Genomic DNA, 144,179 nt, shown 5'->3' on the forward strand with positions numbered 1-144,179 from the left:
AAACTATAAAGGAATACATAAGGAATTAAGTAATATACTACAAAGTGAACTAGTCTTTTATATTAGGAGGACATCACCAACTTATACACAAACGGCCCGTGCAAAAATATGTCGAAAAGCTGTAGCATATAAAACCCCCTCAAAAGACAAGTGGGAAAATAATGTTTATTCTCCAGAGGCGATAAGCCCTGTTCAGGGTATGTTCACACTGAGAAAAAGTGGCAGAATTCCGCAGAATCCCGTCGTTCTTTGCACAAGGAATTGACGTGTCAATTCTTTAAATGGACAGCGACGCACATGGGAGGCGCCCAAGCCCTCCCATAGAAAATCACTATCACACTGACGCAGGTGGGATTGCTGCTGAATTCCGCCACATTTGCGTAACATGCTGATTGCGTAAAGTAATTCCTGTGGTGCATGTTTACTATTTTATAAAAACAAAATGATAGAGCTTAAAGGGTACTCTGGACCTTAAAATTTTTAAAAAATAATGATTCCCGCATATAAAACAGCTTAGTCTTACCTCACCTTGCTCCTCTGGGTTTCTCCTGTGGCAACTTTGGGTTCCCCACTGAACACTCTTGCCACCACTTCCGACACAACTTGTCTCAGCATTGACAGCCCTGCATTGACAGTCCTGTCTCACTGATGAGATTGGACATCGCTGCCGCCATTGACTGGCTGAACGGGCTCTCAGCAGGAGACCATAGGACATTGCATGTGGACTCAGAAGGAGCGTGGTTAGGTAAGTATAGGCTGTTTATGTTGTGTTAAAGGGCAGCAGTACATAAAAAAATCTCAAAGGGCCAGAGTACCCCTTTAAGATAAAGAGCTCTGTCCTGATCCTATCATATACCCAAAATTGCTGCTGTTTGTCTGGTGGAGAAATGTCTGACCGTGAAATTGGTGGATGAAGGAAGCCATCAAGTCAAGAATTGTATTGTTGGTATACACACTTAAAAGTACAGTCATAGCAGAGACTAGATTTAGTCTGATATATAGTACACTGCTTTCATTTTTCTCTTTGCAGTTGAAAATTAAAATCATCTGTACCAATGCACATTGGTATTCACTTCCTCCTGGAAGCAGTCTGTAACATTGTAACACATCAGGACTTTGATATTCAAATTTGTTTTCCACCTTAAGTCAGGGACTTGGTGCATTGGAATAGTTATTAGCACTTCCAATTATTATTTTCCATGGAGTGTGCCTAGATGTTATGTGCAGTTTATGAATGTATGTGTTTATACCATTCTTATATGTATTAATTTGCTGCGCTCCCATAGGCAGGATTTGCAAAAGGAAAATCAATGAATGCTCTAGGTAAACTGTAAATGGTAATATCCTTTCAGTGTCAAGTCATTGCAGCAAGATTTCTTTCATTTGCAGTGTGTGGTGAGATAGAAATAAATTAAATATTACTCAGAATACCAATTCATGATTTATTCATGAATTCAGCTTGGACAGCCTTTCATTCCTTCACTGGTATTGATTGAATACCTGAGGAAAAAAGTTTCTTAAGGTAAAGTGCAAAGTCAAAGAATGTTGCGCTGTAAGATATTCTGTCAAAGTAACAATAAACTTCTATAATGCTTCTTACGGTGTTCTTACTGGGATGCGATCAATTATTCTAATTGTTTAAACTATGTAAGTGGGAATGTCTCATGTCTTAAAGGTGTACTTTTTTTAGAACCTGCAAACCCGCATTTTGTTATACTAACCCTCAAAACATTACTGTCATCTAGTTATAATATATATATATATATATATATATATATATATATATATATATATATTTTTTTATTTTTTTTTTGTTATAAAGCTGGATAACTCCAGTCTAGATTACGGGGCGTTTACACTGAGCAAAAGTGGTGGAATTCTGTGGCGAAGCTCTCCACTGTGCCATCCTCAGTGTCCTGCAGAGAGTGAATGGGATGGCGGGTGCTCCTGCCGCTCTCCGCTCAAAGAATTAACATGTCAATTCTTTGAGCAGACAGGGGAGGATGCGGCCGCGCACGCCCTCCCATTAGCTCTCTGCAGGACATTGAGCACTACTTTTGCTCAGGGTGAACGTGGCCTTACACAGTAACAAAATTATCTTTACTGCTCTGACAATAAAACTTTGCCTCTTACTTGAAACTAGAGATGATAGAACATCGTGAATTGTTAGGTTCGATCGAAGACTATTACCTAGGCTGTATCCCTTTTTTCCAGGCGGTACTCAGGCTTGCTCCACCTTCCCTACAGAACGGGAAGGCATCCGGAAACAAATGACGAAGGTTCGAGTTTGATCAAACCTAACAATTCCCGATGTTCGATCATCTCTAAATGAAACCAGGACAACCCCTTTATGCTTTTGAAAGACCTGTTCATAATGGAAAATGTGTTTGATTCTTTTCTAGGGTGAAGGCTGGGTATATGTCAATCCTCTTTGGAAATCTCACTGACTGTCCAACTTCAGGCCTCCCCAGCAGCCTCCCCAGCAATGCATCATATAGAAGGGACAGATTCCCACCATGAGCATACACATGGATGATGAAACCAGTTAACACATTGCTGCAGCTGCTAGCTAATCTTTGTATTCAAAAGCCATTCTATTTCTCTAAATGTGTACATATATATATATATATATATATATATATATATATATATGTCCTGATGAACGCTGTTTAAATGCTCACATATAAATATATATGTATATACACTAAGCAGCCAGGTTTTATAAGCCCTTTTGATGTTTTATTTGCCAAATGATTTTGCACTCTAAATATAAAAAGACAACATCTACCTATGTTAAACTATTACACGAGTTTATCAGGTTTTAGCTTAATCATAAAGTAATTCTTAATAAAGTATAATGATCACTTGTAAAAACATTTGACATGTCAGAAGTGCTTATCGGTGGGGGTCCAGGTGCTGAGACCCCGCTGATCACTGGAATGAAGGGGCAGTAATGCTCAGTATCGCACGCTCTACCTCTTCATCTCCCCTATAAGTGCAGTCTACTGAATTATTATGGAGTCTATGGAACTTCCAGCTATTATAATTCTGTAGACTGCTCTTACTAGCATTTTATAGAATTCATCTCTGTATAGCGGAGGCGAAGGAGACGAACATTTCTGCCTCTTCATTCTAGTAATCGGCTATGACATGTCACTATGACATGTCAGAAGTTTTTACCAATAATAGTTACACTTTAAGAAAACATAGCTGAGCATCCCGCCGAAAATCAGGTAATACCTATTCATGTAAGCCATTACATAATGTTCTTAAATATTTTATGAGGTCTCTTGATTTCCGTCACAGGTATAGGATGCTGCACATTTTTACAGTCCGTAAATGACATATAAATTGGTGTTTTCATACTGACCTGTAAAACCCTTATAGGGGTACTCCGGCCCGGGAGTATTTTTAAGCTATAGCCGGGAAGAGGGTGGTTATAGACGGCGGCGGTCATTTACCTCCCCGGTTCCAGATCCCGGATCGTGCCGCGCCGTACAACCTTCCCGCGGCCACTTCCTGGTGTGAGTTGCGGCATGAGACGTGACGTCTCAAGGCAGCTCAGTCATTCAGCAGGACGGGTGTACGTGGCCGCGCAATCCATGACCCGGCGCTGGAACCAGGGAGGTAAGTGACCGCCGCTGTCTATAACAACCCTCTCCCCGGCCATAGCTTAAAAATACCCCCGGGCCGGAGTACCCCTTTAATATTTAAAGGGTTCGTCCTACAAAGATATATAGGTCTAACCTGATGCATTACATAAAATTAAACATATATCAAATGTACAAGCATTTCTGAAAATGTCCTGTTTGGGAGATGTGTCCTTATCCCACATGTGCCTGCATTGTTTTGATAACCTGTTCTTGGTTATGACCTCCCTTCCTTTTGAGAATCCATTAAAGCGGGTCACATATACTCAGTTCAACTGATTGAAGTATTGGCAGTCAGTCTCTTTACTGCACATGCAAGCAATAGGGATTATGGAGAAGTGTGTATAATATTGCATAGCAATAGCAATTGTCTCCGTTCAGAGAGGAAACCAGAAAGTGATTAGATCCATACACTTTTGATTTTATGTGGGACAACCCCTTTAAGGGAACCTGCTATATTGTAATTGCACTCTAATCTGCTGGTGTCATGTTATAGAGCAGAAGGAACTGAACAGATTGATAATGTGTTTTGTGGGAAAGGTTCCATGGCAACTTGTCATTTGATCATGTAAATCTCGGCTCATTTTGGAACAAGTGGGTGGTCCTACTCATTGACTTACAGCTCTGCACACCTATCCACAGATGTCAGTGACTGAGTAGGACCGCTAGCTCACAATGATCAGAGATTTACATAAATAAATGACTAGTTATTTTGTAACCCTTCTCACAAAACTATGTCTATCTGCTCTATTCTTACTCCACTCCTGTTCTTCCCATGTGTCTGTGCTGTCTGTCATTCTGTACTGTCCTTTTTACATTCTAATCATTATACTATGTGTAAGGCACAGATTCGTGTATGGGTGGTAAAATAGATAACATAAAGCCAGAATGTATTTGGTAAAATGATATATGAAAAATAAAATTACCTGACATTTTTGAGGAATGACTGTAATTATTGATGAGCGAACTTACTGAACGTTAGGGTTTGTCCAAACCTGAAAGTTTAGCTTTTGACTCCTGGTGGCTGGAGCAGTTGATGCGGCCCTAGAGAGTCCTGGAAAACCTGGATGCAGCCATGGGCTGTATCCATGTTTTCCTGGCGGGCTCCTTGAATAGGTTTTTAAATGTATATTGGATCAAACGAGTCTGATTATGTAGTTTTAATTGATTCAGAAATGGAAGAACTTTCCATTCCAAGTAGATTATGTAAACCCTTCAAAATGTTAAATGAGATGTGAGGCGCCGTTTTTCCTTCTCTGTATGCCAGTTTGTAAACTGATCGAACAGTTATGGCTGTGTACAATACAGGGCCATAATAGGACTATGTGCATGGGGCTTTAAACTGGTTTGTAGAGCTTCTAGCATTGACAATAGTCTTCGCTAAAATGTGGCTGTCTTTCAGCCTAGGCCAGACTAAGCCTAATACACATACAGCATGTATCTCTGTATTTTATGAAGCTGTGATAGTCATTACATATGCAGACATACGGAAGAAAAACAAACATTTTCTGTCCTGTATAATAGTACAAAATGGTTGCCACTGTTAGGGGAATACAAAAGTATAGTAGGTGCCATTGCAAGGGGGTATGGTGTTCATTGTTGTTGATTATGTTTATGCAATCTAAAGAGTGATCTGTTATTAGGATAGGTGTTATCTATAGGCCTCTGGAGTTAACAGGGGACTATGGCAATGCATTGATAGATGACATTAACTGCAATGCCCCCCTTTACTGACATTTTGGTATGAGTGAATTCAACATGCCCGATGTGGATTGGAATATACCTTGTGCAATTACATGCTCTTGTGTGGTCACCAACCAAAGGAGTAATCATGCTAGATTCAGTTTTTACTAATGGGGATTGGATGTCTGAAGTTATAGTGGAAGAAAAAATTTATGTTCCAATTAGGGATGGTCCAAACCTGCCGAGGTTCGTGTTCGTATGAACCCGAACGCTCGGCAGCAGATTCCCGCTGTCTGCCCGCTCCGTGGAGCGGGCGGATACAGCGGGAGTAACGCCTGGAAAACTGGGATAGAGCCTATGGCTGTGGCTGTATCCCAGTTTTCCAGGCGGTCCTCATGCTGGATCCGCCTGCTCCACGGAGCAGGCAGACAGCGGGAATCATTACCGAGGGTTCGGGTTCGTACGAACCCGAACCGATCTCTGTTCGGACCATCCCTAGTTCCAATGACCACCATTGTATATGGTTTGACATACATTCTTTGACTATGTGACAAAAGTGCTGGATGAAGGGGGTTCTGTGGATATTTTCTTTATGGACTTCAACAAAGCGTTTCTACAGTTCCCCATAAAAAGCTGATAGAGAAGTTAGAAAAAATTGGATTTAATCCCTGGATAGTTCAGTGGATTTGTGGTTGGCTGAAGGAAAGATATCAGAAGGTTGTCGTTAATGGTGTATATTCCGAGCAGAAATTGGTTACAAGTGGTGTGCCACAAGGGTCTGTTCTGTGTCCTATTCTTTTTAATATGTTTGTAAGTGACATAGGAGAAGGTTTGGTATGTAAGGTTTGTCTGTTTGCTGATGGCACAAAAGTAGGATTGATATTCCTAAAGGTGTCAGTAATATGGAAGATGATTTAGCTGTACTAGATAAGTGGTCAAAACAATAGAAACTGCAGTTTAATGTTTCCAAATGTAAAATAATGTACTTGGGGAAGAGAAATCATCGATCTGAGTATCATATTAACAGTTTTGTGTTATCAAAGACTTTAGAAGAGAAGGATTTAGGGGTAGTGAGGGGGGGGCATGATCCAAACCTTTAAATATGTTAACAGACTTAATAAAGTTCAAGAGGGAAGTGTTTTCAACACAACACTGAACACAAGAACAAGGGACTATGTGTGAGATTAGTTGGGGGAAAGATCAGAAACACAAGAAAATATTACTTTACAGACAAACCTTGGACAAACTTCCTGCACATGTGGTAGGTAAATCTACTATAACAGAATGTAAACCAGCCTGGGATACACATATAAGATAATATGAAAGGAAATACTGTTAGGGCAGACAAGATGAACCATGAAAAGATGAGTAGCAATGTGAAAAGATATTACTATGTTGAAAAAGTAGTAGTCAAATGTACGAACCTGCTGATAATTTCCCTTTAAATGTTTCATTGTTTATCATTAGTATAATTTAATCATTAAACCTAGAGGTAAAGTATAAAAATGTACATGAAAAGGAGGACCAGGAGAAAAAGTTCTTGGAAATGTTCCTACAAATGTTTCTATGGAAGATGTATTGTAGTACTACAAGGTGCCATAAAGCCAAAATGAGGCCCTTACTGTTCTGTCTGTGCCACTATAACTCAACATTCTGAAACAGGACTGCCCATCAACTTAAAGGGGAACTCCAAGTAGAGGTAAAAATCCATTTGTTTGGGGGGGGGGGGGGGGGTTGTCCTGTTTTGTGTTTCTGTACTTCCTGGTTGAGCAGTTTTACTCAGTACTACAGGTTCCAGAATGCAATGCTTTTCCTCAGCTGTTCTTCACAGTCCCCCACCCTGCACATTCCCCGCCCAAAGCTGTTGCAGAACATCTAGGCTGTGTTCACACATTGCAGTTTCATTCTGTTACTGAATTTTTTTGCAGTACTTTATAATGTCATTGTGGTCCCACCCCCCAGAAGGCTGTATTCTCTACCTGTAACGCAGATATTCGAATAAAGCAAATAACTTTTTTTTTATAAAATTTTTTATTTTATTTCGATCTCCACGCACAAATGATCACGCTTCTTTTTTCTTTCAAGTTGATTCCCACAATAAGGAAATTATCTGATATTATGTTACATGGGATATACTGTTTATGCCTTGTTTGTCCAGGTGGGATTGGCAGTGCCGGCTTTGATCTTCTCTGCCGTTTCGCATCATTTAATTGTGTTACTGCATCATTTTTGTACAGATGCTGCAGTACTGCAATGAAACTCCAACATGTGTGAACACAGCCCGAATTTCACTGCAGAGTTTTGCACAATCAGCAAAGTTGAAACACCTGCTTCTGGTTGATCAGAGATGGTGAATCACACCCTGCCCCCTCTCTGCATTATCAGCCTGTGCTCAGTAAACACACACAATGTGAGACCGAGGCATAAAATATTTGTCTTCCAAGGTGGGAGAGCAGGGGGAGCAGGAGAAAATGTGGATTGGGAAAGAGACCATTTTTCTTCACTTCCTGGATTTCTATCAGCTATTGGTGTGGCAGAACCGTACAGATACAGTAATAGATTGTATAGACACATCTATATAACTTTTAATGTTCTTTTAATATAAAACAAATTTTCCTTATCCAGAGTTCCCCTTTAACTTTTCCTTCCCTTGTGATCCAACATTTTGGTTGCCAATATTGCTGTGCTGTAAAGAAGGTAGGATGGGGATTTCTGACTGGGACCTCCATCTTTTTGCTTCATGGCTGCTTAGGTTTTGTTGTTGTTGTTTTTTTTTTGCCAGATAAAGCTTATCGTAGTTATTTTCAGCTGTTGAAAGAGAATGTAACCCCCCCCCCATACCACTACCACCACCAATCTCCCAAGAAAGTAGTGATTGTCTACGGTGGAATTTGCAGCAGTCCCAGATAAGGAAGAATGTAATATATCTTCCCAGTGAAACTCTACACTGCTGTCATTGTTCCCTTGTTAATATCACACTACATGGCCTTGACATGTGTTTCAAGGTGCACGGCCAGATTCTTATAACACTAGAGCCTCTCTGTTTTTGATACAGTGAAGAGGTGGACTGATGTTATGGTGAAAGGCAGTTAAGAATAAGCCCATGTGGTGACAGGTTAACTCAGAGTCCCGTAGGCGATATGTTAACAAGTGACATCCGCTGAACTTGCTTTCTACAGTACTGAAGAATGGATAGAATAGCAAAATAGCCCAAGTGCTAGATCTGATCAAAGTCTCTGTAGATATTTCAGAGTCGCAGCCTTATATATGAGCAGAAAGCAGTTACTGTGCTGCTGTAATGTGCTCTACTATAGGCTATAATCTGCTGTGTTTTCAGATGGTTCTTACAAATAGCCCCATTCCATAAAACAGAATCTCTTTATTGGAAAATCAATATCCCAGTATTATGTCCAAAGTCATATTGAATCTGAGTTTTGTGAATGTGTTGTACAAAAGTAAAATCTGGGTATATAAAATCCAGGACTTTTTATTAATTACTTAAATATCACATCATATAACAGGGGAGACAGAAGGATAACATAGTATGACATTTTGTGACATAGTTGGCAATAATCATATTACAGAGCACAAATATAGGGTATTCTACATGATAAGTATTGCACTAGACCAGGGGTATGGAATCCTGGCTCTCAAACTGTTGAAAAACTACAACTCCCATCACGCCTGGACAGCTAAAGCTTTTAGTTTTGCAACAGCTGGAGAGCCAAGGTTTTCTACCCCTGTCTTCCCATTTAGCCCTATTAGCACTGGACTGATCAAACATGCATAGTGGTCACTTCCCTGGTTAACAGCAATTGCTTCTGTACCAATCCAAAACCTTTTATTTCACGCAACCCTGACTATCTGACTACATAGCTGTATCCCTACCCTTCCCTTTCAGCCTGATGGTTTTAGTTTTTTGGCTTTTGGGTAAGGCTGGCTGCTAGTTGTAGAGACTGCAGTTTTTGATTTCTATTAGGCTGTTCATATTTTCCGTAGTTTTACAGATCCCTAATCCATGCCGGAAAAATTACTGACAAGCCCTAGTACCACTTCTATGAATTTACCCATAGAAGTCTATGGGATTGTCTGTAGTTTGTGGGCATTAGTGAAGTAACATCCATAACGTCTACAAAAATTGTGGATCCATAGCATTTTGGCCATTCCCACCATTTTATATTACGGATCTGCAAAAAAATATGGATTGCAGATTCCATTTTTTCTGGCTCACAGACAACGATTACGGACATAATATAAGGCCCTGATAAACTACTGAACGTGGGAATGAGGCCTAATTTTGATACAAATACGAGTATCATTCACAATTCATAAAATGATTTCTGTTCTCAAATCAAAGTAAAGATGAGAAATGACAGATACACATTTATGGCTTTGTTTCCACTGTATTGAAAAAGTGTTTGTGAGATGGAATTTGATATTTGATCTTGAACTTTAATAAGACAGTCTGTATAAGATAACTTGCTAAATCCACAGTTTAGCTTGTGACCACAGGTCATAACTAGTGGAAATTTAGCTTGTAGGATTCAGCAAGACGTTTAGTAGTTCTGACTGTAAAGTATAGGATGCAAAAAAGTTGCTATTTGTTAGTAAAAATAACTTCTCTTCACCTTTTTTGAGATATGTTTGGGGTTGGCTTGTTGGAAATAATAAAGCACACTTTAGCATCACAGCCCCAGAATCTGTAAGTGGCCACACAGCAGGTTGGAGCGGTAAGATACCGGTGGCGGGGCGGGAGCCAGGAAAGTAAGGGTGCTTTTTATTTTCAAACAAACCATTCCTGGGCATATCTCAAAAAAGGCCCTTGCCTGAAGTACACCTCTCTGGTACACCTTTAGATGCCTGTGCAAGAGTAAAAAAATTAAATATATCTACCTTCCGCATTGCTGCATCCTCAACAGGGACTGGAGCAACATGGTGCAGCAGGCAGCCAGGGAGTTAAGTGTATTTTTTACACACTCATGGCCATAGAGCTTAACGGAACTCTACAACCTCTTTAAAAGGGTTGGTCACTTTAAAGTAAAATAGTTCAGTGTACAGTATTAATAAGTGTACTCACTGTATATACTGACAGTAGCTCCCTGTGTACCTCATAGAGCTAAAATCAGCCTCCTCTCGTCCAGGCTGTGCTGCCCTGCTCTGTTTGCTAAATGGCAATCCTGTCCATAAGATGGCCGAGCATGTGACCATACCCCTCCCTCTGTGTCCTTCATATACAATGCTCAGTGGAGGACACAGAGTCATGGTCACATACTCCTCCTTGCTCGGTCATTCAGCATACTGACCAGAATGTCACAGCTTGGAGGATAGGTGCCTGATATCAGTGTTACAGGGCACACATGGAGCTTCTGTCAGTAAGTGCAGTGAGTACAGTTACTAATGGTGTACACACCTGTAAAGGAGTAGGCCACTTGTGACAACCCCACCTTGTGCCCTCTCCCTGGTGTGGTAATTGTATGGGGCCTGCTGGAAGTACAGTATGATATAATGCTAATAGAATTCAAATAGAATAATTTATTATTTGTAACCTTTTCATTTCTTTTGCGCATACATGTACCAAGTTGCCTTTAGTTGTCTGATAAAATTGCACAGTTATGATGTGTAGTTTATACCCCAGTGGGTAAGAGCCCCATTGTCTGTCTACCCCAGCTTTGGGGGGGGGACTAGTTGGCATCTCTGAGCACTTTGCAACAACAGAATAGTTGCTGATCTTTGGTATCCCATAGTCACAGTGTATTCATCTTCTGTGGATATTATAAGAAGAAAAACAAACCCTGTTATAAAATACATTTCTTTTCCTACTTCATAAAGACTAAAGGAAATGAGAGGAAAAGAAGTCTGTGTATTGGAGAACTTTGATATTCGGACATGTCAGAATATAAAACATGGTGTAATACAAACTCATTGACCCCACTAGCTAAGGGTATATGGCACCCAAACTACTATGTTGCTATTCAGGATTGGTAATTTATAACTCCACAATATTGTTGCAGAAGTGTCAAGTAAAGCCTTTTTACCATCAAGTTTTTGTTGTATCCTTTCTGGTTGTATGCCAGGGTACTCCGCCGATATATAGCTATGCCATTTAAGTGCTTACTAGCTTGATTCATCTGTCAGTTTGTATTATAAGGATTACAATTCTTTGTAGCTATCCTTTATCCCAGAATGATAATCAGACATGGCTTCTTTAATTGTTATTCTGTCTAAGACCACAAGGTGGGTTATAGCAGGTCACTAAGCAGTGGCAACAGATAGTCATGGAGGTATAAGCTGCCTGTAAGGTAATATGCTATTTTCTATGTCTGTGCTGGATTGTTGCAGCTATGATGATCCTACGGCTGACACTGAGTTAGAGACCAGAAGAGAAAGCGTGTACATTGCATCCTAAAGTGGCCTGTCCCTCACTCTGCCAGATGTTTCCATTGGTTGCCTTCCAGTTGTAGCATATGGAGGAGTTATGGGAAACGTACAAGTGTAATCTGTTCTAGCAGTGGGTATGTGCATTATTTATCTGCACCACGTTTACATAACAGATACACAATCTGCGTCTTCTGATGAGTGAACTAGTTCTCGCTCGACATGAATAATGGAGGTTTCATCTGCTCCAGCACATGTTTCAGAGTCAGGTTCTCATTACTTCCTAAATCTGGCTTATTGACAGAAAACATGATTCACTGCGCTATTCTCAGCGGATAGCCAAGGTAACACAGTCCCTCGGCCTGGACATTGTCATGTATAATGTGCAGCAACATTTACGGGAATTCATTTATTTTTGGGTATATTCACACGTGACAGATTTACTGCAGACATTTCCGCTGCCTCATATATATTGTATACATACAACACATACATACATATTGTAAACATTTCTGCCACGTGTGAACATGCCTGATGAGTGAAAACATACTTTTATAAAGTGACCAATGTACCTTACAGTTAGGCACAGCCAGTGGGTTGTATAAGTCATACCCTTGTTTAGAGGTCATTTGTATGCAGTAAAGGTGGTTTAGAGTATTGTCCATTTCAGAAAACCTATATTGATATACTTATTTAGGCTAGTGTCCTCCACAATGGGGGGGGGGAAATAGAAAATTGCTGTGCCAATCTGGTTAATTCTGTGTCAAAAAGCGGTGCACCAAAAGTTCATGCCCCACAAAGAACGGCCACTGCATTCTGCTCATCTCATGGGAGAGATTTTGCATGTTGGCTTTGGAAACAGGTTCTCTTAATACATAATAAAAAAAAGACTTTTCATGCATCAGTTTTGCACAAAAAAATATTTTGAAGCTGACTTAAAGGGGGAATTTGGAGATGTATATTTAACAATGTATTAGTAAAAAGAAATGATTACTTTGTAATGTAACAATACGAGATAATTAAAATAAATGTATACTTTGTACTTTACCACCCAACTTATGTTGAGTGGCAGCAGTAAGGGGCAACATGGGAGACTGCTGCCAAGAACATTCGTGTTAGGAACTGCAGGGCTGTCTAAACTTTGCAGTTCTTGAATCCTGTTCCCAGACCCTGCTCTGTATATTCTTATGATATAAAGTACCTGGAAAGAGGTACCCTGTCATTATAGCAGTGCACAGCGATCAGTGATTGCCACTAGTACAGCAAACTATGCAACGGCTGCCGCGCTGTGCTGTGGAGATGGGGCGCCTCCCCCCAGTTATTTAACTTCTAAGGGGGTGGGGCTGCTTTGTATAGCACTGTGCTCAGACAGCCCTGCAGATACTGACATCAACATGGGTAGCAGCAGAGGAGCCTGTATCGCCCCATACTGCTGCCACTAAAAGGAAAGTGAGTGGTAAAGAGAAATAAAAGAACTATACACTTGTTTTAATGAAATTATTATACTAAATAATATACCTTTATTAAAGCAATGTATTAGCAGGAAAAAACTCCTGTCCTTATGTGCAAAGACCTATCTACACAGACTCAATGATGTAATTGACTTAAAGGGGGTGAATAGTTATGAAATGATTGTGTTTAGTAATGTAGAGATTAATTGTTTTTTTTTTTTTTTACTGTGATGCAATTTTATACATTAACACAGGAACTGCAATCCTATGAGCTGAGGCCTAGTGTTTGTCATAGCGATATAGGAATCATTTCATATGCTGGTTATAAAAGTGCATTGGAGGACAATATGCCAAATTTACTAGGAAAAAATACAAATTTATCAGTAGGTGCAAGGCTATTAAGAAATGTGATGTATCTTTTGACTTCCTTGTGCCACACACAGATACATGAGCTATGAGCTGGCATAGATCTCCACTCAAATTTGCACCAATTTCTCAGGTACATACAGTAAATTTGACTGGCTATGTTAGGCCATATCCTCTTCCTTCTTTGTTTTTTTTTTTTTTCTTTTAATTGCCATGCATAGCACGATTTGCACAAAATCGCTAAACTACCTTTTTCTGCTAGAAATGTAAAAGTTGATGTTACGCGAGTGTGTATGAAATGTAGGATGTCAGGGGTAAATTACTTCACATATTGGAATAAAAAATATTTTTCATTCAGAATCTTCTCAGATCTGTTTCCTTCCCCACAGATGGGCTTTACTGTGTTCTCCTTTCCTTCGGCACATCAATAATGGGAGAAAGGGGTGAACATAGGAGGATTGTTTTGTGTCATACACTGTAATCATCACTTGATGTTATTGGAGTTAAATTATATAATGTGAGTTCAGGACTGTAGGAAGTTCCTCTAGTTATGTGGTATACCATATGGAGAAAATGATTACACAGCCTTGTATATATGCTTGTTCATATGGCTCTATCCTCTAACAGTAGAGGTCAGTGCCTTTAGAATGCACAAGAGCTTAAGGGTAAATGTCCCCCTCACAGTCCAACCTATTATGGCTACACGTTACTTTACAGCCTCTGGTACAGCCGGCTGTTCATCCATCCGTTTCTGGGGTTGTACTTAATCATTAGATTGTAGTTTGTATGACCCATGATTGCATCGCTCGCAGAGTTCTATGAATTTTCAAAGATTTTGATCAATATTTTCTTGTTAAAGACTTATTATCATGTTTAACATACCTATATAGTCAGCTGTACATGACTATTCTTTGAAAGATACAAATGTAAACTTTATCAATAAATATCTCTATCTGTTCATTATATGAAGGATAAAGTGTTAATTTGTGAACTGTACGGAAAATGTTATTAGCTAATAATTAATGAATCAAACATTAAAACTAATGAAGCTTCACATTTCAGTAAACTTTTGTTTTTCCTTAATTTGTTTAAACAAATAAGTCTACTACCTGCAAACCATCAATACTCCCCAAGAAAACCTTCAAAGGCTACTTTTGGGTAGTGTACCTGTTGGTGAGAAATGGTTGCTGCTAGACATAATAAAAGGCCCTGGCTAGCTTAGGGTCCTATTCCACGGGCCGAGCAGGGCCCAATCAACGATGTAAACGAGCCCTGATCTGCGTGATCAGCGCTCGTTTACTGGGCCTATTCCACGGCCTGACAATCATTTAGCGAGGGCTGCAGAGACATCGTTACCGATATCCTTGCAGCCCTTGTTTCATACTTTACCTGTCTAGGCTGCAGGTCTTCCTCTCCCAACCCAGCGCCGCAGCAGCGCGTCTGAACTGACAGATCGCTCAGCCAATCACTGGCCACGGCGGTCCCGGCCAGTGATTGGCTGAGCGGTCTGTCAGACAGCTCCGTAGCTGCTGCGGTGCGGGATCGGGAGATCTGCAGCCTGGACAAGTAAAGTATGAAGTTTGTGAAATAGTCGGTCGCCCGCCATTCCACGTAGCGATGCGCGGGTGGCGGACGATGATTTTAGGTTTGAACCTAAATGAATGATCAGCCAATGACACGATCGGCCGATTATCGCTCTGTGGAATAGGCTCCTTAGACTACTAGTTAGGAGGATTGTTTAGAAGCTGCTCATGCTTGTCAGCAGATTACTCACCATCCAGACACAGATGGCACCTTAATTACACACCCATCTCTCCCCAGACCATTTCCAGGCAACTGAAGGAAATTTGGTGTTGTGGTGAATATGGTGTGTCCTGCTGTTGACTGTCTGCCAGCTATCATATCCTTCATTTGCAATGATGTGGGGAACAAGAAACCTGTACTGTTGTGAAGTGGATCCATGGAGTCTATAGCAGTGGTTATCAAACAATTTCTACTGGAGCCTCACCCAACAGACCAAGGCAATGCCTGGGCCTCACCAGACTAACAAAGACTATGCTGTGCCTCACCATCTGTGGTGGAAGTCCATTCAAAAGCTGAAAATAATGCTAGGACTAGCTTTCACCAGTCTGTCAGGCTCAAGATAATAAAACAAGTATGAAATAAATTAATAATGTTGCTAAAATGGAGATTTTGGAAGACTGTGCAGATCATAGCTACTTTTGTGAAAACTAGCTTCCCAGCTGGGCCTCAACAACTAGGGGGTGCCTCAGTGGTGAGGCCTGCCTCACCGTTTGAGAAGCATTGGTCTATAGCAACAAGCCCAGGTTCTGTTTGGGACCTAAGGATGTTCAGGTTCAAGTATTGGGGGGGGGGGGGGGGCTTACTGGTGAGCACTTAAAGGGAATGTGTCACAAAGAAAAAAAAATTGGAAAGTGTTAAAATTACATTTGTTGTTTTTGGTTAATTTATATGTGTTATTTATATTTTTTTTTACATGTAAGGAAATATGAAAAATTAATGATCTAATTTTTCATATTTCCCACTGATGGCCCCTAGGGGGAGCTTCAGCAGGTAAAAAGTAATCTGAAATACAGCTGCTGAAAAGAGGCAGTCTCTGCTTTACTGCTGTGACATCACCTCCCCCCTCTTTTCACAGAACAAAGAAGGGAAAGGAGCAGTGCCATTTTGTTGTTGTCTGCCAGCAGTACAGATACTGATAGAAGTGTTTTCCCAGCCAACTTCATAATACACCTCTCAGCTCTGCTCCAGATGACTCGAAAATCTGGATACAGTCCTGCAAAACTTCTCCCAGGACTTTATCCCACTTACCCAGACATGCAGAGCAGAACTCAAATGCAGCCAGCTGACAAGCCGACGGCCACACGAAGTGAAGCACTTCACTACTACCATTAATTTGCTCCTCCCTGATGTACACTCAGACAGACAGATCATACACGCACACTCATACAGGGAGATTATACGCGCATGCTCATACAGACAGGCAGGTCTCCTGATAGCTGCTCCTGGTGCTCCAAAGCTACCCTCGGATCTCCGGCCACATGCAGCTCTCCGCTCAAGCCTCAGTAGCCTCTGACCATACCACACACCTCAGCTGCTGTCGAACCTCTATACTACATCTCAGCTGCGACAGAACCCCATACCACATACCTCAGCTGCTGCAGAACCACATACCTCAGCTGCTGCAGAACCTCATACCTCAGCTGCTGCAGAACCCCTTTCTAGACCTCAGCTGCTGCAGAACCCCTTTCTAGACCTCAGCTGCTGCAGAACCTCATATACACCTCAGCTGCTGCAGAACCTCATATACACCTCAGCTGCTGCAGAACCCCTTACTAGACCTCAGCTGCTGCAGAACCTCATACCTCAGCTGCTGCAGAACCCCTTTCTAGACCTCAGCTGCTGCAGAACCTCATATACACCTCAGCTGCTGCAGAACCCCTTACTAGACCTCAGCTGCTGCAGAACCTCATACCTCAGCTGTTGCAGAACCCCTTACTAGACCTCAGCTGCTGCTAATTGTTTGGGAGCTAAAATGAAATTCTTTGCCAGGTCATATATATCCCATCTATACCATGTTAGCCTTGCATTACATATGCAGATGCAGTGTAGTAGCTACAGGCAGTGTCCTGACATTGGGAAGGAAGGGGTTAACACACTGGCAGCTTTTCTCTTTATTACTATGGTCAGTGACACTTTTCTGCCTCCTCCATCCCACTATCTCCTGAGACCGAGCTCCCCTGTCCCAGCATGTAGCTCTGTAGTCTCTGTGCGTCCCCTCCCCCGTCCTCCTGCACGGAGCCGAGTCCTGCCGGCTCATTATCAGATCAGTCTCACAGCCCGAGCAGGAGGAGGGGGAGAGCGGCTAGCTGCTGAGGATAGTGCTGGGCACTGTGTACCTTCTCTGGGGGCTCCACAAGTATGGCGTCTGGCTCCCTCTCCAGCTCCCTGTATGTGTGAGCTGCGCATGTCAGCTCTCAGCTACATTGTAGCAGACGGGACGGGAGCCGTCCATTGACTCCAATGTCCTGAGGGCTGCCATAAAGCAACTGTGTATGTGTCGTGCAGGGAGACATACACAGATGCTATTGCAAATGGCAGCCCCAAGGGCAGCACATTATTGTTAATTTTACAAAATATAAAAACAGGAATCAAAGTCTAACTATTTTTAAAGATATTAATTAAATGAAACAAAAATAATAAAAAAAAAGTGACACATTCCCTTTAAATCCTGCACACTGCTGGTGTGATTATCTGGGGGGCCATCCCTTATAACAGTTGGTTACCACTAGTAATGAAATGACATTAACAGCTCAGTGATATATGCAGAATATCCTACAGCCACGTGTATTCCCTCATGGCAGAGCTTCCACCTAGCATTTTTAGCAGGATAATGCTCTCCTACACACAGCACAAGATTTCCAACAATGTCTCTGCTGGATTGCACCACTTCCTTGCCTACCTAGTTGCCAGATTTATCACCAATCAAGAGTTTATGGTAAGCAAGCTCTGGCAACCTACAAGTGTAGAGGACCTAGGTCACGCTACAACATCTGTGGGCAAATGTGCCTCTATGCCCAACTGAATCCTATTGTGTTTTTAGGCTAGAGGTGAGCCAAGAGCATATCAGAGCCTCCATATATAGTAGCACTGTTTTCCCTAGTAAACGTACCATATTATAATCACTCACATATATCATCACATTTACACAATTCCTTCTTGGTGCATTTTCTTTTCTGTCAATGGGCATACAGTGTAGGTACAGTTACGTCTAATGAAGGCATGCTTGTCGTTTCTGCTAAATATTCATAACTACTACAATTTTATATTCTTAGTTTTTATGTACAAACCCTCTTTATTTTCACTCTAACCCAAATAACAACCTTGTCCTTTATAATATACAAAGGATTTATTTATCTTAAAGCTAAAGAAACAGATTCTAATTAGATTAAAGTTGTTAATAAAGAGTGGAAACAATGTTTTTTTCCTTTTTATTTCAAATTAAAAGTTTTTACTGCATTTCTTTTCACACATCAATTCTTCAATTAACATTTTCAAAATAAGTTCCTTTAAGCTATACCAAAAAAATCTATTCCAAAGAGCTATTTAGACTAATCTTCCCCATCATGGCTGCCACGTAAGACAGCGTACATGTTTAGAAATTGGCCATTTCAATATTTTATTTAGAAACAAAAACATGACACTTCACATAAAACCTTAATTAAATCTTTATTTTTTTTCTATCATCAATTTCCAAAGATTTCAATCCAACATACAGATTGCCAGCATTTTCTAGTGGCCTTAGAACTGCATTTAAACGCTTATTAGCGATGCAGCTTCATGGTATGTAAAAATATCACAAGCTTGAAAAACTGAAAAAGCTGATACTTTTTTGTGAGATACCACCAGTTCTGACCTCTTAATTGTATTATAAAAAAAGATACGTCCTAAACACAGGGTAATCCAGCAACCAATGTAGCAAAAAAAAAAAAAAAGTTAAAGAAAATCAAGAAAAATATGTTGACATCTGTCAAACTAAGAAAGGTTCAAGTCTGCATAATGCCAAACCCCCCCAAAAGACTAAGATTTCCCCAACTGTTCAACCCAATATACATTTTAGTGCATGACACTGACAGAACTGTCATCTTAAAAATGAAAATAAATAAAATAAAAAAAGATAAAAAAAAAAACTGATATCTATTATTAAACAAAACCTGCATACTGCATTTATTTCATGGGGAGGAAAACATTTTAAAAAAAAAATTCTGGTCTAGCTCAGATACCCTCCATGTAAAGTCAGATTTCATGTGGTGACATGTTTGTATACTTGTCAACTTTTATTATGTTTTTAACATGTAAACATTCAAACTTATTTGGCTGTTTGCATATAGGATTGTGCAAAAGAAAAAAAAACATTCAACATCTGGGTTTTAGATTTTAAAATCTGATCGATCTGATCTTCAGTCCATGTAAAGCCTTGCTGTTCAGGCTGTGTGGCATTACGGGGGGGGGGGGGGGGGGGGGGGCAATAACCTATACAATTGACATATTCCTTTCAAGTTGAAGCAATATCATTTAAATTGATTGACTTGATGGCTCGGTCCAAACACATCTACCTGCATCACAGGCAGCTGACACGTGGTTAAAACTTATATAAGCTGATCACATAGTCTTGAACAATTTATGATTGATTGAAAAATGCTTATAGTTGTCCCTACAAAAATACAGCAGCAATTACAGAAGACACCCACACCCTAGTCAGTTAAAAAAAAAAAAAAAAGAGAAAAGGGTAATGACTTGTCTACCAATACACCTGCGTCTATATGTGAATGGGAATTACAGTTTAAGAAAATACAGCTGAGGGGTTTAGTATTTTACCTTTATTGTGATAAAAAAAAAAATTGACAAGTATGCATATGTGTAGCAACCGAAATAGAGGGCTCTTTGGTGCAAACAGTCCAAATTGTCAACAATTTCTAAATCATTTTATTCCCACCCCAAAAAAAAAAAAAAAAAAAAAAAAAAAGTCCCATCCAGAAAAAAAAAAAATTATCTGCTGTTACTAGAAGACAGCAGCTCTGTCTGTCTGGCTTCACGTTACAAATCTAAAACAGCTGTTCTTAATAAGCCAATAAATATATATTTTGTAATCAGACATTGCCTGAAAATTTTGTACAATATTCTGGACCAGAGATGGTTCTGTACTCTCATGCCACTGAAGAACATGAGCTCATCTAAAGGCAAAGACTGGTTATCTCTTAAGGACAACTCCTTCATGTGAGATTTGATGGTTTAAACGGTCTTTTTGCTAGGTTTCTTGCCTTTTTTCAGAGCCAGCTTGTTTTTTATATAGCCACGCTTCCTCTTTGATGTCTGAAAAGATGAGGGGGAGAAGAGAAAAAAAAAACACATACATAAGAAAAGCAGCAAGAAGCCAATAAGCAGTATACATACAAGTTTGCCTAACAAGGTATCTGACCACAGATCACCCACCTATCCATGCAGGATGCGTCCTTGAAGTGGTCCAAGTTTGTCAAACATGAGGCGCAAAGTGCTGGGTGAGTTAAACACTCAATGACATTTACAGAAATAAGTACTAATCTTCACACTTTTTCTGTATAAAATACAAGGGGGGGGGGGGGGGAGACTAACTTTTTTGGGGGGCTTTTTGGTACAAAAGACTGCAAGATAATGTCCTTTCCCAGTTACTGGCCCAGATTTATCAAGCTGCCAGCAACCAATCAGAGCTACATGAGATCTGGTAAAATGAAAGCGGAGCTGTGATTGCAGTTTACACCAGTTTCTGACTTTCCCTAACAGTTTCAGATTTATAATTTTTTTTTTATCTTTAATAGAATGGTGTGTATGTTCCGAGGCAATAATCTACCAATCTTGTTTAATTACTGGAAACTGCTTCAGAAAATAGATCACCGACGCACAGGGCCGATTGAAGGGTTTCTGCCGCCTGAGGCAAACCTCAGGCGGCCGCCCCGAGTGATAGCCGGCATCCCCCCGGACCCCCCGCGCCCCCCCCGCCGCCGCCATCTACTCACCTGTCCCACACCGCAGCCGGCCCGCGCTCTCCGCTGTCTCCACATCCCGTCAGGTCCCGCGATGTCACCCTGCAGCTGTCACGGACCTCCAGGCTGTGGTGAGTGAGTGGGGTGATCGGGTCCCGCGCGACCTGATCACCCCAGCGCGTCCCGCGCGACCTGATCACCCCAGCGCGTCCCCCACCGACCCCGGGCACTCACCACAGCCTGGAGGTCCGTGACAGCTGCAGAGTGACGTCGCGGGACCAGACAGGATGTGGAGAGCGCGGGCGACGGGACAGGTGAGCGGCCGCTGTCATTTTTGTTAAGTGATACTTAACAAAAATGACAGCAGGGGGGACATAATGCCGCCCCCTGCCGGACCGCAAATTCTGCCGCCTGAGGCGGAAGGCTCATTCCGCCTCATGGCAGAAGCGGGCCTGCCGACGCAGTGTTTTCACTAACCGCAAGTTACCAGCAATATGAGAACACAGCCTGTGCCTCTACAATTGTGAAACTAAAATAGAAAGGGTGACTGAGCATTAGTACAAAATGGTTAATAACCAGATTCAAAAATAAATAAAGAAATAAAAACATTTTGGATCACATTTTTCAAAAGGACAGAACATTAAGCCTGCATGATTTCTGTTGCCTGTTGTATCTTGTCTTAACACTTCCAACGACGGCATATGTACCTGTATGGTATAGTTGGGAGGTGCTTTCAGTAACCTGCTGTACTTATATGGGATAGTAACTGCAAACAGGTTTACAATCTTAATGTAGAACCTAGAAAGCCAGAGGAAGGGCTGTATAGGATGTCTCTATTACACACTGTCAAGTTCCCTAGTAGGACCATAAAAAAGGTAAATACATCTAAGGGGAGAGGGGCTTAATAAGGCCATATTTCCAATGAAGATTGCTTTTATTTCTTAAAACAGTGAAAAGCAAAAAAAAAAAAAAAAAAAAAAAAAAAAAAAAACTTGTGTCATTGTTCTTTCACACCAAATACTGTATAAACAAAAGCCAAAAAAGCAAAACCCCTTTAACTGCAATGATGATGAGCAGCCATCAACTCACCTTCTTAGATAAATACTTCTGTTTAGGAAGAATGTTGGTAATCCTTGGTTTGTGGTCAAGGGCCTCTCTGTTTTCTAGATGTTTGACTTTGTATATTCTGACAAGCCAGTGTTCTGAAGTGAAAGCTTCTTCCAAGTGTTTGAACTTTATGTCTTTATTCCCAATTTCTGCGTTACGTGTACGATCAAATCCCGGAGGGGTTCGAAAGTCTAACTACAAGCCAAGAACAGATATACATTAGTAAGGAAGAAAGGAGAAATAAATCAGATGTTAAATCGGTATAAAAGCTAGCTCCATATTCTATTTATTGGGGTCTATTCCAACCCCCCTCAGAGGGCCAGCCATACTCTACCAGGGATAGACCAGGGGTGGAGAAATATCGTCCCTCCAGCTGCTGTAGAACTACAATTCCCACCATGCTTGGACAGCCAAAGCTTTGTGTAGTTTTACAATAGTTGGAGGATCTCATCAAATATTACCCCTGCAATGTGGACATTTTTCCAGGTTTATGGTTTTGTCCTTCTGTTGTAAACAGACTTCTTGTTATTTGCATTGTGGCTTTTTTTCAGTTTACAGAACTATAAAATCAAAAATATGGAATAAAAAAATATATGAAAAACACAAAAAAGAGAAAAAGCAGCCCACTGTCAAATCTCATATTAAACAAGAGAGCAGCTTATCCATGGGATGGCAGTGTAGCTCTGTGGATCTGTACAGTTTCTTATACAGGTGTTTAGCCCCAAATAAGTTTTAGTCCTCACATTTGTTTTTGGATGATTGTTGAAGGAAAATATTACAATTATAGCAAAAAAACAAATTGACAAAAACAATTTCTGCACAATTGACATTCCATATGTGTAATAACTTGATCAGTTCTTGAAGTGAAGGTGTATTCCCCTGTTTGATTAAGCATTTTGCCATATTCAGTGAGTCACTTCACTAAAATGTATCCAACCAGTTGGCAAGGGACAAAATGATACACAACATATGAAATGATTATTTCCTTTCCCCATAGTGTTCTTCCAACTCAGGATCTTTGGCTCAGTGGAAATCACACTAGAATAACCTTGCTACAATGTTTGGTTTGGGTGGAATCCCTCTCTCCATAACGTATCTCCCACAGCCCCTAGAGGGGATCCTGGGAGCATTACAGCAAGGGCGAGTCATCAGGCTGGGGTCACCCCTCCCCCATATTAAACAATTTCCCATGACTCACCAGCCTGGACATAGGTGTCACTGTATCATTGTGACCTTTTCTGAGAAGTTCCTAAATAAACAGGTTTTATATTACTGTGTAAGTTTTTTTTATTGGTTGGGTCCCTGGTGTTCAGACTCCCTGCAATAGTTAGAGCTGGGGGAGATGAGCTTTAGGGCCACATTCTCTCTCAGCTTGGCGATATGTGACAAACTCCCTATGTAAGTCTATGGGACCAACTCGCCCACTCACAGAAAGCGGAGAGAGAAGCACTCAGCAGACCAAGACTCGGACCCAACCCAACCGACCAAAACTTTTGATTTTGTTTTAGGACATGTAGGTTTTCATGAAATGAAGGAAGCTGCGTATGGAAAGTATATGAAAACAGTTACCCAAGGTGTAAGTATGGTCAGATTTAGGCTGTGTGTGGTAAAACAAGTGGTAAATATACCTGCATTTCACCAAACCGATAGTAGGACATTTTATACATAAGGCAGTTGAGCAACGTTGGAGAGCCGGCCTTGTCAACACGAAATTCACCCTGGGGTGTAAAATAATCACTTTCCTATTTAAAAGAAAGAAATTTTTTTTATAAAGGTCTACAGTTTGGAAATGGGCTATTAAAAACATAAAACATAACATAAAAATATGCATTTTTTTTAATGGACAACGCATCAATTCCAGAGAACAATAGATTGCATTCTTCTGCATCGCTAACATGGAGGATTCCAACTTCAAATAGTTTCCCTTTAATAGTCAAAGTCCAAATGCTTAGGTCTGATATAAGACTTTACTTACCCGGATATCCTTGGGGTGCTCTCCTTCCGCTATTCTAACCATCCAGAGGAACTTATTGATGTCATCACCGGAGTACCCGATCACACCACCAAAGATTATCAATACATAATCTACATCCAGGCTGCGCATTATTTCATAAGCGGCCGACTCATTTGACGACATGGCTTTCCCTACCTGAAAGTATAAATCAGATATAAAAGTACAGAGGATGAGAAAACATATCTACATACACCAACTAAACACAGGTTATTCACATTTCCAGTGCTTTTCCATCTTCTCACCTATGGTTCTAGAACAGTATTCCTAATATGAACTTTGCGCTAGAAAAAACATTTTTTGTGCACCCGCTTGCTTTCTATGCCAAAATGGTGTTCTAAGATTATCACTGCCACATCAAACATTAAGCTCACCCAATCACAGGCCACGGCTGTTCAGTGATTGGCTTAGCAGGCTGTCACTGCAGAGACGGGTTAGATTTGTATGCAGTGGGGCACCAATCAGCTAAGGACCCATAGATGGCACAGGACGATGCCAGGGGAGTGTGAGAAGAGGTATGAATGGCTTCTTTAATACTTTCCTTATAACTGCAGCACTATATAAAAAATTTTAAGTGCTATTCACCCCTCTGCCCCTTCCACGTTTGCTATTTACCACCCCCTTCTTCTCTGGCATCTCGCCAAGAGCAGTCAAAGGGCACGGCTGAAGGTTTTTCTCTGGAGGGAAGCACCCATGTCACAAGGTCGTATGGGTACAAACGGCACTGAAGTGGACGCTTCCCTACACAACCGATGGGAACAGCTGGGATGCATCGGCAGGCCAGCTGTAGATCTTCACCCGATTTCCTCAGTGGATCAAACATAAGAGCACCACAGGCCAGATTTGGCCCACATGCCACAGTTTGGCATAGCTGTGGGTCCAGTGAAGTCTCCTAGAGATAGTCCCCACAGCAGCCGCCACCTTTAAACAGCTCAGCAGTGCAGGCACATTTCTAACAAATTGTAATAATTGATAAGTTTGGACAATTCTGCATGCAGCGATAAAAAGTATCAGTATTGCATTGATTCATTATCTCTGTGGGCAGCACTGACAACATATCTTAACTATTGCACATCAATATCAATATAATACTGTACGGCTATTCAAAGGCTGCTTTGACAGCAGCATCTAAATGGTTAAACAGCCAGCATGCAGACAGATCTGTGTTGGCTATTTGCAGCCACCCCAGCAGCTGATGGCAGTCGGGCGTTGGCCTGTATATAGGAGGCTTCAGTTCCAAACAGGGTTGTTTTTACAGTAAGCACATGGATTTATACACGTAACAGATGAATGGGAAAGTATAAAAAAAAAATTCTACAAATAATCTGCCTTGTGTGAACATAGTCTAATCTCTCCTCTTAAAGGGGTAGTGTGGCACTGAGAAATTATTCACAAAATAACACACATTACAAAGTTATACAACTTTGTAATGTATGTTATGTATGTGAATGGCCCCCTTCCCATGTCCCCGCACCCCCGCACGTGTACCCGGAAGTGTAGTGCAGTATACATACCTGATCCGTGTCGACCCGCTCCTGCTGTCCCTCATGCCGGCCCCCCTCTGCTGCGTCATAACTGTGCTTAGCCGCGATTGGCTGAGCACAATTATGCTAAGCCAATCGCGGCTGAGCATAACTGTGCGCGGCCGCGTCATCAGCTGCTCAGCCGCGAATGGCTGAGCATAACTCTGCTCAGCCAATTGCGGCTAAGCACAGTTATGACGCAGCAGAGGGGGGCCGGCATGAGGGACGGCAGGAGTGGGTCGGCCGGCCTCCCAAAGATGACGTCTTTGACGGGGTCGGGGTACATTCACATACATAACATACATTACAAAGTTGTATAACTTTGTAATGTGTGTTATTTTGTGAATAAATTTCTTAGCGCCGCACTACCCCTTTAAAGTGTCTGTCAGCTGCAATTCACGTTGCAAACTGCTGACACTGTAAAATAGCTGTTATGTCAAGGAGACACGTGGTACCTTTCACATATTTGTCTGTCACAGGAGTGTTTATCGCACCATCTCAAGGTTTAACCATTGAGTGTTGAAATTTTTTTTCTATAAATATATCTAAGAACAGAAACATTCTTCTTATTCTTTCTAAGTAGGGTAAGGTAAGGTCTTTTTTTTTGTATCCAAACACAAAGTAATTCTTATTAGTTTGTACTACGCCAAGCAAAATCCTGATAATGTGAACAGAGACCAAGAAATAAATAAGGTGCAGCTGATATAATCCAATAGTGCTCAGCTGAACATGAATAAGTCCATTCAAGCATAACCATTGCAGAGAATGAAAACAGCCGCACTCACCGGTAAAGCAATCTTTTATTCAATGCACACCATGGTCACATGCAGCATTGTGAGAGCCGCTGTATTTGGTCTCATTTTTCTATGAATTACTTAATTGCAGGACAACCTCTTTAGGGAAAAATCTTGAAGTGTTAATACAGAAAATGTCCTTACATAAACCAGACATGTTGCTTAGCAGTCTGCACAGTGCAGCTTTGCTGAAAATTGTAAATTATTACTTTCCGATCACAGTACAGACGCTTCACAAACCTTAAGGACAGTGACTTAGGCAGATCTGATACATGCTGAAGAGCTGCAAGCCATCCAGTTATGACTACGGCTGGCTCTGATCCAGTTTATAAATCAGATATATACAGACACTATACACAGTACAAAAAGCTGTTAGCCTGGAGCTAAAACACCTCCTAACAATGGAGGTGGAGTGGATGAGGAGATTAAGTTTACTATTAAGAAGCCTTAAACTCCTACACTTTTGCAGGTCAGTAAAATAGGCAAAACCTGCACATACATCATTTTCATTGGGTATGCTTACCAGTGCTATATGACTATTATTCCACGTGTTATTGTCTACCAGCGTTGTCCGATTAGCCATTCCTGCTATCTGATAGCCGTAATCCCACCAAGACATCACACGGGCATGTTCATCAGTATTTTGCCTTAGCCAGTAATATGCTTCTCTGAAGTCATCCAAGATGTTTCTTGTTCTGAAATGAGACTGATGATGTCAAACAAAGCATTGGAAAACCATTACGACAACTTAAAAGACAAAAAAAAAATAATCCAAGAAAACAAAACAAATAATAAAAATAGATAAATAAATTGACACCACCCCATGCAGCATTTCTAACCCAAAAGAGGAGCTAAAGTATAGAAGTACGATTTGTATCCCCACCATGTTTTGGATCCACTCCTGGTTTTACCTTAGAAATCAAATACTCACCATAATACCCTGGTGTAAAAGTGGGTCTTTTAAGAGGTTCAAAGGAAGAGAAAACTATCTGTCAGGGGTGTCAAACTCGCAGCCCTTCAGCTGTTGCAAAAGATTCCCCATCAGGCATGATAGGAATTGTAGTTTTATCACAGCTGGAAGGTTAGAGTAGAGAGGGCTAAAAAGGAACCTAAAAGCCCCCACACTCAAGCAATCTGGAGCACCAAAGAACAGAAAGTATTTAAATGCTTTCTTATGGCAAACACTTCCCACAGGAAGGAAATAAATCCCCATTCTGGAACAGTGGTCAAAGACATGCATAAAGTTCCGTTAGTGGCCAACTACACATGCAGAATGGCTCATCTATGGCAGAGATACAGCCAGATAAGTACAATGTTATTTACTCTTTTAGACTATCAGTCCAGAATATGGCACCATGGCTCTAGTATGGTAGGGCTTAGAGGGTTCTACTTCTACAAACACAACAAATTTAGATAGTAGTGTAATATGGACACATTTTTGTGCTGGCCTGACTGGGTCTGATACAAAATCAGTATTGTACTGATCTAAACATGCACCTATACTATGCTCCCGAGAAACCTGCCATTACTCTCATAAAAGCCACCAGGTTTCATGTTCTTACCCATCATGATTGTATGAAGCCAGCACCACACTGGGACTTGAGTAGGCGTTGCTAGTCACCCATGTGCAATGTACGGCAAACATCATCAACAACATGAGCATCAGCATGGTGACAACACTCTTTATATTCGGTCCCAGGCCTTCTTCCGTCTTCTCCTGCTCCGACACATGTTTTCTCACTTTTCCAGCCTAAACGGACACACAAGCAAAATGAGCTACAGAGGCCCTAATATCTGTGCCATCTGACAAGCTGCCATGATGGAAGTGGCTACTGAAGAGCCTGTAATTACTGGGAAAACGCGTCAATGTCTGTGGAGGTCACAACTGTTTACAGCTGATTGCGATAATCTAAGCTCTAATTCACTCTGAAAGTCCTTTAGTTTTCACTAACTGCTTATTGCCTCCAATACAGGAGTATTTGGTTAAACAAAATAATATTTAGCAATGCACACAAGTATTCCTTATTATAAAAGAGGCTAGATGCACACATCAGGATATTTTATTCGTAATGGAATAACAATTAAGATGTAGATTTTCTTGTAGTTAAAGAGAAAAAAAGGCTATAAAAATGGCTGCTGCCAGCCTGTGATTAAAAAGGGTTATCCAGCACTACAAAAACATGGCCACTTTTCCCCCTCTTGTCTCCAGTTCAGGTGTGGTTTGCAATTAAGCTCCATTTACTTCAATAGAACTGAGTTTCTAACCCCACCCAATCTGGACACAAGGGTGGTGCAAAAGTGGCCATGTTTTTGTAGCACTGGATAACCCCTTTACCTACTTGGTGAGTTCTTGGTAATTCTGAGTTGCTATTCATGTGAAGGAGAAACCAATACAGCAGGACAACCTGAGGCAGTGCAAATGGCTCTTCACCATTTAAACAATAAAAAAACCTGAGGGACATTAGCTACCTTCCTACTAAACAGATCTTGGTTTACATAAGCTCTACAGAGCAATCTGATTTCTGGTTGCTCTACACCCAGGTCACTGGCAGAATACTGGTGCATTTTTCTCACTTTCCCTCAAACTCCTTCTGTAAGGCTTAGAGAACTATTACTCTGAAATGTCAGTAAATTTGCACTCCAGAGATCTGACCATGTCTAAAGATCACTTCTGGGTAAACCACCTCTTCTATAAAGCGTACTATTTATTTTGCAGTCACGACAGGATATGCTGAGAGACTCCTGCAGGTACGATGTCCTCTTCTAAAGCGGATGGTTGATGGATCTTCCAGAAGTGCCACAGACTACAGCACTTCCGGGAGTTCAGTTGACCAACTGCTTCAGAAGAGAACAACAAACCTACAAAAGAAGACAAAGTTTCCTAACATATCCTGCCTAGCTGGCGAAATGATAAGTATGCTTTTAAGGGAAACCATGAGCAGACTAGAAGAACCTAACCTGCTGATACCTTCATCCTCATTGCCCTGTACGCAATAGGAAGATAAGTTTCTTACCTTCATCCTCTGCGCCATTTCAATGCCATTAGTTTATTCCCTATGCTTATTGGGCATTTTGGCGGCCCTTCTAATGAATATCAAGACAGGTTAGCCAGGAAAGATTGGTGCACTCAGGTGGTAGTCCAGTTCCTAGTGTGCTAAGACGCCTAGTTAGCATAGCAATTAAACTAATATCACAGAAAAGGCAAAGAGGATGAAGGTAAGAAATCATGCCCTATAGGTAGCTATCAGCAAGTTAGATTCTTTTAACTTGCTGATAGTTTCCCTTAAGCCACTCAAACCAATGGTACATTACATAGCCAATAAGGGTACATTTATTAGTCAATGGAAAAAGGGCCGGATTCTTATGCCAGCCGTAAGCCCCGTTCTCCCAACAGTCAGGCAGAGGGGTTGTGGCACCGGATTTGTGTGTAAATCATGATGAGTATACTGCTCTTAATAAATCTCCCCCTAGAATTTTCTTAGTAAATTTTTGGGCTCAACGACATGGTGATCATGCTATCTGATCCTATTGTAGCCTTTAGCGTCAGACGTGTCTGGCAGCTGCATATCTTTTACCTGCTTGGTCGATTATCACATAACTATATTTTTAATGATGTATATGCAAATTGCACAGTATAGTTTTCTTCTGCCCAAACTCTCCCTAGAGCAGTGTACTTAGATTCTCTTCAGATTAACAGATTAATTTTTACACCTTCCTCCTTCCTCCTCAGCAGTGTTCATTAAACCTTCAGTTGTAGTAATATGTGAATTAGGCAGTTTGGTGCACTAGGGGTGGTACTACAGCCCTCAGTGCACCAATCCTTCCTGCCTGCCTCCTCATGAATATTGAAGCGGTGCTCTGCAGTGATATCACTCCGATGCTCATCAATGCAGAGCAACAGATGAATATTCAATGGGAGGGATGAATGGGGCGTATTGGTGCACTGAGGGCTGTAGTACCGCCCCCAGTGCACCAAACTGCCCAATTCACATATTAAAACTGAATGTTTAAACTAATACAGCAGAGAGGATGAAGGTAAGAAAATTACTCTAATTCTCAGCACCCCATACATTGTGGAAATGTAACAGCAGGTTAGTGTCTTCTTGGATACAGCAAACTAAAGGCAGCATATGAGTTAAACTGCTGAAAAGTGCATTAAGAGCAAATATTTTTTTCTCTCAGATGTGGACATGGAGAAACATTTTCAGCCCTCAATATAGTCCCAGTACTGTATAGATTGATTTACCGCCACTATTAAAATCAATCCCTGTATATGAGCAGTGAACATGAACCCGCGAGACAGGTCACCTAGGTCTACTGTTGCCTTAGCAGCAAACGGGTTAAGCTGAACTCATCAGATGTGGTGTTGCTCTTTCCAAATAACGCAAGAGCAGCCAGTTATTCCCAGGTGGCCTCTTGGCAGACTAGTGTTCATAATGTAACACTTACACAGCAGCAGGCAATCTAGCATTCACCCTGCTGAGTGGCAACCAGCATGGAAAATAATCTGACATTCAGAACGATAATTGTATAATCAAACTGTTATCCCCCGCATCCACCGCCTAGCCAAGTAGTTTCATTTTGTGGAGTAATTAAAAGTGGGAAAAAATGTGAATTGCTATTGTCTGCACTTCATTACCTAACTTCTTGGAGAGGTGGTTACACAATGCACAGATTAAACACTGCTTGCAACTCCACATCAATTACAGCTAGCCGTGCTTATCGGGGAAGGAAGCGGTGAATCAATGTAAAGGAGATAAGGCCGGATCAAAATTACATCTCCTTAATATTTTAAAATCAGCTAAATGTTCTTTATGACACAGTTTCCAATCCCTGTTACTCGGCTATGGAATCATTTCATTGCTCTAGGTCGTATGCATTATTTCTGTAAGATCCTTGGAAAGGTAGTAGTCTGGATTATAAAGCAGCAAGTAGTCTACAATTAAAGCCAATGTGCCAATACTTAGACTAAGGCTTAGTTTACCTGCTAAAACTATAAAGGGAAGTGCCAACTCTCCTGGAGAGCCTAAGGCTGCTTTCCAGCAAATCATAGCAGAATCCACAGCTATGTGGAGCCAGCGCTGGATCAGTCCTACAACTTATACCACATGGACTTACAATGGGGTGTACCAGGCTTCTCTGGCTGGTCAACCACAATTCTATTAATAAAAAAAAATAATTTATCAATTGTTTTCATGGGCATAAAGTCAGAATGCCCATCACAGGTATTTGAAAACCTTTTGAAGGACATGTCCTATTAATAACAGATGCTAACATAAAACTAAAAAAGTTTGTAAAATCTTCATTGTTGGTTAAACCACCATATTATAATGATATTACTGTCACCTGATGTAATGTGCTTCATGTAGGATTCTTTTGTTAAAACCAATAAAAATGTACTAAATGTAATATTAAAAAAAGTGTAAAACTAATGCCCCCTGTCCCCCATTCCATCTCTTATTAAAAAAAAAAAATTATACAAAAATAAAACTCCACTCCACCTAAAATCCTAAGCATTGGCCATTAATAAAGGTCAGTGTGGGTCCGACGTCATAATGTACATAACCACGTGGACCCAGTAAGCGATGGGATGTTTACCAGGCATGGAGCCTTAAGTTTTATATTGTAATGGGACTGAAACCATGTAATACAGTAGACCCTGGCGTTTGCTGGGAAGTTTTTGCAACAGCTTAATTTCCATGTGAGAAACTCAATATTAACTTAATACCAGTGTCATAAAATATAACTTTTTATTGATTAGTAGTTAAATAATTACTAAATACTATAGCTATATGTCCTATAAGGTTCTTGTAATATCAACCACAGGGGTCTATCAAGAGCTGACTATTCATGAGTCCCCCAGCTGAGGATACTCCTGTATGACACTCTGGTCTCTGAATACAGTGACATACACTAGTTGTTCTGGTCTCCTATCTATCCTCTCTTAGTAACAGCACTATGGAATTACTGCAGATAATTCCCAGACACCATAGCAAAAGCCTCATCACCCTGACATGTTTCGCCAGCCTGCGCTGACTTTCAAACTTTGGGTATTCCAGTTTGAGCTATGAAACCAGGCACAACCACAACAAAATATACAGTGCTGCTGTGAGTGGCAAACAATGTGGAGTCTAGATTGCCGCTTTGATCAGTTGATTGGTGCAGTCGCCAAGAGATGGTGCCGTTCAAGTTCACTTCAAGTGGGTTAACCCAGCTTCTGACAGCAAAACAGGAAGCTTTTTTTGCTTAAGATTGAAGGCAAATTATAGAAATTACCTTATCATAAAGGTTTCCCGAATTCCTTTTATCATCCTCATCACTACTGTCTTCTATTGGCGGATTTTCTCTTTTCATGTCATCTCCCAAATAATGTTCAAAGACATTGGAGAAAGCAATGGCAGAAAGCATGCAGACCACAGGAGTCAAGGTTAACATCAAACGGACCATCACACCAGCAAAATATACCGCACTGATGGCATATAGAGCAACTGTGGAGGAAAGGAAGAAGAGGCGGATTTTACTGCTCCGCTAATAACATGATAAATACCTAGAATGCTACATGCTGCTTAGATGAGACTCCCTTGCAGTTTGTAAGAGCCTATGAATTATAACCACATAAGTGTGCTATAAGACTAGAAGAAGAGTATAAATCTCACACACATACACAATACAACAATTGAGCAGGATGTCATGCCAGGAGAGGACAGAGGAGTAGTTCACATAACTTGTTTTGGCAGTGACAGGCAGAACGGATGACATTAGGTAAAACAAGCAAGGTATTAAAATAAATGCCATAGAAAAAGCTGTAAAGCCACAACAACGGCTTTGACTCTTTATGGCAGAGAATATAATCTGAATTGCATATAAAGACGCTGGCCCATCTCATAGCAAACATTAGGAAGATTGACTGCTGAGAACTAAATCTGCACATTAATAAATACCTGGCCTCAATAAATATGACACGCATACCGGAAACAGCAATGTATTATACGGGAGCAAGCCTGAGAAATACTAGGGGATGCATGATTTTCTATGGTAACAACACATTATTTATAGGGTCTCACTCGTCTGCAGGTGCATGCCCCCCACATATGGTCACTAGAACAAAAGAGATCTGACCACTTAAAGGGGATATCAAAGATAAAAAATAAAATAAACAGAACAGTGCCACACCTGTCCTGAGGTTGTTAGTGGCACTTAACTCTGCTTTATTCAATGGAAGAGAGCTGCAATACCACAACCAAACTAAGGACATGAGTGGCGCTACTTCTGAAAGAAAGCAGCAAAGTTTGGTTTTCTTTTCTAATCCCAGATAATTCCCATGACGTACACTTTAAGATCTTAATAAATGAAAAAGAAGAGGGAAACATTCTAGAAATGAGCTAACACGAGCATGTGGTATTTGCTAAAAAGTTCTGCTTGTAAGTTGGATGCATTCCTAAGACTGCCTGGAAAACTTTGATACAGTCATAGGCTATGTTCACACAGCGTTGTTTTTAAGAAAAGAACGGATGCTGATTGAAATGAAATCGGCGTCCGTTATTTTCTGCAGGGCGGCATTGCATTGAATTCAATTCAATGCAATGCAATGCAGCCCGCTGTGTTCTGACATTGTTACTTTAAAGCCTGTTCTTTAGAACAGGTGTTAAAATAATGAACATGCCTATTACTTCTGGATGTTGTTCGCAGAACAGCCTTCGGAAACAATAGCTGTTCACACATACTTTACATTGTAGTGAATGGCTAATTGATTTGCAGGCACAACCAAAAGGCGCCCGAAATTCAATTGTAAAAAAAATAATGTTCCTGCAGCAGTATTGGCTGCAGGAACGTGCTACACAACGGACGGTGTTTTACGATGTGTGAATAAAGCCATAGGCTGAATCCAATTTCTACAGCCTCCAGTTATCAAATACCTTATGCTTGGTTCTGGACAAACCAGAGCGTGCTTGAGGTTTCCTCATCTGCAATTCCCATTCATTTTAATAGATTGCTGTCATTACTTAAGGGGGGGGTGGGGGGGGGGGGTGTTATGTACTTTACAAGGAAATCTAAATCTAAAAAGGGGCACGGTGACCACGAGGATCTCAACACTCCAATAACATCTCTTATCTTCTATTAGATTCTCTATGTATGGAAATATACCTGTTTTGCTGCAGACTTAATGCATGAAAATTCTCAGGTACTTTCATAGTATGTAAATAGCAAGTTTCCATCCGTGAAATCTGCAATCATATGCTGGTACAAGTGCGTATTTCACACACATTTTACATGCTAATACCAGTTGAGATTACCTGCTGATTTTCCTGTGTGAAATCTCTAGCGAGTAATGGATGTGTGAACAAATCCCCTAAGGGAGGACATGTCCGACAGAGCCTTGTACTGCAATGCACAGACTACGTGAATCTCTACACTGTACAACCTCAGTGCATTGTCCTACAAGGTTCTGTACACAGGGATATGCTGTGTGCAGGAGCCTGAAGAATACTGGAAAGCCTAAAGCGTTCTATGCAGTACTTACCAAATACCCTCTCATCGTTGATATTCTTTATACAGAACCAAAGCCCTGCAGGAAAGGTACACACTAATATATGAAGGTCAAAGAAGAAAGACACCCAAGTTGTTGGCTGATGTTCTGACACTGAAGCAATGATGGGGATATGAATTTTGGCGTACCTATTAAAAGAATTTTCAAAACATTAGCGAAAAATCTCCAGTAATATATAAGGTATATGTCAATTGCACTGTTTACAGTACCTAAAGAGTGTAGGAAATGAAACAACAACCTGTATAGGGAGATTATCATTACATGAGAGGATCCAGCAGTTTCACTGTCTATTTGTTATTCGGATTTCTCCATGTGAAAATTGTCGCCAAGAAGCAAAACACTGAAGTCACTGAACCTCATGTTAATAATGACCTCCTAAATACAGACTAAACTGTTTGGCCAGTCTTAAAGCGCTAAGCTGCCGGTAATTTCAAAGGGATCGGAGGTATAAAGACACGGCTGATTACCATTTCATTCCAAAACATTTTACAAAACACCTGCCAAATGCTTGGATACCAACTGCATCTAACAAGGGATGCGCCATGCAATTTTACAGGTCACTTCGCTGTCCAGATGCCTGATCCTCCCCGGCTGTTGAGCTGGCTGGACTTTTCCATCCGGAGAATGTACTGACTCCAGCCAGCTACTAGTTACGTGAAATATCCCAGGCCAGAAAGAGAAGCCCGAGGCAAGCCAGATTACATGGATATATGTAGTGAAACATGAAATATGTCGTTTTATGTTATCACCAGTGCAGAATAGTAGAAATATGCTCTCTCTATTCAGAGAACAATCTGTAACAACCACAAGGCCAAACGCTAATAGCATAAAATAATGTCTGAACCACCAAACTTATCAGTATATGGTGATTGTAAATCTGTAATAATGGGAAATAACATCATCATATGATCTTGCTAATCTTACCCTGTATCCCAAAGGGAGTAAAATCGTCCACTCCAAGGGGCAATGTACCCTATAAAATAACATATCACATAATAAATAAAGGTCTATAAGACTTAAAAATGACAACATGGAAATAAAATAAACTGTTACACTGTACACTTGCCCTGGGCAGATTACAGAAGCCAGCTATCTGGTAGAGATGAGCGAACCTGCCAAGGTTCGGGTTCGTATGAACCTGAACTCTCGGCGTCTGATTCCCGCTGTCTGCAGCCTCGGTGAAGAGGGTGGATACAGCCGGAGGACCGCCTGGAAAACTGGGATACAGCCATAGCCATAGGCTGTATCCCAGTTTTCCAGGCTGTCCTCCGGCTGTATCCACCCTCTCCACGGAGCGGGCAGACAGCGGGAATCAGACGCCGAGAGTTCAGGTTCATACGAACCCGAACCTTGGCAGGTTTGCTCATCTCTACTAGCTACTACTTACTGGAGATACTTTCTACCAGCATCACACGTTGGCCATACACAAGGGACGGGATGGGAAACAGTAGGAAGTTATATGCAAGTGAACGTTAACAATGGCAGTCTTGGGATAGCTTCACACAGGCAAAAAAGTGTATGGTGCTTTGCACAAGCTCAGTGTTCACTACCTTTCTTTTCCTTTGGTATTTTAATAAGAATTCACTTGCTCATACTAATATTTGTGCTCAGTTATGTATATTGAGAAAGCTCAACCCCTCTACCACCAGTTGATCCGTCTCATCCAGATGGTGCTCCATTCAATAATGTGGTGGCACATGGAGAAGCATGTGACCATATCATCACTCAGATGCAGCCAAGGAGGCGGGGTGACATTATATGGGCCCATGCTCCTATATATACTGCCACATTATGGAAGCTCTGTCCAGATGGGACAGAATGGAGCAATGGAAGGTTCGAACTTCCTTAATATACATTATTGCTATTGTTTTCATTAAAGGGGTACTCCGGGGGGAAAAAAGTTAACTGGTGCAAGAAAGGTACATAGATCTGTAAATTACTTCTATTTAAAAATCTCCAGCCTTACAGTACTTATCAGCTGCTGTATGCCCTACAGCAAGTGGTGTATTCTTTACAGGCTGATGCTGTTCTTTCCTGTCCAGATCAGAAGGGGTTTTCTATGGGGATTTACTACTGCTCTGGACAGTTCCTGACATAGACAGAGGTGGCAGCAGAGAGCACTGTGTCAGGAGATTTTTAAATAAAAGCAATTTAAAAATCTCCAACTTTCTAGTACTAGTTGATTTAAAATAAATAAATAAATAAAATAAAATTAAAAATAATAAAAAAAAAAAATTGTATATATATTTATTTCGCCTGATTATCCCTTTAAGACTTCAAATTAGAACACCACAGAGGCCCCAACCCCTTTACGATCACCAGTTTAGTATGGCATGTTGCAGACAATTTATTTTTTTTACTTATTCAGTTTATTTTTTTATTACCCGAGATACAACGTAGACAGATGTATCCTAGCAGGGGATCTATCATCGGTAAAATGGACAAGTTCACTCTTATGGCAGTATGAGGATAAAGGTCAGGTGGTATTATGGAGGGATTTCTCCACATTTAATAAAACAATGACGCTCAAGGAGATCTAGAGATCCTCAGGGAATTATGTCAGGATAAAATGCTCTCTCTTATTACACCTACTGAGCCTGTCTATCAGAACTATACAATATCCAGACACCGCCATGAGGAAGACCAGAAAGAACGTGTGCTGAATGTAGCGAGGGTCTCCGCAGCAGCTTACCTGTGTAGGTTAAGTAGATAACTGTAAGGAACACGATTCCAGCAGCGAGAGACACTCCCAGAAAGAAGAGCGTCTGAAACTCCTGCTTTGTCAGCTTGTCTCTAAGGTACTGTAGGAAAGCATATGCCTGCAGCAGAGCAAAAACTCCTGAAATAGACAACGACAAGTCATTAACAGCAGTCACAGAGGGATTCCTGATAGAAAACATTATATTTCCCTTCCATTGCAACCATTTGTCTGTCTATACAGACAAATGGTACATACTTACAATGAAAAAAGCTACTATTAGTATTAAAGTGGATCTATCATAAGACTATGAACCGCTGCAGAATCTGTTGGCGCTATACAAATTAATAATAATAATAATAATAATAATAATAATAATATCATCATTATTATGGGGAGAGATCAGCTCACATATCGGCCAAAGTGACACCTACAAAAAGCACCGAACACTCTGACATTTGGCGTTAATGCAGTGCATAAAAGGTATATGTTGGCATTTCATAAAAAAGGGAGGATGATGACATATACAGCAAGTCCATACATTATAAGGGTCCGCACATAGTCAGTATGCAATAATATGGTCCAGAAAAATAAAGATTTACTCGCAGGAAGTGTGAATGTAGCCGCTGCAGTGTGATGCTGTCTTCACTGCCTTTCCTTCTATCGTAGATTAGGATGCACTATATTAATGTCTAACAGGAGCAGTCAGAAAATACAATATCTAGTGTGGTCCACCTATTCTGACTATGATTGATCTGCTTTATGCCAGTATACATTTTACCAGAGAGATAGAAAAGCACAGTATACCACACACTATCCCGCTACCAAAAACATTAATACACGTAAAAACACATCTGTCACTACTAAAGTGGGATAAGATGCAGACACTGACATGGTGGTTAATCTGGATTCAAGTAATACACAGTACGCTTATTCCCTTTAAGAGTTAACACGTGTGTAGTGCTAACCATAAAGTACAAGCTGTTACACAGATTGACACTACAAACAAATATGGGGTAGAAAAGAAAAAAGCTTTACGTAAGAGTACATGACAGTGAGAGACAGAAAAGAGGCAGGGAATCAAAATAAAGGTTAAATGCAGTGACAGCGGCTTATCCCCCGCGCCCAGACGAGCCCAGAATCACTAGGGATCTCACCTGCAGCTGCCATGTGCTCACTTGTACGGATGGGTTGGAATCCAACAAAAGGAATTTGCATGGATAATATTAACCCCACAATGTAAAAAGTGCTGTATGCTGGAGAGGAGAAAACAAAGAAGAAAACACAATGAGCGATTCGCACAGGATTCCCATTTATCATAGTACAATGCATTACCAGGAATATTCGGCACATAGAAATAAAACCCTTATTTCTTTTCTAAGTAGTCCATCATATGCTCCTTAGCCACAGATTGGGGGCTGTCACATTTCCAAGGAGCATCTGACAGAATCTGACATTTAGCATGCCTTTCCCTTTAACAGAATTGCTGTTTACTGACATTATAATAGGCCTGATACAATACAACCATACAATGGGGAAAATCTGATAATAACTTGGCTACAGACAAAAGAAAGAAAAATAAAAGCAGCCATGGGGGGGGGGGGGGGGGGGTATGCACTGTGAAGCAAGGATACCCAATCAATGAAATCCTGAGCCTCTCTTTATATGGGCCAAGGATGAAGGGTTGTGTTGGGCACAGGGGAGCCCGCTCCTCAGGGGAGATGTAGTGTTGGCCCAGTGGTAAATGGACAAAAATAATCCATTCTGGCTGACTAGCAGAATATTGATTTCTACTAGAATTCTTCTATGTACAGAAAAACTAAACATGTTGGCGATACATTTTCCACTAGAAAACATCTTACAGGGCTGTGTTTCCTAGAATGCCTGAGCCGTGTACAGCTCGGTTACAGCTGCGATAACATTGATATAGTGGCATCCAGCACTATCACCAGGAATGTATGCTGTGCGGACGCATTACACAGCGACGTGCCGAGGCGGCTCTCATGTCCCCAGTGCGGCGCACAATCTAATGACACATCTCTGGAATGAACAGCGAGTACCAAGGGGAAAGTCACACAAAGGATGAGGACAGACATCTATACACACACTACCCAGGGTCAGAAAACAGACACGCGGCAATTTCGTCTGAAAAATGGAGACAACTTAACAATCCTGTGCATTAAGGAACTGAAAAAAAGGCAATTTCTTTATATCATTCAGAAATGATATATTATTAAGCAGAAGATAGGCACTGATAATCTATTACACTATGACAAGGGGTTGTTATGGCAGGGCATAGTGTGTTGTAGGCCACAAGGACTCTGAACACCAAGTATGACAAGGAAATCAGAATTGTACAATCAAATGGGCTGTAGACGCTGTATGCTCTAGTATTCAGACAAGTTTGCTTTAAAAGGATGTTTCTGGAGGTCACTTTCATATATGTATCACATACATATATGTAAAGAAAAAAAAAAGTGCTGTTTTTAGGAAAGAAACTTGCACTGTTTTTCTCCCCCATGCATTTAATTTAATCACTGCCTGGTTTCCTCTCTGAACTGGGACCCTGCCGTTTCCATGAAACAATGCAGACACTTACCCACAATCCCCCTTTGTTTGCAGACTCAGTGGAGAGAAACCGCTAGTTCTTCCTTTACAGTTGAATTGAGCATTTATGGACAACCTTAATGGGTTGTAACCAGCAGGTTATTGAAATAAAGCAGGTACATAGGGGATTAAGGGGTTATCCAGCGCTACAAAAACATGGCCACTTTCCCCCTACTGTTGTCTCCAGTTTGGGTGGTGTTTTGAAACTCAGTTCCATTGAAGTAAAAGGAGCTTAATTGCAAACCGCACCTGAACTGGAGACAACAGTAGGGGGAAAAGTGGCCATGTTTTTGTAGCGCTGGATACCCCTTTAGTAAGTCTATATGTCTCAAAACAGTACAATTTAAGGCCATGTTCACACAGGATATGAACATCGGCCGTTGTTTGATATTTTCACCTGGTCCACACTCCAATTTGCCATAAAATAATTTTAAGAAACACATTTTTTGGTGTGTTCCTTCAAATTGATTGACCCTCACAGATACTATATTTCTCATCAATATAATGTAATTGAAAAGAAAAGAAAAAAAAATCAACACACTTACAGAGCACAAGTCTAATGAAAGAAAGCGCCCCCCCCCCCCCAAAAAAAAAAAAAACAAACAAAAAAAAAACACTTCTAATAGTCCATTTTGCTGCCTGTATATAACAGCTACTGAGCATGTGTGACGACTGTAATTGGACACATTAGCTGTAAGTAGAAATCAAGAGAACCCCGGTATTTAACTACAATATGTAACACAATGTTTTTGTCACATGTTTTAACTGTAAGATTGATAGTAATTGATTACTAATATTTAGTCATCAGGTTTACACAAGCTATGCTTCATCATTGTATATAGACCATAGAAAATCCTTTAAGTAACACAGCTAGACAACTGACAATATTTTCAAAAGGAATCCATAAGAAGCCTGAATCCTGATAAGACTCCGCATAGCACAAGGCAAGAAAACATGGGATTCGTCTATTTCATGTGTCTAGTAGAGACGCTTTGGTTCCCTTTTGTTTAATGTCACGGTGAAGAATATCATTTTTGAAGTGTTGGTATAAATCCTTTAATTTAGCCCCTTTACTGCTGGTAATTCATAGCACTGAAGAGGTTTATCGCACAGAACAAAGTCAAGGCATGTCACACAAACCAGGCGAAGATGACGGCATCTTAAATTGTCTCTCATAATTTCCCCTAAAGCCGTTCTATATAATAATTGTTAGAGTGCCATCCTGTGGAGACAGCTGCAATATACATTTATCAGTGGAACCGTCTGGCATGGCTGCAAGTGGAGAAACACTACAATATAATGAATCACTGGGCTCCGCCGGAACACAGATCTTATCGCCTCACAAGCTCTTACACTATGCACGGATGATACACTTCGCTCTGCTTACACCCCCCAGGTCAGGGATTGTACACAGTTATATGACACACATTACAGCAACCATATTCACATGTGGGAACAGACATGGATTACTACATCATGCAATATATTTTAGTAGACTGGGCAATGATGGAAGAATAATAAGATGTGCCATCACTTTCTTGTTGGAGAGTTTCTGACTGGTAATACACACAGATCTTAAAATTGAAGGACAGACTACTCAGCAGTACTGCTCCTCTGTAGCATTTCACTGTTCAGTAACAATCACAGCTACATGTAGTGGAGGGAACTAAAACATACCCCATTCACTTAAATGGTGCGGCATGGTAGCTCCCTGCTCTGCAGTGGCACAGCTGGGGGAGTGCCCATGGAGTAATCTGGAGGGACTGCACTGCCTTGGTTCTTGTGGATGGTGTCTGTCCTAGAGATCGACCTACTGATCATAATGTTAAAGGGGTGCTCCAGCATGGGGGCACTTTCTGGGCGGGTCACTCATCGCGGCGCTCTGGTCCCCGGGCGCTTCCTGGTGTCTGACGCCGCCCGAGACTCTACGTCTCAGGGCCGCTCAGCCACTCAGTGAAGGAGGCGGGATCCGAGCGGACTTCAAACGGATCCCGCCTCCTTCACCGAGTGGCTGAACGGCCCTGAGACGTAGCGTCTCGGGCGGTGTCAGACACCAGGAAGCGGCCGGGAATCGGGGAATGGAGCGCCGCGATGAGTGACCGGCCGCTGGAACCGGGGAGGTGAGTGGACGTCTTTTATTTCAGCCACCTCCTCCCCGATTCCCCCAAAAAAGTGCCCCCACGCTGGATAACCCCTTTAAGTCATTTCTCAGTAGTAGGCCATAACAATAGACGGGCATATTACTTAATGCAAACATGTCACTTTCCACATCCTATCCCATTTTTTAGCAGCATGTTATACAACTAGAAAGATTAAAGAGGTTGTCCAACATTTTTTTCTTATTGGAAATGTGAATAATTTGTAATCTGTCCCTTTCCCTTAGTGGTTTTCTCTCACAGTTTTTTCCTCTATGTCCCCGGTCCTCCTCCTCTGTTGCTGCTTTTCGGATTTGTGTTTACATAAAGAACTTCCAGGTCACAGGGGTCAGCAGTGACATCACAGCTCTGCAAGCCTGTAGCTCCTCCCCCTTCTCTCTGAATCTAGCTCCACCCACTCTACCTATAGGCAGTAAATGTCTGTATTACTACAAGTGCCTTTTGAGCAGCATGGTGGCTCAGTGTCTGCCAATTACTTATATTATCAAATCAACTGGTTTTTCCCTCTTATCTGTTGTAGGACTACAAACCCCAGCACACATGTACATGTTAGGAGGTGTAGTCCTGGATTACATATACACTTCAGTAGCCATCCTACAGGTGGTGGGGATTTAATGATGCAGGATTCTGTCACCTCAGCAAGAAATAGATAGAATGGTGACTGCCATGAGGTGAAGCAGCATCTCTCCGCTCCATATTAGGCTAGGTTCACACTGCATTTTTGCAATCATTTTTTTTCAAAAACTGATGAAGAAAGGCATGAAACAAACGGATGCATTTTTCCATTGACTTCCATTTAAAAAAAAAAAAAGCGGATCAAATCGGATCCGTTTTTTTTTTTAACGGACACAAAAGTAGTGTCAGCTACGTTTTTGTGTCCGTAAAAAAAAAACGGATCCTTTTTTTTTACAATGGAAGTCAATGGAAAAATGGATCCAAACGGATGCACACAAATGCATCTGTTTTTTTCATCTGTTTTTTGCAAAAAAAAGGATTGCAAAAACGCAGTGTGAACCTAGCCTTACAGACAGAAGCACTGACCTAACACTGTACATCAGTAGCGGATTATAATAGGTCCGTTTCGGGTGGTAGCCCGGGGCCCTGAGCTCCTGGGGGGCCCATGCCCACCTAAACAGACTTATACTTTAGGGGTGTATTGTCTCCTGGCTACAATTCTGCCATGATTTGCAAAACAAATTGCTGCTTTTTTCTGTGATTTTGCTCAAATTAGGTATTATGACATTATTTATCCTGTACTATGAACACCATGCTTGTGCCCCCATAGTCACAGCAGGGGGGGCCCAGGCTTCGTGAACAGCCCGGGGCCTATAGTGATTTTAATCCGCCCCTGACTACAATAGTAATAATATAGGGGAAGATTTAGCAAAGCCTGTGAAAAGTATCAGGGGAGCAGTTACCCATAGCAACCAATCAGATTGCTTCTTTCATTTTTGGAAAATGAAACCTAGAATCTGACTAGTTGTTACGGGCAACTGCTTCCCCGTTTCTTTGTACAAGTTTTGATAATCACCACCATAGTTCCTTTATGTACTGTTTATAGCTCCAACCTATGCTGCAGTGCTGTACAGAGATTGTAGTCTGTCATGCTCTCCTTAATGCTGCAGTTTCTTCTGGACTCAGATGTTAGTTAGATGTTAGGGGTGTGGCTAAAGACACGCCCACCTGATGACGCACTGTTCCCTCACTGGCAGGAACAGGAAGGGAACGTGACATCACAGGAAATAAAGAAAACACAGGCAGAGTGGTCATGTGACTAAGCCTGATAACACAGTAAGCGCTCTAAATAAAAAATAGAAGTGTATGTAGAATATGCAACACCCACAGAGGTCAATGCAATGCTAGTTTATTGAAAAATCCTGGACAACCCCCTTTATATATAGGTCGGTCATTCCTGGCCTAGGAGTCCTGTGGGCAGTCCAGGTCTACGCAAGCGTAGATACAAGAATAACTGTCACTGGACTTCTAAGCCTTCCTTTAAAGGAAAAAAAAAAGCCAACTGTGCTTTAGGGTGGGTTCACACATACAGGATCTGCAGCAGATTTGATGGCGCAGATCTGCAGCTGCAGATTTGCATTGAATCTGCAACTGCTCCACACCGATGGGAGGAAATACCCCAAAACAGCTGTCTGTGGATGAAAACCTTGTTTGAGTATTCCCCAAGTCCTGTCATTTTTTACTATGGCTTGTTGGAAGGTGGTTCATTTGACTGGGGGCCCCCTTAGCTTGGCTGCTCCTTGCCGGTAGAAGGTCTGACTAGCTCACAGTCATTGAGAAACATGTGATGGTGTCTCTGCAGTATTTTTGCATAAAGGGAAATGTAGTCTGACATTGGCGCACATGAAAAGGAATAGCCAGAAACTCTAAAACAGGACCAGAGCAAGCCAAAAGTACATGAAGAGGATCAGTCAGTAACTTAGGTGAGTTTGTATTTTTTGGCTAGGCAGAAAAACCCAACAAAGCGGTACTCCAGCAAAAATATATTTCTTTCAAATCAATTAGTTTTAGATAGTTATATAATGATTTGTCATTTACTTCTATTTAAAAATCTAAAGTCTTCCAGTACTTTTTGCCGGAGAAGATATTTTCTCAAGCTGCAGATTTTTCATTTTATGACGACACGACCGTTTTGTGTCACTCAGATATTTCTTCAGAAGGCGACCACATATTCTCTTAATTGGTTCTCCGCTGTCTCCCCTCACCCTCCTTCCACGAAATACTTCATGTGGTTAGCTATACAGGAAAGGAAATGACTAGAAATGTGTCAAATCACTTCCTCATTTCACCCTCACACTTCAACAAAATCATTGGTCAAGAGGCATAGTCCCCATTATACACAGCATGAAATACTAAGGATTAAACAAATCTAAGACCAGTGTCAGACTAGTGTAATATGGACGCTTTGTTGCATCTGTATTATGGCCATTACCGTATAACCTAGTGACCTGCACTAATACCGTCAGATCAGTTCATGGTCAGGCCAGGGCTTGCAGATGTGTTACACTGCCTGAAACCAATCTAAAGTGTTTTAACAGCTTTTGGTCAATACTGCTACTATGGGTTACTTTACAGTCCACAGCAACTTATTGAAAAGTCGTGTTTTTGCTTTTTCTGCAAAATGCGGAATCCTACTTCTAGTTTTTATTTGGTGCCTTTTTATAGGATGAGTACCTGTACCCCATTAAATGAGTATTTTTTGACACAAACTGCAGATTTCTTCTTCAAAAACATGCAGTTGCACTTTAAGAAAACTATGTGCATATGACTTCAATGGGAGACTGAGCCGCATGAAATAAATAAAAAGTGTAGTGACATGTCACTTCTTATATTGTTCCGCTCTGAAGCTTCCATTGAAATCAGTGTGAGTTTCAGGCAAGTCCCCTGTGCAGACTACGGCTCAGAGAAAACCACAGCACACTGCCGAACACATGGGAGGTGTTGGTCCATGTGCACACACCCTTAGGTTATGTTCCCACAGCGTCTTTTCTGTAAAAATCTTGGTTGTTTGATAAAGATTGATGTCATTAATGATCATGAGCATTAATGACATATGTCTTTTGATAAAGACTGACATTTCTATGTTAAAAAAAAAAAACCTATGGGAACATAACCTTAGGGTGTTGTCAAATCTTTTTTTGTTATAGCCAAAGCAGATTTGAGCCAAAGCTGGAAGGGTATTACCCAACGGAATAAGAAAGGAAGGGCTTGTATATTGCTGCATCCAATTCTGGCTTTTATTGAAAAACCTGCATGAAAACTGTTTCACGCCCCCAAAAATTCACTGCGTCACACCTTTACAGATGTTGCAGGGTATAGAATTCTTAACATTGTAGTCATTGTTCACATTAAAAATACAACAATGGACCTCCCTGAAAAAGTCTTGGTGAAACATGTTGGAGGAGTAGGCTTTAAGGTTTTAATACAACATCCTAAGTCATTGATCTATTAATGGTAAAAGCAGATAACAAATAAGGTGCACACTAATATGGGGACATAGCATATAGGTATCACTGTAGCCAAGTGGCGCTATGAGTGCCAAAGGACAGCAACGTAGCCACAGCTGACAATATGGTGGTGCGCCTATACTGAGCCTATTTTACCTATAAAAGGTATGTCATACCCAAGCCCAAGACTGTCACCACAATATATTACACAGTAGAAGGTTAATAAGTGGTGTTCTAGTAACACTTCTAGGCAGAGCATGGGCATAATATGTAATTCCTGTACATTAATTGATAATTGAGATAGTTGAATCAGTCAGATGCGGTGGCTAAAAGCTCCTTTACACGGCCAGATCATCCTTAACCCCTTAAGGTCAAAGCCAATCTTTGCTCTTTTGCTTTTTCCATTTTATGTTTAAAAGTCCATAGCGCTTGCATTTTTTCACCAAGAGAAGTATATGAGCGCTTATTTTTTGCGAAACGAATTGTACTTTGCAATGACAGGCATTATTTTTCCATAAAATATGCTGCGAAACCGGAAAAAAATCATTTGCGTTGTCAAATTAAAAAAACAAAAAACAAACAAATGTGTTTCGATTTCGGGGAGTTTTGCATTTACGCCGTTCGCCCTATGGTAAAACTGACTTGTTATGCATGTTCCTCAAGTCGTTACGATTAAAACGATATGTAACATGTATAACTTTTCCTGTATCTGATGGCTTTTAAAAAATTCAAACCATTGTTAACAAATATATGTTCCTTACAACATTCCCAGGCATACAGCGCTTTTATCCTTTGGTCTATGGGGCTGTGCAAGGTAGGGCTGGGCGATAATGGCCTAAATCAATATCGCTGTTTATCGTACATGTAGCCGCGGTAACGATAAATTGAACGATAATTATGACACGCCCCCTTTAAAAGCCACACCCCTTTGAAAACCCCATTTTCCGATGGTAATACAAACGTGGATTTACTCCATAGAACAATGTGCAGCAAACTTCACAAGTAGTACACAACGTTTTGGCACCTCCTACAAGTGGCACTTGAAAATGGCATAGGAGATGCCAAAACATTGTATATTACTTGTGAAGTTTGCTGCACATTGTTCTATGGAGTAAATTCACGTTTTCACGTTTGTATTACCATCGGAGTATTTTTTACTAGCTGACTTGATCCAAGGTCTGGGATTCGTCTGCTGGCACCCACAGTTTGTTTATTGTGCTGCCTATATTTTTTGCTATATCTATCTTTATACTGTGGGGAGATTTATCAAACATGGTGTAAAGTGAAACTGGCTGTTGCCCCCGGCAACCAATCAGATTACACCTTTCATTTTCCAAAGAGTCTGTGAGGAATGAAAGGTGGAATCTGATTGGTTGCCGGGGGCAACTGAGCATGTTTGATAAGTCTCTCCGTGTGTGTGTGTAAGTATATATTATATATATACACACACACACGTCCAAAATTAGGGTACCGGCACTCCAAATGAAGAATAAGTGTTTTATTTCAGCTCACAGGAACAAACTAGCCAAGGCTAGTTTGTTCCTGTGAGCTGAAATAAAACACTTATTCTTCATTTGGAGTGCCGGTACCCTAATTTTGGACGGGTATATTCTGCACTCGAGGATCCACAGTGCAGGGGTGGCACCCACTCTCCTTATTTACTGCCCGGGTGCCGTGGACTTTTGTTGTTTGTGTAGGAGATAGGAGAGAGATAGGAGAGAGATAGGAGAGAGATAGGAGAGAGATAGGAGAGAGATAGGAGAGAGATAGGAGAGAGATAGGAGAGAGATAGGAGAGAGATAGGAGAGAGATAGGAGAGAGATAGGAGAGAGATAGGAGAGAGATAGGAGAGAGATAGGAGAGAGATAGGAGAGAGATAGGAGAGAGATAGGAGAGAGATAGGAGAGAGATAGGAGAGAGATAGGAGAGAGATAGGAGAGAGATAGGAGAGAGATAGGAGAGAGATAGGAGAGAGATAGGAGAGAGATAGGAGAGAGATAGGAGAGAGATAGGAGAGAGATAGGAGAGAGATAGGAGAGAGATAGGAGAGAGATAGGAGAGAGATAGGAGAGAGATAGGAGAGAGATAGGAGAGAGATAGGAGAGAGATAGGAGAGAGATAGGAGAGAGATAGGAGAGAGATAGGAGAGAGATAGGAGAGAGATAGGAGAGAGATAGGAGAGAGATAGGAGAGAGATAGGAGAGAGATAGGAGAGAGATAGGAGAGAGATAGGAGAGAGATAGGAGAGAGATAGGAGAGAGATAGGAGAGAGATAGGAGAGAGATAGGAGAGAGATAGGAGAGAGATAGGAGAGAGATAGGAGAGAGATAGGAGAGAGATAGGAGAGAGATAGATAGGAGAGAGATAGATAGGAGAGAGATAGATAGGAGAGAGATAGATAGGAGATAGATAGATAGGAGATAGATAGATAGGAGATAGATAGATAGGAGATAGATAGATAGGAGATAGATAGATAGGAGATAGATAGATAGGAGATAGATAGATAGGAGATAGATAGATAGGAGATAGATAGATAGGAGATAGATAGATAGGAGATAGATAGATAGGAGATAGATAGATAGGAGATAGATAGATAGGAGATAGATAGATAGGAGATAGATAGATAGGAGATAGATAGATAGGAGATAGATAGATAGGAGATAGGAGATAGATAGATAGGAGATAGATAGATAGGAGATAGATAGGAGATAGATAGATAGGAGATAGATAGGAGATAGATAGATAGATAGGAGATAGATAGATAGAAGATAGATAGATAGATAGATAGGAGATAGATAGATAGGAGATAGATAGATAGGAGATAGATAGATAGATAGGAGATAGATAGATAGGAGATAGATAGATAGGACTCCTATCTATCTGTCTATCTATCTCTTTCTACCCAATATCTGCCCCCAGTCACAAGCTGTTCTGGACCCCCCCCCACCCCCTCTCCCGCACATACACTTGGGGTCAGGTATAGGTCGGCACCTCCATGCTCCACCGGGCACCGCACTCACTCTCTCTCTCTCTCTCTCTCTCTCTCCTGCACGGCTACTTTGCATATCCTTTCTTCTCTCCTGCACAGGAATCCTCTGCCCCCGTACCTCAGTGCTGTAGCACATATATCTGCCGGCAGCGTCACCGGCAGAGCGTCACACACGGCTGCTTCCAGCACTGCCAAAAGATAACGGGACGCCGAGGATTCCTGTGCGGGACACAGTGCAGTGCCCGGTGGGGGGAGGATGTGCCGACCCATACCTGACCCCAGCAGCCACTTTATGTACGGGAGAGGGGAGGCAGGGCACACCGTGCAGCTTCCAGAGCCGCCCGGAAGCAGCGGCAGCGCTGAGCACACAGCACGCCTGTGCGCAGCCTGTCAGATCTCCAGTCTTCCTCCTCAGGAAGATTAAACGGAGTGGAGCAGAGCATGCGGCCGCCGGTGAGGAGGAGGAGGAGGGAGGGGGGAAATACCGCAGATACCGTCCTGGCAGAGTTGAGGTCGGTTAACCGACGCCAGAGACGGTATCGGTATTTTTGCGGTATACCGCCCAGCCCTAGTGCAAGGTGTCATTTTTTGCGCCATGATGTGTTCTTTCTATCGGTACCTTGATTGCGCGTGACTTTTTGATCACTTATTACATTTTTTTCCAAAAATGTGCAATTTTGCACTTTGGGATTTTTTTGCGCTGACGGATCAGAACATCAGAACAGGTGATTCATGCAGTTGATGATGCATTTAAATGGCCAAATGACCCGGCCATGTGATTTATCATGCTTTGTAAAACCACTGCAGGCCAGCATCCGCTGATTGGTGCTAGTCTGCTGCAGCACACTGATGCATATCGCACCATGTAAAAGGACCCTAAAATGTAAGGTACCATAACACACATGTATGTATGCTGAAAAAGAAATCACCTGGCTAAGGAAAACGTAATCAAGCTGAACCATAGCGAATCACATATCGTCCATCAAACAAAAGTTGCCATGTGAACAGTCACTACAATGTAACAGATTATATATACAGTAACTCAAAGAAGTGCTATCTGGCTTAGAAATATATATATATATATTTCTAAGCCAGATAGCACTTCCTTTGAGTTACTGTATATATAATCTGTTACATTGTAGTGACTGTTCACATGGCAACTTTTGTTTGATGGACGATATGTGATTCGCTATGGTTCAGCTTGATTACGTTTTCCTTTACCAGGTGATTTCTTATATATATATATATGCCAATAACCCCATAAAGAAGTTTCCACTATTCAGTAGAGAGCAGCACTAGATGTGATTCTTCTCCTCCCCCCCCCAGTTCTAGGAAATGAGTTACCTAACTAGTTCACAAGTGACCAAAAGTGTCCATATGGGGTTAACACCACTCTGCAACTTTAACACCTCCGCTAAAAGCTAACAGGGGCTGAATCAACCTTCTTGGCTTAAAGTAATTATAATGCAGATTAACAAATGTCCATCTTTGTTTTCTAAGTGTAACCGGATTTGACTGATTATATCTCATTGAGGGAAATATGTTACAGAATTCGAGATGTTAGAAGAAAAGCGCGGCGGCCCCGACTCTTAATTACAAAAAGTAATTGGTTACACTAATTTTGCTTTCTTTGTAGTTTAGAAAGGCCTTATCAAAGGCTAGGACTTGGAAATAATCGTTTCTGCTCAGCGCGGAAACTGCAACAAGATGAGGTCAATGCAGAAATTGTCTCTTGTTGTGCTGTGATATTATATATTACAGTGTCTAGCACACCACCATGCGCTATTACTCCAGGGTTAGGACGCCTATATGGGGTTTGTGTTCGCAAAGAAACTTTCTTTACCAAGACAAAGGTCCTGATTAACGCTATAGTTGTGAATCCGATTCCTCATCATTTTCCTGGATATAACATACGAGTACAATGGATACAAAGCTAAATCCTAAATATAACATGGACACTTTCCAAGAGCAGTCTCTCACTGCACATTAAGTCTTACCGCTATATTTTCCCATTTGAAAAAAAACTTCCACAGAGCACAATACCACAAGACACAATGAGCTGCTTCACATTTCATAAAGATTCAGCATTCTGGGATATTGAATCCATTGTAATGTGTAAAGCTGAAACCACTAATGATATTGTACTGCTAAATTGCAAGAGGCTGTCTGTGATACACAGCGCCACAATATAAAAGCATAGAACCGTGATGGCAGTCTGCCCATTTACGGAGGATTTTTATTTATTTTTTCCTCTTTTCTCTATAAATTTTTTTCGTTAGCATCTTTAGAATTATAAAAAGCGCCCCGTTTGGCCTCATTCTGACAAGCTCTATTTTTTCATTTCTAGGCAGGTATGACAAGCAGAGCTGTAAGAAATCTGGATGACAACTGGTGACTGAGCTGTAATGGCAGCTAATAGGGTCACACCGCTGTAACAAAACCCATTTTAAATCTCTTCAGGTCTGCTGGAAGATATTTAGTTGTGCAATAAAGCCTTGTTCCCATCCTTGTTAGGCTTCATTTAATAAATTGTGTGTCTGCACAGACCAATGAATTGGTTAACATGGAGATATTCCAGTTTGGCTACAATTGCATGCACTACTCATGTACAATTCAGTCTATGTTAAATTTACAGTAAAGTACTAATTGCATTAATAAAAAGATAAGAAATTAAAATTCACATGCCCTATAGACATGTCAAATATTTTGACTGGTTAGCATTTGGGTACTTATACCTCTTTCAATCACTGGAAAGTTTGGGGAGAAGTGCTTAACTTAGTACTTCTCTCCATGCCGGAGGAGATTGGCCCAATAGACAGAATCTCTTATGTGAAGAAGCAGGGAGAGAAGCACTTCGCTGAGCACTTCCCACCAGTCACTAGAATGAGCTGGGAGAAGTTTCAGCACCCAGTCTCTCAATGATCAAAATATTTGACATGTCTATATGACATGTTAAAAATGTTTGTTTGTGTTTGCGTTTTTTTAACACTTTAAATACATGAGCCCTAAATTTCTAACACAGGAAGAGAATAGGAAATGCTGAAAAATATTGAGAAGCTGATGACAAATAGCAGACATAAGAGTATCCAGGGAACTAGCTAATACAAACATGCAAATCATCAGCTCAAGGCTTAAGAAAGATGAACCCAAAGCAGAATAGGGTCCCTATTATATATAGATTATAGATGTGGTCACAGTATGGTGCTTCAGTGAAGCAGAATATTCTCCTCTCTACAACTACATAATATAGCATGGATTGCACTATGCCAGTCATATTAACCCCCCAAGATTCCTTGTAGTATGGTGAGCATTAGATCCAAAGGACATGTGATACTATACTACTCTGCTGTCTATCATCTTGCCTTTTGTGTTGCATAGTTACTTACCTATATAGACTCTCTTGCTGTAACGCTGCATCAACAGTAACACAAACACATGAAGTGGAATAAGATTGATGATAAACACGTAACCACCCCAAGCAGACACCTAAAAAAAGGAGGGAAGAATACAAAATAAACATAATGCCAATTAATTCAATGTCAAAGTGATGATACATTGGTGGGGGTATGACCTCTACACCCCCCATTCATCCTGAGCACTGTATCACCTTCCTGCACAGTGGTGAATCCAGCCACCCATCTAGGGGGAACTGCATACAAGTGACTAATGCCCTGGTGGTATGCCAGTGGTAGTGCCCCTGAGTGCTTCTGAGGCAAGACTGCTGGAGTTGATGATAAATGATAGGCTCTTACAGCAAATAAAAAAAAAAACTATCAAACTTTATGATTACGGGTTATCAGTTTCCATTAGAATTATTTAGAAAGATTAGCTTATTATTAAGATAGATTAGCATTTAATATCCTAGCTTTGGAAGATAATCTAGGTGTAGATCACTGGCTTATATTAAATCACAGAAAATATATGAAACGCACAAGGTAAGAGAATACAAATGATGGAAAATGGGGTTTTTCTGTAATTATATTAAAATAGGAAAACAAAGATTACACATAATTGGTGACAATGAGACGTTTAGCGGGCCGTCTTATAGTAAGACTGTGCGCTGCAGTAATAGCCTGTGGCTTGACGCATGCATTAATCATTGCAGCCCACACCTGGAGTTGCCACTTTAAGCAGTGTGTAGTCCAGGTACCAGCCGCAATTATCTCCAACGCTGGTGGCTAACAACTAGCGCTCGTGATTCCCTGATAACTCTGGCCAGCATTTGACAGCTCTGGCACCAGCTTATTGCTGTGAGAGCAAAAGGGTTAAGCAATGAAAATGCATAACACCCCCAAACCTCCTCTCATCATCTCTCGGTGGAGAATCACATGGCTCCGATATGTTTTGGGTCTACTGTTGGGCAAAACACCCAACTTCTGGTTATCGTTGCCACCAGCTGCAGGTTCTTTAGACTTTATAGTAATGTGTATGGGAACCTTAAAACAGCCTAAACCATTTCCCCCTTAAGGTGGTTTTCTCACTTTTATGAATGACGCCACATCTTACTACTGGACCCCGCAATTGTTCAGATCTGCTACAAATTAGCTGCAGATTTTGCCAATCCCTGAAAAATACTGATGAACTGTGAAGGGAGTGTAGTGGGGTCCCTGAGGACATAGAGATGCCATGACGTACATATTCATGAAATCTCATCCATTGTTCTTTGAGGCTGTAAAGAATGTAGACAGACTGGAAAGCTTACAGTTAGTGTTGGCAGTCTTCTCCGCGCTATGTGATAACTACCCTGACTTGTATTCTTAGGTATTATAACCATTACTGTGTTTTGCCATGCTGTAGGATGATTGGTGACATAACGGCCGCCACCACACTGTCAAATCTTCTGAATTATGTAGTGATGGGGGAGAAGGGAACTATCACAATACTATCAGGCAACTTAGGTAGAAAACTAAATGACAGCCATATTGTTCATCCCTCAGAAGGACATCTCCAGGACTGTGTGTTTGTGCCATAAGGTTTTCTATCACACTGGGAGTATTAGTACTGATGGAGCAGACGGACGGCAGATAGAGAATTTTACAGTGGCAGGTACAGAGCTGCACCATGACACCAAACACATATGCCATCTCTGCAGGTGCAATGGAGGGAATGAAATAGACACATTAGCCAGTGTCCACACTACCAGCAGAATATACTTCGTGAAGAGCCTAAACTTCATAAGCTAAAAATTCAGGCAAATATAAGCTGTGATACATGGACAAAGCATTATACAGACCTGCAAACTTTAAAGTCTAACAATCACATAGTTCTATTGTGGCCAAAAATAAAAAGGGGCACACCACTTTCCTCGGAGCTGTACTTACCATGTAAAAATAAGATAAACAGCAGCATATTGTCCAAAACACCGAGCCCGTTTTCACAGATTTCACCTGCAATGACAACGTATAGAAAATGAAAACAGGAATCTAAAAGATATGCAAAAGTGTATTAGTTTCATAAAATTGGATAAATCCCGTTCACAGTATCCTACATAAGGGTTTGTAAGTCCAAACCAGGGATGATAGATAAAAGTATAGTAAAAAGATTTTTAGCTTTTCTTTGTTGTGCACCTATTTTAGCTTACAAATACCAATACAAAATACTGACCAAGACACTGCTGTGCCAACGTGGCCTTATCAGAGGGTAAAGAAAAATTGTAAAACAAGTCCTTACTCAATGGAAGTGGCTATATAAAGAAAATATATATATATACATTTTAATGAAGTTATTAACAAAATAGGTGAACTTTATTAAAGCAATGCATTAACAAAAACAAAAAATAAATGACTGTCTGGAGTGCCCCTTTAACGTTAGGGGCTGCCCAACACAATCACTTTGTCCATGACTGTTGACTGTGCTAGAAGCAGAGCGAGTGATGGCAGCAATTACTGCTCTGTCTGCAGATGCTGCCAGACGCAGCAATCCTGTTGCACAGGCTCCCCCTGAGCACTGTATATAAAAATATATAGTACATATGGGGGGGCATTGCTCTGCTACTAGATCACAGCAGGAGATTGGGAACTACATTTCCTGACACAAACTTTCTTCCAGATACAGCGCCTGTCTTCAGGCTATGCTCACACACATAGCATTTATTGTGCATTTAAATGGCATTAAGCATTTAAATGGCATTAATTACCATTATTTTGCCACAAATTTGCGATTTCGCTGTGAAATATTCGTACTTCAGCTGCGAGTTGGCAAAATCAGTAATATTTTATTGCAAATTGCGCAATTCACTGTAAAAAAAAAAAAATGTGCTGAACTAAAGGAGAAGTCCGGTGAAATTTTTTATTAAAGTATTGTATTGCCTCCCAAAAGTTATACAGATCCCCAATATACACTTATTACGGGAGATGCTTATAAAGTGCTTTTTTCCCTTCACTTACTACTGCATCAAGGCTTCACTTTCTGGATAAAATGGTGATGTCACCCTGCCATCATCCTCTCCAGCAGCCACAGCCCGCACAGCTCTGGGAGTCGGGTCGTGACATCACCATTTTATCCAGGAAGTGAAGCCTTGATGCAGTAGTAAGTGCAGGGAAAAAAGCACTTTATGTGCATTTCCTGTAATAAGTGTATATTGGTGATTTGTATAACAATAGTTCAATAAAAAATTTCACCTGACTTCACCTTTAACTGTAATTAAATGCTGTATGTGTGAACAAAGCCTCAGTTTGGATGTTTGCAAATGGAGCAGAGTTGAAATACCACACAAAATCTGGAGATAGGAGGTGGTGCAGTTTTGCAAGAAAGTAGCTGTGTTTTTTGTATTTGCAATATATCCTGCACATGCCTTCCTCACTCCCCCGCTGCTGGTCTTCCAGAACCTCAGTCCCACTGCACAACGCTTCTGTGTTTGGAATGGGCATGTGGATATGGCCACTCAGCCAATAAGTAACCATAGTATCGTCCCGCCTCGATTGGAGGGGTGGACATAACTAAATGCTGGACTAGGAAGTGCAACTAACACATAAATATAGTGCTTTGTGAGATGGAGCTACCAGGTTATATAAACAAAACACTAAAAAGGCACATAGGGCCGTATTCAGACGATAATCATCCCGTGGAATAGAGGGCAACCATCAGCCAACATCGTTCATGTCGGCTGATCGTTGCATCACTTGTTTTACCGTGTATTTAAAATCATTACTCTGCTAACCCTGTCTTGCTATCACAAAAATAATCTATCTTCCACTCACTACAGAGATGGTAAGTAGTATATCACTAAATGAGCTACAGTCTCATAAGTATTGTAGCATAGGGCTGCTGAGATAATTTAAAACCATAGGAACACTGCCTCCACAACTAGTTTCACTCTGACATGAGCGTAATCAGGTGTAAGGCAAATCGCAAATCTGTGATAGCAAGACAGGGTAAGCAGAGTAGTGATTTTGAATACACGCCATTTCTTTTATATAATTTATTAAAAGTTACGTTTTACAATGAGGTTAACCTAGGTTTCAGTGGGCTCAGTGGCCAGGCCCGGACTGGCCATAGGGCAGTTCTGGCAAATGGGCCGGTCCGGACCCCCTCAATACCCGGTTACTTCCTCCCCCAACTCCTGTAAACTCCTGATGCTGCCCAGCCAATCACACGGCACTGCAGCATCAGGAGGTTACAGGCTGTCTTACTTGCAGTTCGGCCTCCTCTTCTTCCTGTCCCGGGAAGCCCCGCCCCCTGCCAACCCTGTCACTGACATGCAGAATGAGCAGGCATCGGCTGGGCTTGCTCATTTACATGTAAGTTCTGGGTCCTGCAGAGATCACATGACCTCCCTCACTGAAGGCCCGGAGCAGCGTCTGTGTGTGACTCTCCTCCTCCCTGTCAGCAGCAGCAGTAGTAGTAGTAGTAGTAGTAGTAGTAGTAGTCGGAACAGAGGAGGAAGCAGCAGCAGCAGCAGAGTGTGTGAGTAATGGAGGCACTGGGGGAGGTGTTATGTATGGGTTCTGACTAAATCACTACTGCACCCACAGACCACTACTACACCCACCATTATACCCCCAGACCACTACTACACCCACCATTATTCTCCAGACCACTACTACACCCACCATTATTCTCCAGACCACTACTACATCCATCATTATGCCCCCAAACTACTACACCCATCATTATGCCCCTAGACCACTACTACACCCATCATTATGCCCCATAGACCACTACTACACCCATCATTATGCCCCCAGACCACTACTTCACCCATCATTATGCCCCATAGACCACTACTACACCCATCATTATGCTCCTTAGACCACTACTACACCCACCATTATACTCCTTAGACCACTACTACACCCATCATTATGCCCCCAGACCACTACTTCACCCATCATTATGCTCCTTAGACCACTACTACACCCATCATTATGCTCCTTAGACCACTACTACATCCACAGTTCTGACTAAATCACTACTGCACCCACAGACCACTACTACACCCACCGTTATGCCCCCAGACCACTACTACACCCACCGTTATGCCCCCAGACCACTACTACACCCATCGTTATGCCCCCAGACCACTACTACACCCACCGTTATGCCCCCAGACCACTACTACACCCACCATTATGCCCAAGACACTACTACACCCATCATTATGCCCCAGACCACTACTACACCCACCATTATGCCCCAGACCACTACTACACCCATCATTATGCCCCAGACCACTACTACATCTATCATTATGCCCCCAGACCACTACTACACCCACCATTATGCCCCAGACCACTACTACACCCATCATTATGCCCCAGACCACTACTACATCTATCATTATGCCCCAGACCACTACTACATCTATCATTATGCCCCCAGACCACTACTACATCTATCATTATGCCCCAAGACCACTACTACATCCACCATTATGCCCCAGACCACTACTACATCTATCATTATGCCCCCAGACCACTACTACCCACCATTATGCCCAACATTACCTGGAAGTGGCACAATTGCGCAGACAGAAGAAACCTCATGGTAGCCGTGGTATATGTTGTATATGTCTGTGTACAGAGCTGTGTGTAGTGTATATTGCTGTGTACAGAGCTGTGTGGGGTGTATATTGCTGTGTACAGAGCTGTGTGCGGTGTATATGTTGTATATGTCTGTGTACAGAGCTGTGTGCAGTGTATATTGCTGTGTACAGAGCTGTGTGCGGTGTATATGTTGTATATTGCTGTGTACAGAGCTGTGTGCGGTGTATATGTTGTATATTGCTGAGTACAGAGCTGTGTGCGGTGTATATGCTGTGTACAGAGCTGTGTGGGGCGTATATGTCTGTATTTGTATATTTCTGTACTATGTATTTATGTGCTCTAATATAGTTCCTATCAATACCATTATGGGGTAGAGAAGGTTTTCTGATCCCTTTTTATTTGATGTTTTGTATATGAGGGTCACAGGGGCCTTTCTATTATATGAGGACATAGAGGGAACCTGGCTCTAAATACTACAAGGGGCATAAAGTGGGCGCTGTAACAGCGTGGAACAATATAGATGGGGAGTTTGTATAGAGGTGATGATGGTGCTGGAGCTAAGAGCCTATAATGTTTGTCTGGTAGACTCTGCATAGATGATGCATAGACGACCCCATGCGGTAAGTGGGCCTGTGTGCTTTGAAATGCCAGGGCTGATTTTCAGTCCCAGTCTGGCCCTGTCAGTGGCCCTATGTGCCTTTTAGTGTTTTGAACTAGGAAGTGCTACACAGCGGGACTAGGCTACGAGAAGGGCAGGTGAGCAGGAAGGGTGAGTACAGGTTATTCTACCTATTACCACCGGACTGAGCAAACTAAAAAACAAAGTGCTCCTGGGATAATCCCTCTAAACTTAGCTTGTAAAGTGCTGATGATAGAAGATGACAAGATGCTGCTCAATGTTTCCGGTCTAACAATGTGATACAATTAGCATCTTTAGTGCCAAGTTTTACACAATTCATGAAATGTGTGGAAATCATCACCATGAGAGTTTTGTTTTTTTCTATAATGTACTGCTCATTTGTGGTTTCCTTCTATATTATCTAGATGACTTCTTGGTAGTGCATAGGAGGATGCCGGAATAATAGAAGCTTACAGGATAACCAGAATGCTACAGCACAAATACACGGTTTTCCACTTTAAAAGGGCACTGTCCTTCTAACTTTTAAAATCGACAGGGGATGTGAAATAATGCATGTTAAAGCAGTTAAAACGGCAGGAAACCTTCAAAGGAGACTCATCAGCAGCCTTTTTGTGGACTGAAGTAAAAGGTAATGTAACTCATGTTAATTTGTCAATCCAGCGCTGAGATATAAGTTTTAGAAGTTAGAGATCAAGCCCATGGGGTAATGGGGTGCTTCCGTGGGCTGCAAAAGCCCAGCAACATTTGGCTGGTCATTTTAAATAGGATGGGCATTGACTTAGCTGTTTTAGGAGAGAACGGGCCAAACTTTCATGGACTTTTGCAGCTAAAGGGAGCAATGGATAGAAATATAAGTTATATCTCCTGATACAGGGTAAGAAGCCTTATTGTACAGTTCATTTAGTCAACAAAAAACTTCAGACATGCCCCATGGCTGGGACCTCAATGATCACTATATAACGGAAATAGCCAAGTGCATTTCAAGTGACTGGGATCAGAAATGTATCCTATCCCAAGAACAGAGGAGAAAACTTTCTAAAACCACCAGTGCACTTTTGCTTGTTGTAGGGCTCATGGACTCTGATATATTGCGGCTCGGCTCTGCACACGGCCCCTTACTGTACTACCTTAAGACATATTTCATATAGAGCTATATTGTCCGCTTCCATAACCACTTGTCAGGAGGTATTCTCCCCTAGAAGCATGTATGGCAGGGCGCGAGGCTGTACAGGTCAGTCTTGTGCCAGAGTAGTTGAGGGGGTAGTGCAAGGCACATTCTCTGAATGGTGTTAAATCCCTGAGTCATGACCTTGCACTTGGCATAAACAGAGGATATGATCTGCCCAGAGCATTCATTTATAGGAGGATTGTTGGTAGAGTGAACCCCTTCATGTGTACGTCTGTTTAACAACGATATATTCCTTGCTATCCATTACTTACAAAGTAATATAGAACACACGTAAGACCATTAATTTACACCTATGCGGTGGCTGGGTTAGATAACTACACAACACTGGACTGTAAATTACCACATTTTCTAGAATGAGAATCACTGAAGCACATTCTGTGCAGTCATTGCTGCTGCAGGGACTGCTGAGAAACTTTAACTCAGAAGCCTACTGAAATGTTAATGTTGCTGTGTAACACAGTAAAGGCTGCAGAAAGACTAGCAGAATAGGTCGTGAATACCTGATGAGTGGGGTCTAACCACCTGGACCCCACTGACCTCAGGAATGGTTGAATGGAGCACTGGCACTACCACTATATTTAAATCTATTGGCATAATGGAGATGGCTACGTACCAGACACAGCCGTCTTTGTCAGGCCCACAGAGTTGAACACACCGGCAGTGTACATGTCCAACTGCTCAATTAAAACAGAGGCAAAGGACCAACATTATCAGTGGATCTTGGGTAGTTTGAGATGGCACTGTGGTCAATGGTGATCGTGGTAGGACAGCGTTCTAGATATAGTGATCGGAAGGATCCCGGCACTCACCACAATATAAATGCCATCAGTATTGCACCCATGTTTCTGTACAGCATATACTAATAGGCTGTCTTCTTGGTAGGAAATTGATAGCAATGACAAATGGATGCAAAAAAACATATTGCATTTTTAATACATAATTTTTTTTTATATACTGACATGAATACCCCAGATTATTATGGGAGCTACTTTTTACAGTGCGTAAAATATGGATGTCATACAGGTGGCAAATATGATTGTGTAAAGGCAGCCTTAATGGTGTTACTGTCATTTGTAGTAACTTTTGACATGTCCTCAAGCACAGCAAAAGTTACTGATCGCACTGGGTCTCACTTCTGGGACCAACTGCAATCCTGAGATACACCAGGGGGGACTGTGCAGCAGCACATCTCTTCTTGGCTGTCAATCAAATCAGAATCATTCACTTTAATTATAGTCTACAGACTGAACAAGTCCAACGTTCTGCTGTTTGGGGAATAGAGCAAACTATTACATACTTCACCCAGCTGTATCTCAGGATCGCAGCAGGTGTCAGAAGTGTGATCCAATGCCATTTGTAACTTTTCACATGTCTAAAAGTTAAAGTGTAACTGTCTTAATTTTTTTTTTTTTTTTTGCAGAACTCAGTAGTACAAGCAATTTTAAGAAACCCTGCAATAGGTTTTACTAAGCAATAAAGCCCCTTTCTGTATTTAAAAAGCTGTTTCCTAGCCTAGTTGTTATTTAGATCAAATCTGCTGCGGCATTTCCGCAGGGTGTGAGATCCCTGGATCTCTTACATTGGGAAAAGGGCTACCAGGTAGGGAGAGGCAAGGGCCGCTTTATGGGTCTTTTGTTTTCTCCTCTGTCCCGTCTACTAGTGTTGCCTTGTCTATTGCTTGTTCCTTGTTTGTCTCTTGATATAACTAGAGTTTGGTTAGAGGCGATAAGGGGATGGATACACCCAGAAAAGGGCTGTAGCTCTCTTTTATTATATTGATCTCATAACAGCCATGATGGTTTGTAAACAGTGATGTTAACTTTACCCCCCTTGAAATATGTATGAGAGCTTCCTAATTTTCTCTCTGTATCACGCTTCTACCTGTACATTATGGTGCTGGCCGTTGTAGGCCTTTGTTTCCTGACAGCCTATGTTGGTCTCTGTTCATTTATTGGAAAATTAATAAAAATTCTTTGTAAACCAAATCTGCTGCGGATCCGCAGCATAAAATCTGCTGCCATTCAGAATTTTCTATGCATCTCTATAAGAGCACTCTATAAAAGTTCCTCTGCAGAGGATGACGGTAAGAGACATGGCTTCATCCTCTGAGTCTTCTGCACAATAGGGAACTATCAGGTTAGATTCGTCAAGCCTGCTGATAGTTCCCCTTAAAGGGGTTGGCCACTTTTTTCTTTTTTTACACTACACTCAGTTCTTGTACTGTGGCCTCCATCTTAATTATGCTGGTCTGTCCCTGCCTGCTCTCCCATCCCTGTGTGCAGCTAGATGGCTCATCTATCTATGCAGGGCTTCCTATGGAGAAGCATGTCACAATATACGTCACAGTGCCTCTTCCACCGCTTGGAGGATGCACAATGATATATCACATGCTCTTCCATAGCCAGCTATATACGGACTGTGGTGCTGTCCAGCTGCATGCAGGGAAGGGGGGAGTGGGCAAGGTAATTGCAAAGAACAGGGCTGCAATGCAAGGACTACATATTAGTAAGTGACATACCATAATTATTACTTAATGTTAAAAAAAAAAAAAATCCTTTATAAATAAATCAATCAATCTGGGAATAATAATCCGCTCCTATAGCCAGTAGTACTTTTCTATATTGAAAGCACAGCACGATAGGCAGTTTTACCATGGAGGTATGAAAATGGAATTTCGACAATCTCTTTTCTGCCTCAAGCTCTTTCATTATCACAATTTCACTTTCATGTACTTTACTTTGACTAACAACCTGGCAGGTAAACCATCAATACATTATTCACTGTAGCGGAGGGGAAGCAGCCTTTACAGCCGAACTAAGATGACAGGCCATACACAGGCCTTAATGATCACAACAAAGATTAAAGGGAAAGTCCACATTACTCAGTACAGTAGACTATCAGCTTGGACACATTCTGTGTTCTAATCACCCTGAAGTTAGTAACCTTGTGTTAGTCTATGTCAATATCCAATTATAAGTCCATTTCACCTACTGACATAAGGTTATACTTTTCCAGGTTTAGTATCCAGTGATTGCCATAGTGGCATTTGTCACCAAGGTGGTCTCACTGGAAAAAAAAAATTATGGGTTTCCTTTTTTTTTTTAATGGTCCTTACACTACCTTGGGCTATGTTCACATTTCATTTTATGCCATACAGTGGAAGTATATGCCCACATACCCAGCAAAGCTAGCTACACTTTCAGGAAACGGACAGAAAGTAGTCACAAAATGACTACATCCTGCCCATTCAAGTCAACAGGGCCGTCGGCTACATGTCAGGCTAACTTCAGCATCCTTTTTTTCTCACAGGCTTGCGGTGTAGGGCCAAAAAAACAAAGTGAACCATGCCTTACTGGTAATGTTGGCGTATACCTCCGCTGTATGGCAAAAAATTAAATGTGAACATAGCCTAAAGTAGTGTAAGGACAATTTAAGTGGGACCACATTGGTGACTGGACACTAAACCTGGGATTAGTATAACTTTATGTCAGTAGGCCAACTGAACTTATAATTAGATATTGACATAGAATAACACAAGGTTTCTAACCTTAGTGTGATTAGAACACAAGTTCCGATGTATTACTTGTCAACCTAGTCTAAAAGAAATTCCAAAACTAAGGCTAGGTTCAGACTGTTTTTGCAATCCGTTTTTTTAACCATTTTTTTTTTGCAAAAAAAAAAAAAAAAAAAAAAAAAGGATGGAAAAAACTGATGCATTTGTGTGGATCCTTTTTTATTTTTATTTTTTTTTTAACGGACACAAGTAGTGTTTTTTTTTTGTTTTTTTATAATGGAAGTCAATGGAAAAACAGATCAAAATGGATGCACACAAATGCATCCCTTTATTTCATCTGTTTTTTGCAATAAAACGGATTGCAAAAACGCAGTGTGAACCTCGCCTTATTTCCTTACCATATGCCTACTTTCTTTTGTTGTATCCACTGCACATTTTGTGTGTACGTCACCCATAGACAGCAATATAAAGAAAAAAAAAATATATATATGTTTACGTCTCACACCCGTCTTTACCAAGTATACAAAAGCATGGTCAATCACTCTTTTGCATACTTTGTGTAAAAAAAAAAAAAAAATTAGAAAAGCTCTAAGTATTTTTCTAAGTATAATGAATATTCACAACAAAGAAAAATATTCATTTTGTCAAATCTTGAAATGAATAAACTAAAGAGATGCATCTAATAATGAGCAATCCGACATTAAAAGGATGATAAATAGCATAAGGCGATACTGAAAGGATTGCTTTGTTCCTTGCAACCAGTGCACTTACCATAATGCTCGCCTATTGTGCAGGTTGTTTTTCTTATTTCTTCCCATTTGCAATACTGATGCTTTTAATGTACCAAGTCACGGCAATTTCAGCTTACTTGTTGTGTCATTTTTAGCTATTACAGTTTAAAAGTTTTTTTTGTGAAAATGTAGAGCTTTTCACTAAGATGATAATGTGCACCTTTAAAACACATTTTGTTCACAAAAAAGAAGAAGAAAAAAAAAATGATGTGTTAGTGATGATATTCTCATGACTGGCACAACACCTGCGGATGTCTCTACTGGGGCTCTACAATCTCCTCTCTAAAAAGGCTTCCCCTAATCCCACAAGACAACCTACTGGGATTCTATGGACTGCAGGTAGATATTTTTGTGTCTCCATATAAGCTTGTTTTTTGCAGGACAAATATTACTTTTTTGTGGCACCATTTTGGGGTTCTTTTAAACTTTTTAACCTATTTTTAAAAGAGGGATAATATAAAAAAAACAACTAAATTCTATATAAAATAACACCATTTAGCGTATAGCAAAAACATAATATTCTTACTATGATTACAGTGATACCAAATTTATATATATATTTTTTTATTATTTTGGAACAATAGAAGTAGATCCATAGCTTTTCCTTTGAAAATGAACCTTTATTTGTTTATTTGGCGGTGAATACAGCCTTAAGGGCCTATTCAACGGCCTGATCTTTGGGAGCAAATAAGGGCCGACCTGTGAAGTCAGCATTTGCTTGCTCCTAGTTTCCTGCTCGCGTTATTACACGCGCCAACAGCGAGTTCATAAGAGCTGAGTGGGCCTTGGGGAGCTGTCTGGGCGATCTTTAGATCACCGGGGTAGCCCGTAAAGGAGAGCGGTGGTCTGCTGCCTCCACTTCCATTGCGCATACTGGCAGCGGCCAGCAGACCACAGCTATGGGCATTGTTTGCTTTCAACGTGTTGAAAGACAATGATCAGCCGACATTGTACACGTCAGCTGATTGTTGCCTTTTAACATTAGCTATTACACCAAGCAATTAATTGCCCATACCAGCCGATACTCGGCCAAATACGTCTGATAATCACTTGGTGTAATAGGGCCTCGACTGACACCCCATCCTGCCAGAACAAAAGGTTTTTACATGAATATCTGTGCCAGGAAACAGATAGACCTCCAGGCAAGACATGGATTGAGGAATACAGTAAGGGGATACTTTAATGTATATAATGTATACTGTATATATTCCAGGCAGAATTTAGTTATTAGAATAGAGTAAAAATGTATAGTCTTTTATTTGAAACCATAATTTCCTTTCATGCCAGATCAAGATATGATACTGTGTGTTCGGTTTCTCTGCTGCAAGTTTGTAGATGTGTGCATGTGTATGCATCCTTACCAGAAACCACCCAAGATAGCAGTGCAGATAACTTTAAAGTGAACCTGTGGGTTGCAATTCACATTTAAAATGGGTGATACTGTAAAGGCCCCCGTTACACCTTCAATAACTGACGGCCAACGATCTGGCTGGCAGTCATATCTCCCGCCCACCGCCCACCCTCCCCACACGCAGAATATGTTTGGCATGACCAGTGTTCCAGTGTTCTCTATGGTGAGGGGTATGAAGAGAACTCCCACTGCTGCTCATCTCTTAGGGTACGTTCACACTGAGGAAAAGAGGCAGAAATTCTGAGCAGAGAGCCGTGGAGAGCGGAGATGAGAGTCCACCGCTGGGATTCCGCCTCTTCTCCTGATGATTGTTCTCGACAGCCCGGTTTGTCGGTTTGGCCGACAAAAAAGTCTAAGGTGTATGGGGACCTTTAGATAGACGTTAAGTCAAGGAGGTCCATGGTAGCTTCATATATGTACTTCCAGAATTTAGTATAGAAGCAGATCCCAGCTAGGACCAATGGACAAGAACAACCCCTCTGTAGGCACCTCATCGGATAACCAGCATAGATCATTCAGCAGCCGCAAGAATATGCATGTACTAGTGCAGGGCTATATATTAAGTCCCTTTTATTAAGAGCAACGCATTTCAGCCTGTTTAATGCTATCAGGATTTATCAAGCAACATGCTTTACTGACCAAGTCAGCTATATACAGTCAATTACTAGCAAACACTGGACAAATTGTCCAAACACTGCCAACTTCTTTGCATATAATGGTATCAGTCGGTAAAAGACAACTGCTCACAGTTAAAGGATATGGACACCTTTGCTCAGAATTTTACACAGGTTGCGTAAATTTTAACATGCCTAGGGAGTGGTTTTTGAACCATAATAAACAAAGCAAGAATTAAAAAATGTCCATTGCCATAAAATGTTACCTATATTCTCATTCACTATGGTCCCAATCATCCATTTCCATAAACTTTGGTCTAAAGGGCATGGCTGCTTGAAGCTGCATGTTACCCAAATGGACAAACTGACCATGTAATAGGGGTGTTCTGACTCTCGGACGGCAGATGTTAGAAGCAAAGAAGGGTGGGACTACTTGTATTTTAGAGGTAACTGGGTGTGGGTTATTTCTCTACCTGCTGAAAACATGTGCATTCAGTCATTCTGAGCATGCATGGGTATGGGGGCCTGTCCTGCGGACAGTTATCTAAGGCGCATGGCCGTCTGTCTTTGCATAGGTAATAACAGAATCCAAGACACAGGACTCCTGATTTAAATAAAGAAACCACTTGTGTGTCTTTGAGATAAATAATGTTTAGAAACATTTTTGTCACCATATGGAGCAGTCATAATATCTGTCTGGATTATTACAACAAAGCATTTCTAGAGCTCTGACACTGGTCCCTTAATAAAGTTTCCTACACAAGCCGGTTGTTAATAGTCACAATAAAAATATTAAACCTGTGCTTAAGCGAGTCAGTAAACATTTACACGAGATCGGTAGTTACAACCAACAATAAACCGCCGGCACCTTCATTAATGACCCAGTACGTGTCACCCGGAGCCTACTAAACACTGATGTCTAGATCATAAAGGTAACGCTGCTGTATAATCTGCATGTCCTGAAGAGAATGCTTATAAACTACCATCTATGAGGCCTAGGATACCACATACATGGAGGGTAAATACCCATTTGTCTGGGGGGAGACCAGGCAGAGATTGGAAATAGACCTCAGCTGACGTCAATGTGTGGGAAAAACTGTTAAAAGACCGCACAGAGTGTCATTGGAAAACCAGCAGAATTTCTTCTATTCATCCCTTAAAATTGTAATGGGGGGTATGTGGAGAAGCCAGTGGCGTGTGAGTAAAATGCAAATGAACGTTCAGACAATTTATGCAGTTCATAAAGGTAGTTATTGTTTCTCTGCCAGAGCGTGGAGAAAGGCTACAGGGAAGAGGAAAATCCAATTACTTACCCACAAATAATATGTAAACTGCAGTGCAAAAATAGCAATGCCTTCATTGTCAAAAGATCCAGCTACTGATCGGGATATGTAGCCTGGCACTATAGCTATGAAGCAGGCAGCTAGAAGGCCTGCCCCCTGGTTCCACAGTTCTCGAGTCAGTAAAAAGGTGGAAATTGATGTAAGGCCGCTGAAAACAGGTGCTAGGAATACACACACATCTCTTATATGTACGGTGATGTTCAGCATATTTAAAATCCAATGGATAAGGCCGGCTGTCACCATCAACCCTGGGTACACCTGCAACGACAAGATTCACAGCGTCAAGATACACATGTATACTGAATGCTAGAAGCTGTATTACTTACTACATACTGAAACTAGAGCTTTGTTAGACATCCTGGGGTAGCAAGCTAAACATATGAATACAGAATACACCTTTTCTTGGTTTTATTTGTAAATTTTCCATATTATGTTAAAGGATTTCAGGAGCTCTTTTGTATATCTTGGACTGGTCCACCAATAAACTAAAATGGATATATTACTGTATGGTTTATACTACTGATACTCACTTATCCACGGCCCAAAGATCTAAAGATTTGCCTAAAACTGCAACGCCCCGGGGTTTTGTCAACAGCAACCAATCACAGCTCAGCTGGCATTTTACTAGAGCGCACTGATATGAAAGCTGAGCTGTGATTGGTTGCAGGGAGATATGTCTGGTCCCATGAGCATATACAGCACTAGCCCCTGACTGTAATGCTATGGGGCCTATAACAGCAGGCAATAGACACAAAGGACTTGCACATAGACGGTGCACACACAGATGCTCAAGCGATACTGTGGTCAAGAATATTTTACATCTGTAGCCTTAACCATTCTTGGAACCAAACCTTGGCTACATGCCAAATTCTTCCAGCTATACAAATGCACATGGCAGAATATCTTAGACTATAACAGTGCATGTTGGTGCATTCACTTGTGTATCGCTCAGTTTGGATAAGACACATGGTCACAGGGGAGCTGAACTTTACTTCCATATTGTGACCAGAATCCAAAGGCTGAGCAGTGTCATCTTATCCCTTAGAGGCAACAATGAATCAGTCTTCTATTATAAAAACACCATGTAGAACCATTCCTTATACATTCCTGTATACATATAGTTACCACATTATCTATTTACAGGGATATTTCAGTGTAACAACATTTTCTATATTTTTCTTGGGGTGGTAAAAATTAAATAAAAACACACACCCACACACTGATATTCACCACCCTGATTCCCCACAGTTCTTATTCCAGTACTTCCTGTCACTCACTGCTCACGGCTTCAGGGCAGAGATGCTGGAGCAGGAGCTGCTTGCTCAGCCAATCACTGGCTGAGATAGTACACCACTGCGGCCAGTGATAGGAGCAGTGTAAAATGCCTGGGCTGGCACCATCCAGAAAATTGAAGGGAGTGCAAGCCCTAACAACTTAAAAGTGACAAACATGAACTACAGACAAGCTGAAAATAATGGACTGAACCCCACAAATAACCCCATAATATACTAGAAAAAAAATTGACAAAAATGCAGGGACAAACGATTAAAAACATCTAAAATACACACACAACACCACACTGACCATGATGCGGTCCAGTGGGACCTGACCCACCCAAAGAAAAAATAAAAGATAAAAAAATTAAAAGTATATGGGGTCCCAAATGACAGCCAGAACAAAGCAAACTACACAATAAAACCAAATGAAAATAAAAATGTATAAATATACAGGATGAAATCTTGGTTGAACTTGATGGACATGTGTCATTTTTCAACCATATTAACTATGTACATACCAATAAAAATATAGTATAATGCAATATCAAACAGTAGGGCTGTCAGATGGAAAGAGGGTCAGGGCAGAACCCCCCACACGTTCCGTTGCATAAACTTCCTCAGGGGTTAATAAGGTGTCCCAAAATTATTATTATTATTTATATTTGCTATATATAATGGAAATTATCAGCTAGCTGAGGGTAGCCTTTTTATTTCACAATTATTTTTTTTTATTACATTGGAATAACCCTTTAAGATTACATTTTTGAGACCTAACATTTATACTCTGGGATGTGCTACAGTTGTTAGATGATTTTTCTGCTTCCCAGCAGGCACTGCCCCTTGCCTCTTTGAGGTGAGGGCAACTGAGTTGCAATAACAGACAGACAATGCCCACAGACATTTGCCCAATTTAAAATAATTTAGAGGCAGAGAACAAAAGGAAGACAATGACATGTTATACATTTGATAAGCAGCCAGTGAGTTTAGCACAAGACCAATGATTAGCCACAGAGCTTTGGCAGCCAAGAATGTTGGGAGACTGACAAAATGTTTTATTTTTTTTTATTTTATAAGAACATTTTCCGCTATCTAAAACAAGTGGAACCCAGGGTTAACAAAAACTTACTGAAAATGTAACAAAATGGACAAAGTGGAGGAGATTTTAGCTACACCAAAGCCAATTAGGAAAGTAGCAGAGATATGAACTTGTATCCTCTGAATATCACATACAACATTTTACTAATCATCAAATGTTCTCATTTTAATTCCTGCAAATCACCCAGGTTAAAAAGTTAAATGTTCTCCTTCCTACAAAGGAAATGGGGCTTGTTTTAACCGTCCCAATTAAATGAAATCGCAGCGTGACTTAGGAATTAGTAAAAAAAAATATATAATTCCCATTTTTGTTTTATTAATCCATTCATCAAAAAGAAAATTAAGATGAAATAAGGCAAGCTAGTTTTGCACTAAAGAGAAATGTGATGATGTTGTACAAATACTTCAGTTCACATTATTGAGAAATTAAATCAGCAGCGCGGTGGTGCTCAGGACCCATGGTGGGACAAGCCAGACTTTTTTAATGGACGCTATAAAGTCATTTAATTACATTTTTAGATTTCGCAAAACTGGGTTCAGGAGTTTATATGGAATCTTATTTAATGGGTTTATACAATTATAGATTTCTCAGCTGTAATGGTCAGGGGGTATTTACCGCTTATGTATGGGTATAGCAAAACGTAACATTATCTACTGATCACATTTAGTCTATGGGGGCAGCCCAGTTATTCAGGCCATACAGTATTTCCTTTGTTAAGAAATATGGACTGGATGGGACCCAGATGACCATTTTCTGCCCAGAGAACTGGTACCTTGCAACCACTTGGCCTTCTCTTTCACGTATGTCCTTGAGGTTAGATTAAGGGGGAGTTAACATTATTAGCATTATTTTTGGTGTATGCCCTGGAAAAAGGCCTAACAACCTAGAGTGGGCCAAGAAGGTGGGCATTTGGCATAAGCCGGGTCAGTAAGTGTGGGCATTGCTTTTTTTCCTCCCACTCAAGAGGGTAGAAAACTACATTATTCTATGCTCTGGCATACTGTGAAAAACATACCATGGGGTATAGATTTTTTACTTTAATATGTGTCTTAACAGTAGGATAGGTTCGAACCTTCCATTTGTAGTATACGTCAAGCAGCACACCCCTGTATAGAACTCCAACAATGAGGCTTAAACAATGTGGACAATGTATACTCCTAACTTTTGGCCATTTACACTTCATATTATGTTCCATTGTTTGGGTTTTCCTGTACTTATATATACACAATTTATGGCAGAAGGGCTGGGCAATATAACAAAAAAACTAAACATTTTTTTTCTAATTATAAAGGATTTAAATTTTTTTTTGCTAAATCCCCCCTGTACCTCTCCCTAATCTTTCCTGCAATGACCCCAATGACTATTGTTGCAGTCACCTCTATGTACACTGAGCCAGCCCTAGTGCTGTGTATAGCCCTGCTGCACTTAACCACAGCCTCACCCTCCCAGGTCACTAGCCTACTGGCACCTATCAGGCCTCAGAAGCTGCATTGGCCCCGTAGCACCTCATCCGTGCCCCACACATCCTGAGCAGCAGGGTGCAGCCCCCTCCCTAGCCCGATGCAGACCTCTGTGTCTGTGGTGAGGGAGGTCAGTTCTAGGTTCAGCTGCTCGCTGGCTTCTCCTGCAAACAGAATGCAATTTTTTTTTTTTTTTAAATCTAATTCACAATCAAAAATCTAAATCGTGAGGACCCTCAAGGTCAAATTAATTGAATTTGATTACCCAGCCCTATAGGGCAGTGCAGGCTATTTTGTACATTTCAAGGTCATAAGGACCTTTACGTTTCTGGGACCTTCCTAACCGTCATATGATTGGACTCTATATTGCACAACTTACCTACTGCCAATAAAATGTTGGAAAATCTCTGCCCCCATCACTAACTTGTTTAGGATCTGCCTACGTTCCATAACGCTCATTGCCCAAATGTTTATTTTTTTATACAAGTAATAAAAAGGCGGAAGCACTGGAGAAAACAATGTTACATAAAATTCCTCAACTCAATCAATGCTGAATTCACAGATAATAAAGCAAATGTTGCGCAGCCACTTACCGTCCCACCAACTATTCTCCCCAGCGGATACCATGCTCGCTCATCAAACCAATTTAAAAATTCATAAAACCCGTGGGACGCTAGATGATGTGTGGATCTGTAGTTGAACCTAGAAAAAGCAAAAAGAGGAGTTAAAACCGTGAAGCTAAATAACCCGTTTCTCAAGTAATGACATGCTTGACATTTGCTTAAAGACGACAAAAATCAATGTCATCCTATAGCACTTGCTCACACAAAGGAACGACGAGCTAATACTTCTATAGAGAGGAAAGAACCCTGTGATAACATTTTGTATGCAGAGGCTTACATAGCACGTGGCCCTCCATGTTCTGAGCCGCAATCACACTAAAAGCCATGTCTCATACTGCACTACTCCGCTACCTAATGGGTGCCATCAATATTTTACAGACTAGTATTCTGAATATTTTACTACGGTCTTCCTTATACTCTCACATGACCCCTAAAAATCTCCAGCCTCATCTTGTCAGTACTTATCAGCTGCTGTATGTCCTGCAGGAAAGGTTTTCTTTTCAGTCTGACACAGTGCTCTCTGCTGCCATCTTTGTCCGTGACAGGAACTATCCAGAGCAGTAGCACATCCCCAGGCTGAATGTATATGACCACAATTTTATATCTATATAATACACCAAATGTTATTACTGTTGTTTCTATATTCTTTGTTAACCCATATGTTAGCTTGTTAAACACACATGTTAACTTTACTGTTGGAACTAAAGTCAGTGCTTATAGACTTTCTTTTGTAATAACCAAAAACCAAAAACATTGCACCAGAAAACCTCTCCTGCTCTGGACAGTTCCTGTCTCTGACAGAGATGGCATCAGAGAGCGCTGTGTCAGACTGAAAAGAAAACATGCAGGACACACATCAGCTGATAAGTACTGAAAGACTTGAGATTTTATAAATAGAAGGACATTACAAGTCTATATAACTTTCTGAAACCAGCCGATTTAAAAATAAATAAAAAATATGTAGATTTTCGCTGGATAGCCCCTTTAACTGTATATTATTAATGGTTTCACACCTGTGCCCTCTGCGCCTGCATGGGTGGGCACACAAGGGGAAGCCCTGGTAAACATAGGTAGGGAACTCTGAAATACAACCCACATCCACCCTAGTAACCAGCAGTGCAGAACCCTAGACAAAGCAGCTGTTGTACATACACTCAGTACAATGGACAAGAATAGGAGTACAGCTTCTATGGCAAGTACAGAGTAATGTCAGTCCAGGAGCAGTAACTTTCCACCAAACATCTTCAAGCTACTTCACGTTCTGTCCGTATCAATGCATTCACACCAAACAATATTGGAAACAAGAACGTCTATTTCTAGCATTGCCCAGACACAACTTGTGAATATCAAGTCACTGCCCGAAATAAAACCTGTTATATTGTCAATTTTCTACCGACAATTACACTTGTCAGAACTTATTTCAGAGAAATCTCACCATGGATCCTGGAGTTTCTAGTATTTATGAATAAGAGTCATAGAGTGAAAGGGGTATCAGAAAGGCTGCCACCATATGAACAGTGATCTTACTGCTCCCTACTTGTTTAGATACTGGCTCCATTACACTTCAGTAATGGCTATACATATGATCACAGGATCTTTTATGATCAGAATGTAAACTTTAAAATCCTCTAAAAGGATTTTTTACCTAAAAAATTTTTATTTAAAATATTTAAAGGGGTACTGTAGAGAATTTAAAAAAAAAAAGTTTTTAAATCAACTGATGTCAGAAAGTTAATTCTATTTTAAAATCTCAAATCTTCCAGTACTTATCAGCTGTTGTGTGTCCTGTAAGAAATGGTGTATTCATTCCAGTCTGACATGGTGCTCTCTGCTGCCACCTCTGTTCTCGAAAGGAACTGTCCACAGCAGTAACAACCCCCCCCAAATACTCTTGCTTTAGGCAGTTCCTCTCAGAGGTAGCAGCAGAGTGCACGGTGGAAAGAATATACCACTTCCTGCAGGATATACAGCAGCTAGTAAGTACTGCAAGACTTGAGATATTTAAATAGAAGTAAATATATTCTGTATATCCTCAGGATAGGGGGTACATGTCAATTACAGGGGACTGACTGCTGGGACCCCCAAGATCTGACAAAGGATAGAGGACAACTAATTTAACTTTGAATACCCCTTGAATATAATTCTCTAATACCTTTATGTGTCCATGGCCATTTACAAGCAGGAATTTTGATTAAGGGGGAAAAAAATTATTATAAATTAATATTTAGAATTTAAATATGATCCATCATAATCTCCCTATCAAATGCAATAGTTTTATCAATATACTACAAGCACAGAAATTGCTTCCTGTGCTATACAACAAGTCATATATATTAGAGCGAGCAAGCCGAAGCTTAGAGGGAAAGCTGCTACACGAATTACAATATTACAACCCATGTGGGTGGACCAATAAGAATTCCCGCTAAGTACAGGCGGATAAGATGCTTTGTAGAGGAGAATGAATCCCAATATTTGGCCTCCATGGTAAATACTCCATTTACAGGCTGAATGTGCGGTCAGCAGACCTTGACAAATACTGTAATTTTCTAAAATCCTGTTCTTGCTGCAGTTGACCGGTCAAGGTAAAGCCGCTGTATTTCACGTTTCTTTCACACCTAATGTATAGTTTAAATTCATACATCTGTGAAACAACCCACAAACGTTAAATCATACATCACATGGCTGCAGCTTTTCAGACTGTTTTACCAGCAATCCACCCATGTTAAAGAAGAAATGCCTCCAAAAACTAAAAGTGGCCTAGATTTAGCCCTAGAGAAAAATCCTTAGATTCCTTAGTCCAGTATTCTCTAGCTAGCTATAAGCAGGCACATACAGGATATTCATATATTCAGCCATCACTAAAGCTAGAGGTATGTATGAGATTTTTTTTTCCTTTGGGAGGGGGGGGGGGTGTCAGTGGCTTGGAAAACAGATGTAATTCCCCATGGCTGGGAGAACTCTGATCTCCATTTTCTATGCTGAGGCGCTCCTAATCTGGTTAACTGCTAAAGACTGATTGTTTTCTTCTTTCTTATCAGGGAATGCTAAATGCTAGGGCCATTATAAAGGGACCATGAACATAGAAGTTGGATGATGCAAGGAAACAAGAAAATGAGTTATGCAAGGGTTCTTCCTGCTCAAGAAAAGAAATCAGGCAGAACACAAAGGGTTAATTCTCCCATTTTTTTTTTTTTTTTTTTTTTTAGGCTAAACATGTAGGTTGGTTTCTGACCACTAAACAGCAGGCCATCAGTAACATATAGTCAGCTCTTCAGTGCAGTCTATCAGATTTCTGCTTATAAAGCAGCTCGTGTCTGCACATGTGTTGATATGAAAATTGAATTCTCCATTATCGTTCTGCTCAGTTATGAGAATGTTCCAATTCCCAAGGGACACAATGCTGATAATTCCAGACGCAGAAGTTCTGTAGTCTTTATTATCAGGCCAGACGCATCAAGGAGCCCGTCTTACGTTAACACATATCAATTAACAAACGGCAAATCACTGAGCCCATTGGTTACCTGGCTCCAGGGGGTTTGTCCTGTACTGTGTAAGGAAATGTATCGCTTACATTGTTTCTTTTACTAATCATTGCCAAACACAAACATTTGAATTTTTTGTACATTGTAGTTGGAGCAGTCATCTTGCTTGAGATGTTTTACCAGAATTTACAGATAGGCAATATACAATATTTACATGAATGTGTAACATCACTGGGCGTGCTCTGTGACCTTTGCAAGCGCGCAGCCCCAGCGAAACACCTGATCTGACTGATGGCTGTAATAAAGCCGGACTCCTGCAATCTGGACATCACACAGGTGGCCCAGCACCTAGCCCCTCACTATAAGAAATCACAGTGGGCCTCAAGACTAAATGGCCTTTTACACAGGCTGATTAATGCTCATTAAGCCAATAATCAGGCTGTTTAATGGTGCGTTTACACGAAACGATAATTGGCCCAATCGTTGTCGGAGTAACTTTTTTTTTTCATTTAAACGGTACGATATATCGTATGGAAAATTCGTTTTGCAATCGCTTAAGCCTATCTCACACATTGGTTAAATTGGGGAACCACTGTTCACACGGAACGATCTGCGAATTTTTTGCGAATGACGATTTGATAACATGTTGAAAAATCAAAATGAACGATTTCTCGTTCGTAGTTTGATCGTTTCCTTCTGCTCTTAAAAAATAATTTTTTTTTATCCTCACCCCCTCCTCAATTCTTATCTATAGTAAAGAAGCTGGTTTGCTGTGTCCATTACGGTCTATAGAAGGGGGAGGGGTCGAGGGGGGGGGGGGCAAGTGAGCACAGAAGAGAGAGAACCAACCAGCAATCTTACCTCACCAAGTTCCCAGACGAGCACTGAGCAGTCTGATCTGTGAATGCAGCATTTTATGTACCCAGTCTCCAAACTGCAGGTCTGATTCTCTCCTCTTCCTGCTCACTCGTCCCCCTAAGCCCCACCCCCTCCAAAGGTTATAATGGAAAACAGTGAGTGCAGAAAGAAACTCTTGCCAAATAAACTCTATTAAAAGTTTCTTAAAATGGCTTGTACTTTTGACCTCTGCAAAGCTGTTTTAAATGACAGTTTTACGTTAAAAGAACCACAAGTATAATGCATATACCTCTGTTAGCAGCTCCTAATAGGGCTGTTAAAGCATTTTCTTCCCATACTTTGTGTGCCAGAGAAAAACACTCTGTTAATCTGGTGTGTGATGCAGGGAGAGAGGCAGGAAGTAGTCATTTGGGTGGAGTCAGCGCGTAACTAGTCACGGCTCTGCAGAAAGCCATGACTAGTTACAGCCCACATGACTAGTCCCGGCCTCACTCTCTGCAGCGCACGCAGGAATAAATTGGTTCCATTCAAGACTTTTTTGATCCGGTGAGTAAACATCTCGTAAGTTTGGATCACACAAAGTTTGTAGAAAAGAAAGTAAGGTTTTAAAAGTGTTAAAGCATTTTTAATTTATTTTACAATGTTATACTGCACCATGCCTCAGTTATTCCTACTGGGCTTTCATAAATGAATATCTGACTGTGCAAGGACCTCCAATATGGATAGTCTGACAGACAGGCCCTTATTCACTTGTTGAGGGGTTTTTCTGTAAATGGAGTGGTCCATCACCAAAGGCTCCTAATACCTATTCTATCCAGGACACACAGATCACCCATCATTCATTGTGTAAAGTTTAAACCAATGAAGGATTTAGAAAGCAAGTTCTGTGCGGCACAGAGACAAACGCTAAACTCATTAACCAATGTGCTGAAGTTAATGGTGAACTTCCTGTAGGAACAAGTATTTGCATGAGCTGATAATGTGACCTCCAGCAGCTGCTTTCTTCACGCTTTAGTAAAGAAGTCCGATGGGTTTTTCATTAAGATCTGACAATGCTTTGTTGGCGGGGATTTAAGTACAACTGATGGATTCCGTACAGGGAAACCATTAATGGTGTGTTCACACCTACAGGATCTGCAGCTGATTTTCTGCAGCAGATTTCATTTAAATAACTAAACACAGCATCAAATCTGCTGCAGATCCTGTAGGTGTGAACGCACCCTAAAGGAGGATTCCAGGCAAATTAAAAGATTTCATCAGTCAAACCCTCTATCAAACCTAGCAGCAGCACCGGAGGACCAGGCCGTGGATCACCTGCACCTTCTAAGCTTTCTGAGCTGCTGGCATGAATACAAGCCTAAGACAGAAAGAACACAGTCTATGTGAACACAGTGTAGCATTGTGGTAGCCAGACTGTGTACTCAACTGCACCATGAGTTACCGCCAACAAAACTTATCTATAGGATATTTAGTTTGGCTGAAACTCCAGTTTCATCATTCTATTCAACAACTGAAAAGAAGGTGTGACGGAGGCTCTGTGACTCTTATTGTACTCACAGAAATACACAAGATGCCGCTGATGGATGGTGCTGGAGGACATATGGGGTCACACATGTATGGGTAAGTTTAGGATGGCCGTGGTGGAAGGGGATCACTTGGACAGGTGTCACAGGTAACAACACTGGACAATGAGACAGCTAGTTAAAGCCCCAGGCTGAACAGCCTCTCAGCTCAATCACCTTTAGAGTATGTTCACACGGAGAAATCCGCGCGGATCTCCCTCCACGGATTCCACAGCTCACCACCCCATCTCCGCCCATGCCATAGACTCCATTCTAGCCCACACACAAAAAACTTACAGGTTAAGGGTATGTTCACACAGAAAAATCCGCACGGATCATCCGCCACACATTCCGCAGCTCTCCCCCGCTCATGGCCACACGCGTCTTCGCCCGTGCTATAGACTCCATTCAATGGTCAGGCGGATTCCACCGTCCGTCTAGAGATTGAATCTGTTCGTTCTTTGGACCGACAGCGGAATCTGTCCTACCATTGAATGGAGTCTATAGCACGGGTGGAGACGCGCGTGGCCATGAGCGGGGATGAGCTGCGGAATGTGCGGCAGATGATCCGTGCGGATTCTTCTGTGTGAACATACCCTTAACCTGTAGGTTTTTTGTGTGTGGGCTAGAATATCAGCACAAAACCAGTGATTTCAAGAGTGAGCATAGGTTTGTATTTTTAGAGCTACAGACTGCTACGAGTCCATATTGCACCAATATATTGTATATGTCGAGGGAGGGGGGGGGGGGGGGTTGTTACTTCTCAGCCCTGCATACTGTATTGGTCCCTACAAGTATGGGTATGCCATGGAGGTATCCTGCATCTGTATATAGACTACCTGTGGGTATAGAATATAGAACCCAAGGACTTAAAGGGTGCATGGACAAGGATTATTACATACATGGACCCTACAGCTGGGCTAGGATGGCTCATCCCTGACCGATTGACTGCATGAGTGTACTAAGCTAATAGCATTACAGCCAACATTACTAATCAATAACAATCCAATAACTTGGGATCTGTCCACCCCTGACAGTTCTTCTGGCCAGCTATACAAAATTGAAAAATGTAGGCGCTTCTGCATTGAAGCAATACATTTGAGAGAAGCTGCCAGGCTGAACATGCTATCTGAGCTGCAGGATACACTGCAGGAGAAACTCAGCAGATATATAAAGTATGTGGGAAAAGATTCAGCAAAACTCGTCATTCAGTCTTCAAAACTCCTGATCACTCTGGGATTAGGAGTCCAGAGGGCGGTTTTAGCAGTAATTGACAGCCTTTCTATATAAAAGTTTACAGAAATAGCTGGCAGTGGGTAAGACCACCCACTGGACTCCTCAGGCCAGAATAAGCAGGAAAGTAAATAAAATGTCACATTCTACTGGCTCTCCCACACCACTATATATCTACCCTGCAAACCCTGCCCTAACATGATCCTGGCAGACTGATCATGTCGTCTAAGAGTATGTTCATACAATGTACTTTTTGCCTAGGTGGCATGCAATGCCGCCCGTTCCATGCACACACCTCACTGGACAACAACTGTTGTTCGGTGGGGCCATGCAGAACGATGATCATGTTAAAAACGGCCGTTGTTTCATGAACAGCAACAGTTATTAATCTTCCATGTATGGAAATAAATGTTCCTGCTGCTGCCAAAGCTCTGACGGCTGCGGGAACATTCAAACACCTGCCAGTATAGCAACGGCCACTGTTACACCGTGTGACAGAGTAAAAGGGTTATTCAGAATATAAACAAAAAAAAAAAAAAAAAAACCACACAGCACCACACCTGTATTCTGGTCATGTTTTTTATTATCTAGATAACCCTCTTTAAAAATTGTCTGTTGGCGTTTGGTTGCTCCTAAACAACGGCCCTTGTAATAGGGCCTTAACGCTACATACGGCTGAAATTAATAAACATGGATGGCCTTAGATAGCGTTAAACAATGGCTGTTCACAGCGGAATGGCCGTTGTGTGTACACAGTGGAAACATAGCTTTATTGTGACAGGTTCCCTTTAATTGGTATTGAGGAGGACTGATAGTGGCTGCATGCAGCCTGCAAGCTCTCCTGCTTTTACAAGGAATATATAATGTATATGAAGACCAGGCAAGACGTGGTTCAGTCCGCTTACTCTAAAAAGCAGCAAATAGTGACATCTCAAGGAAGCCCAAATCTCAAATCAAGCAGAAATAGGATGTGCAAACATCTTAACTACTCCCAAAGTGAAGTCAGCTCCTTGTGGGAGTTTGTGGTCCTCGGTGAATGTCTTCTGGAGATAAGACTGCTCATCAGTCCTTCCAGTCACAGGTAATTAATTTTTTCTGCTCTATTTGTGAAGCAATTATGTTGCAATCGCTAGTCAGGCAGATAAGCTCCAGAGCGGTGATCTGCTCAAAAACTGCAAGCCACGGAGTTTCTCTCATTCCTACGGAAATCCCGGGAGACCTTTGCTCTAGACCACCCCCCATGTATACAGATATAAACAGCAATGCAATGGTTAACGCCGACACCCTGATCTGGGTTTAATCACCGAGTAAGGAGCTATGGAATATGTTGGTGAGATAGACAGACTTGTGTGGTTTTTCAGAATGATTCCAAGCTGAATGGGATATCATTTATTTATAACAATATACATATTCATACACAACAATTCTTAGAGGAGCTCAATATAAATCACACTATATCCCTCCATAGAGACTGTGGACAAACCAAGCTCTTACAGTGCTCACTTAAATTGATCCAGATAACCCTGTCAGGTAAGCACATGGGGATGAGTAGGAATAGCTGGCGTGTCTGCATTGCCTGGTGATGTTTCAGCCAATTTCTGAAGATCAGTCATGACTTTTCATTTCAGTGCACGCCGGGCCCGGCAAGGCCACAGCGACTGACATCCAAGAATCAGAATACCTTAATGCATGAGAGACTGCTTGCCAGGAGGAGTTTTCTGTGTTATATCCTAAGGTTCGTTCTCCTTGCACATCACAGGGTACTGAATAACATGCAAACAAAAGCTGGAGGGGAGGAATACTGTGCTGTTATTTTTTCAATTGACGGAAATCACAGTAATCATGTTAAAATCTCAGTTATCAGACAGGAGCCATTGATGCGTGTGCACAGAGCTTTGAAGTCACTAGACAAGGAATAAACTGTCACACTACAAATCAACTTTACAGAAGGAAATCCTATTGGGAAAAAAGTGTAAGCCACATATATCTATAGCGGCACGGACCCCCCTGCAGTCAGGGACTGTCATACAGCCTGCCTGTCACTCCCAGCGTGATCACATCTATAAAACTATTTCAGACTAAAGGTCTTCTTACTTCTATCAGCCAAAGCTACCTTGCACCTCTGCAATAACTGCGCAGCCAGCAAGAATACATACGCAACAGTGGATTTCTAATCCAGATTCTTTCCCCCTATATTCTCCATAATCCTCAAAAAATTCATATGAGCAATTTCCCTGTGGATTCTTTGTAGAAAACCTGACCCAAGTGAACTTACCCTAAAGGAAGAGAATTCTATCAATGAGCAAGATGATTCGAAGGAACATCTCATTGTACTTCTGTCTGAGGGACTCTAAAAATAATACATGTCAGTGCTCATATAAAATGCAGATGGCTGTCAAGCAGCAAGTCCAGGGGTGACTGCAGTGTAATGGTCCCTATTATCAGCCATTCTAGGTTGGGGAATAGCCAACTGGAGTGGTCTTCAGATTGGGTTACTAAAATGTATAATCAGACTCGGAGAACCTCTAGAATAGAGCAGTAGCCTCATCCTTACAGGACTCCTAGGAGGGGTCATGAGAGTCCTGCTGACCCCATTTACACATATTGTATCAGGTTGTGTGCAGTGGTTGTCAGTCACTAGGGGGAAGCAGGACCCTCGCTGTCTCTCCTAGGAGTCCGCTCAGTACTTGCTCCATATATCATAGTACTCAGCATCTATTCCTGTATCATAAGCTGTTCTCAGGTAACAGGCCGGCATAACATAATAGGTTTGCTTACATTTATATGGTTAGTAATGTTCCTGGCTGAGAAATTACGTGTTTTAGCCCCATACACCACCATTTCTGCGTAATTGGCGCACAGTGAGATTTTAATAAAAGCGGATGGTTTTCTCCCACTCACTACAAAGATCAACTGTGCAAAAAACACAGAAAAAAACATTTTTCACTGCTTTTCGGGTTCCAAAAGTGTGAACGTAGACACTCCCCTCCAAGCATGACCATTTTAAATTGGATTCCAGCTGCTTCAGTCTCACATAGTTTCCTATGCGGCACTTTTTATGACAGGCTCTTGCTTTTGTGTTTTGTAGGATGTCAATTTTTTTCGGCATATTTCCCACTGTGTGCTACTGTTTTATCCAAACACGGCGTCACTGGGGAGATTGTCAGAATGTTAACCGTGGGTTTTACACATCCCGTGTGATAACTATGTGATACTAGCAGGCGCGGGAAAAGCTGAACAATGCTAGGCAATTGACAACATACATCATAACCAGAAAGGCAGCTTGTCTCTCTTCCATAATTTCTTTGCTCATGAGAAGTGGAGGCAATGTGCTCCAGGGAGGCACATCTGATTTCTCCTGAAGATCCTACCATACCGACAGCTGTGCTCCACCAAGGGCGGCCGCAGTTAGGAAGACACTTCTATATGGCAGTGGTTCATTTCATTTTAGACAACAGAATCCTCCATCTTATAGGTTTTCTTTGTAAGTTTTTTCAATGGATTTGTGTCATTCCCTAGGCTCTTCCTCCTATTTGATTTCCTATAATGGCTCCAGCTGCGGTTATTGCTTAAAGCAACTTCAACTTCAAAAGTATTGGCAAAATTAGCGCTAAAATCCTAAATGTTTCCTGCGTATAATAAAAACAGAACTTGTTCACCATGTTCTTAACAGAAAGCATGCAATATTTATAGGAAATACTAGACAAGCCCTCCATAAAATTCAGATTACGACAACATTACATACAAATTTTTTGGCAAAGCATGAAAATCAATGTCAAGGAACGCTATGATGGAAGCTCCAAACAAACCAATACTGCCTTTTTAAAGCATTTGCCAAGTGTAGGTTTACCCTGACAATGAATAATGCCCAAACCTGTGGAGGTTTTCACTCTACTAGAAAATTTACCATACATTTGGTTGTTATACGGTTATCTCAACTATGGTCAATTACGTTGTACTATACTATTGGTCGCAGATAAGACAAAAATATTTTATAGAAATCAGCAGGGCACCGTTTTACCAGCAGAGGGCAACATCAGAGATAGGTTCCAAGCAAAGAACGGTCCTAGTTTAATGGATGATGATGGTTTCTCCAGGACATCACATCAGATAGGTGGAAGAGGCCTTAGAGCCCTATTATACAGGCCGATGGGGGTCCGATAATAACTGTAAACGAGTGCCGATCTGCTAGATCGACACTTGTTTACTGGGCCTATTAAATGGCCGATAATCGTTTAACAAGGGCTGCATGGACATCGTTACCGATGTCCTTGCAGCCCTTGCTTAAACTGTATACATTATCTATCCAGCATGGCCGCTGCCGAATCAGTGGAAATTTCCTCTCTTTATCCAGAAGTTTGGGTCTCGATGGTTATGAACAAACAAGACTGTAATGAGCATGACCCCATACAGGTCCATTTTTACCATGATGCACTCCATTTATTTTAATTCACACAAAGGCCACTCAAAGTCCCTCTCAAAAAGTATCAAACAGGTTTTATAGAATGTATGTGACAATTCTGTAAATGCGTCATTATACAGTGATATGCGATCATTAAACAAAACCGTGCCTCTAAAGAAAACTAAAAGATTCCTATGCGCTGACAACAAGGCATCCTAGCTACCAGTGGGAGTAAGCCAAGCATCACAGTGTTACATACAGGTGTATATATATAGGTATAAGCAGCACACGCGTCAGATGTGTCAGGGCCAGAGTCAAGGCACAGGCATACTCCTGCCATGCAGAACAGGAGGATATGCACATGCCACCTAGCACCAATACATTACCTAGCAACTATGTGTCATCAATATATCTTATATTAAGGACAAAGAAACTTCTGCTCATATTTATAGACACCAGATTGTAAAAAAAAACACCCAATAAAAGTCAGGTTCTTGCCATATATTTACAGTGAAATCTTTCATGTCCATTAAAATATTTGTTGCACTTATAGTAAATCGTATAGTAAAAAACCAATACCCAAATCATGGAGTATGTTAGAAGCACACAGCAAAATGTGCTCACTCCCTACATTTAAAGGCAACCTGAAGAAAGTCTTCACAGCGCCCCCCAGAGGATTCTGCCTGCCATGCTAGTCTTGATTTAGTCAGACTTGTGGCTCCACAACTGTTGCAAAACTACAACTTCCATCATGCCTGTTCAGCTAAAGCTTTGGCTGGAGGGCCGCAAGTTTGATACCCCTGGTAAAGAGAGATCTATGAAGGCTAGTAGGGAGAGGCTGCGGTAGGGACTGCCCTCAGTATTATGATAAGCATGATAACATGTATCACAAGTAGGTAAAAAAGACGCTAAAAACTGACATCTTACACTACTAATATTTACTTGAGGGAAATTATATCAAGTGTGATCAGAAAACCACTTTAGCAAAAATGATCGGGGGAAATCTTGATCCCATAACCGCCCCCCCCCCCAAAAAAAAAGAAGCAAATTCCTGTCTAATTGAAGCCTCATGCCTTTTGACAGAATAGTATGTGTTTTTATACAAGCCAAACACATACCCGTGCGACTAAAGCAAAGCACTACTTTGGAGCATGGTACTCTCTACAGTAACATTCTATGGCTCTGTAAATATAAATTCAGACACAATTTTTATTTTTGTGACTTCCATTTTAATGCATATAACCTTATGTGGAAATGGCCTGAAGACGCTGTTGTTTCAGTGTGTACATATCATGGACTCTCTGCTCACATTATGTAGCCTGTAGCAAGCTCAAAGCATCAGATAAGATTGCAACTGGGTTCATATAGGCAACGGGTTAAAATCCATAACTATGCTGTACATTCCCTCACAGCAGATATGGGGCAGGTATAGTAATCCTGTGTGCAGGATGCTCCAAATTTTTCACAGTGGCCCATTCCGTACGATAAAGTGGGCACATTCTTACTTTTTATACTAACTATAGGTTGACTTACTTTGCAATGATATTCTACACCGATGTTTGGAAACCCCAGTTCACACATACTCAGTGCATTCTATTCTCAGGGTAATAGTTTACTCCATTCTTATGATCAGGGGGGTCCCAGATGACAGCCCTCCCACCAATCAACTTGTTATTCCCCAATCCTGTGGATACCTTTTGCATATGGGAATAGCCTTCATCTTCTTCTGTATGTTTTCCCATTAAAGGTGCTAAAAATATAAAAAGCTCTAGGTCACTGATCTATTACTTGCTGCACTCAGGATTTTAAAGTAGACCTGCAACAAATGTGAGGAAACTCTGCACTTTGCTTCAGCCAGGAGCCATGGAAAATGTAGGCTGCATTAGAAAACCATATCAAAGGGGAAGAAACAGAGATGGCAGACAACCCATAGATGGCACATAACCAACTAAAATAGGTACATACAAAGGCCTTCACTAAGCAGCACAATTTTGCCTCCACAATTCCACTATGAAATTGCCATAGTAATTGATTCCGTATTGCCGCGTTCACACAAGCTGCAGGAAATCAGCCGAATGTCTCTTCTACCTGACATAGATCATTAGGAGAGACATTCTTAATTAAAGGAAATCTGTAATGTCATACTTACCATACCAGGCAATAATGGCTTTTAAGAGATAATTCAAAGGCTTAATAACCATTAAATGCCTGGCCTAATTCGCCCTGGCTTGCATTGCTGGGCGCACCACCCTGTTTATATCTCTGCTGCCTAACAGGCACTTCCCGTCAGAGGGGCCATTTGGCATCGGCAGGTGGGGAGAAGAGGAAAATAGGAACAGAAATGTCTCCTTGGAGACAAATTCTTCTATCAGCAGAACGATCTTCCGTGTCTCATCTAAAAATGGGGAAACTTTTGAGCAAAAGTAACGGAATGGTAAATCTACGAGATGTGGTTACCCATTGTTCAGCTGCACTAGCAAAACAAATACTATGGATAGAAAACATTGGTTATGCCATTTATTTCAGACTGATGGCAAGAAAGCTATTCCAGTGTCATTACAGACATTACTACACAGGGAGGCTACAAAGAAAAGCAAACACTCTCCTGACGCTGTGCACAGAACACATCTATGGGCTGAAGCGCCGTTTTCCCAGGGCACAAAATTGGCAGCGCTCTTAAGTGCAATTGACAGAATTGAATATGAATACCTTTTAACTCTGCTTTCAGTTACAATAAGCATTGTTGAGCAGAAACTGCCACACTGAAAAAGCTCTCCGACAGGATGCCTCTTCTAATACCTTCAGTGAATCAGCCGGCACAATTGTACGCTCCACAGTGAACGTCCTCGTGCTCGTCGCGGGGAGGAAATACACACAAAGACTTGACAGATGCAGAAGAGCATCCCATCGACACAGGACAAAGAGGATGGCAAAGAGAGGAAAACAAATGGATTAAAATGGATCGTGCAATTGCACTGATCGACTTAGAGAAAGGGTGCAAGATGTGTATAAAGGGTGACACAAGAAAATTGTTTTCTATCAAATTTTTATAAAAAAAAAAAAAAAAAAAAAAAAAAAAGACCTGCACAAATCTACTTGATAGTTTACACAAAATACATTCTAGAACTATGTTTATACAACTTTTTTTTGCGCAAAATGACTTTTTTTTAGAATGGCCTCCTTTGATGAACATTATAGTTTTGCATGAAAAGACACTGTTTGCACATAGCCTAGAACAGTTCAAAAGTTGACCACTAGGGAGCACATCCTTCCACACAGATCACTTTTCAACAGTGCTGTGCAGACTGAAAGGTGTCAGAGGGAAATCTCCCTGCATATACAGTAAATATACCCCATCAACTCTATAACCCAACACTCCCCCCCATCTCTACTTTCAGAACAGGGATTTCATGACCCTTGACCGGCATGGCAAGGTGGCTGCTCACAGAATGAAAGGAGAGCGGTGTCTTGAATCTTCAAGCACTATAGGGGAGTTAATATTACCGCCATGCATGACCATTTCCATAACTGCAAGCGAAACCCCAAATACATTTATATCATGATGTGGATTGGAATATCCCTTGTGCACTTTTTACTAATGAGCATCAGGTGTCTGAAGTCAGAGTGGAAGAACATTTAGGTTTTAGCGACCACCAGTGTACATGGTTTGACATTCTTTTTATTATGTCACAAAAGTGCTGGATGAAGGTGGTGCCATGGATATCGCCTATCTGATACAGTTCCCCATAAAGAGCTAATAGAGAAGTTAGGAAATTGGACTAAAGGCCCTATTCTACCAACAGATCTGACAGATTATCTGCCAACGATTTGAAGCCAAACCCAGGAACAGACTATAATCAGAGAACAGGTCATAAAGGATTTCTCCTTTTCAAATCCATTCCTGGCTTTGGCTTCAAATCTTTGGCAGACAATCTGTCATCAGATCTGTTGGTGGAATAGGGCCTTAAGAGCCTTATTCCACTGGACAATTATCATTCAGATTATCGTTTAATTGTTCGAATCTCAACGATAATCGTTTGGTTCAACAACAGTTAACGATTAACGACCGAACGAGAAATCGTTGATCGTTTAATAAGTCCTGGACCTATTTTTATCGTTGCTCGTTCGCAAATCGCTCGCATTGAATAAGATGTCGTTCGTAGTAGTAACGAACGCAATAACGACGACAAGACGACTGCAAGAACGATCATAAGATTATCGCTCCATGTAAATGGGTGAACGATTTCAGGTCTTTCGCAATAGCGGTCGCTTGGATAGATTATCGTTAACGATTATGCGAACGATAATCGTCCCGTGGAATAGGGCCCTAAATCATTGAATTTGTGGTGGGCTGGTCTAAAGACGGGCTACAAAAATGGTGTACAAAACTAGGAAAATCGGGAAAGACTTAAGGTTCTATTACATGGAGCAGTTATTGTGGAAAACCCAATTGATCGCTAGTGATATAGTAGGGAATAATCCTGACGCTATATTCACAGATTGCGGTTATAAAGAATCATTTTTGCAGTCATTATATGGTCGCTAAGTGATAAGTGTTCATGGCGAGAGGAAATTTCCCCCCCCCCCCCCCACACACACACACTGAGACTGAAAGATTTGTTATTAAATGCATGGAATGACGAATTATCAGCAAAAGACCGACGGTGACATGCTGAAAGATTACAACGCCCTATTACAACTAACGATTGCTAGCGATTGATCGTTTTGGCGGCTTTTTGCATGATAATCCCTCCATGTAATAGGGCCCTTAAGGGTTTTAATCTGTATAGTCTGGAGGATGGAAAGGGGGGGGGGGGGGGGCGTGATCAAAACCTTTAAATATATGTTAGAGGACTTAAGGGTGGTATTTCACGGAACGATTATCGTTCGAAAAATCGTTAAATCGTTCAGATTTGAACGATAATCATTTCGTGTAATAGGCAACGATTAAACGACCAACGAGAAATCGTTGATCGTTTAATAGGATCCGGACCTATTTTTATCGTTTGATCGTTCGCACATCGTTCGGTGGAATAAAAATTCACAGCTGAAACGTACGCAATAGCGACGACTAAACGACCGCAAGAACGATCATAAATAACGATCGTTTCGTGTACTTGGGCGAACGATTTCGGGTCGTTTGCCTTAGCGGTCGTTTAAGATCGTTTATCGTTAGTCGTCGGAAAATTGCTTGGTGTAATAGTACCCTAAGGTCGAGGAGGGAAATGTTTTTAGAACAAAACTCAACTCAAGAACAAGAGGACACAGTGAGAGGTTAGTTAGGGAAAGATCAGAAGCAACATGAGAAAATATTACTGTACTGAAAGAGTAGTAGATGCTGGGGACAAACTGTGAGAAGATAGGTGATGTGGTAATTCTACAATAACAGAATGTAAACCTGCCTGGGATAAACATATATCTATCCTAAGATAATAAGAATGGAAATACTAATAGGGCAGAATGGATGGCTCCAGTGGTCTTTTTCTGCAGACAATTTTTTCTGCCATTTGAATGGCCCTCCAGCTGTAGGAAAACCACAATGCCCATCATACCTAGACGGCCAAAGCCAAAGCTGTCCGAGCATGATGGGAATTGTAGTTTTGCAAAAGCTGGAGGGCCACAGGTTCTTCATCCCTGACCTATATAGATCCATGGGGAGCTGAGGGGGAATTATATTTTCACCATTCGAAAGGGCCCAGAAAGATGATGTAACTGATTGCCGCTGCCAACTCTAATGATACCGCCCCAGATTATATTAGAATCATAGAGCACTAGGTATAAAACACAAACAATATTACACACATTTATGATGCCCGGCTGGAATTTGATCTGTTCCTATGACAACATATCTACTTTTTATGCTTGTTCTAGGTATTATCATTAAGATCCAAATGGGCCTCATTTATGAAAACTGCAAGACGACAAGTCCCTGCTGTTTATACCAGCCAATCCAAGGTCATTCTAAGCTAATTTTTTAGTTTTTTAGCAAAGTTTAGATATTGGATACGGAACAGACTTGCTGCTTAAACACTTGTGTGTGTGTTCTTTTTTTACATAGAGAAAGTGGAAGAAATACTATAGCAACAATTCACTACACGTGTATATAACAGCAGGATAGCATATACTTAGTGATTGTGAGGGTCTGGCTACCAGGAATTCTACCAGTCCGAGGAGGAGCAGCGATAGTTAAGTGCTTTTGCTTATTTACAGTGATGCACTCAGCTACCTGCTGTGCCAGAAGCTACAATACAGCCCCATTCACCTGAATATAGCTGTGTATTAGTGCTATACTCAACACGACCATGTCCCTATGACACATTAAAAGTTTTGTCTTTTTAAATAAACTCACATTGTTTATTTAAGTCAGGAGGGAAGTATTTAATTCACCACCAATCAATTCTGCAAGTTACCAAAATGAAGTATGCTTAAGGCCCTATTCCACAGAATGATTATCGTTCATAAACTCGTTCCAACGATCGCTCGTTAACGATAGCTTCGCTTCGTGGAATTGGTGTAAACAAGCGAACGACTAAGGCGAAATTGTTATATTGCCGTTCAAAATTGATTTTCTGCATGTCAAAAAAAAATCATTGGTCTTCGAAAGATAATTCGCTAATTGGTTCGTAAAATTAGAAATCTCTCAGTCGTTTGTAAAAAGGTTTAAAAAAAAGTAGGTGTGTCGTATGGTCATGATCACCCTGGCGACCATGTAACGACCGCAAAATAATCGTTACACTACATATACCGTTCACGTTCCCACGTGTGTTACATGTTATTGTTTGCTAAAAAAAAAAAAAAACACGTTTAGAGATTGTTAACGAGCGGTCGTTGGAGCGAGTTTATGAACCATAATCGTTCCGTGGAATAGGGCCTATAGATACAGTGATACAAAAGGGAGATGAGCTCTAATGGCCAGGGAGGGACACAAAAAAAACCCGCAGCCCTACAATGCATCAGTCACACAGATGATGTAGAGGCCTATAGCCTCAGATTTACAGCTCTGACACATTTTTGTATTTCATTTCAAACTCATTAAAACAGATTATGTACAAATGCAGAAGACACGGCGTAACACAATAAAGGCCAAGGAAAAGGTCCCGGACTTATTGTGTGTGCTTTTCAGTATTCAAGACCACATAAGAGATGCCATAAGCTGAGATAACAGGGATGGAAACCACTATTGATCAGGAGCTCTTATAAAAATGAAGCTGTAAACCATTTATTACTTATAGGCCCAGCATACATGAGGCTATGTGCGCTACTGCCATGGTAATGCTACAGATGAAAAACGCTCAGTATTCACATACGCCACACTACGACAGAACTACTACCTGAAGCCATGGTGTACTGAGGTAGGACTATGGCTAAATAAGGAGGAGTCCTACTGAAATGAGAAGATTGTGCAGAGTTAAGCATAAGGCCCTATTCCACCAACAGATCTGACGACAGATTATCTGCCAAAGATTTGAAGCCAAACCCAGGAATGGATTTGAAAAGAGGAGAAATCCAGTCTTTCCTTTATGACCTGATCTCTGATTATAGTCTGTTCCTGGGTTTGGCTTCAAATCTTTGGCAGATAATCTGTCGTCAGATCTGTTGGTGGAATAGGGCCTTAAGGCTTCTTTAAAACCAAGTGTCACAGTCCCAAAGGCTTAAAGTGTCACTGTCGTTATAACTTTCAAAATCTAAAACAGTAGATGTGATATAAAGCAAGACTGCAATTTACATTCATTTTTTTTTTTTTTTAGTTATCATTAGAGATGAGCGAACCTGGAGCATGCTCGAGTCGATCCGAACCCGATCGTACGGCATTTGATTAGCGGTGGCTGCTGAACTTGGATAAAGCTGTAAGGCTATGTGGAAATCATGGATATAGTCATTGGCTGCATCCATGTTTTCCAGACAACCTTAGAGCATTATCCAAGTTCAGCAACCACCGCTAATCAAATGCATAACGTTCGGGTTCGGATGGACTCGAACCCGAACTCGGTTCGCTCATCTCTAGTTATCATCCTGTTTTCTGACTCTGTCAAAAAACAGGAAACAGTCAGAAGACAGGAAGTCCTGTGTATCCCAGGCCATCTGAGCGCTCACAGAGAGAAGGCAGTCATGTGATTGTCGGACACATTGAGCCGTGACTCTCTGTACTGGCCGGAATTCCTGTGCTTATTCTCTTTTTTCAAACAGCACAAGTCTAAAAATCTGCCTTCAGGAGACAGGACCTGGATTTCTGGTAAGTTCAGCTTTGTTTTGCAGCATGATAAGAACAAATAATAAATGTATATTGCAAACTTGCTTTATTTCAATTCTACTGTTGATTTAGATTTTGAAAGACAGTGACGCTTTAAGTGTAAAAACAGCTCAAGTGCTATGTAATGTAACCAAAGACAGGTGGCACATGAGCAGGGCTACTGACTGATGGCACTGAAGTAATGTGTCTACTATTCTATAATATTTCAATGAATAAAGGGCACTACTACAAGGATAGCGATTACTGACTGAACAGTATTGGTCTATATAATAGGGCCAGTGATCAGCTGACGAATAAAGGACTAAATGCTTCAGCATAGTAAAAAGTCCACATTCATCGGCTTCAAATCTTGCAACGTATTAGGGGTGTTGTGGTTAATACATAATGGAAGGGAAATGCAGGATGAATGAACCTGCATGGTGACAGAGCTGCATAAGAGAGCCGATCTTTTGTGGGACCCGCTCGGCAGATCTAATACAGTACTGTTCCACACACTTTACTTTCACCTCATCCATGAGCAATTTAAAGTGATTTGGACACAATACTGCAGACTTTAGCAGCCACTTTTAGGTGCTATAAATGCCTTTATAGATGATGTTAATGATGTTAAGCATGAAGCTCAAAGCAATTGAGCCTGGCTAGCCTAAATGGCTGTTTGACCAACAGCTGTCCAATGTGTATGGCTAATCCAAACCTGGCTACATAAAGGGCCATATTACACGGCACAATTACTAATGTACAAAGGGCCAATCTGCTAAATTGGAGCTTACTTACTAAGCCTATTACATGGCTCGATCATCTTACCGCAAGGGCTGCATGGACATCATTAGCGATGTCTGTGCAGCCCTTGCCCCTAGTGTAAAAAAAAAAAAAAAGCTTTAGGGTATATTCACACGAACGGGCTCGCAGCGAGATTCTCGCTGCGAGCCCGGCAGGTCCTGGCAGTTCCCATACACTACATACTTGCTGCGGTCTAAACGACCGCAGCGAGTATGTAATTCTGCCGCCCTTAACCCCTTCTGCTCCCGGCCGGCTCCCCCGCTGTAAGCATACTTTACCTGTCCTTGCTGCACGGGTCCGGCGTCCTGCTCTCCCCTCCGGCCAATTAGTGTGTTGCCCAGCCGCAGCCACTGATTGGCCGGACGGGAGAGCAGGACGCCGAACCCGTGCAGCGAGGAGAGGTAATGTATGCTTATAGTGGGGGAGCCAGGCGGGAGCAGAAGGGGTTAAGGGCGGCAGAATTACATACTCGCTGCGGTCGTTTAGACCGCAGCAAGTATGTAGTGTATGGGAACTGCTAGGACCTGCCGGGCTCGCAGCGAGAATCTCGCTGCGAGCCTGTTCGTGTGAATATACCCTTATACAGTTATCCACAATTACTTCTGCCCTCTGCCTGCAGCCGCAACTGGAATTTCTGAGCAAGTCTCTAAATAGAGAGCCTGCTTAGCCAATAACTGGCCAAGATGGGACAGTGCTGCAGCCTGTGATTGGCTGAGCATCCTGTCACTTCAAAGACTGGCTTAGAAGTTCCAGTGTAGCCTGTGATTAGAAGCAAGAAGGACACCGAGGAGTAGGGAAGTTTATTATTTTGTCACAGTCATCAGGCATTGGTCACACATCACTATTACACGTAGCGATGCACGCCTGGTGGACAATGATTTTGTAGGCTGAAATAAACAATGATCAGCTGGTGATTGTTTAGTCAGCTGATCACTGTCTTTATTACATGGAGTGATAATCTGCCAATTGGCCTTAGACATACATCGGTTGAACTTGTTGGCCAGACTGGTCGAGCATCTCATGGAGGCCTCCCGATTCTCTACCGACAGAGATTGGGGTGAAAGAAGGATTTGGCATGTTAAATATGAAATGTTCCTAGAGATCAGCTACATTTAGGATAGTCTGCCACTGCCTTACCCCCAGCTGAGTGTATGGGAAGTAAGGCATTTGTATGTAGACTATGGTGATCATGTGGAGTACTGTAGAACAAGAAGCAAGGCTGCATTTTATCCGAGTGACTAAGGGCCCTATTCCACAGTAACGATAAACGGCCCCATTCGGCCGATTATCCCTTGGTGAAATAGAGAGAACGATCAGCTGATGATCGGGTCATCGGCTGATCGTTCATTTAGGGCCAGACCTAAAATCATCGTTCCCAAGGTTGAATAGCGGTGCGCGGCGGGCGACCGACGATTTGAGAAGCAGCAGCAGCATACATTACCTGTCAGGTCTTCTGCTCCGCTCTGTCTTCCTCCCTGGGTCCCGTGCGCTCTAGCTTCAGAATGGACTGTCAGCTGACGGAGCGCTCAGCCAATCACAGGCCGGGACCCCCGCGGCCTGTGATTGGCCGAGTGGCCTGTCAGCTGACAGGTCATTCTGAAGCCAGAGCGCGCGGGACCCGGGGAGGAAGACGGAGCGGAGCAGAAGACCTGACAGGTAATGTATGCTGCAAGGACATCAGTAACGATGTCCCTGCAGCCCTCGCTCAACGATCATCGGGCCATGGAATAGGCCCAGTAAACAAGCGGCGATCTAGCAGATCGGCGCTCGTTTACATCGTTGATCGGGCCCTCCTCGGCCCGTGAAATGGTACCCTAAGATGATAAGACACCAGTTGCAGCTCATCTACCTATTCATAGACGTCACATTCAAAACTGCCATTTCATCCAAATTTAAATAATTTTACTTCTCTTCACTAAGGGTATAAACCCACACACCGTATAAGCAGCGTATTTACTGCTGCGATACGCAGCAAATACGCAGCAAACATGCAGCAGATTAGATCTAAATAACTAAACACAGCATCAAATCTGCACCAACAAATCTGCTGCGTATTTGTTGCGTATCTGCTGTGTATGGGTGTGTGGGTTTGTACCCTAAAGCAGAAAAAGAAAGGAACATTTACAACAGAATCAAGGTTTCTGAGTCCAGTGGGGGTGGCACTATTGGAAGAACCCTTTTTAGGTAGACCAGTGAATAAGAAGTGTCAGTAGTGACGCACATCCGACTAGTCATATATAGTCAGGACACATGGGGGACATTAGGGAGAAAATAGGTCACATCTTAGAATATAGGAAAATATGAAGAAATAAACAGATTACAGCAGGAATTACAGCACGCCTTCACACAATACAAAGTCTCCCACTCTTTCAGGCAATTTGCTTGCATGTACCGAAGCCGTTCTCCAACTGTGCGCCTTCTGAAACCCAATATCAAGTCACAGGCAGATTTGTATCATTTTCAATACTAAACCTCAGCTCTCTCAAGTGCTAGTAAAACATACACAGTTATTAGCAAATATCATGGGGCTTCTAGTGCAAGTAGCCTGGAAGCATTTGTTACCACTATGCATGGTCAACCTTCAATATGTAAGCATCACACAATGGAGATATTACACAATCTGTATTACTGATAAAAGTCCAAGAATCGCTTACATTTATGGCCTTTAAGTATTTATCCTTAAAGGGGTAGTGCGGCGCTAAGAAATTATTCACAGAATAACACATTACAAAGTTATACAACTTTGTAATGTATGTTATGTCTGTGAATGGCCCCCTTCCTTGTGTCCCCCCACCCCCACAAGTGTATCCGGAAGTGTGGTTCATTATACATACCTGTCACGTGCCAACCCTCGTCCCGATCTTCTGTGCCACGACGTCATTTTCGGACGGACGCCCGAAGCTCTCCAATCGTCCTGAGTGCCGACCGCCCTCTGCCGAGTCATCAGATGCTGCGTATACGGTGTGTGGGTTTATACCCTTAGAAGCTAAACCAGACTTGTTGATCACAACCTATGTATGCCCTTCACCCTTTATGCACAGTGCCGACAATAGTTCTAACAAGAACATAAGAGTATGTCCACAAATACTACATTTGCTGACAAAAACTGAGATATCCAGACTAAGGCTGATTTCAAATTACATAAAAGACAGCGGCCGACCTGTCAGGGTGCCTTTACATAGAGATTTATCTGACAGATTTTTAAAGAAATTAAAGGGGTAATCTGGACAACTGTGAAAAATCAGGGGGGACGTGGGACACAGCTGCAGTTGCTGACTGGCTAAGCAAATAATTCCCTGTGGGGCAGCAATGATTCAGGAGCACAGACACAGAGCTGATAAATCTGGGCCTACAGTATGTCTGACCTGTATATCACAGGTATCGGGCATTGGTAACAGTCTTCCTTTGTGTCGGGCATTGGTAACAGTCTTCCTTTATATCTATTCACTCAGCAGAGCCAGACCTACTTTACACCCGTGTGATACATAACTCCTCTGGTTTCTGACTGGCCATTTATGAAGCTGAGCTGGAGTCTGATAAAATTCAGGAGTCATAGCTGCGTTATAAATGGAGACGCAGGCCGGCACATGACCCGCTCCTTTCATTCTCTATGGAGCCACAGGAGAAAGTGGAGTACCGCACAAAAGGAGTCAAGGTGGGGGATCTAGAGCTACTCAGGTGGAACAAAGGTCAAACTTGTCCCCTCTCCTGTGGATAGGGGACTAGTAAGTTTAAATTGGAAAGTCCCTTTAAGTGATGTAGAATGACAAGTCCATGTGACATTCATTCTTGATCTCATAGTCATGAGTTTATATTCCTAGACCCTCCTGTGCCTCTGGCACTTCTCAAATATCTCTTTAATATCAATAGTTTCATATCTGATCTTGTGGTCTACAGAAATGTTGTACCATCTGTCCTTTTAGTTTTTATTATGTGTACTGATGAGAGTTCATTCTTGTCCTGAGTCTCTGCCCTGTTTCACCAACATAACTGGCTAACACAGTACACAAGGGCTTTTAGCTTCTAGAAATATAATTACATTGACTCTCCTTTACCATGGGGAGTGTCCCTTACCCAGGCTGGATAGTCATGCCCAAATCCAATAACACCCAGTTGGCTATTTGGTCATGTATTTCTAGTAAGAATTAGAGATGAATAGGAGAACAAATATCTATTATGTCATGGGGACTACAAGTACTAAACAACTGACAGATCAGGAGAGGTCAGGCACCTTTCTTAAATCTCCAGTGATGTCAGCACCCAAGACTGGTAGCATGTGCCATGTTACTATCCATATGTCTGGACTAGTGGTATTTTACACATACATATACACTATTGCAGTGTGCTCCACTGTGGCTCTTTGTAGAACGCTCCTGACAAGGATTTACAAGCTACCTTTCAAATCTTTTGACAGATGCAATTGCATCACTGAAATCAATGGAGTTTCTATGATTGATTCTGTCTTCTACACCAAGGTTCAACCGCACTGAGACCTGGGGAATTTGTAGGCAAAGATAACACCTTGAACTCTTCATGTTCCTTAAACACCATTCCTGAAGTGCTGCAGTGTGGCAGGGCACACCGTCCTGCTGGACGAGGCCACTATACTGCTCCCGTGAAGAGGTATACTCTGTCCGGAACAGTGTTTTGGTAGGTGGCACTTCTCAAAGTAACCTCCACAAGAATACCAGGACTTTGTCCGCCTGCCTCCTTTCCCCTCTGTTACCACCTCTTCCCTAGGTAAATGCCACATGTGCCCCTGACCATACACATGGTAAGGACAAATGAGCCTCACCTGTCTAATGCACGCTAACTAGTAAAGAATAATGTACTAAGAAAACTACTGGAACTCTATGCATTGTGCAATCTGATACCTTTCCATTATACTGCAATCCATGCTACAAGAGCTCTTCTCTGGAATTCTGCAAACACTCTCCTCTGCCCTCCATGAAGATGAAGGGGCACAGGCGCCCACAATCAAACCCCCCACCCCACCCGATTCATCAGCATCCATGAACTGCTGCTGGGGACACCTTACAAGACATGCTCTGACTTTGTTTTCTGCCATCATAATGTAGCACTATTACCTCAAAGTCCAAAGTTTTACTTTCTTCTAGCAGGCTTGCGGGGACTGTCGATGTCTGTCTGCAGGACTAATGGACCGTGCACAGTCTGTCATCTGTCACAGAGAATACAAGACACATCGCAACCCTTGTTACATCTCTAGTTTCGCTCCCGCACTGCAAAATCTAACAGGCAGATAAATCAACTTTTCTATAGAACTGGCCTGAGGACGTTTCATCTAAGAAATTTTAATTGTGAGACGGGGACTAATGTGGGCGAGACTATGTACAGCACTTTAGAATATGTTGGCACTATACAAGCAGCAGGTAAAAACTCTATACCTAGAAATGAAAAAAATAACCCAAAAATGGTTTAAAGGGGTTCTCTTGCCCCACAAAATATTTGTGGCCAAGCTCTGACCTGCACTTTAAGCGTTTTTTAGACTTGCAGAAAGCACTCACAGCCACCAGCCATAATGGTGGGGCACCTCAGTGGGCACTTCCTGGGCGATGCACTGCTGAGACTGATGCTGCATAGGTAGATGAGTACACATGGTTTAATCTTCACCATTAAAATCCCAAGCTAATAGTATGCAAAGCTGCCCAAACACAAGCAGTAGCTGTAACAGGGCTCTATACATACACAGTACTTACATATTATATTTATAAGCTCATTATTTGCCTGGTATATTAATGGAGCCAGCAAAATGCATACAGAGGATAGGGATAATAAGCATGTATAGAAGGTGAAATATCCATCCCACTTTCTGCCATCAATGAGCCACAATCGGACCGATGCACTTGTTGGCAATAACCCCTCTATTATCCAGCTCCCCACCTGATAAGCACAATGCTCCCGGCTTTAATCATGGCCTTTCTGATCTACATGACTCGGGGGGTTTCAATTCTCCAGCTCTTATACAAAAGACGATCATTTCGGCTGCATTCACTTCCTTAAATCCAAAGCATGTGTCAAGGCCATGCATTCTCTACATCAATGTCAAGCAGACAAACATGGACTCAATTCCTGGGAGGGTTTGGTTCCCTCTCAGTCTTAGAGGCCCTCCAAATACAGAAAGCCCACTCGGCACCATCAGAATAAAGGGAAACTCCACTTAAAGTCCATCTATCGTTTATACAAACTTCTGAGATGTTGTAGCCACATGTCAGAGGTTTATATCAGTGAGGGTCCAGGTGTTGAGACAAAGGGGCAGACGCACTCAGCAGTCTACACTCTGCCCTTTCATCTTCAATTTCACTTGTAAAGTAGCGGTGAAAGGAATAATGGAGCTCTATGGAACCTCCTGCAATAGCATCTACCAGAAGTTCCATAGGCTCCATTATAATTCCGGCCACCACTACTTTAGCTGTAAGAGCAGAGATGAAGGGGCAGAGGGCACACGGCTAAGCATGTCTGCCTCTTCCTTCTAGCGATCAGCGGGGGTCTCAGCACCAGGACCCCCACCGATACAAAACTCTGACACGTCGCTATGACATATGAAATGTTTGTTTAAATAGTAGGTACGCTTTAAAGCTGTTCCCACTATGTACCAATAAGCGCTAGCAACGGCCATTGTTGTAATACAACAGCCGGAATTAAAATCATGAACATTAATTGTGGCCATTGTTGGCCCTTATTGGTACATAGTGGGAACATTGCCTAAGAGTATATGTAAATGTAGGTTTGATTAAAAGTTACCAAATTATGTCTGTGCAACAGATAGAACATGAAAACCAAGGGGGAGATTTATCAAAGATGGTGTAAAGTGAAACTGGCTCACTTGCCCCTAGCAACCAATCAGATTCCACCTTTCATTTTCCAAAGAGTCTGTGAGGAATGAAAGGTGGAATCTGATTGGTTGTTAGGGAAAACTGAGCCAGTTTCACTTTACACCATGTTTGATAAATCTCCCCCAAAATGTTTTAATCTTTTAGACTTGGTTCACACAATGCAGTTGGATTGCAGTTTTTGACATAATCAGACCGGAAACAGGCTCTGATCTTGTATTTAGGAGCAGAAATGTTAGCCACTACCTAGTTAGCACTGTGTGTAGTAGCACCCTCTCAGTCAAAGCACAGGCAGGGTCCATTTACACAGAAAGATTATCTGACAGATTATCTGACAAAGATTTGAAGCCAAAGCCAGAAACAGCCTATAAACAGAGAGCACGTCATATTGTAGATTTCTCCTATTTTCAAATCCATTCCTGGCTTTGGCTTCAAATCTTTGGCAAATAATCTGTGTAAATGGACTCTTACACTTGTCGGCCACACATCTCCAGATTCCATATGGTGATGTTCAGCAAGGATTGTTAGGCCTGTATCAAAGATGGCCCTTTGGTTCAATTGTTGTGAGTGAGCCTTCTATTGCAGTGTAATGGCCCCTTAGGCAGTGTATTCCCATAGGCGACCATCGGTAATATCACTCTGCTATTGATGGAGGAATGTGGAAAGTCAACCTAAGCCAGTAAAGCTAGACTTTAGCATTCTAGTACAGTGGTACCTTGGTTTATGAGCTCACAGTTTTTCAAAATTGTGACTTGGTTTAAGAGCTCCCTGTACTGGGTGGGAGGGACATGGTCTGAATAGCGGGGTCTACAGCACTGTACTCTGACCCAGGAAGTCTCCCTCACCTTCCAAATCATAGCAGATCCACTTCAGGCTGGGGCTTACATCAGGGGACAGGACTGTGGAGGTAATCTCTCCATAGCTGTAACCCCTCTCTCCCCAGGCAGAGAGTGCTGCATGTATGTGCCCACATCTGCCCTGCTCATTCCTTCATGCTCCCTGCAGTCTCTGTCAACCCTTGGGTTTCCCATCCTCTCCATTACTGTACAGTAACTTATAATATGACATATTCTGCTGTTTCTGAATGTTTGTTTCATCTGTTCTACATGTTATTCAGAATAATAAATCATTTTTGGGGTGTGGAACCAATTGTCTGAATTTTTATGATTTCTTATGGGAAAATTTGCTTTGGTTTAAGAGTGGATTTGGTGCCGGAACGAATTATGCTCGTAATCCGAGGCACCACTGTACTTTATTACAGTGGCTCTCCAACTACAGCTGTCAGGGCATGCTGGGAGTTGTAGTTAGAGTGTCGTTAAGTTAGAAGGGTTCTGCTCCACAAGTTCTGGGCTGGAAACAAGTCTTAGATTATGGGTTCCATCTGACGGTCCACACGTATCTGGTACCACAGCAAGGGTGACCAGTCCTGAAATTCCTCAGCAGCAGCCGCCTGTTATTCTGGGCTGACCTACCTGGCTTTACATAAAATGATCTGTAGTTTTCTGTGAACATCCACTAATCCAGAGTGTCAGACGTGGATTACAATGTATTATATTTGCAGCTAAATCAGAAAACCCAGAGGAATTGATATTCCATGTAATCGCTATGTAATCTACAAGGCAGGGCTGTAACCCAAGCTACAAAGTATTTCGTAATGACTCCAGTCTGAACTGCCGCCTAACTGAGGAGGCGGCTCAGGATTTTATAACACTGCGCTCACTCATGCCAGACAGCGATGTGACAGTGCACAAGAGACAAGGGCATATGGCAGGGTGGCAGATCAGACTCATCGCCCCCCTCCCTAAACATCGGCTCCTGCAGACAAGGAATGTGCTGAAAATATTACAACGTAGGAGGGAATTCTGAAGGAGAGAAGGGAGGAAAAATAGGAAGCTAAGACAGCGCATCACTTGCTACAACAAAGAGCTGGAGGGCAAAGATTTACCATCCCTTTCATGCCACGTAATGTAATACTATGGAGATCAGGAAGCCCCCTCCCATAATAAACAGATGCACTCGAGATCACAGGAAAATTAAACCAAGACATAACCCGCTGTGGTACTGAAGACATGACAGTATCTTATCAAGACACTTGGGGGGCAGAGAATGCCAGGACCTTACAGGAGCTGGAGTATGCTTCAGAGGTCCGTCACCCAACATGTCAGCTCCCGGGTGCAAGTACATGCCACCCAGCATGTCAGCTCCCGGGTGCAAGTACATGCCACCCAGCATGTCAGCTCCCGGGTGCAAGTACATGCCACCCAGCATGTCAGCTCCCGGGTGCAAGTACATGCCACCCAGCATGTCAGCTCCCGGGTGCAAGTACATGCCACCCAGCATGTCAGCTCCCGGGTGCAAGTACATGCCACCCAGCATGTCAGCTCCCGGGTGCAAGTACATGCCACCCAGCATGTCAGCTCCCGGGTGCAAGTACATGCCACCCAGCATGTCAGCTCCCGGGTGCAAGTACATGCCACCCAGCATGTCAGCTCCCGGGTGCAAGTACATGCCACCCAGCTGCTTATCCACCTATACAGAAGGAGAACAAGCCACCCCGGTGCCCAATCACCCAGTATATGCCAGTGTATGACACTGGACCAAACACATACTCCCAGTATACTTCTGAAGTCAGTCTCTCAGTATACGCCAGCACCTAGGGACAAGTAGGCTTGGAAAAAGTATACGCCAGTAGCTGGTCATCCAAATCAGTAATAGAGTTTGTACATGCCACTCCGGTGCCCCATCACCCAGTATACTTCTAACAGTACATACTGGGGTATGAAATAGCCTAGTGACCAAACACATTCACCCATTTACTACCTAGTACATGTAAGCACCTAGGGACAAGTATACAGCTGATCACCGAATACACTAATAGAATCAGTCCATGCCCAATCCTCCAGCTGTCACATGCCAGTCTAGGAGCTTAGTGACCCAGTACATGCCAGTGCCTGATGCCTCAGCATACTCCAGACCAGTGAGAGTACATGCCACCTGGTAAGTGATGAGAATATAAACCAGCACCTAGTCACCCAGTAAAATCACTCAAGCAATGGTCTACACCAGTACACCCGGGAAATGCCCACCTGTGCCTGATCACCTGCTATATACCGGTGTGGCGCCCAGACAATCAACAAGCGGTTGCCGCCAGCACAGGAGCCACCGCCACAACAGGTGCAGCACCACAATGACAAGTGGCAGACACACATTAAGTTTCAGTGGGGGGAGAAAGCGGAGGAGAGTCTCAGACATGGCACTTTCCCTTGCGTCGGTCTGTGCTGGCACTCAGCGCCTCACACTGCAGCTGTGCCAGGGACCCAAGACTGCCAAATCCTCCAATATGGAGGCAGAGTCCATACCTGGGCACAGTCAGCCAGGGACAGACACAGGAGGGGCACATGTCAGTCACTGGGAGGTGAAGCAGCAGCTGTGCCAGTCACACAGCCTAAGTAGGTGCCCAGCAGAGTCCTGCACCATGGCAGTGATCAGTGAGAGCAGTCAGGGCAGTGGCATGGTGCCAGCCAGGGCTCATTGAGTACTACAGAGTGCCCTGCCCGGTGTCACCTCCGCACATGGATCACTATGGGGAAGTGTCCCCTGCACTACCGCCCGCCGCCCACAGGGGGCTCCACTCACCAGGGGTCGAACTCGTGGATGATGCTCTCAAAGCGGATCACTGCAAAGAGCCTGGAGCTGAAGCCGGCCAGCCAGGCCAGGAAGAGGATGGTGAAGGAGAGCAGAGACTGCCAGCCCGCGGGCTGCGACAAGCCCCCCGACAGCCCTCCCCCGGGGGAGTGCGCCGCCACGCTGCTGCTGTTAGCCGAGGAGCCGGATCCCGAGCGTCCGGAGCTCAGGGCGGGGGAGGAGGCCCCGGAGTTGGCGGCTGCCGCTTTGTGCTTATTATCCAGGGCTGCGTGCTCCGCCATGTTGGATTCCCCCCCGCTGGCCGCTCCTCCTCCACCTCCTCCTCCTCCCGGGGTGGGGGTGTGTGCTGGGGGCGGGAGGGGGCCGTGGACGCTCGGTGACTGTTCGGGAATGAAGAGGGAGGTTTAAAATGCGCGGGCACGGGGCTCGTCCGCCCGATGACACCGGTCTCCGTGCTCTCCTCTGCTGTTCTCTACCGCTGCGGTTCTGTCTTCCGCCGGGCTCGCCGTCCACATCACACTCCCGGGACCGGACAGGAGGCCGCGGGGACTGGAGCCGGTCAGCGCTCCTCGGCTCTAAGCTCAAATGACATTTCCTAGTCAGCGCTGATAGGAAGGAGGGGCGTCAGCACAGACCACGCCCACGGGCGCAGCCCCTAACCTCGCCGGCCAATAAACGAGCGACAGGTACGTGAGAGGCGGGGCTACGCCAACACTAGGACCAGTGGCAGACAATCGAGCTCTAGCGCACGCCTTTTTCCGCCGGCGATGACGTCACAGGGAGGCGGGACCTCTTCAATACTTCCCTGTGGGCCTGAGGCACGTGCTGTCAGATGAACTGGAAAATGGAAAGCGAGAAATGATTGACGGGGTCTATTCACCAATAACCGGTGGAGGGCGGGGACTGTATGGAGACTGCGGAAAACGAGCTTGGCTGTGGGCGTGGCTTCTGAGTTCAATTATCTCTCACTAATGTTGGCCGTACGGCCGGCAACTTGATCATTGCCGGAAACGAGGATCCCGCGCGCCCTGTCCTGTTCTCGTGTGTATTCCCGTTGTATCATCACCGACTGCCGTGTTGTAGCCGATCACCAATGAGATCGATGATGTACACAGCCCTGATAGCCGGGATATAGCCTGGTGCGGTGTGCAGGGGGCACTGTGCGTCTTCCCATGCCAGGTCCAGTGCCAGTATGATTGCCTCCCCTCCCCCTGCCATAAGTATGCACAGACATCATCATTTATACTGAAGGAGCTGCCACAGTGATAACTATACATAGGAATACTCATATACATAAGGAGCTGTCACTGATCACTATACATAGGAATACTCATATACATAAGGAGCTGTCACTGATCACTATACATAGGAATAGTCCTATACATAAGGAGCTGTCACTGATCACTATACATAGGAATACTCATATACATAAGGAGCTGTCACTGATCACTATACATAGGAATAGTCCTATACATAAGGAGCTGTCACTGATCACTATACATAGGAATACTCATTTATACATAAAGAGGTGTCACAGCTTGGTCCCATCTCAGAAGTATGGCCACATTTCACCCACTTGATAATTGTAGATTACCTACCCAAAATCTTGGCCCTCCCCCTTATAGTGGGAGGAAGTTATACTTCTAAGATGAGACTCTGATCCCGGCCCTCTAATCCATGCTGCATTACTTCAGAGGTGCCTCTTCCATCTGGCGGACAGTAGGGGCTGTTCTCTGATTGCTTTGTCTTGCACACTGTAATGGAGCAGCAGTACACATGTCTGATTCAGCCAGAGGGGCACAGGACGCCTATTCTCATGATTGGTCAGACCCCCATTAAATACAAAGGACATGCCATAAATGTGGAAACATGAAGGTCCTTCCTCTGACCCTGTTCAGCCAGGTTTCAGGTAAAGGAGGTGGGAGGGATTATATTTCTCTACCTCCCATAGAAGTCAATAGAAGTCATGTGAACAGCACCACAAACTTCTCACTTGTAATATAATGGGGTTCATTCTGATATAATAAGAGAACAAGACTCTCCTCTATAACACCATGAGCCCTTCAAAATATGTGATAGAATTTGGCACTGCTCCATATATCTGTCAACTTGCAGACAGCAAAGATTATTTGTTCACACACTGTATCTGTGACTGGAGCTACATGACAGCTTCAGCTTTGATACATCTACGCAAACACCATGGGGGAGATTTATCAACAATGTGCCCCTTGCCTTCTCCTTGGTGTTTGCCAGCTGTATCCCCCCACATGCCTGATGGGCGGATTTACTATCTAAAGTGTCACTATCGTTATAACTTTCAAAATCTATATCAACAGTAAATGTGATATAAAGCACGTTTGCAATTTACATTCATTATTTTTTGTTGTTGGGGAACCTTTTCCCTGTCGAGGGCTAGCAGCACCCGGGGCAAGGCAAAGTATTGTTCCCCTAATGCCCCTGCTATTGTCGTTAACCCTCTGTGATGCCTCTAGTACCTGATGTAAATCCTTAGTGATGCCCGGTAGCAAGAGTTAAGGCCCTATTCCAAGGGCCGACTGACAGGAGCAAACGAGCGCTATTAGCTATTACACACGGCGGCAGCGAGCTGGTGAGTGCAGGAGGGATTGCGGGGAGGTGCGGGGGGCTGCCTGGCTTATCGCTGATCATCCGGGCAGCCCATAGAGGACTATGGTGTTTTGCAGATCGAATATGGCCGATAATCGTTCCGTGGAATAGGGCCTTTAACCCCCAACGATGCCCCTGGTAGTCCTAATAAACGTCCAGTGATGCCCCTGGTAGTCCTAATAAACGTCCATTGATGCCCCTGGTAGTCCTAATAACCCCCCAGTGATGCCCCTGGTAGTCCTAATAAATGCCAGTGATGCCCCTGTTAGTGCTAATAAACCCCCAGTGATGCCCCTGGTACGCCTAATAAACCCTCAGTGATGCCCCGGTCGCTGATATTAACCCCCAGTGATGCCCCTGGTGGCAGATGTTAACCCCCAGTGATGCCCCTGGTAGTCCTAATAAACGCCAGTGATGCCCCTGTTAGTGCTAATAAACCCCCAGTGATGCCCCTGGTACTCCTAATAAACCCTCAGTGATGCCCCGGTCGCTGATATTAACCCCCAGTGATGCCCCTTGTGGCAGATGTTAACCCCCAGTGATGCCCCTTGTGGCAGATGTTAACCCCCAGTGATGCCCCTGGTAGCTCTAGTTAACCCCTTATTGATGCTCCTGGCAGCTCTAGTTAACCCCTTATTGATGTTTCTGGTAGCTCTAGTTAACCCCTTATTGATGCCCCTGGTAGCTTTATTTAACCCCCCAGTCATGCCCCTGGTAGCCCTAGAAACCCCCCCCCCCCCCCCAGTCATGCCAGGTCCTCTTCTCTCCTCTCTAGCCCGTGCCTGTCTTCTCCTGCAGGCGGCATCTGATGAAATGACATCATTGCGCGCGGCCTGCAGGAGAAGGAAGACGTGCGCCGCTCTGGTGGGGAAGGGGACAGCACTCACAGTATCCTCCTGTGTCTGGCAGCCGTCACAGACACAGGAAGATGCTACGTATGCCGGCTCCTGCCCTACCTGAGCGGCACACGTCACAGGAGAGCTGTGGGCCACATGAGGAGGTCTCAGGAGCCGGATGCGGCCCACGGGCCTGAGGTTCCCCGCCCCTGCTGTAAAACAAAGCTGAACTTATGAGAAATCCAGGTCCAGTCGGCAGTAAAATTTTTTCATTTTATAAGAAAAAATGCGCAGAGCAATCTCAAATGTCTGATGCTGATGCTGAACTCTGGAAGAAGAGAGAATTGACAGTTACTAAGGAAATGAGCTGTTTTTATTCCCAATATTGAATTTGCATTGTTTACCCAGGTTAAGATTACATATTATTTAAAGGGAATCTGTCAGCTGCAATTCGCGTTCCAAACTGCTGACACTATAAGACTTCATTTACATGCTCAGTGATTTTCTGGGCCGCAACTATTTTTTCTCCTCGATCCGTGGAAAATAAACTAGATTTGCATCTGCAATTCCATCCGTTTCTGTATCCGTTTCCGTAAAATGTGACTAGTACTAGTACTAGATTTGATTCATGTTTTTTTTTGCGGACGTCATGGATTTAACATCCTTGATGTCCGTAAAAAACACAGGTCCCATAGAAGTGTATTAATAATCTGTACCACAATCACAATCCGTACTAGGAAATGTTTTTGTTTTTTTACGGAACAGATTATGGATCAAAATTTACTGTGCTGTGTGAAAAGCCCAATATACATCAATGTGCTCTAAGTTGAATCGTGATTACGGATCCGCAATTACGGACAACTTTACGGGACATGTGAATAAGGTCTTAGATAGATGTTAGGTCAAGGAGACCTATGGTACCTTTCATATATCCACCAACAAGTGGTGGGAACGTGACAATCAAGTGATACTTACCTGTCCCCACAGCTGCAGCACCACTGCTCATCAGCTTCTTGTGTCATCGCAACCCTGCAGGAACTACCTGCTCAGGGTAGCTTTACACGTACTGCATCGCAGCGGATTTGATGGTGAAGATCCGCAGCAGATTTGATCTAAATAACTAAACATAGCATCAAATCTGCACCATCATTCTTGCTGTGATTTTTATTACTTTTTGCTACTGATTCCTTTTAACTAACACTGTATCTTACATAAACAGTATGTAACATAAATAGCCTGCTCATTTTTTAATATTAAAAAATAAATAAATAAACATAAATGACCTAATCAATAGGTTTTATGAATCTAAAAAGGGCAGCATTAACCCCTTGCCTCCGCAACCTGTTTTGGCCTTAATGCCTGGGGCCTATTTTTTAAATCTGACCTGTCTCTCTTTATGTAGTGATAACTATGCGGTGCTTTTAACTTTAACTGTAATTCTGAGATTGTTTTTTTGTGACATATTCCTCTTTATGTTTGTGGTATACTTTGGTTGATACATTCAGTAGTTTTTTTTTGTAAAAAACACATTTGCGCAAAAACTTTACGTTTCTTTATATTCGAAATTCTCTTCTTCTAAGAAAAATAGTCATGCCACATGAACTAATTATTACTGCAACATCTACAACATGTCTGCTTTATGGTGACGTCATTTGGTGAAGGTCCTTTTACTAGTTAGGATGTTAGAGGGCTTCGAAAATTTGCATCGATTTTCAAATTTTCTGGAAAATTTCAAATTCTGATTTTATTAGGGACCAGTTCAGTTCTTAAGTGGATTTGTGGGACCTGTATGTCAATTATCCCCAATAAATCCCTCCAGTGTATTAAAGGAGTAGTGCGGCGCTAAGAAATTATTCACAAAATAACACACATTACAAAGTTATACAACTTTGTAATGTATGTTATGTATGTGAATCGCCCTCTTCCCCGTGTTCCCCCACCCCCGCACGTGGACCAGAAAGGGTAGTGTACCATACTGATGCGTCATCAGCGGCTCAGCCGCGATTGGCTGAGCACAGTTATGCTCAGCCAATCGCGGCTGAGCAGCCAATGACGCGGCAGAGGGGGGCCGGCATCAGGGATGGCTGCAGCAATTCGGCCGACCTCTCCAAGATTACGTAGTTGACAGAAGATCGGGGACGGGGATGACGCACGTCAGGTATGTATGGTACACTACACTTCCGGGTCCACGTGCGGGGGTGGGTGAACACGGGGAAGGGGGCAATTCACATACATAACATACATTGCAAAGTTGCATAACTTTGTAATGTGTGTTATTTTGTGAATAATTTCTTAGCGCCGCACTACCCCTTTAACTGCACCCCTCAAAGTATTCAAAGTAACATTTCATAAGTTTAGCAACCCTTTCATTTTTTTGGCAAATATTCCATAGTAATCAATTTTTTCCTCTAACACAGCAAATACTAACTGATAAATGAAAGTCAATATTTATTCCCCTTATTTCAATGTTTTTATAAATCCCCCATATGTGGCCGCAGTGCGTCACCTGACTCAACCACAGGCCGCAGACATGACAGAGTCCTGGTGAATTTTGGGTCCTTTTTTTATTTTAGTTTTTTTTTAGCCATTATACCATGTCACAGAGGCCTTGTGGTGCCAAAATATTTGTGTAAGACAAGTTGACGTTTCCATCTGTTCCATTCTGGGTGACATGCAACACCCTGATAAATTTTTATTTATTTTTAATTTTTAATGAGGTGGTACGAATAAAAAACATAATTTAGCAGCTTTTTTCACCATTTTTTTGTACACCGTTTACTATACATTACATATGACATGTTATCGTTAATTGTCAGGTCGGTACAATTACAGTGATATCCATTTTATATGGCTTTTGATATAGTGTTTGGCATTCATACTACAAAAACGGTTTGTGACTTGCATATTGTAAGAGCAGTAACATTTTTAATTTTCCGCTAATGGAGTTGTGTGAGGGCTTTTTGTGGCATAAGCTGACGTTTTTATTGGTACACCTTTTGGGTACATGTGACGTTTTGATAGCTTTTTTCTATATTTTTTAGGGGGTGGGAATAACAAAAAAATGTCATTTTGGTTAGTTTTTTATTTTATTTTTTTACGGTGTTAATTGGGCGGGATAATTAATGTAACGGGTTAATAGATGGGGTAATTATGGACGTGGCGTTACCAAATATATGCATTTTATTCATAGGGGATCATTTATAAAGGGGTGGTGGGGTGGATGTGTATGTTTATTTTTTTTTTATTTAATTAATTTAATTTAATTAATTTATGTAACCTATTTATGTATGTATGTGTTTGTGTTTTTTCACTTTAACTTTTACAGGTCCATCTATAATACATTACAGCACATGATCAGTGCTATAATGTATTATAGAGTACAGCACACTGACAGCTCATTCATAGGATTAGACCCTTGCCTGATCATTATAATCCACAGCAGCCCAGAAGCATTAAGCCGCTAGGGACAGCAGGAGGCAGGAAAAGCCGTTCCTGGAACATCATGTTGCAGGAACTACCTGCTGTACATGACGTTCCGGGAACGTCCTTTTGCGGCAAAGGGTTAAAAACTAAGTTATCCCGGAAAATACAAGACCTCATATAGCTATGTGGGCAAAAAAATTAAACAACGCTGAGACTCTTGGAAGGTGGCAATGGAAAAAAGTATGAAAATGGCTTTGTCATTAAAGCGTAACTGTCATTTCAGGGTCATTTTTCTGAAAAAATTAAATATCAACAGTACAAGCGATTTTAAGAAACTCTGTAATAGGTTTTATGTACTAAAAGAGTTTCCTTCTGTACTGAAAAAGCAATCTCCCAGCCTCCCCCCTCACATCAAATGAAGCAGGATTTCTGTCTCCATTATGTGGCTATAGAGAGGGGAGGGGCTGTTAGGAGTGACTGAGCACAGAGGATTTCTGCAAAGCACAACACCCTGCAATCTTTTCTCAGTAAGTTCATAGATAAGCACTGACCTTTCTGACACCTGAATTTAGCGTTTTAGGTGCCCAGAGAGTCTAGAAACAGCTGACCTTCATGTCACCTCTTCCTGCTCCCTCATCTCCCTCAGCCCCTCCCCCCTTCATAGGCTTACAATGGAGAGAGCAGAACCAGTCTTCACTGGCTTCTCTGTAATGAAGACGTGTTTGCCTGATAATGCACAGATAAGAAGTCAGGGGGGGAGGCTGGGAGATTGCTTCTTGAGTACAGAAGGAGGCTTTTTTGGCTGATGAAACCTATTACAGAGTTTCTTAAAATAGCTTATACTACTGATTTATGCAATAATAAAAAAAAAAACATGACAGTTACTCTTTAACCTCTTAAGGACCCATGACGTACCGGCACGTCATGGATCACTGTCACTTAAGGACCCATGACGTGCCGGTACGTCAGCCCTTTAAACGGGCGCCGCGGCCGGCCGGGTCCCGATCGGGGGAGATAGCCTGCTATAATACATAGCAGGCCATCTCTCCCTGTCGGCATGGAGGGTTGTTAACCCCCCCCATGCCGACGATCGCCGCTATTGGCTGATAAGCCCATAGCGGCGATCGGAACCTTTCCGGGCCATCGGTGGCCCGATGACCCGGAAAAAAATGGCGGTCGGTGCTGTCCGAGGACGGCACCGACCGCCATTACTGTAAAAAGTAATGGTGGTCACGGTACCACCGTCCCGATCGCCGTGAACGGCCGGCCAGCCGGCCGGCCGTTCACGGCGATCAGAGTCCCCACAAGTAATAAATACCTGCTCCGGACCCCTCAGCTAGGTAGCTGAGGGGTCCGGAGCAGGTATTTGTACATTACTCACCTGTCCCGGGGTCCTGATCGGCGTCTTCCGGGTTCCCGGCGTCCTCTTCATCTTGTCGGGACTTCGGCTTCTTCCGTGAGTCCCGATCGTCTGTTTCCGGCTCCAGCGCCGTCTTTTTTCGTATTTTTCCGGCTCCAGCGTCGTCTATTTTCGGATCTTGCTCTCTGCTGCCCCCTAGCGGCTGATAAGTGTAATACACGTATCAGCCACTACAGGGATGTTCAGAATGTAGTAAAAAAAAATTTTTTTTTCCCAATTTTTTTTTTTTCTATTTTCCGCACCCTATCGCCGCTGAGTGTTGATCAGCATCGCACGAAAGTGCGCTGCTAATCAGCAACTCCTCCTTTTTGGCGTAGGGTGTTTTTTTTTATATCCTACTGCAACGGTCTGCTGATAAGTGCCGAACATAATTGCGGCATTCATCAGCAACACCATTTTTGGCGTAGGTTTTTTTTGTATACTTACTGTAAAAAACACGTAAAAAAACACTACATTACACCACACTACATTGAATAAAGTTTTACACTACACCACTACATACCCCATATACTAGTCCCCGTATAAAGATGGCCCCCAGGGTGTTTTCGGCGTCAGAGGGATACGTTATTATTGCCTCCGACACCAAAACAGCCAGTGATGATGAATGGGGGGATCCTTCTTTCCTCCATTCATCCTCATCATCCAGTGACATGTCTGGGGGGTAGCGTAGCGTACGCTGCCCCCCAGACACGTCTTTTCCGCCAGTACGTCCCAATAAGAGATGACGGTATGGTGTGAAATTCTACAAACTCTGTGAGAGTACCTCAGGGTGCACTTACAGATTTAGGGTACGTGCACACTGCGGAATGGCAAAGGATAACCCTTCGTGCATTCCGCAGCTGGCACCCACCGGCGGACTGATGCAGGGGCGCGTCTCCGCCCGTGTCATAGACTCTATCCTATGCACGGGCGGATTCCATCATCCGTCATTCCATCAACACGTTGGACGCAGAGCGGAATCCGCCCGTGCATAGAATGGAGTCTACGACACGGACGGAGACGTGCGCCTGCATCAGTCCGCCGGTGGGTGCCAGCTGCGGAATGCACAAAGGGTTATCCTTCGCGATTCCGCAGTGTGCACATACCCTTAGAGTGTATGAAGGAAGGGACACTCGAATCCAGCCCCCAGATGCCCCCTCCCCCCCCATCCTCGGAGTTAGTGGGAAGATCGTCCGGGAACTGATCTTCCCACTGCTGGATAAAGGTTACCACCTGTACGGGGATAACTTTTATACCAGCACCCCCCTCTTCCAGTCCCTCGCTGCCCTGTAGCTTGCGGCACGATCCGAAAATATCAGAAGTAGTAATAGCGCCCTAATATTTAGCAGCCATGGAGCGGACCCAGCGCTTCTGGATATGAAAGACCCCGTATCGCACCAGGACAACATTTTCCAGGTGACGTCCCCCACACTGGAGAAAGGGAGACCCCAGAAGAAGTGCAGAGTGTGGGGTAACAGGGGGATCAGGAAGGACACCATTTTCCAGTGTGACACCTGTCCTGATCCCCCCGGCCTCTGCATACTGGATCGCTCCAAGGCGCACCACACGTCACTGGGGTTCTACATTATCTAAATTCTGTCCCTTATTCCTATTTCAGGGGTCACGTTGATCCGGGGATTATTCTGATCGCCATTATGGAGTCAGGAAGGAATTTTTCCCCTGTGATGAGGCTACTGTCGTCTGCCTCACGAGGGGTTTTTGCCTTCCTCTGGATCAACACAGGTTGAATTTGATGGACACCTGTCATTTTCAACCTTATAAACTAATAATTGGCCTAATACCCCCAAATAAATTAGAATTGTCCCTTTTCCCCAGCTAAGTAGGTATGGCCGCCATTCCCATTAGAGGATGCCATGATGCAATTACAAAGCCTCTGTGCGGCCAGGACAGTAGAAACCCCCCACAAGTGACCCCATTCTGGAAACTACACCCCATAAGGAATCTAACAAGTGGGGCAGCGGGTATATGGCCCCCTGGTGACGGCCACATTTGGGACGTGAAAATGAAAAAATGGTATTTTTTATTTTCACGGCACATGTTCTACACATGTGCCCATCACTAGTGGGGTCCATATGCTCACTGCATCCCTTGTTAGATTCCTTATGGGGTGTAGTTTCCAGAATTGGGTCACTTGTCGGGGGTTTCTACTGTTCTGGCAGCACAGGAGCTTTGCAATTGTGACATGGCCTCCATCCCCCATTCCAGCCTCTAAATGGCGCTCTGTCCCTTTGGTGGCTTGCCCTGTGCCCATATGGCAAATTATGTCCACATGTGGGGTATTTTCGTACTCAGGGGAAACTACCCTACACGTTTTGTGTTCATTTTCTTTTTTAACCCCTTGTGGAAATGGAAAAAAATCAAGGCTAGACCAACATTTAGTGTAATTTTTTTTTAATTTTTACTCTAAATCATTGATCTTGTCTTGATTTTTTCATTTTCACAAGGGGTTAAAAGATAAAAAAAAACACAATGTGTAGAGCAATTTCCCCTGAGTACGGAAATACCGCACATGTGGACATAAAGCGCCATGCGGGTGCAGGGTAAGCCTCCAAAGGGAAGGTGCGCCATTTGAAGGCTGGATTTGGATGGAATGGATTTCGAGGGGCCATGTTGCATTCAAAAGGCCTCTGTGTTGCCAAGACAGTTAAACCCCCCACAAGTGACCCTATTATGGAAACTACACCCCTCAAGGAATGTAACAAGGGGTGTAGTCAGCATATGGACCCCACTGGTGACGGGCACAAATGTGGAACAATGTGGCGTGAAAATGAAATATTAAATTTTTTACACTATAATGTTGGTCTAGCCTTGAATTTATCATTTTCACAAGGGGTTAAAAGAGAAAAAAACACACAAAATGTGTAGAGCAATTTCCCCCGAGTCCGTAAATACCCCACATCTGGACATAAAGCGCCATGTGGGCGCAGGGCAAGCCTCCGAAGGGAAGGAGCGCCATTTGGATTTTAGAGGTTGGATTTGGCTAGAATGGATGATGAACGCCATGTCGCATTTACAGAGCCCTTGTGCTGCCAAAACACTGGAAACCCCCCACAAGTGACCCCATTCTGGAAACTACACCCCTCAAGGAATCTAACAAGGGGTGCAGTGAGGATATGGACCCCTGGATGACGGGCACATTTGTGCCATGAAAGTGAAAAAATGAAAATTTTCACTTTCACGTCACATTTTTCCACATTTGTGCCCGTCACCAGTGGGGTCCATATGCTCACTGCACCCCTTGTTAGATTCCTTGAGGGGTGTAGTTTCCAGAATGGGGTCACTTGTGGGGGGTTTCCAGTGTCTTGGCAGCACGAGGGCTCTGTAAATGCGACATGGCGCTTGAAATCCCTTCCAGTGAAATTCAGCTTCCAAAAGCCAATTGGCGCTCCTTCCCTTTGGAGGCTCGTCCTGCGCCCGCTTGGCACTTTATGTCCACATGTAGGGTATTTCCGTACTCGGGAGAAACTGTGCTACATGTTTTGTGGTTTTTTTTTCCTTTTATCCCTTTGTGAAAATGAAAAATTGAAGGCTAGAACAACATTTTAGTGTAAAAAATACTTTAGTCTTTTTTCAAGCCATATTGTTTGGAAAATCTGTGAAGCACCTGTGGGGTCCAGATCCTCACCGCACCCCTTGTTACATTCCTTGAGGGGTGTAGTTTTCTAAATGGTGTCCCTTTAGGGGTGTTTTTTAGGTTTTGGCACCCCAGAGCCTCTGCCAACCTGAAGTGGTACAGTCAAAAATGACCAAAAATAACGGAGCCATTGAAATTCACTAGGCGCTCCCTTATATCTGAGGCTTGTGGTTGCGTCAAATAGCGCAATAGGGCCACATATGGGGTATTTCTATAAACTGCAGAAACGGGCCAATCAATATTGGGGTGCATTTCTCTGGTAATAGGTTTATAATTATGAAAAATATTGGATTACAATAAAATCTCTGCACAGAAAATTAAAATTTTCAAATTTCTTACACACTTAGCTTTTATTTCTGTGACTCCCCTAAAGGGTTAAAAAACTTTCTGGATGTGCTTTTGCAGAGTTTGGGGGGTGCAGTTTCTGAAATGGGGTGCTTTGTGGGGCTTTCTAACATACAGTCCCCTCAAATACACTTTAAACCTGAACAGTTCCCTAAAAATATCTGATTTTGAAATTTGACTGAAAATTTGGAAATTTGCTGCTAATGTTTTAAGCTTCCTATTGTCTAAAAATAATGAAATATAGTTTAATAAATGCCGCCAACATAAAGTAGACATGTTGCTAATGCTATTTAATATATAATTTATGTGGTATAACCATTTTCTGTATAAGCAGAAAAGTTTTAAAGTTGGAAAAATGCATTTTTTCACAATTATTCACGCTATTTTGGGTTTTTTCATAAAGATTCGTTATAAGTATCGACTCCAATTTACAAGAAATGTGAAGTACAATATGTCACGAGAAAACAATCTCAGAATCAGCCAGATAGGTAAAAGCATCCCGAAGTAATTAATGAATAAAGTGACACTGGTCAAATTCATAAAATTTGCTCCGGTCCTTAAGGCCATTTCAGGCCCGGTCCTTAAGGGGTTAAGGTCCAAAATAGGCTGGTCACTAAGGGGTTAACATCGCATATTGACTGTTGCTACAAGAAGTGGATGTGTTCCTTTTGAACAGACATTGCTATATTCCTTATTTCCTTATGTCTATATCAGTGTCATAGCTGCCTTATAGACAGACCACGCAACTGCTATGGGGCCTATAAAACTATTGGAGAACCTCACTTCTGATAACGGCCCATGCAGACGCTGAGAGTGTCAGCAGTATATAAGGGCAAAGACGCTCACTGGCTGTGCTGATTACAAAAGGTTAGGGGGCCTAAGTGTTCTGCTCTCGCTCTAAGTGCAGTTGACCTGGTGACCTCTTCTCTCCCTATACCATCCCCTGACCCACACTCTCCTCACATAGGTAATCACATAGATAATGTTGTGGAACTTACCAGGCTTGAATTGTCAGGCTCGGTATTTCTGGGGTGATTCAGTGGAGTAGAATCAGGCAGGACTTAAGAGGCACACAATGTGAAGCAGGTAAGAAATATGCTGTGTATAGGTAGTCCAATATAAAGTATATTAATGCAAAAGACTTAAAGGGAATCTGTCAGCACCTGGGCTGGTCCCAAGGTGCTGACAGTGTAGTGTAGATGTGTGTCCCACATTGTCTGGCCTCTCATTCTTTTTGTCCGCGGTGCTATAGTTTGTCCCCAATCCGTCCCATTACCTTGGATTCAAGTGTCATAGAGGTGTAGCGGTGAGGCGTTCGTGCTCCCCCCCCGCATTATGGCGCATGCGCGTTAAGGCTGATGGAAGCGCGCAGGCCGCACACATCCAGGGCGCAGGTGCGAGCCTGGGAAGCAGGAGGGCGGGCCGCAATGACCAGCCTCGCCAAACAGGGAGAAGACAGTAGTGGGGAGGCGTTCCGAAGTGCGGCATGAACGCCTCACCGCTACACCTCTATGACACTTGATACCAATGTAACGGGACGGATTAGGGACAAACTATAGCACCAAGGACAAAAAGAATGAGAGGCCAGACAATGTGGGACACATATCTGCACTACACTGTCAGCACCTCGGGACCAGCCCAGGTGCATACAGATTCCCTTTAATGCATGTGTAGATGTGTAAAAGAATGTTGGTGTGTATAGAAGCACAGTATGTGTGTTAAATGTGTAGAAGTTGACATTATGTTTAATCACCTTACTATGTGTAAAACCATGCATTGTACCCTTAATCTACCTCCCCCCCCCACACACATACTCACCTGGCTTGGTGCATCATTCCCTCGTTATCCCAGCGCACAAGTGACAAGCTGGAAATACGAAGGAAAGCCAGGCCAGGTGAGTATGGTGGTAGGTGGGGAGAAGGATTCATGGGGCCTTGTACACTTTTTTGGCCCCATATGGGCCCCATGAATCCTAGCAACTCCCCTGGTCTATATATTACCTTATCGATATGATGCTTATTGAATCTCTTATCGTTTTGTAAACAGTGATATATCCTATACATATTTTTTTCTTTATTCATTGTTTTACAGATATTTGAGAGTTTATTGATCTTATCTAGATATGCTTTATTATAGTTTGCTATCTTTCCTGATATGCTGTACTCAACTTTTTTTTTTGTTATTCCCTGGAGATATATATAAATAATCAACACATGGGAGACTAATATATCATTCATGAAGTCTGCACAAATTGTTCTTTATTTGTGATTTATATATAGCATTTTTCCTTTTTTTTTTTTTTTTTGTACGATACATTGCAGTATGTTTGGAGACATGTTGACTCATATTAGCAGGGACATTCCGTTATTTTCACTATTATGTATTTTACATTTTATACATTGTTTAAAAAAACTAAATTCAAACAGACCATCCCACATATAGTGAATTGCTAATAAAATACCTATTAGAGCAAGAATTTTAACAGTGCCTAGTGGCTGGTGGCGGAGATCGCTCCTCTGGGATGTTATCCCGGAGGAGCGATCTCCGTTTCTGAAGCCGGCTGGGGACCGCTCCAAGATGGCGCCGTCCCCGGCTCGGCACTCGTTTACTTCCGGCTGCAGCAGCCAAAAGCAAACGAGTGCCTATCTCATGGATCTCTGCAGCATATCTATGCTGCAGAGATCTCAATGAGAGATCAAAGTGCATATACTAGAAGTCCCCTAGGGAGGCTTCTAGTATATGTGTAAAAAAAAAATATATAGTGTTGTTGTCAATAAAAAGCCCCCTCCCCTAATAAAAGTCTGAATCACCCCCCTTTTCCCAGGTTATAAATAAAAGTAAACAAATAAATAAATAAACAAACATGTTTGCTATTGCCGCGTGCATAATCGCCCGAACTATTAATTAATCACATTCCTGATCTCGTACGGTGAACGGCGTCAGCGCAAAAAAATCCCAAAGTGCAAAATTGCGCATTTTTGGTCGCATCAAATCCAGAAAAATTGTAATAAAAAGCGATCAAAAAGTCGTATATGCGCAATCAGGGTACCGATAGACAGAACACATCATGGCGCAAAAAATGACACCTGACACAGCCCCATAGACCAAAGGATAAAAGCGCTATAAGCCTGGGAATGGAGCGGTTTTAAGTGACGTATATTTGTTGACAATGGTTTGAATTTTTTACAGGCCATCAGATACAATATAAGTTATACATGTTATATATCGTTTTAATCGTAACGACTTGAGGAACGTGCATAACAAGTCAATTTTCCCCAAGGGCGAATGGCGTAAAAACACATTCCCCCAAATAAACAAAATGCGTTTTTTTTTTCAATTTCACCATACTTTGAATTTTTTTCTGGTGTCGCAGTGTACTTTATGCAAAAATTCTGCCTGTCATTGCAAAGTACAATTAGTGACGCAAAAAATAAGAGCTCATGTGGGTTTCTAGGTGGAAAAGTGCAAGTGCTATGCACAAGGAGGAAAAAACGAAAACGCAAAAATCGAAATTGGCTCTGTCCTTAAGTGGTTAATTAAAACATCAAATGTTTCTTCTAATTATGTTATCACAATAGCATTATTAGAAGAAACATTTTGAATTATATGTGCGCTCAGCTGATTGGCTGATCGGCTGAGCGCACATATAAAGAGCCGGTCCGCAGTACAGTGACTTCATTGTGCTGCGGACCAGTGAAGAGGACACATCGGGGTGAGTATAGAGCTCTCCCCACCCCCTCCCCAGCACTGCACCCATCCCAGTAAGGAAGGGGGGTCACTTAACCCCTTTCTTGCTGGGATGGGTGCAGTCTGACATCAGTCTGGCCCCCAAGGGGTTAAGGGGGATGCAATACATCCTCCCTTAACCCCTTGGGGGCCAGACTGTAAGCAACGATCTGTAAAGATGCTGCATACTGTAAAGTGCACAACACCGCTCACAATGATGGGTGTTGTGCTCCTGTTTGTGTGTTTTTTGTGTGTTTCTCCCTTTTTGTTTTTCAGATATCGGTATCCTGTGGATTACGTCGGATTCGGTGGACTACGTCGATGACCAGCGGTTGTTTGGTGTTTTTTTTAAGTAAAATGGTCAATGAGGGGTGTGGGGGTGTTTTTATTTGAATAAAAAAAAATTTTCACTTGTGTGTTGTCTTTATTTCTTTACTTTATAGACTTAGTAGTGGAAGCCGTCTAATAGACGGAATTCATTACCAAGTCGGGGCCTAGTGTTAGCCGGTATAAAATGGCTAACACTAACCCCCCATTATTACCCCAGTACCCAGTGCCACCAGGGGTACTGGGAAGAGCCGGGTGCCAGTGGTCCCGGAGCGTCAAAATTGGCGCTCCTGTACTGGGCGGCAGCAGGCTGGTAAGATTTAGGCTGGGGAGGGCCTAAACCAATGGCTCTTCCCACCCTGGTGTTACCAGGCTGCTGTCGCTTGGTTTTTAACCCGACTGGTTATAAAAATAGGGGGGACCCTATGCGTTTTTTTAAATTATTTATTTAAAAAAAAAAACGCATAGTAATGGATTCCGTCTATTAGACGGCTTCCACTACTAAGTCTATAAAGTAAAGAAATAAAGACAACACACAAGTGAAATTTTTTTTAATTCAAATAAAAACACCCCCACACCCCTCATTGACCATTTTATTAAAAAAACAAAAAAAACAACCGCTGGTCATCGACGTAGTCCACCGAATCCGACATAATCCACAGGATACCGATATCTGGAAAACAAAAAGGGAGAAACACAAAAAACACACGAACAGGAGCACAACACCCATCATTGTGAGCGGTGTTGTGCTCCTTACAGTATGCAGCATCTTTACAGATCGCTGCTTACAGTCTGGCCCCCAAGGGGTTAAGGGAGGATGTATTGCATCCCCCTTAACCCCTTGGGGGCCAGACTGATGTCAGACTGCACCCATCCCAGCAAGGAAGGGGTTAAGTGACCCCCCTTCCTTACTGGGATGGGTGCAGTGCTGGGGAGGGGGTGGGGAGAGCTTTATACTCACCATCCGATGTCCCGATGTGTCCTCTTCGCTGGTCCGCAGCACAATGAAGTCACTGTGCTGGGGACCGGCTCTTTATACTGTATCAGCCAATCAGCTGAGCGCACATATAATTCAAAATGTTTCTTCTAATAATGCTATTGTGATAACATAAATAGAAGAAACATTTGATAGTGTAAAGTGTTGATTCGTACAGAATGCTCTATTTACCGGCAATATGAATTAACGGCTTAATGGAGCTTCCTGTACTAATTAATATTTAATTAATAAAACACATTTTCGTTGTAATAAAATCAGTTTCGTTGTTCAATAATTTAATTTAAACGAATCCATCATTGTGCAATTAAATATACTGTCAAAAAATACATATATATATATATATATATATATATATATATATATATATATACAACTATACATTTATTTATATATATATTTATTTTAACAGTATATTTAATTGGAAAATGATGGATTCGTTTAAATTTAATTATTGAACAACGAAAGGGACTTTATTACAACGAAAATGTGTTTTGTTAATTAAATATATTAACCATGAGAGACATCGGCATTAGTGCACAGGATCGCAAACCCCGGTAATAGCGATTCCTGTAAACTGTGTTCCCTGCTTTCCCAGATGCATCCAGAGGTGTTTCCATCACTTTCTAAAGATTTTATTTGTTATTTTTAGTTGAACCAGATTTCCAAGTAAATGACCGTATGTTTTCAGTTGCATGTCTATTTTTTCCCACGGCCTTAGTTTCAGCCGCACATTTCCAGCCGCATAAAAAATACAGCCGCACAGATACATAGTGTGAACAAAGCCTTAAGGAATGGGATTATACTTTGGTATCTACACCTAGGAGTACCTTGGAATATATCACACTAAACCAATGTTTTAGTTAGGCTCAGATCTGCGTCCCCACATTGTAGTTTGTTCTCCGTTAGTGCCTCCACACTGTTACTATCCCCTTTTGTGCCACCACACTGTAGTTTCCCTTCCTGTTGTGCCCCTAAAGTTAGGGTGTTATTACATGGGACTATTATCGATGGAAAAATCGTTAGATCGTTCAGATTTGAACAATAATCATTTTGTGTAATACCAATCAATTATTAAATGACCAACGAGAAATTGTTAAAATCTGGACCTAATTTCATTGTTGTTCATTCACAAATCGTTCGGTGTAATGACACGTCGTTCGGTCGTTCCCTGGTCTATCAGCCAGGAAAGGAAGAGTGCAAGTAAGTAACAATCATTGTCCTGCGTAATAGGGTGAACGATTAAAGACCGTTTGTCAAAGCGGTTGTTTGAGACCATTAATCGTTAACCGAAAAATTGTCCAGTGTAATACCACCCTTAGGCTATGTTCACACTACGTATATGTCCGGCCGTAGTTCGTACACGGCCGGACATGTGCGGCTGAAACTACGGCCGTGGGAAAAATAGACATGAGGCCGGATTGCAAAAATGGGGCCAACCGTGAACATACGCCCATAGTCCAGTTATGCTTCCTAGCTTGTTTCGAAGCGATCTGAAACAGGTCATTTACTTGGAAATCTTCGCCCAGCCCAATAAACCACACAGAACATATTTTTTATCTAAAAATCAAGTTCAATTTGGCTGAAAAAAGTACTCCGTACGGGACCGCATGGAAATCCACGGCCGTGAGTTGGAACAGTTCCCTCCGCAAATAATGGTTTTGTTCATTTTTCACGGCGCCGTATACGATCCGGCCGTAGGCTCATACGTAGTGTGCATTGTGCGGCCGGAAATCGTATACTTCCAAGCGTATGCATCAACCTCAAAACTACGGGCGTATATTTGCGGTTCGCACTACGGACGGAAATATATGTAGTGTGAACATAGCCTTAGGCCGCATTCACACGTTCTGTGTTCTGCACAGAACACGGACTTGCAGTGCATGTAACGGACTTTTCCCTTGCCTGGGCAGCATCTGTGATAAAATGCTGGGAGTGGGGGAACTGTATTCATATGCGCCACGCTGTAATGAATCAGCCGTGCGGTGCTGTCATTACAGCGCGCACATATGAATACAGTTCCCCCACTCCCAGCATCTTATCACAGATGCTGCCTGGGCAGGGGGAAAGTCCGTTACATGCATTCCATGTCCATGTTCCGGGCAGAACACGGAACGTGTGAATGCTGCCTCAGCCTTCTTTTGTGTAAACACAGTAAATGTAGGCCTTTTTGTTTCCCCAAACTGTAATTAAACTAAATTAGGCCTAAAGCAGCCTAAGAGAGAAGGTAATGGAACAGGGAGTGTAGGGTGTGTGTCCATCACTTTTCAATTATGTGTCCTAGCAATGCAGGGACAATTGAAAGCATTGCTCGCCTGGGATCTGGGGCATGTGTGCTGGTTCTGTTGGCGGCTCTCCTCCCTCTTTTGCTGCTAGGCCTGGAGGTTTCCAGTGCTTCAGTCAGTGCCTGATCCCCTAGTAATCCATTCTGATGAAGCCAAGCTGGCGCTGCATACTATGCCTTTCCTTTTATAATAAACTAAAGCATGGGTTTCCAAACTGCAGCCCTCCAGCTGTTGCGAAACCACAACTCCCATCATGCCTGGACAGCTAAAGCTTTGGATTTGGCTGTCCAGGCATGATGGGGAATGTAGTTTTGCAACAGCTGGAGGGCCGCAGTTTGGAGACCCTTGATCTAAAGGATTCCAAGGGCACTAGATGTCCCTACAGGTGTAACATGCAGAAGATCAACAGGCAAGAAGGATGGAAGGTGAGAGCTAAATGGTTGGAATCATCAGTGGATGTTTGTAAAGCTTTATTAATAAAAAAAATACAATATAAAATTGCTTACATTAAAATGAAGAGAAAAAGGTGTCCTCAGTGCAACATATCAGGACAAAAAACGGCATATGGGGTGATTCTATCCATACAGGTAAGTATATCATATACGCAATCTACTGCCAACAATGCTACTACGGTAACTGGGTCTTGCAGCAAATACTTTTTATTCCTTTTTACAAATGTGTAGGTAACCATAAATTGCACTCGCATGAGACGCTAACTTCTATCAGATTATTCAGTGAACCATCTATGGCCAGATGAGTTTCCATCATGCTCTGTATGCATGTAACAATCACTCACCCATTGTGCTATTTGTCCTGGTGCCAAACCCGAAATACGTTTCGCAGATGTTGCTTTATCAACATCTTTTTCATTTGTTTCCTCTGGCTTCATAAAAAAAGAAAGGAGAGACAGCATGCATGCGCAGGCTGCGGCTCCATCCACAGGGTCCCTGTTTTTGAGATTGTGGTTAGGTGCCCCAGCAGTCAGACCTCCTGCAATCTTATCACATGGATACTGCGGATAGGGTATAATTTGTCCTTTAACAGTCAACTCTGGCTCAGGTTTACGAACTGTCTGACTTTGCCCATAACAAACAATAACTACTCAGCTTACATTTTACCAGAGGTTGTTAAGACATGAAAGCTGAGCTGTAATTGATAAATCTGGGCCATTGTGTGCAAAATTGCACCAAAATGTGGATGCAAAATTATGGTGCAAATTATGCCAACCGATAGGTGGCATAAAGTCAAGGGCTTTTTACATGTGACTATTATTGGCCAGGAGCACTGCTAAAAATGCTCCTGTGGCTGATAATCGGTCCATGTAATAGAGACAACGATCAGCCAAGAAGTGGTAAGACACTTTAAAATTTATCGGACACACATCTTCCTGCATAAACTGGAGATGTGCAGCCAATAGCAAAGGGAAACTGACAGCACAGATATGCATATATCCATGCTGTCAGTTTCCAGATCACACATGCAGTGCATACTTACCATCAGCACTGCTAGAGGGCTGTAGTTACAGTGACGGACAGAAGCTACCAGATTACACAACAGTGCTTATGGTAAGTATTCACTGCATGTGCATGTGTGTGGTCCGGCCACTTGATTAATTATTATGATGTTTAAAGATAGCACCACGTTTATCAAGCAGCCATTTATCAAAGAGCAACTGTGATACATAGAGTATTTTACTTTGTTCAGTATATTAGATAATTTTAGACAATCCACCCCATCATTTGTTCTTGACAAATATCATGTTTATTAAGACCTTGTACTTATTTTTCCAATACACAATAATATATTTGTCACACCATCAGAGCCTGATAAGCATACACGCTATGTATTATTAACAAAATAATATGTCTAATAATTTATGACTTTCAGCAAAACAAAATGTGCAAACATTCAAAAGAATAGTTCCTGAGAAGTACATCTAGCAGGCAGGATGGATAGGTCATGGACAGCTCTGTAATTAAAGTGAGAGGATGTAGATATCAAGGATGGCGGTTTATGCATCATTCAGTCATCTTTCTAAATGCATTATCTAAAACACATGCTAAATGATTAAACATAATTTTAACTCACTCCAATATGAGATCTGCACACCTTCCAAACCAATTATTTTTTATTACTGTAATTATGTATCGAAAATTAAAAATTAACCCCTTATTTACCGAGCCTAATTGTTAGAGATGAGCAAATTTACAGTAATAATGAAGCAACACATGGGATAAGTTTATTAGGATTGGATCCAGCTTTTCCCAGCACCCGGGGAGGAGCGGCAGTGAGAAAACTTGTACTCACACGTCCGCAAACTTGCAAACGTTATGGATGGGGAAGGAATGTAATGGAATTGTTCCCTGCCTGTCATGATATCTCAATATTATGCGGGCAGCGGGGAAACTCTTTGAATCGCTGCGGCTCTGTAGTGGCGCCCATGCTCTGGCTCCTCTGGCTGCAGGACGGTCCATGTGTGTCACCACGCTGCCTGCACCGGGATGCGGCTCACTTCTAGGCTGAGGATTAACCCTTTTAAGACCTGGCCAATTTTCTTTTTGCACTTTCATATTTCCTCCTTGTGTTTAAGACTTAACATTTCAATAATTTTTATTAATAGATTTTTAAAAGAATTTTTGTAAGATGAACGCATACAAACACTTTGGGAGACATTTATCAAGTTAAAAAGGTGTATTTTTTTGCGGAAAATGGCCAGATGTGAAAAAAAATTTAGGAGATAGGAGATATTATAGGAGATATTTTTGTCCCTCATAGCTGAAGTAAATCTCAGCCTGCTTGCTTGAGAACCCAGTATTCTTCCTAGTGGCTGCAAGGAAAGCCATTTTAATTTGTAAATGGTGGATTTGTACAATAGTATCTTGAGGAACATCAAAGGGTATGTGGTTAGTTTTGGGGACCCGTCATACCCAATCAATGGTAAGCTCCCTGAGTGAGCAATCTGGCAAAAGTTCATTAATAAGGCATTGGACAAAATGGGGTAGATCAGAAGCCATAATGGATTCCGGGATTCCTCTTATCCACTCATTCACTGCTGCAAGTGTATTATGTAATCATTGTACCTCCGACTCCAGGTCCCAGTGTGAGTCTAGTAAGGCATTGTTTTTGTCTATAATATTTGCCAATGTCTTCTCTACTGGCTGTACTTTCTGCTCCATCACATGTATAGAATCTCTATCCACAGCTATAGTGCGCTCAAAGCAAGCATTGATTGAATTCTTCGGTGCCAAAAGTATGCTTTTCAAAGAAAGATTCGTTAATGGGGCAGAGGAGTCAGGCAGTTCATCAGAACAGTCGCTAGTAGCAATAACAAATACCTCCGACGTCCCCCCGACGTCTCTCTGCTTCTTCCCCCAATGCCGGTGAAACCTGCCACGCTGCTCCGACAGCGGCAGTGAGAAAGCCTATGAAGGGGGCTGCAGGGAGGCTGGCGCCATCTTGTACAGCCGCCACGGCAGGGAGAAAGGTTTGAAGCTGCCTGCCGGCGGCTGCCGTCACCTTCCTCGATGTCATCCTCATGTTGAAGGAAAGGCAGGGAGTTAGTTCCGATCAAGGTGTAAAATAAACGTCGCTATTAGGTAGCTGAAGCAGGAGCTCGGTGGACATGCTACTGCACTCCTCAGCTGCTAGCCATGCCCCCCTTGTGTTTAAGAATTAAGACAAACTTAATTTTTCCATAAAACATGCAGCAATACCAGGAAAAAAAAATTGTGCATTAAAATAAAAATGTAAAAAAGCATTTATTTTTTTTTATTTAAGGGGTTTTGTGTTTATATCGTTTGCCCTATGGTAAAACTGACATCTTATCTATGTTCCCCTAGTCAGCACGATTACAACAATGGTATCTCATATAACTTTTATTTTATTTGATGGCTTTTAAAAAAATTAAAATCTTTTTAAGAGTATGTTCACACGACCTGTATCCGCAGCAGATTTAAATCCGGTGGGGCAGTGCATTGATTGGCTGAGCGCTGGGAGATGCCAGAAGCCCCCGAAGCAAGCCGGATCAGGGACCCAGTTAAGTACCTACCCGGGCCGCGGAGGTTAAGGGCACTGACTTTGACATACTTGCAGCAAGATTGTCATCCCATTGAAGTGAATGGGCATATATAGGGTACGTGGATGCGGTATGTGAGAACGTACCCTTAAAAAACTAAATGTTCATAAAATTGTTGTATTACGATCCTTATTACTTATATACTTTCATAGTGGTACCTTGCTTATATGCGTATATGCAACTTTCTGATCGTTTTTTGTACAATTTTTCTGGATTTGACTGATGCCTGCATCCTGTTTTTGTGTGTTTTTTTGGCATTCTCAAAGCCCTATAGAAAAGCCTTTAGGAAAAACCTATAACATACTGGTGAACATTGATTAACCCTTTTGGCTCGCAGCTAGTGGCAACATTTGATCACTTTCTTATGTATTTTTTTGGGGGGAAAACATCAAAATATCATGAAAAATTATCATTCATTTTTCCTTTTTTTTTTAAGGCCATGTTCACACGCTGTATGAGAACGCCGTTCCGTGACTCGGCTGGGGCACGGAATGGCCGGTCTCACAAAAGATCATCCTGGCCAGTACTGCAGTAGCGGCCGGATGATATTTAGCGCCGCTTAGTTCTGATGCGGGCGCATCAGTGCGCGCCTGCATCAGAACTCCCCACTGCACTGACATGGTTTTCTGCGGCCGCTATTCACTGAATAGCGGCCGCAGAAAACTGACATGTCAGTTTTCTACGGCGCCGCTACGGGTCTCGGACAGAGTATATATACTATGGGGGAAAGTTATCAAAGTAAAATGTTTTATTTTTTGGAGTAAAATGGCCAGCTGCGAATTAATTTATTTGTAAATAGCCATTTTGCGAATTAAATATTCGCATCTGGATATTTTATGCCACATTTGCCAGTGGGGTGGGAAGGGGGTGTGGAAGGGGTGGAACGGGGGGGGACGCGGACTCTGGGTCCACTTCATTTATTATTTTCCGCAACAAAAAATGATAAGGAAACCTGGCACACACACTGGTGCGCACAGGATTTATATAGAGGCAGTGCTCCTCTACATAAATCTCTGTGCTGTCGGAGCTGTGGGGACATTAATAAATGTCCTCCTATGTGTATACACTCCGGCCAGGATCCCTTCAGCCTGCAGCACAACGTACGTTCCGTGGAAATCACGGCAGTTGAAACAACGGCCAGGATTTCCACTGAACTTATGTAGTGTGAACATAGCCTAATTGGGGTTACTTTGATACCAAATTGTTATGTTGATACCAAATTTTTCCTCCTAAAAAAAAAAAAACTTGCCACATTGCAATATCCATAGGGCTCTTATCTTTCGCATGACAGAGCTGGTTTTAGGCTCACTTATTGCTGGAAGAGGTATAGTCTTTATTAATACCAAGTTTTACATATACAGTGGTGCCTTGGATTACGAGCATAATTCATTCCCTGGCCACACTTGTAATCCAAATCCACTCTTAAACCAAAGCTAATTTTCCCATAAGAAATCACTGATATGAAGACAAATGGTTCCACACCCCAAAAATAATGATTTATTATTCTAAATAACATTTAAAACAGATAAAACAAACATCAAAAATAGTAGAATATGTGATATTATTAGTTACTGTAGAGTAATGGAGAGGATGCTAAACACAAGGGCTGACAGAGACTGCAAGGAGCATGAAGGAATGAGCAGTACAGATGTGGGCACATACATGCCGCACTCTCTGCCCGGGGAGAGAGAGGTTACAGCTATGAAGAAATTACCTCCACAGTCCTGTCCCCTGATGTAAGCCCCAGCCTGAAGTGGATCTTCTATAATTTGGAAGGTAAGGGAGACTTCCTGGGTCAGAGTACAGTGCTGTAGAACCTGCTATGCAGACTATTCCCCTCCTCCCCTCCCCTCCCACCCAGTACAGGAAGCTCCTAAACCAAAACAATGCTCTTAAACCAAGTCACAATTTTGAAAAACTGTGAGCTCTTAAACCAAACCGCTCCTAAACCAAGTTACTCTTAAACCAAGGTACCACTGTATATGACCTTTTGATCTCTTTTCTGACATTGTCTGAAGAAGATTGATGAAATACAGCAATTCTGGTGCTTTTTTTTACATTACATTTTTATTTTTAACAGTGTGTGTCGTGCTATATAATTAATAATATAGATTTATAGATTGGGTCATTACGGATGCGGTGATACCAAACATGTATAGACTTTGTGGGTTTTTTGTGCTTTGGTGCAAACTTTTTTTTTTAACTTACACTAGTGTACACTAACCAGTGATCTTTTGATCACTGTTACAATACTGTTAAAGATTTTTTTTTTTTTTTTTGGGCCACTTGACACCCATCTATCTCTAATGACGGATCCAAATTATCTCTATGAACATTTCCTGCCATTATTACTGATAAACCACCATCATATGGTACTAAAATGACGACCATCCAAAAAGACAGTCATCATTTTCACATAGTGGGAACAGTCTAAGGTTGGTTTCACGCGTAACAAAATTGTGAGTTTGCAGTGAAATCCGCTGCAATTCCCCTCCTGTCACTTTCAATAGGATTACATACTCGCAGCGGAATTGTCATCCTTCTGTGAGTATGTAAAAGGCAGCCTCCTTAAAGCGACTCTGTACCCACAATCTGACCCCCCCAAACCACTTGTACCTTTGGATAGCTGCTTTTAATCCAAGATGTGTCCTGGGGTCCGTTCGGCAGGTGATGTAGTTGATGTAGTTATTGTCCTAAAATACAACTTTTAAACTTGCAGCCCCGTGCCCAACAGCCGGGGCTTAGCATATCTGTGCCCTAACTTTTCACCACCCTCCATCCCTCCTCCCAACCCTCTTCATCATTAGGAATGCCACTGGAACATTTTCTCCTGTCTGAACATTGCACAGGTGCCTTAACGATCCAGCCCATGTTCAGTATTCACACAGCTGGTGAATAGGAGACAATCTGCCTGGAGCATTCCTAATAATGAGGAGAGTGTGGAGGAGGGACAGAGAGGGTAGGCCAGCCTAATGCATACACAATGTAAGACCCGGCCATTGGGCATGGGGCTGTCAGTTTAAAAGTTGTTTTTTTGGACAATAACTGTATCACCTGCCGAACGGACCCCAGGACAGATCTTGGATTTAAAGCAGCTATCCGAAAGTACAAGCGGTTTGGGGGGTTCAGATTGTGGGTACAGAGTCGCTTTAAACCCCCGTGGCCCAATGCATACAATACTTTGTCCACGCTCTGGGTTGCTTCAGGGGGCTGCCTTTTACATACATGCTAAAAACCCGAATAAGGGAGCATTTAACAGAGGTACAAAAGGCTCTATGGTATTAAAAAAGTTCAAAGACCCGTACGTGGAGGAAATTGGAGGGACAAACTATTACATTTGGAAGCAGAAGGCATTTATAGATTAAATACTCGCTTCCCGTATGGTTTAAATTATAAGAATGATTATATTATATCACTACATTCATTGAATAATATGGACATGTTTCGTCCATAGTCATATTATACTATGGTTTATGTGCCTTATCAATCATGATTATTACTATTAACATTAGTTTTCAGCACGTATACTTTTTTCTTTAATATGATATGTTCTATACTTTTTGGTGAAAGTCACGCCCTTTTCTGAATCAGGATACACAACATGATCAGGTGATCATATGTCACCGGAACTAGGGCGGTGCAAGGTGGTGAGTAAAGTTTTTTTAAAGAATTTGTTGCGTATGTTACCGAATACACCATGATTAAGCACTAGAAGTGTGAAACGCGTTGGTACTAGGGATGGTCCGAACCTGCTGAGGTTCAGGTTCGTACGAACCCGAACTCTCGGCAATGATTCCAGCTGTCTGCCCGCTCTGTGGAGAGGGTGGATACAGCGGGAGAACCGCCTGGAAAACTGGGATACAGCCATAGCCATAGGCTGTATCCCAGTTTTCCAGGCGGTCCTCCCGCTGTATCCACCCGCTGCACGGAGCGGCCAGACAGTGGTAATATGATGCCGAGCGTTCGGGTTCATACGAACCCGAACCTCGGCAGGTTCGAACCATCCTTAGTTGGTACGGTTCTCCCCTGTGGAGTAAAACTTTTTAATACTTATGAATTAAAGGATTACTTTTATTAATTTTCATTTTTTTGGAGTGCTGGAAGAAATTCCTTGTTTTCCCTGTATTGTTGCCTTTTACATACTCGCAGCAGGATGACAATTCCGATGACAAGAATTTTGAAAGTGACAGGAGTGGAATCATAGTGGATTCCAGTTCAGTTGTGGTGTGGTTTCTAGTTCAGCTCCATTCACTTTAATGGAAGTGAGTTACAAAACCTCACTTAAACTGGAGACAAGAGTGTTGCCGTCTCTGAAAGAAAGTGGCCATGTTTTTTGTAGCGCTGGATATCCCCTTTAATTTTAACATGTAGAGTATTAACCTGTGTTGATTTTAGCAGACCAGTTTACAACAATTGATTCTTCCATATGCAACAAAGAGGCAAATGAAGAATCAATTTTCTGAGGAAGGATGGATTTATCATATGGTTTATAGCCCTTTGTTGTATAAAGATTATGGATTTATTTTTATTTATGCTGCTGGTACTGATTTTCATGTGTTTGTGTCTATCTGTTCACATTGTCCTCTAAAACAAAGTGTTCACTGCAATTTATTGATTTCTTTTTATTAAAACAGCTTTGGAAGATTCATTTTTTATTCTCACTTCATGCTTCTGTTAATTATAAGGTAATTCTAATTAATTACATTTATGGTTGGTGAGGAGTATTTAAGATGGAGTTCATTTGCTTCACACTTCAGTAATCAAACCTTTATGAGTCACATTCGAGGGCCATGCTTTGCATCATACTATTGATGTGGCATGTTACAAGCTGAATTGCTTTCTATTTGATTTTTGCATAATTAGCGGGCTATATAATTATTAGTCTGGAGTCCTGCTCTCATTCTTCACAAATAAACAGAATAGCTGCAAAAACAAAATCAGAATATGGGTGGTGTCACACACAGCTTTAGTTGGAAAAATACTGCAGGTTTGGTCATGTTTTCGGCCAAAATAAAAAAGTAGCTTTAGGCTATTTTCACACAACGAAAGAAATCGAAAAGAAAGAAATTCCCATATAAAAACTATTTTTATTGGTAAATTTAAAAATAAGGTAAGTATATCCAATTGTACCACATGTACTATTTACAAAAAAGTATCTGCAAAAAAAGGAATGGCTCCCAGGAGAGGACTGAACCCTACACTGACCCCTTTTTCTCTCTGACTCTGTCTGACCCAACACGACTTCCACCCTACTAAGGACGATCCTGTACTCACACCTCCTGGTACCCCTGAAAACACCCTGATGGGGGGGGGGGGGGGGTTGACAAAATTTAACAGCTATCAGAAGAGGGGTACAGAGATATTGGAAATTATCATTCCAGATGCACTCCAATTGTGTTTAAAGTGTTAAACAAAGAAATATCACCTATTGGCAACTAGAATATTTAAATATATATACAAAAAGAGTGGTACAATCCCGCCTGATATCATAATCACTCTCCAACGTGTTTCCCTGTGTGCCAGTTGTTGCACTTAGTTCATCTGGGAAATATTGGTTATTATTTCTATGACAAGTATTGCTAAAGTAATAATCCATAGAAAAAGCCAAATGATCTGTGTACCCACACATATCCAAATGGTACAAGCTAAAAAAGTGGTTTGGGTCATATTAGACTCGACCTTTGTGGTAAGAACATCCAGGAAGGGTAATTTTTTGTCACTGATTTCATAGGTAAAGAACAGGCCTATGGGGGTTATCATTAATACTAAAATGAACTCATCAAATCTTTCCCGGATCATATGATGAATACGTCATCTATATATCTCATCCACAGTTGTATTGAGTCTGTTCGAGCCTCCAGATTGTTCGAGAAAACTTTGGTGGTCTCTTACCAGCTGAGGAAGAGATTGGCAAATCTGGGGGCACAGGGGCTCCCCATTGCCACTTCCCTGAGCTGGTGGAAGAAGATAATTGAAAAATAATTGAAGAAAATAATTGTGGTTTAAGAATTAAGTAATGATAAGACAAACATATTATGGTTAGATAGGTGGCTACTACGTGAGTTAATGAAGAATTTCACTGCCTGTAGTCCTTTGTGATATCCTATAGAGGTACACAAGCCTTCCATCTATTGAGTCAAGAAGCCATTCATAGATTATTCATGAAATAGAGGGAGAATAAAGCAGTGGTGAAGTGTCCAGAGTGCGGCACAAACACTGAGCCACAACTCCTTATTAACTTTTTATTACAGCAGGAGACCTGAGCTTGTGCATATTCACTCCAGAGACAAATCCAAAGAGTAACATGCTAAGTAGGGGGCTATAAACCACAGCACACTGTCAGCACCTCAGGTAGGGCCTGGGTGCTGACAGATTTCCTTTAAAAGCTTCCCCCAACTAGTGAATATATGCAACCTAAATATCTTCAGGAACATTTCATTGAGGTCTCAGTATAGCAAAAATCTTTAGATGTATTGGAAGACGTTTCCTTACCGGGATTTGTCAGTTGGGAAAATAAAAACGACCTTACCTGCAAGACCTGTGAGTGTAAGCCTTTTTCCTTCCAAACCCAAAAAAGAGACTCAGAAAGGTAAGAGGCAAAGAAAATAACTTCTTCAGATCTGCGGTAAGTTAAAACCATAAACGGAGTACATATCTTTACCAATTTGGATTCCCAAGTAAATTTTAATAGACAGTGGCCCAGATTTACTAAAACGTGTCTATGTACAAATCTAGAGTTGGCAATCTTCAAATGTGTCAGATTTATCAATGTGGCGCAGGCTGTTTGATAAATCTGTTGCACCTGAAGACTGTCTACTCTTAGTTTGCTTTAATTGTGCCAGAGTTTTCAGCCAGATTTTGGCACATTTTTGTGCCCAGTGTCGCACCTTAAACCATACCCCTTTTTTACCGAAACCAAGCCCTTTTTTAGACCCAGTGGTAAAATGTCTCTAAAGTGTCTAAAATGCATAATTAATGTGGAGAAATATCCTGTGCACGACTTGTTAGCCAGATTTTTGGTGCCAAGTCCAACACCTCTTGTGTCTTGTGTCATTTATTTTGTTTTCAAAAAAGGAGCCAAAACAGCTCAAGAAGATGGGAATGCAAGTTGGACAAAAAAGCAGAATGTTGTAAAAAAAGGGAGTCATCAGATTCCTTTAAAAAGATCAGAGTCCTACAGGAAACATGACAGAGGCTCCAGAGCCAGATTGAACAACAGCCTTGAAAAAGGGCAAACTGTCTCACGCCTTTACAAACTTCAGTGCATTGTAATAGCATGTTGGGCAAGAGGGTTTCAGTATAGAGTGTTTAAGAAGGCATGGAAGGATCCCATGATGCCAAAAAAATCCAACTCAAACCCAAGCCAGTCCCAGTGGACATTGTCAAATGCTTTTTTGCTATCTAGGGCCATGAGCCATAAGGGTTGGGGACAAACTTGATTGGACCTGACGAAGAAGTACATCCTTGAGATGCTTTGGGTGGTATTACACGGGCCGAGCAGGGCCGATCTGCTAGATCGTTGCTCGTTTACTGGCTTTATTACACGGTCCGATAATCTTTTGACAAGAGCTGCAAGGACATCGTTACCGATGTCCTTGCAGCCCTTGCTGAACTGGCATACATTACCCATCCACGTTTCAGGGCTGCTCCTGCCGTCCGCTTCTCCCGGGGTCCCGTGCACGCTCTAGCTTCACAGCGGCCTGTCAGCTGGTAGGCCGCTCAGCCAATCACAGGCCGGGACCGCCGCGGCCTGTGATTGGCTGAGCGGCCTATCAGCTGACAAGCCGCTGTGAAGCTAGAGCGCGCGCGGGACCCCCGGGAGAAGCGGACGGCAGGAGAAGCCCTGGAACGTGGATGGGTAATGTATATCGTTAGTCGCCGGCTACGCACAGCTATTACACGTAGCGGTGCACGGTCGGCGCCCGACAAAAATAGGGTCTAACCTATATCAACGATCAGCCGATGATCGTTGTCATCGGCTGATCGTTGCATTTATTACATTGAGCGATAATCGGCCGAATCGGGCCAATTCGGCCGATTATCGTTCCGTGTAATAGTACCCTTTGTCTTTTAATTAAAGTTCTTTTTGTTTGTATTTGTCTGTAACAGGTGCCGGATTCTGTGGTGCACAACACCAATTTTCTTCAACGATTAAGGACTGCATCCTGAGCTTCCTTTAGCATGGCTCAGGGTGATGCTCAAGCCTATTGGGAACCAGCAACACCTTTCCTTTCTAATGTTAGAAACTGCCAATTATGGCTTGTGATGGGCCAATTAGAGAGGGCACCTCAACACTGAGTCTATTTACCAAAATCTACCATATTAGATGGGGCGGTAAGATCCAGGACTGAGTGGATCTTTATTTAGCTTCAGGAGCAATTTTACATATGCAAGATTAACTGGACCCATAGTAGTCCCTCCATGCAAGTAGACAATAGAGGGTCTACCTGGTCGCACAGCTTTGTAAAACTCTACTGAAAACCCCCCTGGGCCATGGTATTCAGCGTCATGAAGAGCTTTAAAAGAAAGCTAACAGCAGGTTAGGAGACTCTTGTGACTTGCTGTTATGTTTTCATAGTGCACGGCACCAATGAGAATGAAGGCAGTTTTTTTCTACCTTTATTCCCAGTGTAAATTTGGCAATTTGGTGTACTGGGATTCACCCAACACACCAACTGCATCCTCAGGGTTATTGAAGCGGCGCTTTACAGTGACATTAGTCATCACTGTAGACTGCTGGATGAATATTCATGGAGAGGGGAGGACGGGTCAGAATGATGCATTGAAGGAGAAATTCAGGTCCAAGTGCACAAAACGGCCTAATTTACATATTAAATAAATGGAACATTTCACAAAAATGATGCAAAGGGTCTTCTAAACTGCTGTTAGATTGCCTTTAATAGCTTTTTTTAGATCAAAGTAATCAGTGTTGAGATGTTTCCTCTGCAAGTAAGTGCAGGCAGAGTACGTCAGTAAGTACTGGAAGCTGTCAGGGCCCTCAGAATGATATAGGGCAGTATTGATTAGCTTTTAATTATAATACACACTGGGGGACATTTATTAATACCAGCATACTCTTGTGCCGATCTTAAATTAGGTCCTGTCCCCAATTACCCCATTGTGCGCCTGTTAGTAAATCCAGCGGGACCTGTGCTTGGCGCAGGATTTGAGCAGAAATTTACACCTGCTCCAGAACCCTCTTGATAAATAAGGTGTGGGATGAGGCCTTACCTCCTCCCAAACTTGCCACGCCACCCCTGCCCACCCATCAGACAGCGGGGGATACAGCTGGCATCCGCTACAGAAAAGGAGTGAATCTGCCCCTTCTCCCTGGTGTAGGCCGGAGGGGCATTTTCATAAATGTCCCCCACTGTGAAAATTTTTTTTTTTTTTCTTACACATTTTGGCCCCTAAAATTAATTATATATCACATTGTTAAGGGCATTTATCAATGCATAAACCAGAAAAAGTCAGAAATATACTTTTTACACCAGGACATTCAAGCCTCCTGTGTTCCGTGAAAGTAATTATAATACACACTGTCACCTGAAATGAATTATAGTACATAATATGCCACTCCAATTATGTATGTGAAATGCATTATACCACAACCATAACCCCTCAAATGACTCATAATACACATTATGCCCCCTGAAATTAATTATAATGTGTATTGTGCCCTTGAAATAAATGATCTTACTTGGCATGCCCCTTCAAATTAATTATAATACACCATGTACCCACTGACATTAAAGTATAACCGTCAAGATCGGCCGCTTCTAGATCAGTGGCGAAATCCATTGCTAATACTGAAGTTCAGGTCCAATGGGGATCTTGCACATTACAGTCTTATTGTGTCCCCATGTCCATGGCAGGCCCCAGCAGAATGGTTCATTTTTAGCTTATGCTGGACAACCTCTTTTTTTATTCACTTTGGATCCTTAAATTAATTATATTAGACACAGCCCCCCCCTGGGATTAATTATAGTACACACAAGTGTGTCCCAAATGTATAATGACCAAATGAAAGATTGTCGCCTGTCCCCATATCCACCCATCTGGAGATGCTGATCTCTGCTCTTCTTTCTAGGCCTGGCTCCTGGTAAATGGCATATGCAATGGCATAATTATGCCCCCACATCTCAGCGGAAGCGCCAAATAGTCTGTTGCATATGTTAGTGTCTGATTACAGATTAATGTTTAGTTTATCTACTGCTTTTAAGTATTTATGCATGTATGTGATTTATATACTGCATGCATATGTTTGTAGTAGCAATTTATTTACAAAGCTGGTCTATATTTTCATTTGTGGTGTATATTCTGCCTGGATATATTTATGTGTGGTTTATCCACTGTTGATATATATAGAAGTGTGTGGTTTGGTTTCTGCTTGTATATATTTATATGTGTGGTTTATTCACTGCTTGTAGATATTTATAAGTGTGGTCTGTATACTGCCGGTATTGATATACTGTATTTTTCAGACTATTTTAAAATTTTATTAAAGTATTATATTGCCCCCCAAAAGTTATACAAATCACCAATATACACCTATTACGGGAAATGCACATAAAGTGCTTTTTTCCCTTCACTTACTACTGCATCAAGGCTTCACTTCCTGGATAAAATGGTGATGTCACGACCCGACTCTCAGAGCTGTGCGGGCTGTGGCGGCTGGAGAGGATGATGGCAGAGGGATGCTCAGTGTCCTTTCAGTGCACTGTGTCCCTCAGTAACCCCCTGCCATCATCCTCTCCAGCAGCCACAGCCGCACGGCTCTGGGAGTCGGGTCGTGAAATCACCATTTTATCCAGGAAGTGAAGCCTTGATGCAGTAGTAAGGGCAGGGGAAAAAAACATTTATGTTCATTTCCCGTAATAAGTGTATATTGGTGTTTTGTATAACTTTTTGGTGGCAATACAATACTTTAATAAAAAAATGTTGTCAGACTTCTCCTTTAACAATAATGTATCTTGATAAACCATCCGTGCTTCTTAAACGTCTGTAGTCAGAGCCACCTGACAGTGTCAGACTGTCATTACTGTTTTGCTAGTGATCAGGTTAAGTGCTGATTCAGTGCTGTGTCGGCCTCTAATTGTGTGACAGGAAGTTAGAGGAAGAGTGTGGTATACAGAGTGTCTGCACCTGTGATTGGTCAAACATACATAGCTAAACTTTCAGACATAGGTCTTATTCACAAGTTCAGTAATATTTTCTAGTCCTGAAACAACCTGCTAAAAATTACAGATTGGACATCCGTAGTACATCCGTATTGCATCTATATTTCCGTAAATCCGCTTTTACTACTGACTGCTTTATACAAGTTAATAAAGTTGAGTAGGTTAAAAAAATAGCACCAGTTTGCCCAACCCCTAAAATAATTTGCTTGTCAGCCTGTGGTTGCTTAGAAACAGAACCTTGTGACCTATGAGTCATGCGTATTTTTTTACAGGAATAAGGAAATACGGATGCCAAACATGTTGCAATCCGTAAACAATTGATTTCAATGAGAGGATCCGTAAAAAATCTGCGTCCGCACTGGGTCCGCACTAGGACATGTCCTTTTTTTTTCGCCATTGATTTTCATCCGTTTCATCCTCATGAAAGTGCACTAACTCTAACACTAACTAAAGTGCACTAACTCGGATACGGAAATATGGATCTGTAAATTACGGGACGTGTAAATAAGGCCATATACTGCAGCATGTGTGGTGACCAGGGAAGGCTAGGTGGTATGTAGCGGGGCTTGATGGTAGTACTCCTGAGGCACTTGTCACGGTAGCCTGGAGTGGTATGCGCCCACCCCTGGGTACACCAACAAAACACTATTTGTAAAATGGGTGTAAATGTGCAGGAAATCACCAGAGTCAATTTGAATGTTGAACAAGAAAAACAATCTTTACTGTAATCCCTTGCACGCAATACAGGGTAGTCAGTCTTTTTCTTTAAATAGAAGTACAATACAAATATAAATGTAATCCAATCCCTTGAACAAGGTATGTGTCGATTTGTGTACACAGCTTCTCGCTGGAGGAATAATATTTGAATACTTTAAATGTTTTTGGACACAGCTGCTCGCTGGAGGAATAATACTTGAATACTTAAAGGAAACCTGTCACCCCCCGTGCTGGGGTGACAGTCTCCCGACCCCCTGTTAGATCCCCCTATACTTACCTCATGTCGCCGGGTCCCGCTTCCTGAGCCGGTCGGGTGACTGAGATTTCAGCGCCTAAAGCCTGGCGCACACGCTCGCAGGAGAGTCCGATGCCCATAGAGAATGACGGAGCATCGGACTCCCCATTCATTCTCTATGAGCATCTGACTCTCCTGTGAGCGCGCGCGCCGGGCTTCGGGCGCTGAAATCTCAGTCACCCGACCGGCTCAGGAAGCGGGACCTGGCGCGATGAGGTATGTATAGGGGGATCTAACGGGGGTCGGGAGCCTGTCACCCCGGCACGGGGGGTGACAGGTCCTCTTTAAATTGTTTAATAAGAAAGTCCTTGAATACTATACGTTAGCGGAGTTTTGTAAGAGGCGAGGACTGAGGGTTACTTCGGACTTATTGGGGCCTACCTAAACCCTAAGGTACTCAACTGAAGGGGCTTTTAGGAGACGATACCTACGCCCAAAGGTATAAATCTTTCACCTATCGCTGTATGTGGGCACCAAGTGACATAGAGCAGGAGCGTAGGCCCCACCTAGTGGGTAGAGCTAGCCGTCGGGGCGACCCCTAAGGAACCAAGCAGATTGCAGTGAAGTCTTTTAGTTTACCGCTTTTACCTATTTACTATCTTGTAATCCTGTCCTAGTTATCAGGAGAGAAGATAGCTGCCCAGTGTAGGTATGGTATCCCTTTAGTCCTTTGTCACCTTATCCTCCTCTAGATGTTGTTAGCCAGGCATGGATGAGTTGAAGCAGTTGCAGAAAATGTAAAATAAAATAATGTCTGTTCTCATAGCCCTGCACAGGGCACCTGGCCTAAGCCAGGCCCTGAAAGAAAACCTCAGCAGGAGCTCTCTGTAGTGTAGTCCTTTTCCATAGAAAATAATAACCGAACTCTCCTGATTTCCCTCAGTGGAAATTATCTAAGTCCCTCAGGGGAATAGTCTAATCCCTGATTCGCTGAACACAGACTGGAAGGACTTAATACTGTACAGGGATTGGACTTTGCATTGTTTTTAATTGGGTATATGATGTTTTGAAAATGTTTACATGTGTGGCAATTCACATCTTGATGCAGACAGGGAGAGGTGCTTTGTGTATAAAAGTCTATCCATCTGTTATACTATCTGTCATGATTAAGGGTGCGTTTGCACCAGAAACGCGTTGACATTTTTGTGAGAAGCTGGTTGATGTGTCTGCATTTTTATGGGTGCCACGATAAAGAAGCTTGATTATACACCTGCACACGCTGGTTCTCTGTATGTATCCTTTCCAGATCGCCTGAGGCACCTAGCTCAGGGATTGGACGGTAAACATCACCTCATACACAAATGACAGCAGTTAACCCTTTCCTTACAGTTGTGAATACAATTCACATGATACAGTGACACCTAGTGGAATAAAATAAATAGTGCATGGAATATGTTTCAGAGTGCAGATAATTACAGGTGGGCAGGAAACATCAGGGGCTACACCTGCTCTGGGACACTGCACATGCATGGGGGAGTGAGACACCTATTGGTTGCAGTGGAAATCCCAGCTGAAATCACTTGGTGTGACACCTGAAAGAGTAACTTTACCTGGGTGGTACTAGGGAAGACTTAGGGAACCCACTGTGGTGGGACACTATACAAGCACTATGTGTAGCAGAGCTGTGTGTGTTTGCAGCAGTGCTGAGTGTATACATGTGCATCAAAGTTGTGTGTGTATGTGTAGCAGAGCTGTGTTTGTATTTGTTTGTAGTACAGCTGCATGTATATAGCTGTATGTGTTTGTATGTGCGTGTGTGTATGTATGTATGTATGTATGTTGAACAGAGCTATATATGTGTTGGTATACACAGTAAGGTTACAAACACACACAGCGTATACGCTGCGTATTTACTGCTGCGATACGCAGCAGATTAGATCTGAATAACTGAACACAGTATCAAATCTGCACCATCAAATCTGCTGCGTATATGGTGTGTGTGTTTGTACCCTAAGCTGGGTTCACACTATTCAGTCAGTATTGTGGTCCTCATATTGCAACCAAAACCAGGAGTGGATTGAAAACACAGAAAGGCTCTGTTAACATAATGTTGTAATTGAGTGGATGGCCGTCATTTAATGGCAAATATTTGCTGTTATTTTAAAACAACGGCTGTTATATTGAAATAATGGTAGTTATTTACTGTTATATGGCGGCCATCCACTCAATTTCAACATTGTGTGAACAGATCCTTTCTGTGTTTTTAATCCACTCCTGCTTTTGTTTGCAATATGAGGACCACAATACAGACTGAAATATACGTAGTGTGAACCCAGCAGTGTTTCTCAACCGATTACTCTCCATCTGTTTCAAAACTACAACTCCTTTCAGCTGTTAGGGCGGGTTCACACTACGGAATTCTCGCGGACAATGTCCGCGGAATTCCGTCAGCTGTCCGCCCGCACATCTGGGCGCCTTTCCGCCGGCTCCATAGACATCATTCTATGGGCCGGCGTATTCCGCGATCCGCTGAAAGAAGTGACATGACACTTCTTTCAGCGGATCGCGGAATACGCCGGCCCATAGAATGGTGTCTATGGAGCAGGCGGAAAAGCGTGTGCCCGTGCGGGCGGACAGCTGACGGAATTCTGCGGACGTTGTCCGCGAGAATTCCTTAGTGTGAACCCGCCCTTATTGCATGATAGAAGTTGAAGTCATGCAGCAGCTGGAAAACTATACATTGAGGAACACTGAAGTTATGGAAAAAATACTTTCGACATCCTACAAACAATAAAGAAATAAACACGAACTACAAGGAACGGCAAAATAATATAAGAGAACTACAGACCAGTTAATCAGTCTGGATTATGGCTTCAAGTCTCTATCTAAACATTGATCCAATGATCTGAACTTCATCATAGTTATCTACTATAGGGATCCACAGTCTGATGCAGTCTGATTGAGCCATTATGAGCCGTTTTAGGCCATGCAGCACCTTGTAAGCGGAGAATAAAAAGACAACGATGGTCTTTATTGGCACAATTTATTACAACACAAACTCTGCCTTTAACACGAAACAAAAAGAACTGTTTCACTGTATTTAGTGTATAGAATTGTGAGGAGCAGCCCCTGCTCAGGATTACCCACACAGCTCAAAATCCCATTGTCTATGAGCTATAGAGCCCAGCAGAACACCTCCTTATATATGCTTCTTTGAGTTAGGTCTTTTTTGCGCTTTTGCTTATTCAACAAGTGTTTCATGTATATGCTTTGCTTATTCCATTTTAAGTTTAAAAGTCCATAGCGCTTGCATTTTTTCACCTAGAGACGTATATGAGCGCTTATTTTTTGCGAAACCAATTGTACTTTGCAATGACAGGCATTATTTTTCCATAACATATGCTGCGAAACCGGAAAAAAAATCATTTGCGCTGTCAAATTGAAAAAAAAAACGAATTTGTTTTGATTTCGGGGAGTTTTGCATTTACGCCGTCCGTCCTATGGTAAAACTGACTTGTTATGCATGTTCCTCAAGTCGTTACGATTACTATGATATATAACATGTATAACTTATATTGTATCGGATGGCCTGTAAAAAATTCAAACCATTGTTAACAAATATACGTTCCTTAAAATCGCTCCATTCCCAGGCTTATAGCGCTTTTATCCTTTGGTCTATGGGGCTGTGTGAGGTGTCAGTTTTTGCGCCATGATGTGTTCTTTCTATCGGTACCTTGATTGCGCATATACGACTTTTTGATCGTTTTTTATTACATTTTTTCTGGATTTGATGCGACCAAAAATGCGCAATTTTGCACTTTGGAATTTTTTTGCGCTGACGCTGTTTACCGTGCGAGATCAGGAATGTGACTAATTAATAGTTCGGGCGATTACGCGCGCGGCGATACTAAATATGTTTATTTATTTATTTATTAATTTATATTTATAAAATGGGAAAAGGGGGGTGATTTGGACTTTTATTAGGGGAGGGGATATTTTATTAATAAAAACACTTTTTTACTTTTCTTTTTACTGTAACTAGAAGTCCCCCTGGGGGGCTTGTATATACATAGCACTGATCTCTCATAGAGATCAATGCTGTGTATATACACAGCAAAGATCGATTAGATCGGTCATAGATTACTATGGCCTGCTGCAGGCAATAGCAATCTATTGCCGAGCCGGGATCAGCGTCATTCCGACGCTGAGGCCCGGCACGGGCAGAAGAACGGATCTCCCCCCCGTGCAGGTTTGACAGCTGCACTTAGAGGCTTAATTAGCCGGCGCGGCAACGGGTCCCGCGCCGGCTAATAGAGGCACTGCCCGGCTGCATGTGTCAGCCGGGATCAGCGCCGTTCAGAGCGGGGTACCGGCGGGACCCCGCTCTGAACGCCCCGAGCGGCACCATGAAGTATCAGATACGTCGTGGGTCGCTAAGGGGTTAAAGAGAACCAAAGGGAATTGGGCTGATTTGGTTCCCTACATCACTGTATAAAGCAGCTACGTACTGGCTGCGGCAGCTTAATAGGAAAGAAAATTAAGTTTTAATTCCCCGGCGCAGGTAGTCATCTGGTCAGCTCCCTGTCTGTGTGGAGTCACCGCTCTCTGCCTCTATGGGCAAAGTGGCCCAAAACTGGCCTCTCAGGTTGTCAATCATCCGCCGGGCTGATTGCTTCCCTTTCAATTAAATAGTTCACTGTATTAAATTAGTTAGATTGTTGTTCTTCTCTTATGTTTGGATTAGATAAACATGAGACATTTTAGTAATCAGCGCAGAAATCCAGTTGATAACAAAGGGTTCACTTCACAGATATGATGGATTTGTTGCGTACAAGATCCTATTGACATTGACTGTTCAAACCACTGTCACAAATCCATTTTTTAGCAGCA

The 144,179-nt window shown here is 42.3% G+C and overlaps 2 protein-coding genes across 4 annotated transcripts in view; one reads left to right on the top strand and one right to left on the bottom strand.

Moving 5' to 3' along the window:
* Positions 1 to 3,641, top strand: part of OSBPL10 (oxysterol binding protein like 10) — a 302,765-nt gene extending 299,124 nt beyond the window's left edge. For all 3 annotated transcript variants that reach the window (XM_069958631.1, XM_069958632.1, XM_069958633.1), the window contains one exon: positions 2,403 to 3,641. In XM_069958631.1, the coding sequence (XP_069814732.1) occupies positions 2,403 to 2,447 (45 nt within the window). In that variant the 3' untranslated portion in view covers positions 2,448 to 3,641. The remainder of the gene's footprint in view (positions 1 to 2,402) is intronic.
* Positions 3,642 to 18,756: 15,115 nt separating this feature from the next.
* STT3B (STT3 oligosaccharyltransferase complex catalytic subunit B) lies at positions 18,757 to 104,142 on the bottom strand. Its single transcript, XM_069958635.1, has 16 exons — positions 103,459 to 104,142; positions 72,374 to 72,482; positions 67,918 to 68,205; positions 54,783 to 54,848; positions 52,848 to 52,947; positions 38,905 to 39,003; positions 37,742 to 37,888; positions 35,974 to 36,022; positions 35,023 to 35,177; positions 32,778 to 32,989; positions 28,064 to 28,251; positions 27,025 to 27,196; positions 24,149 to 24,322; positions 23,802 to 23,915; positions 22,156 to 22,368; positions 18,757 to 20,419 (listed from the first exon to the last, which is right to left on the bottom strand). The coding sequence occupies exons 1-16, from the start codon at positions 103,746 to 103,748 to the stop codon at positions 20,339 to 20,341; spliced, it is 2,457 nt and encodes an 818-aa protein (XP_069814736.1). The 5' UTR covers positions 103,749 to 104,142; the 3' UTR covers positions 18,757 to 20,338.
* Positions 104,143 to 144,179: the final 40,037 nt, after the last annotated feature.

Source organism: Dendropsophus ebraccatus, chromosome 2 (assembly GCF_027789765.1).
Source record: "Dendropsophus ebraccatus isolate aDenEbr1 chromosome 2, aDenEbr1.pat, whole genome shotgun sequence".
Taxonomy (NCBI): domain Eukaryota; kingdom Metazoa; phylum Chordata; class Amphibia; order Anura; family Hylidae; genus Dendropsophus; species Dendropsophus ebraccatus.

Excerpts from the sequence above, each read along its gene's own strand:
- STT3B (XM_069958635.1), bottom strand. The coding sequence starts at position 103,748 with ATGGCGGAGCACGCAGCCCTGGATAATAAGCACAAAGCGGCAGCCGCC. Across the intron at positions 54,849-67,917 it reads AGTTTACATATTATTTGTGG|GTGAAATCTGTGAAAACGGG; the intron begins GTAAGTAATTGG and ends TTGTCATTGCAG. Across the intron at positions 52,948-54,782 it reads GTTTATCTTATTTTTACATG|GTGTCTGCTTGGGGTGGTTA; the intron begins GTAAGTACAGCT and ends TCCTTTTTTTAG.